Here is a 144,179-nt window from a genome sequence, read left to right on the forward strand (position 1 = left end):
CATTCTAACATTGGCTTTCAGTGTTACAATATTTGGCGGTATTTCCAAAAGACCCACGTCGTTAGTACCAGTAGCCCAAAGAGCATCCGGAAGAGAAGACAATTCTGTCAGAAGTGTATCCTTTGACAAATACATCGGGGAGACCACTCTCTTGCCCAGTGTAAGTTGTTGTACTCCTGAAGGAGAACAATACAACGTCGCATATAGTCTTTTCAGCAGATCCAATCCTAAAAGGTTCTCCCCACAACCTGTTGTCAGAATAAGGGGTGCTTCAAATTCATAAGGTCCAACAGAAAGAGACATAGGATAGGACTAGAAATCGGGTTCCTAACCGGGGCGCCAGAAAAACCTACTGAAACATTCATTTCGCCAGACAAAGGTGGGCCAGGGAGTTTTGAGTGCATACTAGAACTCTTTGTAGCACCAGTATCCAACAGAAAATTCTCTGACACACCTGATGTAATCACCTCAACATAAGGTCCACTCTCATCTACTGGAACTGAAACAACTACCTCTCTTTGTCCATGGCTGTCCGAACAATCATTACCATTCATTTCCTCACCTTCATTATAGTAATCGTCCGTATAGTACTGAGCGGTCTTACCAGATGAACCTCGCTGTTGATCAAAACTATTCATCGAGTTCTGTGGAGGCAAAGAAAGTACATTCTGTCCACGACCACTACCTCTAGGCGCTTGTTGAGCACCTCTACCTCTTACACCAGAAACACCATTCGTACGCTGCAACAAAACCGAACAACTATTTTTGTAATGACCCTATTCTTTGCAATACGCACACTGATTAGGACCATACGGAAATCGTTGTTGAGAAGACTTGTTTCTTTGTGAATTTCTCAAATACTGCTGATTCTGCTGATAATCACGTTGATTATTAGTACGTGGTGGATAAGCTTGTTGTAGAAAACTTTAGTTTTCAATTCCTTAGTCTTCTTATCCGCTTTCTCTAACTCATCTTTGTGCCTATTTTCATAGTACTGGGCAGTAGCCAAAATTTGTGCTGACGTGGAAACAGCCCAAGCACTTTCAGAATCCTTCAACTTATTGCACAATTCAGGAAGCAAATTATGTACAAATTTGTCAACAAACAATCTCTGACCGCCCTCTGTAGCCATATCCTGACCACTATGGTTGACGAAGGTCTCTTCGAACCTCATGAAAAAGTCAGACACTGTTTCGTCTTTCTTCTGCTTACATGCAGGCAACTTGTCCTAATTGACACGCAATTCGGGCATTAAAGTCTTCATATACGTAATAATCTTATCAGTTCAGTAATCAAATCCTCAGGCTTAGCACCGCCTACTTGTCTATTGTCGGCACCCCTAAGATTAACCCATGTATCACCCAATTCAACCGCATGATCCGTATGACGAATCTTACTCCAAATAGGTTGTGGAACAACATTGCCAAACAACATGTCGATGTCCGCCAAATTCATAATACACGAACCCACATTCTGAGTCAACTCTTTATAGTACCCTGCAGGATTTTTGTGTGGATCAGGCAAAGACTGCTTAATAGCTAAAACTTCAGCACGTTTCCATGGAACATGCACCCAGACACGCTGAAAATGAGCCGGTACAGCTGGCGGATTATTACCTGCACCAGCAGCCACTTCTTCTTTCCGCACCGGAGGAACCTCTCTCATGGGATATTGTCGTGCCTTTCTCCCAACTGAAGAATCAGGCCCGAACAATTTTCGAGAAGGAGACTCACTCCTAAATGACAACAACATCACGACCGCTTTCCCAACATCAGATGGACTTACAATAGTTCCTTTCGCAAATTCGGAATGTATGCTATACAACTCGTCAGGAGCTTGCCCCACTTCCTCATCCCATTTTTCAACAAGAAAAGCACACATCGTATCGAAAACGTACTGTTGCTTCGGTGCTTCCCATTGAAGGAAAACATGCATAACACCCTCAAGATCATACTGTGTATCGTACATAATCCATTTACGCGCCATGTGGTCCAAAATCGTACGCTCTTCCATATTCAGCAACTGACTATGTGACTGTCTATGCTCAGTAACAGGGGACATACCCAATTGTCCCAACAAAGGAGAAAAGAAGCCAGTAACTGCAGAAGTCATTCGTTGTCTAGCAGAAGGAGAAGGTGAAAGAATAAGAGAAGACGGAACAATAGCAGAAGAATTCAAAGTCAGAATGGAGGGACCATTAAGAACAGGCGTAGGAGTAGCAGACGAAGAAGGAGGCAAAGGTGGCGGCCCCTGAGGAGGCTGCGCCAAAGGAATAGTAGTCAACGGAAAAGGAGCTGGCTGTGGTGGAATCACAGGTGGCACAACAACTGGGTGTTGTGCAATCACAGCTGGTGTCGGTGGTGCCGTAGCATTTTGTGCATAAGGGGATGGCGAACTCAAGAGATGCGACATTAAAGGATCTTTCTCAAGATCTTTCTTTTCTTCCTGTTCTTTACGCGGCAAAACTGGGTAGCATCTATCTACCGCTAACTTCTTCACCCTAAGCATCTGTTCGCTTTCTTGCTCTTCCTCATTATCCCTAAACTCAACAGCAGCTTGTATCATTGACATCCCATATTGGGGCCATTTTAAAACACCATCTTTCCTGGTGTATCGGATCCATACTTCATTATATGCGATGGGGCCTATGCCATGTTTCACATAAATTTCATAGGTTGGAGTTCCAATCGGAGGAACCCGACACAAGTCATCCAATCGAGAATCCCTATTACAACCAAGACAAAACAGATTTCCTAGTCTGCTAAAACCAGGCATCTTCGCTCTCTAATCTAGCTTCAAACTTCAAAGGATTATCGAATACGATAGTCTTGCTAATACACGAATCCCTCGGCTTTGGTACTTGCAAGTTCCAAATTAAAGCGATCCCAAGGGGGTACCCAAAAACTAAGAACCAAACTAAGGATTAGGAGACGCTCCACTCATGCTTAACTGAGGTATCGATGACGTCACCAGAAGACTCGTCTAACGTTTCGCTCTACCAATCATCAAGGGTCCAAAACAGGGCGATAGTCAGGGCAGCAGTCCTTCGTAGCCGTCAGGAAGCGGGGAACCTCGCAGCAAAGACTTTCGGACCACGTCGACACACAGGGGTCGATGAAGTGGCGGCCTTCCTCCAGAATTTTCACACAAAGCTCCTCACGAACCTCTGTCTTGGACCGGTACCGCTGAAATCGCTCAACTGAAGTACTGGGTTTTTAAGAACCCAGCGGTGCCAGGGAACACACCCTAAGACTTCGAGTCCTTCCTGTTTCAGACTACAGAAACACAGAGTTTTCTTGGTGAAGTCAAAGATCGTATTTATTGGCTGCAGCCAGTAACAGGTATCCTAGAAGTACAACACAGTGTATATTCTCAAGAGACTGCTCAATCTTACAAAGCCAGCCTTCTCTTTTTATACAAAATATTATGCTTTAGGCAAACATTCCTTATTTTACAGTTGACCATTCACATATTTTCACTACAAAGAAAAAGCAGAGTCATGATGACAAGCCCATATTTCAGTTTGTTCAGCACACAATCAATTACCCGGCAAGGCCCAGTATTTTTATCAGATATCGACAGACCCCCCAATAAAAACGGGCACCTCCTCCTGGTAAAGCAAGTCATAAAGAAAGAAAACAGGGACAGGTGTGTGTGTAAGATTAGGCATGGTTTGTGTACGATGAAAGGTTTATGATATGTTGTGCCTTGATACTAATCTCATTCGGCCACTGGGAAAGGAACTGGCCAAACAGGTTTGGCTTCAGGCAGTGGAGTCAGCTTGCCCAGGTCACAGAGGAGTCAGTAAAGGTGTACTTGTCCTTCAGACTCGTTTTTGGCCTTAGTCATTTGGCCTATGTGAGGGCAATCACAAAATGGCTGCCGTTCACAAAATGGAACCCGAGGGTTCAGGACGGAAACTCTGATTTCAGGGTGATTCCGTCACCCGAATATGACGAAAATGCTTGTGCATAGTATTGTAATCATTCTCGGTCTGCTGATACCACAATCGTCATGATACGACGATGTTTATAACACAGGTCCAGAATTTTCAGTACCACACCATATGGGGTATTCGTCCTGCCTGCCTGCCCCTGCTCCACTGTCTTGTCTTTTATTAAAAGGGTACAGGAGTTTGCACTTGCAGGCCATGTGCATATTTCCTTAGAGCAGCCTAATAAACGTGTAGAAATCATCTCTCAGTATGGACTCTGTTTTATTTAAGAGAGTCAGAGTTCCCGTGATTTAATTTGAAGTGTATATTGCTTCCTTTACACTTTTCAGTGTGCCCGTGTTGGATACTTCCTAAGCTTTTGTTTTACTTACGGCTGTTCCCTTATCCACTCACAGACTTGGGGCTGCACTAGGGAACCATTGGTCAGCCAACCTGGCGGTGTGGTTTGAGGAGAATCTTTCCTTCGCTACTCAGATTAAGAAACTTACCGGGATTTGCTTTGGCCTTTTGCAATTTCTGAGGAAGTTTCTCCTTCTCCTGCCTAGGGCGGTGAAAGAGACTGTCATCTGTGCCCTTATTCTGTCTCAGCCGCAGTTTTACAGGTAAGTAAACATTTAAATAAATAAAACGAATTTCATTGCGCGCACTGCATCGCATTTGGTGATGAGGTGCACTCAACGAAATTCGTTTTATTTATTTAAATGTTTACTTACCTGTAAAACTCTGCAATCCATACATTACTATCCCCTACCCTGCCCCTTCCCCTCACCACGTCACCGCCATGCAGGTACTCCCACTGCCGGCCGTGGCTGGGTATGCATGATGCTTTAAGACCCAGGAACTACTCAGTCGACACATTTAAGGGCTGCTCTTGTGGTCTTTGGCAACATTTGCTGACAACGAGACATGCCGTACACTTAGTCCGCCACCTAGAAGCCTTCTCCAGCAAAGTCCCTGTCTCGACTCTCTAAATGCTGGATAAAGCAACCGGGACACCTCCGAAACCACCAACAGAAGCGCCCAGGCCTCAACCAGCAGATAGGTATCCTTGCAGTCTCACTCCAAACCAGGGTAGAGACTGTACCGCATACTGCACTGCCAGTAAGAGTTCCGCCTCCCCTTCTAGAAACAATGACCCTGGGAGAGCCAGAGGAGAGCTTCAGGCACCAGCACTACGCAGTCGCCATCTTGCTTCCAACTAAGTATAAAAGAGCAAGGCTCTTACATGTTTTCAGGCGTACTCCTTTTGAATTGTGTTAATCGCTTATAAATCGGAAATATTTCCAAACATAAGGGGAAATCAACTGGAATAGACTGAAAACTTTATTTAGAATCGGTTGATAAATTCGTTCCGGCCGAATCCACTTATTTTGTGTAGAGAAAAAGAAAGATACATGTGCTCCAAAATAAACAATATAATGCATATATTGATTTTGCATCTGAACGTTTATGGGACACATAACAGACCCTGGCAGTTTTAATTGCTAGTGAATTGCATTTCTTTTAGATAGTTTGTTTCAATACAAATGTCTTTGATTTTTATTTTTGTGTCAAGTACTCTATCAATGGCGTATTTATTCTGGAAACATTTGCTTCTGATTGAATATTATTCGCTGTGCTCAGTAGAGAAGCCCTTCTCTGCTTCTCAATGGCCCATTCAGAGTGACTATTGCCATTGACGGGATAGAGAGAGATGTTCTGCAGAAATCCTGGGAAAGTGCTCCTTTTTCGAATGTCATCTGAATGGAAACAGATGTCCTATCATCCATTTCCTAAAATCAAGCCTGTTAAAAGAACCATTTTGAGCACGTGAAACCCCTTGGTATTAGAGCAAGTAATGTCTTAATTTCTTCCATTTTTACATCTTTTGTGCCCTTAAAGTAAAGCATTTGCATGTGAATGAACAAGTTTAATTATATTCCTAGGATCCTGCAATGAAACTACTGATTGCCATTTTAATGTGAAGACCATCTGAGCCCTCTTCGGCGTATATCCCCCCTTCTCTCACCATCAAACTGATCCGAGTTTTGCTGCCAAACAGTGCTTGTCAGCGGAAGTTCAAAGTTAATCTAAATATTTTATTAGGCTCTGTGACTGGAAAAAAATACATCCTACTAAAAAGAAACTCAGCAGACACACGAGCACATGAAATATGTTTGCACTTGTTTTCCACAGCCGTTGTTTTCATTATCTCGCCTCATTTGCATTTAACATTCTTCTGGCAGTTTTTACAGCGGCTTTTATCATTCAGCAATTATGCAAGATCAGTCTTTATCACGAGCAGTCGCTTTGAACCCCGAATGGTGCAGCAGTAAATAAGGCGCCTTTTAAGAAAAAAAGCTATGAGGCATTTCTGCCTTAGCATTCATTATTTAATAAGTAGTCAGTGACAAATTCACAGTTTGTCTGCATCCTATATGCATGTGGAAAGGTTAATTTTGTGAGGCAAAACCCTAAAACCCTAAATAATGACATCTGTGATTTCCCAATAAAATTAGGTTTAAATAAGCTTTTCCATTTGTTCTTTGAATCAAGAAGCTTTATAGATAAAGGATGCACATGAATAAAAAGGCATGACTTATTTGTTTACTTCAAAGCTTAGTTTTCTCATATTGAAAACACAATGTGGATGAGTTTAACACTTCAGCTCTCTTATGAAGAGCTGATGCAATGCTCTTGCCCGTGGCGCACGCAGTGAGCCCTCTAAGAGGGCAGCCCCCAGTGCCACATCAGGCACCACCTGCCCCTTGTCAATGGGAACCACTCCTCTGAGAGTACCCCCCTCGGGTCTGGCGCCTCTGCGGCATTATTTCCAGTGCACGTTGGATTGGGGACAGGTATTTATACCTGACCCACCTATTGGCCACCCTCTTTATCCCCCGATGGACACGCTGTTGTGTCCCTGGTCTGGCATCGGTTCCCCCGCTGTCGTGTCCCTGGCCTCGGCGTTTGTCCTGGTGACTGCAGGGGTATTGTCAACCCCCTCCCACACAAGTCTTTCCCCCTTCAGTATGGTAGTGTGTGCTGCTGCAGGAAAACAGTTAAGCTGCGTGCTGGCTGGCCCGAGGCCCCCTGTGTAGTTACAGTGGAGGCGGGCCGCTCGGTTGCTACCTTGAGTTTTTTATTCAATTTGGTGTTGTGGGGGGGAACAGTCGAGTGGTGTGGTGGTTGCCCAAGACCCCGTTTGCAAGTGCAGAAGAGGCGGGCCGCTCGGTTGTCACCTTGAGTTTTTGGTTTAATTTGGTGTTGCGGGGGAACAGCGGAGCGGCGTGGTGGGTGGCCCGAGGCCCCATGTGCAGTTGCAGTGAAGGCGGGCCGCTCCATTGCCACCTTGAGTTTTTGATTTAATTTGGTGTTGTGGGGGGAACAGTCAAGTGGCGTGGTGGTTGCCCAAGACCCCGTTTGCAAGTGCAGTAGAGGTGGGCCAATCGGTTGTCACCTTGAGTTTGTGGTTTAATTTTGGCAGTTGTGCTACGCTGTGTTGTGCCACAGCGGTGGGCAGTTTCCTCGGCTATTGGGAGGTCACTGGTTCACAAAACCCGGATTTGAGGTAGTGAGTCGGTGCCCTTTTGGGCGGTTTGTGTCCGTGGTGTAGGACAGGCAAAGCTGGGTCTCTGTGCTCCTCGCCCCCCACCAAATATGAGAGATATTGGAAGTTGGGGGCACAATTGAGTGCCTACAGGACCAACTCATAGCAATTTTTCAGGTGAGAACCAGCACAGCAGCAGGTTGTCGGGTCGACCAGAAGAGTCACGTTTGGGTGATGTACAGTGACATTGGCAGGTGTCAATGGTGAATCCCCCCCCCCCGTAGGACATTGGAACAGGGTTTGAGAAAGGCAAGGCATGTTTCGTCATTGCCTTCCTGCAGTTCCTTGTTCTCAGCAGTTGTGGCGGGTGTGGGCACACCTGGTACGGCCTGGAAGGGGGCAACTGTGAGAGGCATGGCCCAGGAGCTGAGGCCCTGGAGCGTGGCCTGTGCACTGTGGGGCGCCGGCACCTGGTCGTCGTGATCGCCTATCAGATGTGCCAGTATAATTCCTTCATAGAAGGAGCCTTATACTACAGTATCCATAATGCATTGGACTCACACTAGGTGGCCCAAGAGTGGAAAGTCGGTCTGTGCGTTTGAATGTCTAAAGCAGGGTTGTATCGGGTCTCATTGGCCTCAGAACTCTTTCAATTAGAGCTGCTATATTGATATGAGTGATTGGAGAAATGCAACCCAGCAGTCAGGTATATTAATATTAAAGTTTATAAGGTGGGCAGGCATGGGGAAAAACCTACAATGGGCAACATAACCTGCACAGAACTTAACAAAATGGTAAAGCTGTGGGTTGTATCTCCGTTCCACATTCCCCCATTGCTTGCTCTCCCAGGAGTCCAGCTCCTGTGACGCAGGCCTCTTCGCATCTCGATGTTTTCCCGCCATTGTGTGGCAGTGTGTGCATCTCTGTTGGCTGGGTGCGGGACCCCTGTCGTGTGGCACCATTTGGCAGCATAGCACCTCGCTCTGCTACCTGCTGGTAATTCAGTTTCATAAGTAACTCTGTTGTCCTGCTGCGTAATCCTTTGGGCGACAGCTGCTGCATTTCCTTGTCTGAGACCGGACACCCCCACACGCATCCCGTCGTCCCGCTGGTTTCTGACATCTGACCGGCGCGACTGCTGAGCGGAGGCTGGGCCGGGGACTACAGCTACTGGCAGCCTCTGCGGCCCCTGCATCACCCGATAGCGCCAGGAGGCGCATAAAAAAGGTGTAAGCCCCTGACGTGTGGGGTAACTCTGTTGTCCTGCTGAGTAATCCTTTGGGCGATAGCTGCTGCATTTCCTTATCTGAGACCGGACCCCTCCTCCCGCCGTCCCGCTGGTTTTTGACATCTGACCGGCGCGACCGCCGAGCGAAGGTTGGGCCGGGGGCTACAGCTACCGGCAGCCTCTGCGGCCCCTGCATCACCCGATAGCGCCAGGAGGCGCATAAAATTGGTGTAAGCCCCTGACGAGTGGGGTAACTCTGTTGTCCTGCTGCGTAATCCTTGTCTGACACCATTTGGCAGCATAGCACCTCGCTCTGCTCCCTGCTGGTAGTTCAGTTTCATAAGTAACTCTGTTGTCCTGCTGCGTAATCCTTTGGGCGATAGCTGCTGCATTTCCTTGTCTGAGACCAGACACCCCGACCCGCATCCCGCCGTCCCTCTGGATTTTGACATCTGACCGGTGCGACCGCCGAGCGGAAGCTGGGCCCAGGACTACAGCTACCGGCAGCCTCTGCGGCCCCTGCATCACCGGATAGAGCCAGGAGGCGCAAAAAAGGTGTAAGCCCCACTTCGCGGGACGCCGGGCGAAGCCCGGGCACAGGGCAGGCCCTCTGTAGCCCTCAGGAGCCGAAGGAGGCCAGGCTGGGCCTACTGACTGAAATCCTTCCCAGGGACAATCGCACCATAAGGTATTAAGCTTCCTTCATTTCCTTGTGTGTGCTTATTGGCCTGCTAGCTTGCGAGTCCCTTTGGCTGTGCTCCTGTCATCTTGGGGTCATCCTTTATCCTAGGCCTGCTTGATGATGTCCTAGACAATAGTTTCTACGCATCATGACCTCGACCAGCAGTAAGAACTATGTGGCGCTAATAAAGGAACCTTGGACAATTTTGTATTCAGGATTTCATCTGACAGCGAAAGGGAGAGCGCACTTGAGGAACGACGAGCTGAGAGACGTCGCTCAGTCGAACTGATTAAAAACAAACGCTCCTCCCCTGGTCGCTCACAGATAGACAGTCCATCACATATTAGCTGCCCCATTCACAACGAGGTCCCTGATATAACCAACATCAGCATTTCAATCCTCTTACGAGATATAACTTCTACCCCTGACAGTCAATGTATTGCCTAGACTAGTCTCACCCTCTCTTTGTAAATCACCACCGGAAATAGAAGTTATACCCGATACGCCCTTACCTGTAGCAAAGGCCATACGGAAAAAGTAAAAAAATTTAAATCATCCCAGAGCACAAGGCTCACCGCCAAGGAAGAGAAGGAAAAAAGGGAATGAGTCACAAAGAAAAAAGATTAGCCGCACTGAACTTGGAAAAACTGCTAAAGATCCTATACCAAACACTGAGATGTCCCCTGTAGTAGGAACACCACCACAACGCTTGACACTTGAAACTCCCTGTAATGACCTAATAGGTACAATGGAACACTTAATCAGAGCCTCAACACTGTCACTAATAGAGAGTCTGAAAAGAATAGAAGATCGGCTCAGATCGCTAGAGGAGACAATAGCTACAAACTCAGGGTTAACCAACCAAAATGTCAGGCCTTCTACCAGTAATTCCGCCTAGGGCATTACCATTAAATCCCATTATCCAAAAGGTTTCAAAAACCATTGAGAGGAAAAAAACACAACCCCTAAGGTCAGTTACTGATAAATCACTGCAGCAGGTCGCACAACCCGAAGACAAAGAGGCCCTTAGGAGAGAGAAAGTGTCTAATTCAGGGAATCTACAATGTGAGCCGGCTAGAAAAACCATAGAAGGGATTACAAAGCCTAGGGGGCGTCAAGTGGAATTGCCACCAGAAGCAGTTCCTCTGGTGGTGGTCCTTACAGGAGTCCCTATATTAGAAGATGGTAAGAGGGAAAACTACTCCCAGTTAAAAAACAAAATCACGTATTGGCTCAGGCAGAATCGCCCTCTTCCCCCAAACCTAAACGGCGAGATACTACACGTTCGCCGTCTCTCATGGCTTGGTAGTAGGCCAAAGGACAAAATGGGAGACATAATTGTCATTAACTTTAGGGATCACAGAACAGTTAGCCACATTTTAAACTGGCTTCCAGAAAAGGGCAACAACTCCATCACGCCCTGTGATCTGACTTATTTTTACCCTAGATCTTCACTGGTTCCTCGACCCAATTTTAGAGCCAACAATTCTAGAGCCAGCAACCACTTCCAGGTCAACCATCTAAAACCCCTACAAAATCGCTACGCGATGCTTTCTCGCTGTTCTATGTTTGAAGGGATGGAAGGAATTGACTGACTGTGTAGTCGGGCTTTAAGAGATACTCCAGCTAATCTACCCTGTTGTAACATCAAATGTTCGGGGAAAAATTCTAGGGTGGGTAATGACGAGGTAATCTTCCTACTAAAGATAAAGGAGAAATAGTCGTAGATGCAATTGCTAACAAGGTAAACCTAAACACAGGAATATTTAGGATGATTTCGTGGAACATAGCAGGGCTTTTGAAAAATATGTCTAAGCCAGAATGGAATGAATTTACAGAGGGGTTTGACATCTGTATGTTCCAAGAAACATGGAGTATATCTCCCCAATATAAATGCGAATACACAACTTATTTTATTCCAGCTATTAGTACAGGGCGGGTCGGCCCTCTGGGGGCCTACATATTTGGAATAAAATAGCGCTTAACGTGGCTATCAACCCTCACCCATGGCTATCACATGATATATTGTATATTTCTGCCAAGGGTCATAAATCTTTTGAGCTGTTTAATGTGTATGCACGTGGGACTCCGGGAGGTCAAACTTCACCCACCATAGCTCTGCTTGAGGGTGCGCTGGCAGGTATTCGCCCACTATCTACTATTGTCATCGGGGGAGATTTTAATTGTACATAATAACATTTGGACACAGATGACATAATGTGCATGAATGAGGATGACTGTAAAAAGTCTATCCCACCACTTACCCTAGCACCAATTAAAAAGTGGACCCCAAGAGTGATCCAACTAAATGCCCTAACTGTAGAATATAATCTATCTGCTTTGAATGGGAGAACATTATCTGACCCAAATGGGGCAATGACTTACAACAAACTGAGTTGTCCCTCCCGTATTGATTATATCTTGCTTGATGCTAGTTCCTGGAGTCGACTGGTGGATATGGAAGTTGTACAGTCACAGGACAGCGACCATAATCCACTATGTATGGGAATAAAATGGGGGAGTGAGAGGGATCTATCAGAGATACCACTAATGATAACTAAAGAACTAATCCCGTCTGATGGTAACCGCAAGCTTAAGTGGAACAAAATATTGGGTCAAGAAGATAATCTGCTTTCTATTAAAGGATTATTGATATAAAAAATTAGGGAATTGGTCACTGAAGCCGTGGCCCCCTATATTGACAATAATAATTTTAGCCTTGAAGATTCTTATAATGACTTATTGAGGGAAATTGGATCTTTTTTTGTAGTTAAAGACAGAGGATGTTTAACAAGAAAACATCCCCTACAACCCTCCACCCCCTGGTATACGGCACAATGCAGGGAGAAGAGGAGGAAAATAGGAATTGCGATTAAGGGGAAAGATAGTGCAGCTGTACGGCTGGCTAGAAGGGAATATAATACCTGCATACAAAAGGCCAAGAGGGATTGGGAGGAGGATTACTGGCAGGAACTAAAGGTGGCAGCAAGCTCAAAAAAGTGGATCCTCTTGCCAATCACATAAGTGAACTACAATGCATACAAACTTTTCTAATCTGTATTATTGTGAGGAAGAATTGGCTCCATCTTGGTGGGGACAAACCTATCCCAGTAACAATGAGATTATATACTCTGAGCCCTTTACAGCCCAGGAAGTAGTTGTAGCTATAAGGAACATAATCCCTTCAAAAGCGGCTGGCCAGGATGGGATACCAGGAGACTTGTACTTAATTGAACCCAATCTGTGGTCTAACTTCATTGCCCCACTGATAAACTTAATCCTTGGTGGTCACACTGTCCCCGATTCCCGGAAGGGAGCAGAAGTTGTCACAATCTACAAGAAATGTGATAGGGAGGACCCAGCCAACTACAGGCCGATTAGTTTAATCGATGCTATGCAGAAAGTAGTTGGCCGGGTGATTGTGAACAGAATAGACAGATGGATAGAGGAGGGGAATATACTCTCCCACTTCCAAGCAGGATTTCGTAAAAATGTGGGGACAATGGATCAGGTCTTCAGGTTTTGGGCAATCTATTGGAAAAACAGTCACCGTTATGAAGAGGAAACTCTACCTGGCCTTTGTATACCTTAAAAGTGCGTTTGACCTAGTTCCCCGCAAAAAACTCTGGAGGGTCTTATTGGACATGGGGTTCCCATGCTCCCTTCTGCAGCTGATAGTTAAGCTTCATGAGGGCAGTTATGCTAGGGTTAGGTGGGGGAGTCAGAGGCAGCTAACAGGGAGGGTGTCCGTGAATAGGTGTGTTCGGCAGGGCTGTGTGATGGCCCGACACTGTTCTCTCTCTTTGTTAATGGGGTTGTAGACCATTTGAGGGAGGACAGTGCCGATGCCCGGGTCCTGGCCGGGGAGAAAACACCTACCCTCCTCTTCGCGGACGACACCCTGCTGTTGGCTAAAACTCCAATGGGCCTGCAAAAATTATTAGACAAATTTAGCCTGTTTTTCCATGAACATGGACTTACCATCAACACGACTAAATCAAAGTTGATGGTGTTAGCCCCCCCCTAAAAAGGGAAGGAAACTCCAGATTACCCTTAATGGATCTCCTCTCGAGGTGGTGGAGGAATTTGACTATTTGGGAATCAGGATTAATAGTAAAATGAGGTGGGATTCCCATATAGCCAAGATGTTGTTAAATCTTAAGAGAGTCTCGGGTGCCATCTTGAGGAGCCAGCGATTATCAGTTAGTAGACCTATCGCCCCTGCTCTTGCTGTGTATGAAGGAAGGGCACTGCCTTCTGCGACATATGGGGCAGAATTATGGGGTGGAGAAAATGTCCAGGTCTTGGCCAGAGCTGAGAATAAATTCATAAGCGATATAGTTGCCCTACCGGCCTCAACACCGCTGAAACCACTGTATCTGGATATGGGCAAACGCTCTATATCAGATGTAGTTCATTTGCGCCCATTGCTGTTCTGGGTGCACCTAAGGAGGACCCCAGAGCTAGCAAACTATGCCCTGGTGTTGGACAAATTGATTGCACTAAACACCGGTAGTAAAATACATTGGGTAAACAAACTTAAGCAGATGGTTTTGAAGTTGGGTTTGACTGAATCCTGGATCTCCCAGTCCCCACCCCCAAAACAAGTAATAAAGAAATCTATTGGGAGTGGGTGGAGGCAGAAGAACAGAGGAACCCAAGCGGGGTACATTAACCATGCAATTCATAGAACACAAACCAATTAGGAAGTTGGAACCTTTTTTAGATCTCATCAGAACACCTAGAGATAGAGTGATCTTTCTAAAGATGAGATATGGAATTTTACCACTTAACTATTTCACTAAAGGTTGGAAAGGATCAAGGGCCCCTAACGGTACATGCCCTTGTTGTCCCTGCAAAACAGAATCCCTTCCACACTTCCTGTTTGGCTGTAAAGCTTATAAGAGGGCAAGACATAGATGGCTGAGACCAGTTTGTAGGGAGCTGGGGGTTAGAGACTTCCGGGTTGCCCTCCGCATTATCACAACTAACATATCTCCCCTTTTTATTGCTGGTGGTGTGGCAAAATATCAAGTGCTTGGCTTATTCGCAGGATGATATGTAATGCTATTAATCATTAGACCCTCTAGATATGGTTATTAACTAATAATATTTTAAACATTGATATATTTAGTGTTGTCATGTAATTTGGTTGTGTTTAATGTTTTTTTAAATGTATATAGGATTTAGTAATTTTTAACATGAAATGTGTATTTTTAGCTCCAATGTTTTTATGAACAAATGTACTTTTATGATATGACAATATAGAATAAAGTATCAATCAATTAATCAATCAATCAATAAGTGTTCAGTGCGGGGTCTGCAGATGGGTGCATCTTCGGTGAAGTTTTCTTGGGAGTTGTCCAGGGGGTTGCTGTTGAATCTACCGACTGCAGGACTTTGTATTGAGCACTACGTAAGACAGAGCAACTCAAGCCTCACAAGATAAACATTTGAAAGTGCGCAGCTGCCAAATTTTCATGTTGCGTGTGTGTGACATTTCCATGATTTCTTGCATACATATGAGTGCCATTCAACGCAGAAATTACACATTTAATACATGAGAAGCTCTAAAAACAGTGTTTAATTGAAACCAGTGGTTTCCGGACCTCTGCACTGGCACTTAATTGCCAACACCAGTGCTGATGACTGTCTGGCAAATTTGGAGATGCATACAACAATATTTAATTATTGATTAAACACATGCCTTTCTGGATGTGTGTGGCAAACTCGCACATTTTGTGGTTCCCGGCCTTGTGTGCTGTAATGTGATCGGACAGTGGGTGGCTTATCCTAGAATTGTTAGCGGTGGCCCACGTTCAGCATGCATACACTGGAGCAACACTGTGATAAGTTGTAGTTTTGTGACTGTGATGTAACTTCTAAGAAACTCAGTATATATGTGGCACGTTCTCTTCATTTCAGAACTGAAGCATTTGCAATATTCTTCAAGGAATCCATAGCTGTTCCTTATTTACCTTATGCAACTATCAACCATTGACAAAGTCAAAAACCTGACTGGCTATAGGTTCAAGGTTACGGGTCAGAATCATTAGGCCAACTAGTGGCTCAACCAAGTACTTTGTAAGCATGCAGAAGGCACACTTTTATTCCTGAAGATCAACTTCTGCTAATCAAATGAATGAATTTTGGATTCATAGATGGCCTGGTTACTCTAAGAGAGTGTCTCCGCGCTAAGCATAAATCAGGCACTGACGAGACCGGTGCCAATAACTGCTAGTTCTGTCTAAAAAGCCAGCTCTTTAGGTTTTTTCGGAAGCTTACTTCCGACTGTTTCAGTCTCAGGTTTATTGGCATAGAGTTCCAGAGCTTGACATTGTCAGCACTGCTCCTCCAGATCTTAGTGTTCTGGAGGGAGTATCAGTCTTGATCAAGGCAAAGAGGTAGCTGGGACCCTTCCGATGCATTATCCTGTTCGTGAAACACAGGGCTTTATAGCTGATTTTGTGTTTCACTGGGAGCCAGTGGAGTGCTGCTAAACCCTGGTTAATAAGGACCATGTAGGTTGTCCTAGAAGCATCCGGGCAGCAGCTTTTTGTACTCTTTGCAGCATCGCTAGCCTGCCTTTAGATGTACCCTAACAGAGCACATTGCAGTGGTCCAGTGTGATATTAGCAAAGCCTGCACTATAGTTTATTCTGCTGCAGCCGGTATTAGCTTCAGGAGTTTCTTTATCAAGTCCTCAAATGGGGATTTTGTACAATAGATTAACTTGCTTATTTTGATGATCACTTTCTTTCAATTAGAAGAGATGATTGGCCTATTTCTGACAAGCCCTCGACTATTATAATTTTTTAACTTGATACTGGGGCATGCCCAGCTGGTCTAAGCAGGGTGGGACGAGTTGCCTAACAGCGATATGTTTCATCAGCAGTTCACAGAGCACCATCGCTGTGGCCAGGTTGGCATAGCGTGAAGGGCTGAAATCTTCTCGCAGTTGGGTTATGAGTGGAGATCAGGATATGGTGAAGGACTGGTTTCAGTCCTTTTTTTTAAGCGCAGGTACTTCACTGTTGAGTGATATTAAAGCCCCCCGAAACTCCTTTTCTCGCCGAGTTTGATAGAAAAAGTGGAACAAACCTATTGGTTGGGGTGCAATTCAGTGAAAACAAAAGGAGTATTACGAGGTGTGGGTAGCTGGTGCCTTAAAACCCAGACTGAACATGGCTAGATTAGTTGGCAGTAGACCCAGGGCGCCCACCAGTTCGCTCCTATCACTAGCATTCACGCTATCCCTATTTGAATATTAGAATAGTGATCATTTGAAATTGTCAATTCCTCATAGGAAGAACAAAATCACATCGCCAAGTACTTACAGGCAGCATAGTGACGCACAATGGTCCCCCACATGCTGCTCTTGTCAGGTTCCCAGCAGGGCACTAGGCATGGGCATTAATGGCCTCTTTTGAGGGCATCAAGCTGAAACCCTTAGAGTTTTCATTATAGATTAACAACATTGCTCAATATGGCAAACACAGGAGAAAGATTTATACAGAGGACACCCTGATCACATGTATTGCAAGGTGCCTTTCTGTCAAAGGAAGGTCAAGTAAGAATTTCAGACACTTGCCTAGGATCACATAATATAGTCAAGCAAGGTATAGGGGCCTCCATTACTTAAGTCCATCCCAGTAGAAGGCGGGCCATCATGGATAAGATTTGGCCAACAGCAGCACGCCCGGTTGGGGCCAGTTTGACTTAAATCGCATGCATGTGCACCAAGTGAACAGTATCATGTATCTAAGTCATACACATTAGGGTAGAGGGTTACCTATAGGAGCCACATAAATGAGGACTGCATCAGAACATAAAACTGCATCAGTTAGATTCCAACATAGGGGTCTTGTAAGATGGTGGTTGGAAAATCATCCCGACTGCCATGGTGGTGGAAATTAACCGTCCGCAGGTACCACTGAAAAACAGGCAGTCAGATTAGGATCAACCGGCAGAACAAACCGACAGCGGAACAATGCCACAACAGACCGTCAGTAGCGGGCAGAGCAGGTGAAAATCCGTCCGCGGTAGTCGGATTCACGGCGGAAAACCCTAACCTGCAAAGCCAGCAGAGTGACCGCACGCACACTTAGGATACCATTGAGGTGACAGCGGAACGATCCGCTATTTCCGACTGCTGCAATCGCTAACAGTGATGAATGGGAGTGCAGGCGGAAGGGCTGTTGCATACCCACCACCTCAATGGCACCGTAACCATTATGGCGGTTGACAAAAAAAACACACAACAAGGCACCCTAGTGCACACATCAAACTAGCTCAGGCCCCTAAAACACCTAACACACCACAAGGACACCCCCCCCATGGCAACTAACAAAATACAAATCCCAGGACAACACACCTAACAGGAATACAAAATTTTGACACACCCACATAAGTGAGAATAAAACCTGCCCCTTCCATGGCCAGAATCCTTTGCACTACTCCAGCCCTGAAGGAACTAAACCCTGCAGCATATTGGATAGGCGAAACACCACACATCTCACCAGTACAAAAGCACACACCACCTACTCCACCCCACCACCCTCACAACTGCACCTCAAACCATTAGCACATCACACACCGAAAATGCCCAAATTCACTGACAACGAGTTGTCAGTCATGGCAGATGAGATAATCAGAGTAGAACCACAATTCTTTGGTCACCTGGTCCAACAGACACCATTAGCCACCAGAGCAAAAATGTGGGGAAGGATAGTCAACAAGGTTAATGCAATAGGGGACCACCCCACGCACCAAGAAGGAAATCATGAAGTGGTGGCATGACCTGAAGAGACAGATGAAACAAAAGAACTACAAGAACCGTTAGCTGGCTCAGATGACTGGCGGTGGCACTCCCATTCCACAAAGAACATTCACTGCATGGAAGGAGAAGGTGCTTGTCATACTGCATCTAGAGAGTCTCACAGGAATAGGCAGGGGAGTGGAGGCTGGTAAGTACAAACACATTTCTACCAGCACACTGCTATGTACAATTTGCACAAATACAAAGCTACACCCCTTAGGCCCAAATACACTCATGTGTACCACACACTCCCCAACACATATCTCACAGATCCAAAATTCACTCCCTCTCATTCACCACAAAGGTAGCTCGCAACATTCCCTGGGTTGTATGTGTACAGGCAGCCAGCACTACAACTCCCAACAGGCCCCCTGTCCCACAACTCAGCAGGATAGAACACTCCCCGCTCAAGAGCCATGTGTAACCATTCTCTTCATCTGCTCCACAGGGAGCCATCTATCTTAACAGGGAGGGGTGTCTGTGTGCAGGCAGCCAGCACTGCAACTCCTACCAGACACCCTTGCCCCAAAGCACACCAGGATGGAGTACACCACCCTCCCCACCTAGAAGCATGTGGCAGCCATTGTATTTTACCAAGCAAACATACAGGTAGGTAGCCATCTTAACAGGGAGGGAGTTTGTGGTGAGGAAGCCAGCACGGCAACTCCTAACAGGCATCCTTGTCCCACAGTTCAGCAAGGTGGAGCACCCACTCCACCCCACCCCACCCAGTAGCATGTGGCAGCCATTGCATTACCCTCATCAAACTAACAGGTAGGTAGCTATCTTCACAGGGAGGGTGTGTGTGTGTGGGAGGCCAGCGCTTCATCTCCCAACAGGCCCCCTTGTCCCAACCCCGAGCAAGATGGAGCACTCCCCCAGCCAGAAGCATGTGGCAGCCATTGTAACTCACCAACCAAACTCACAGGTAGGTAGTCATCTATACAGGGAGAGATGTGTGTGGGTGGGAGGCCAGCACTACAACATCCACCACCCCCTTGTGCAAAAGTTGAGCAAGATGGAACACTCCACACACCCACAACCATGTAGCAGCCATTGAATCGCAGTCATCAAACTTACATGTAGGTAACCATCTTAACAGGGAGGGGTGTCTGTGGGTGGGAGACCAGCACTCAACCCCCACCATGCCCCCTTGTCCCACAGCTCAGCATTATGGAGCACACCAGTCCCCACCCAAGAGCCATGTGTAATAATTCCCTTTCTCAGATCCACAGGGAGCCAGCCATCTTAACAGGGAGGGGTGTTTGTGGGTGGGAAGCCAGCACCACAACTCCCACCATGCCCCCTTGTCCCAACACTGAGCAAGATGGAGCACTCCCCCAGCCAGAAGCATGTGGCAGCCATTGTAACTCACCAACCAAACTCACAGGTAGGTAGTCATCTATACAGGGAGGGATGTGTGTGGGTGGGAGTCTAGCACTACAACTAATACCAGGCCTCCTTGTCCCAAGGCTGAGCAAGATAGAGCCATCCACACACCCACAACCATGTGGCAGCAATTGAATCTCAGTCATCAAACTTACATGTAGGTAACCATCTTAACAGGGAGGGGTATCTGTGGGTGGGAGACCAGCACTCAACCCCCACCATGCCCCCTTGTCCCACAGCTCATCATTATGGAGCACACCAGTCCCCACCCAAGAGCCATGTGTAATAATTCCCTTCCTCATATCCACAGGGAGCCAGCCATCTTAACAGGGAGGGGTGTTTGTGGGTGGGAAGCCAGCACCACAACTCCCACCAGGTACCCTTGTCCCAAAGCACACCAGAATGGAGCACCCCCCACCCCACACCACCCAATCAATCAATCAATCAATCTATCTATCATTTGTAAAGCGCACTACATACCCGCAAGGGTCTCAAGGCTCTGGGGGGGCGTTATTGATCGAACAGCCAGGTCTTGAGTATCCTCCTGAAGGTCAGCAGGTCTTGGGTCTGTCGTAAGCTCAGTAGGAGAGTGTTCCGTGTCTTGACGGCGAGGTGGGAAAAGGATCTCCCACCAGTGGTTGTTCTTCGGATGCGTGGGATGGTGGCGAGTGAGAGCTCGGCAGAGCGTAGCTGGCGTGTGGGGATGTAGAAGAAGAGCCATCTATTGAGGTAGGCTGGGCCGGTCTTGTGGAGTGCCTTGTGTGCATGGGTGAGGAGCTTGAAGGATATCCTCTTTTTGAAGAGCCAGTGCAGGTATCTCAGGTGGGGGGGTGATGTGGCCGTGGCATGGTACGCCGAGGATCAGTCATGCCAAGGTGTTTTGGATGCGTTGTAGTCATTTGATGAGCTTGGTCGAGGCTCCCGCATAGAGTGCATTTCCGTAGTTGAGCCTGCTGCTGACAAGGGCCTGGGTGAGTGTCTTTCTTGTATCTGTTGGGTTCCATCTGTAGATCTTGCGGAGCATGCAGAGGGTGTTGAGGCAGGAGGAGGAGACTGCGTTGACTTGCTTGGTCATTGAGAGCATTGAGTCGAGGATGATTCCCAGGTTGCGTGCATGGTCGGTGGGTGTCGGGGCTTCCGCCGGTGCCGTCGGCCACCAGCTGTCCTCCCAGGCTGAAGGGTTGGAGCCGAAGATGAGGACCTCCATCTTGTCCGAGTTCAGCTTCAGACAGCTGGTCTTCTTCCAGTCAGCGACGGACTTCATTCCTTCGCGGAAGTTGGCTTTGGCAGTGATGGGGTCCTTGGTGAGGTAGAGGATCCGCTGAGTGTCGTCGGCGTAGGAAATTATTTTGAGGTCTTGCTGTCAGGCTACGTGTGCGAGCAGGGTCATGTAAATGTTGAACAGTGTGGCGCTGAGGGAGGGTCCCTGGGGCATGCCGCAGATGATCTTGGAGGCTTTGCAACGGAATGGGGGAGGCGGACGCTCTGGGTTCTGCTGGAGAGAAAGGAGGTGGTCCATTCCAGAGCCTTGTCTCGGATCACTGCGGTGTGGAGGCGTGCGCGTAGTGTGTGCGGTGGCAGACGGTGTCAGATGCGGCAGAGAGGTCTAGGAGGATGAGTGCTGCAGTCTCGCCATTGTCCAGCAGGGTCCTGATGTCATTGATGGTGGCGATGAGGGCAGTCTCAGTGCTGTGGTTGAGGCGGAACCCTGACTGGGAAGGATCCAGGATTCTGTTTTCTTCGAGGTATCGGGTTAGCTGTCTGTTGACGTTTTTCTCAATGACCTTGGCCAGGAAGGGGAGCAGAGAGATGGGCCGGAAGTTCTTGAGGTCTCTTGGGTCTGTCGTCGGTGTTGAAGGGTTTGGTGGGTGGGCTAAGAGTGAGGTTTGATTGTAGTTGGTCTTCGATGATTTTGCTCCAGCAGCTGCGGGGATCTGTAGAGTGCAGTGGTGTGTGGTGGCTTCTGGAAGGCGAAGTGGATGCAGAGGTGGTCAGTCCAGAGGAGTTTGGTAGTGTGGCTGACGGAGACGTGCAGGCTTGAGGAGAAGACGGGGTCAAGTGTGTAGCCGGAGGAGTGGGTGGGCATTGTGACGAGTTGATTCAGTCCGAGGTTGACGAGGTTATTAATCAGGGTTGTGGAGTAGTTGTTGTTGTTGTGGCAGCCATTGTATTTCACCAAGCAAACTTACAGGTAGGTAGCCATCTTAACAGGGAGTAGTAAGGAAACCAGCACCACAATTCCCATCAGGCACCCTTGTACCACAGTTCAGCAAGGTGGAACCCCCACCCCACCCCATACAGAAGCATGTGGCAGCCATTACATTACCCGTAGCAAACTAACAGATAGGTAGCTATCTTCACAGGGAGGGGTGTGTGGGTGGGAGGCCAGCACTTCAACTCCCAACAGGCCCCCTTGTCCTACCCCTGAGCAAGATGGAACACTCTCCCCAGCCTGAAGCATGTGGCAACCATTGTATTTCACCAACCAAACTCACAGGTAGGTAGCCATCTACAGAGGAAGGAATGCGTGTGGGTGGGAGGCGAGCACTACAACTCCCATCAGCCCTCCTTGTGCCAAAGCTGAATAAGATAGAGCACTCCACACACCCACAACCATGTGTCAGACATTGGATCTCACTCATCAAGCTTACAGGTAGGTAGCCATCTTCACAGGAAGGGGAGGGTGTGTGGGAGGCCAGGACCATTTGTCACCCAGAACCTTCTGTCACCCATTGTATTGCTCACTTGAGATATAATTTGTAAAGCGTTACTTTGCCCATAGGCGTCAAATCGCGCTAAGGATGGAAAAGCTGAGTGAGACAAAGTAAAAGGTAGGTAGCCTTCTGCACAAGGAGGGGTGCTGTGGTGTACTCCCACCAGGCCTCCGTGTCCCACAGCTGAGTAGGATGGAGCACTCCACCACACACCCAGAAAGATGTGTCAAAAATGTCTCCCAAATGTGCCAACAGAACAGGTAAGTAGACAGTGCATGCACCCCTCCATTCCTCTAAAAAAGGATGGAGCATATGACCACACCAGACCTTACATCCCTCCAAAGATGTCACAGATCCAATTGCCAGTTACAATGTGCAGATAGCTAAGTGTATGTAACTGTCACAGAAACCAAATTGTGACTCACCAAATCACACGTTGAAGAAATTCAGTGCACAAACATGCACAGCAAATAAGTGCCATGGGGCAGAGCATCAAGGACCATATGAAAACAAAGCAAGCATGGTCTTTAGTACAAATAAAGCAAAGAACATGAGATGACAAAGGTATGCATGAGATAACAGTGGCTAGTTACTGCTCAGATGTAAAGTCTGCCATGCAGAGTAATCAACAAAGATGCTTCTCATAAAGTTGTTGTGCCGTTAGTCTTTAGATGACAACATGTCCTTGTAATCACAAAATCTGTACTTGGCACATGGTATCTATTGACATGTCACACCATGGACAAGTAAGGTCTATACCTCCACATCATGTCACGATGCACAGTACTGTGCAGACATACAATGAGATAACTAGTAAACTGTGTGGTACATAACCTGTAAATAAGATACATCTAACACCAAGCTTGAGGGGTGCACTTCAATTACCATTTATTTTCTATTCCACAGGTGACCAAGAACTGACAGCAGAAGATGATCACACCAACCTGCTGAGCCAGTCTCCACCCCCTGAACATAGATTCTCGGATGCTGACTCACTGGATTTTGAGGATGCAGAGCCAGAAGCCGGCTCATCAGCCATGCCAAGGCGCAAACGGGTCCCAGGACCCCACTGTCCCCCCGCCATCACATCAGCAACAACAACTATGCTTACCCCTGCTGTGTGGCCTCCACCACCACCAGTGCTGCCTGTAACACTCTCCCTGATACACAATGTTGACTCTTTTTTCAATGTACCAGGAGCACACTGATTGTTTTGAGGCATTGAGAGGCTGAAGGTAACTAGGAAAACACAAGAGAACACAGTTCACTTGTCAGGTGATGGCATCACACCCATTACACAACAATTGCCATCAAGCCACTCAATTCTGCACATGAACAACAGTACCAACATAGACATCCTGTAGCTGTGCATGATTACCCTGTCCCAGATACATTAGCAGCCAGCACAGAGCCATACACAGACAGCAGTCGCAAAGCTCACCTAGGCCTTTTCAGAAACAACAAAATCTACAGACAATGGCACGTATACGTTTTCACTCACCTTCAAGGGAGTAGTGGTTGATGAGCTGTTGACGCAGGTCAACACCTTACTCCTCTCTACTGTCCTCATCACTGGACATTTGTGGGGTTGCAGGCAGGGTCCTTGGCTGCTCAGGGGATCTGCGCAGGGGATCTCCTTGCACAAGGCCAAGTTGTGGAGTATGCAGCATGCAACTACGATCTGACACACCTTTTGGGGAGAGTACATCACTGCACCTTCGCTCCTGTCCAGGCAGCAAAATCATGACTTAAGTAGACCAAAGGTACGCTCCACTACACAACCTTTCCTCCCATGGGCATCATTGTAGCGGATATCCGCCAGGGTCCTGAGATTCCTCAGTGGGCTCAGCAACCAAGGCCGGTTGGGATATGCAGAGTCACCTAGGTGTGAGATACATAGAACAATTATGTAATCTAAACAGTAGCTGAGAACAGTATATCACATATACAGTACACTACATGACTCTGCGTACTCACCCACAACCCACGCACGCTCTGGATGCAGATTTGCCATCAGCTGTGGTACGATGCTGTTACACAGGATGTAGGAGTAATGGGCTGATCCTGGAAATTTGACAAAGACATGTGGGATGGTCCTATCTGCCATATCCGCCTGGCATCCCACTTGCACATCGATGAAATGGAAATGCTTCCTGTTCCTGTAGATGTGCTCACGTGCCTGTGGTGGAACCATGCCAACATGTATGCAATCAATGGCACCAACAACATTAGGGATGTGACCAAGGACATAGAAATCACCCTTCACAGCAGCCAATTCATGCCTCCTGGGGAAATGGATGTATCTGTTCTTGTAGGTCATCATAGCGGACAGGGCATCACGTAGCACCATGCTGAACATAGGTTGTGACATCCCACCTGCGGTGGACACCGTGTACTGAAATGAACCAGTAGCAAAGACATGCAGGGCTGCCATCACCTTAAACAATGGTGTCAAAGCAGTTGGATAGATTCTGTGAGGTCTCAGAAGGGGTTCCAACAGAACACATACGTCTTGAAGGGTAGGTCGATCCAGACGGAATTTCCGTAGGATATCTGCATCCTCCAAGTCTGCCAGCACTGTGAATGAATGATGCACATTTGGTCATCTACTAGGTGGGAAGAAGGGGCAGGAAAACACACAAGATGATAGGCAGAATGATGCACAATGGCAAAACATTCACCTCCAGTCACAGATCTGGGTTTAATCCATCGGTATTTTGCTCACCAAGCCACCCCAGTTCAGACATGGCCATATACAAATCAGTCTTGACCCTGTGCCTCATGGGAAGAGTCCAGAACGAACTGCCAAGCCATGCCTTCCCTTGACCAAAATCAAGCATCCTAGGACCGGTTTCTGGCTATCAGCCTTCATCAGCCAGGATAGCTTGACTCCAGTGGCGTAGTGAGCACGGGACCCACATCTGAGCATATCCTTCCCACATACGGTGAACAGCAAAACACACAAGATGATGGACCTAATGTTGCAAAATGGCAAAACATTCACCCCCAGTCACAGATCTGGGTTTAACCCATCATTATTTTGCTCACCAAGCCACCCCAGTAAAGACATGGCCATGTGCATATCAGTCTTAACCTTGTACCTCAAGGGAAGAGTCCAGACCGAACTGCCAAGCCATGTCTTCCCTGGACCGGAATCAAGCATCCTAGGAACGGTTTCTGGCTATCAGCCTTCATCAGCCAGGATAGCTTGCCTCCAGTGGCGTAGTGAGCACGGGAACCACGTCGGGGCATACCCTTCCCACATAGGGTGAACAGCAAAGCACAGAAGATGATGGACAGAATATTGCACAATAGCAAAACATTCACCCCAGTCACAGTTCTGGGTTTACTCCATCGGTATTTTGCTCACCAAGCCACCCAGAGATGAAAGGGCACACATGCCAATTAACTCCCCCTTTGTGATGTGTCCAATTTCTTACGTGTTCACTGAGACAGCGCCAACAATGATTGGCAGAAACACTTCAGTTTACAGCACAACTCACATGTATGGACACCTTGATCTAAACTAGTCACACAATTGTCCAGTATTTACACAGTGAGTACCCCCAAAATAGAATCAGATAATGTGAATTCTAAAAGGTACATTTCAGCATCCTGTGTCACCACCCCTGAGAGTAGTTGACACAGCACATGTGTGAGACCGCAACACTGCTAGCCTCTACGTAGCTGCTGTACCTGCCACATCTACTTGTGTAAGTCAGACAGGGCACGCAGTAACAACACAATGTGCACAGTGTGTGCACAAAGAGCAAGAATTATCATGAGTTCATCAGTCTGCACTGTGAAATACGCAGTCAGTCAGTCAAAGTAGCTTTATTCGATAACAGGTATCTTAAAAGCATTAACAATCTTACATTCATCACTTCCTATTAAAAAAGACGGTACGAGTTATCAAAAATCATCAAATTACAATGAAAAAATTCTTCAATTCAATAGATTCATTAGAGTCTCATCACCCATACACAATAAAGACAGACAGTAGCAAATAATACTTGTGACACTACTAAAATTAAAAACAGTTCTAACCCTTCCCGCAAAATACAAAAATGTTCTGTTTTTTTGTTTTGCCTTGTACGCGATGGTAGTAATATAAAAGTAACAGTCCAATATGGACTGCAGAGAACTTTAGCTAAAAAATAAGATAAAAGCATGATAGTTCGTCAGCAAACACCTCGCAGGATTTAGTCCTTATTATCCAAACACAGTCCTTACGTCTGACTTTAAAATGCATAGAGCAGTGTCATGTTCATATGTGCCCAGTTGTCTACAAATGGGCTTTAACCATCTTGTTCTAGGACTTTTGTAGGCTGGGCAAACAAACATGAGTTGGGACACACTCTCAGTTGGTACTTTGCAACAGGGACATCCCGCTTTGGTGTGGGGTGTTCCATTTTGCAGTGAGTTCACAGACTGGGAGTGAGCCCACCCTGAACTGTATGTACAGTGCTCTACCTCATGGTGTGTGGATAAAATCTAGGTATGGTTCTAAAAAGATATGGTGCTTATGAAAAAAAAATCTTCGGTGAGCCTTCCTACTCTTAATTTATTTATTTATTTACTTATTTTAAAAATTTATAAAGCGCAGCGTTTACCCGTGGGTGTCTTGGCGCTATGACTTGGCTAAAGATCTCAGCTTAGCATGTGTTTAAATTAAAAGGGGTTGGCTGCACCGTTTATTGGTTAAATAACCAGGATAAATTAAAAGGGGTTGACTGCACTGTTTATTGGTTGAATAACCAGGTTTTTACCAATTTTCTGAATTGGAGCAGGGAGGGTGCCAATTTTATTTCCTTTGGAAGCGTGTTCCAAAGTCTGGCTGCGGAGTTAGTGAAACATCTATCGCCCCATGTGACCGTACTGGTGCGTGGCACTACCAATAGATGTTTCTGTTCAGATCGTAAGGATCTTTCCGGCTGGTAGTAGAGGAGTTTCTGTTTGAGAAATGCTGGTCCAAGACCTTTAAGAGCTTTATATGTGAGACAAAGGGTCTTGAATCGAATACGGTTTTTCACCGTTAGCCAGTGATAATTCCTTATCGCCTGTTTGGTGGACTGAAACTTGGGGATGCCCGCGAGTAGCCTTGCTGCGGCGTTTTGGATTAGCTGCAGTTTGGCTACTACCCGTGCTTGAGCATTTACAAACAATCCGTTACAGTAGTCCAATGATGAAAGTACTAAGGAGCTCACCACTGTTTTCCTTGTACTTTCCGGAAGATAGGGTAGGATTTTCCTAATAATCTTAAGCTTATAGAAAGCCGACGATGCAACCTGATTGGCGTGGCTAGTGAAATTGAGGTTGTCGTCGAATAAAATTCCTAAATTCCTCACCTTTTGCACAGGTTCTGGGGGGTCTCCGAGTGGTGTCGGCCACCAGCAGGTGGACCACTGTGGTGAAAGTTTTCCAAAGATTATTACCTCAGTTTTGTCTGAGTTGAGGCGTAAGCAGTTCTCAGACATCCATTCCTTGATGGCCATCATACCTTCTTGGAACCTAACGGCTACCTCCTCGCCGTCTTTCTTGATTGCGATCACCAATTGGGTGTCGTCGGCGTATGACGTAAGGCTCATCCGGTAGTTCTTGATTACCCTTGCTAAGTCCGACACATAGATGTTAAAGAGTGTCGGACTTAGGGATGAGCCTTGCGGAACGCCACATGGGAGGGCGAGCTCTGAGGATTGGAATGCTCCTAGGGTCACAGCTTGTGTTCTATTGGACAAGAATGATGTCAAGAGCTCTTTTGCCTTTGAGTGGATACCCATCTCCTCGACACGGTCAATCAGGACAGCATGATTGACCGTGTCGAAGGCCGCCGAGAGATCCAGCAGGACCAGTATCGCTGTTCCTCCCTGGTCCCTGATGGCTCTAATATCGTCAGCAGCCTTTATGAGAGCAGTCTCCGTTCCGTGAAGTTTGCGGAACCCAAACTGTGATTCGTCCAGAAGGTTATTTTGTTCGATATATTCAGCTAATTGACTATTCATTGCTTTCTCCACTATTTTGGCCAAAAAAGGCAGGCTGGCAATTGGTCTATAGTTTTTTAGGATTGTTTTGTCTAGACCAGCCTTTTTGAGAAGGGGTTTCAGTAGGGTGTTTTTTAGCTTATCTGGGAAGATCCCGGATTGGAACATGGCGTTGCAGATGGGAGTTATGATTTCGCTGACAATATCGATTACTGGAATGAAAATTTTAGGGGGGCATGGATCTAGTGGGGAGCCTGTTTTTACCTGTCTCATGAGGTCTTTTATCTCCTGATTCGTCACGTCCCTGAATCTAGTGAACGAGCAATTCGGATTGTTTCTTAGTTGTTTAGGTTGTATGTTGGAATTTAATGGTGTGGCTGAGAATTCCGAATATATGTCATTTACTTTTGTAAAAAAGAAACCTGCTAGATTGTTGCAGAATTCCTGCGAGTGGGGGGGGCTTAAGTCTACCACTTTTCCTGCCAGGGTCTTAACTACTTCGAACAATTGTCGACTAGAATTTTTAGATTTGTTAATTTGCTGCTCAAAGTAATTCTTTTTTTCCTCCTGGATCATTTTTTTATAGATGTGTAGTTCATCTTTGTACTTAGTTTTGCTTATATTGTCATATGTCTTACGCCAGATTCTTTCCTGGTTCCTGCAGATCTGTTTTTGCTTTCTAAGGGTCTCTGAAAACCATGGTGCTGAAGGCAGTATCCTGTTTTTCGATATGGTTTTTTGTGGAGCATGTATTTCCACCGCAGTCCCTACCCAATTATGAAACTGCGTCACTGCTTCAGTGGGGTGTGACTGAATGTCCGGGCGTGTGTTAGATAAGGACATCCTGAAGGTTTCGTAGTCGATATCCTTCCATACTCTGAATTTATTTTGACATGGCATCTGTTTAGGGGGGTTAGTACGCTTTATCCGTAGCTGAAATAGAATAGCATGGTGATCTGTCCAAGTGAGAGGAAGTATTTTTGATACCTCCAACTCACTAATGTTGGAAAAAATGGCATCCAAAGTGTGCCCAGCATCGTGAGTTGGTGCTTTTATGTGCTGGTTTAGACCCAATGTATGACATTCTGCTAGTAGAGTTTGTGTATCAGCTTCATCGGTTTTATCTAGATGGAAATTTATATCTCCTAATGCTATAAAAGAATCCTCAATGGCTAGAGGTTCCATCCAAGAGGTAAAGGAGGAAAGAAATTCTGCGCGGGGTCCTGGGGGTCTATAGACGAGCACTCCCTTAATGTTATGTGAGGGGTTTAAATTAATAACAAAGTGTAACGCTTCACATGCAGGGGAGGGTACCGGGGTGGTTCTAATTGGAAAAATATCCCGGGTGATAATAGCCAGGCCTCCTCCTCTTTTTCCCCCCTGCCTATCCCGCCTATACACCTTATAGCCTTCCGGTACTGCTACTTGAAGGTCGGGCTCTGATGTATCATCCATCCATGTTTCAGTTATAAAGAGGATATCTATTGCATGACCCGTAATTAGGTCAGCGATATCCTGCCTATGTCTCGCCAGAGAACGTGCGTTAATAAGGGATATGGAGATAGTACTGTATTTAGCCAGGCCGTGAGTCTGATATTTAGTTTTGTTGTTAATAAGGGGAATGGTGGATTTACATTTCCTACATCCAATTTCAGTTTGATCTGAAAGATCCCGTGGGTTATGCTGGCTACAGAGTGTCAGTTCACCTGCTCTTGAGCATCGACCCAGGCCTAATAGTGTTTTTTGAGCACAACTTTGCTAGGTGGGGTTTGCGTACCCCACGATTCCTTAAGGGCGAGTGCAAAGAGCTTTATCTTTAAATTAGACACCCAGCTAATCCTTTTGCTACCATCAAGGGTCATTACTTCTTTAAATGTGATGGCATAGTTGGTAAGCTCAGGAGTCCGGCACAAGCAGCCCTAAAATAACAACGGCCGTAGCCTAGATACATCTTTAAAACAGCACCTACCCATGTCGCTCATCAGTGGTTTAAGTGGCATGTTATGGGGAAGCATCCCTAGTTCTCTTAAAAACTTATGTTCTGATATAGTGATACTGTCCACATTCTCAAAATCCCATAATTCAGCACCAGTGCTGAGCTAACCAATTTTGCTGCATAGATTGTAAGGGGAGGGGCCACAGGTCTGCTCTGCGAGACGTGGTGTTCACTGGCTAATGTTCCTGCAACACGTTTATGATTTAGGAGTATTTTGTCTTGTGGTGACTCCACTGCATTTTCTCAGCTAGCCTTATTCCAAGGTAGTCAAAGGTTGCGACTTTTCCAAGCGGATTCCATCTAGGGTGAGGTTGCCTCTATATGGCCTATGAGGGTTAAACACCATAAATTCGGTCTTTGAGGTATTGATAATCAACCTCCTGGACTCGCAAAAGAGATGTAATCTGTCAAAAAGCTTTTGCAGCCCCACCGGTGTCTTAGATATAAGAAGCATGTCGTCTGCAAAGAGGAGGGTGGGGACCCTATCGCCTGCCAGGGCTGGGGTGTCAGATGGAAACTCCTTGAGAAAGCTGACCACCCCATGCATATATAAAGAGAACAGGGTGGGCGCCAAAACACAGCACTGGCGTACTCCTTTATTGACTGGGATTCTGTCTGTTTTCAGGCCTTGGGACCCCCACCTCACTTGAACATAGTTGCCCTCATGCACACGGGTTAACAGATTCAGCAACAGAGGTCAAATTCTCATTTCTCCAGGCTGGTGCCACAACTGCTCAAGAGGGACCAGGTCAAAGGCATTCCTTAGATCTATAAATGCCAAGTAGAGACTGCCTTTACCAATTAGGACCACCTTCCATTAAATTGAAAGTAGCCTAAATGCTTGATCTACTGTCTCTGTGCAGGCCCTGAATCCCGCTTGATATTGGGAAAGGATATTTTCTTCATCCACCCAGTGGTGAATTCCCTGCAATAGCACCCTGCCAACTACATTCTGCATGGCATCAATCAGGCTTATTGGGCGGTAGTTAGCGGGGACTTTCCTAGCAACTTTTTTAAAGATGGGTACCACCTCAGCACCCTTCCATGACTCTGGTACTGCACTACCCTTTGCAATGGAGTTAACTAGCAGCATAATGTAGGTTGCCCAGTTGCAGGAAAAAATCCCCTGGAAGGCCATAGGGTCCATGTGCTATTTTCATTATGGCTGCCTCCACTTCTTCTAATGTAAAGAGGTCAATGATGTTCAGAGTAAGATTAACACTTGGTTGATCATAGAATCCTACTTGTAGGGTTAAATTAGTCCCAGAATAAAGGCTCCCAAAATAATTATACCAATACTTTTGTACTTTGTAATGCAGTTAGGAATTAGGTCTGGGTCTTTATTACCAGCCCTCCTTACCAAATTCCAGAAGAAGTTTGTGGCTTTAGATGTGCTTGTATTTTTTAAGTTCTGCCAGTGGTACTCTTCCCACTCAAGCTTAGCACGATCGACAGCAACTTTGTGGTTCTTTCTTGAGTCTCTTATTAGTGAACAGTGTTTGATTTTTAGTGCTAAAACCAATGCCCTCTTTTTCTCCCTGCAATCCCTGCTGAACCAGGTGCGGCACCTTTTGACACTACTACTTGGTTTTCTAGCACTGTCCACTGTAAAAAACGCCCCGATCTGAGCTGTCATTCTGTCATATAATTCTGGTATTTTTACCTGGCCGTCTAAATGGTCGTAATACAGTTGCACTAAGCAACTATATTTTCGCTCAAGGATTGTCTAATGCCAGCTATTTGGGATTCTTGGGCAGCGACTCTAGGCCATTTGAGGAACCTTCTGCAGTTTGAAGGGATCACTTCTTTTGTTAACATACAGGGTCCCAAAACCTGGGTTGAGAGAAAAGATAGAGCCCAGAGGGTTTTCATACTCAAACTTAATGTATTGTGGTCGCTGTCAGAAGAAGGAATCACTTTCATGTCTATTATCATATTCCAAATTCTCACATCTGCTAATATATAATCGATTTGTGAGGGGCAATTAACTCTGTTATATGTATTAGCTCCTGTGAGATCAGAAGTAGTTCTGCCATTCGCGGCCCTTAAACCAGTTTCTAGGGCAAGTGCACTGATCTGTATTACTACTTGAGACCATTTCATAATGGGAAGGATCTTTAACCCCTTCTGTGCTCATGACGAGCTCATTCGTCATGATGCACGGTGCTCATGTACTCATGACGAGCTGAGCTCGTCATGACCACACCCATTTTTATTAGTGTCCAGCACAGGAGAGGAATATCAATAGCAGCCATGAGGTTAACAAAGGAACACCCCACTTGATATCATCTTCCTCTGTCCCTAACAAGTCATCAGAAGCCAGGGGCTCAAAAGTCAGTTAAAATTCCCTGCAACCATTATATGAGAATTTGGTGGGCAATGAGATAATTCCTGGTCTAAGGAGAAGACAACGTTTGACAATTTGCCCTCTGGTGTTCCCCTTATATAAACATTAAACAATTCAAGGGTCTTTCCACCTCTGCTTCCCTTAATCTAGAGCCACATAATATCTAAACTATCACAGTGATATTCGGTGATATGACAACCTATATCTGTCTTGACCCAAACAACAAGACCTCTAGATGTCCGCCCCCTCCCCATAGAGGTGGCCGGTTTAAAGAAACAAATATAGCCAGATTTATATAATGGAGCTAAACACCAGGTTTCTTGGAATATGCAAATGTGATGGTTCTCAATCAAGTCATTCCAATCAGGCAACAACATTTTGCTATGGAGACATGCAATATTCCATGAAATAATTTTTTAATGAGATGTTAAGGTTCCATTGTTCGAAGGAGTTTGTTGAGAGTGGGACGGGAAATGAAGCAGAGGTTTCAATGGCCACTGTGATACCTTGGTCCCTCAGATTACATGCTAGGTCAATGCTATGGCTATTGAAATTTAGCAGGGGTGGGAAATCTTCAGAGGTGGAAACTGATAGAATATTACTGGGACCTCATTGAATATTAGTGGGTCAGAAAGTATGTGGTTCCTGCCGAGGCCGGTCGATCTGATATAGTCAGCCCACTGCCTCAAGTGGGGATCCTCTTGATGGGGATAGTAACTTTGCGTGTGTTGCGGGCCCTAGCTGCATTGTTGGTAGGGAAGAGCCTAACCTGCATAGATAAGGAATCAGGAGAGCAGGTCCTATATTCTAGTGCCAAAAGGTATTCCACCATGTCAGGGTTAATCAGAGTAAGTTCGATGCTGTCCATAAGTTGACTGGAGGATGTTCATCTCCGTGCTCTGATTATATCTTCCCTGATCAACAAGCGGCAACCCCTGATCTTGTTGGTTGGATTTGATAATGGGAAACTTTTTTGATTAAGGGTGACTGAGCGTGGTAGAGGTTCTTTCAGGCTAAATTGTTGCAGTGTACAGTTAGATTTGTAGAGGGAAAACGCTCTGCAGGGTTAGTTGATTTTTTTACAATAATTTATATTGTTTGCATTTGAAGATCTGGAGATTTTAATCACAAATCTAATGGCAACGTTCTTTTATTTGTAGCAAACCCCTGAAAAAGGGCCACAAATGGTCCGAAATGCATTGGGTACAATATTATACATGACTAAGGATGTTTGGTGTATTCTGGTGTGCTCAGAAAAAGGCCCGGATGGGAATATCTGTCGCATGAGAAACTTTGTTGAAAGCATCAGCATCTTACGTGTGAAATAACAAGGACAATAAATAAGTGAATGAAATTCATTGGAGTAGTTGAAACATTTATTCTCTAAATTGGAAAAATGGACGGTATATTTATGTGAGATTCATGAAATACGCTGTGTGCTTGGCAAAGGAGTGTAACTTCGCTCCACCAATAATTGTATCTATGAATGCGTGATACCAGGGTGGATCACGTAACCCAGGCTGTACGCTAACACTTTTAAATTTACGAACATGATTAAAATCAAGGCAAAAATTGTAAAATTGGTGTGCACTGACCTGCCTTCTTCTTTAAGTAGCCAATGTATGGACTTATTTATCAGGGAGTCCTCGTTCTCTTATCTGCCTCTTGAACTAATCTTGGGTACATTGACCATATAAACTGTCTTTGCTTGTGCTGGGGTACAAGGAAGTTGTTTACTCTGTTGTAAGGGTACATTTGTGCTCAAAAGTGAAACAGGGAAGAGATCATGTGTTCTTCTACGATTCGCAGTAACTTTAGAATACAGTTGGTTTTCCAGGATATTGGGGGGGAGGATTCCAGGAAGACCTGCCATCTTAGCTCGTCCAGATGGAACTGTGGATGCTGATAACTGGGCGCTATTTATCTGATTTCCTGGCGTTGCTACATGATGTTAGTTTGGTGGTACAAAGGGGGCTAATGTGTGTGATGTATTGTTAGGAGCTAGCAATTTAACAGTGGCCACAAGCTCCTCAATCCTTGCCTTCACAGACCCAATCTCCTAACTGAGTGAATTTACGGTCTGGAGGCAGGAGAGTTGTTTTTCTTGCAGGCAAGGAAATATCTGGGTCGGGGTCAAGGGCAACTGGGAAATCAACTCCCAAAAACCCTTCACATCCTGTGTTTAGGTTGTCTATTCTATTCATTACACAGTTGTTAGTCTTGCTTGCTCTCTTTGTTATTTTCCTCACTTTTTTCCCTTTACCTACCCCAATAGGAAGATCACTTGTCCCCCCAGTGCCTTCCATAGTTTTCCTTTTACCCATTATACCCTAAAAAAATACAAGATCACAAGTTAGTGTACTTACAGGAAATGGAAGATGGTAAGCTTTAAATCCGTTATGCACTTTCACTATCTTTATATGACTTCAAAGGTCCTGAAGGGAAAAGTAGAACAGTTTGACAGAAATGGTTTGTATCCCTTAAATAGCACAGTACCTTAAGAGTCTTTCGGAGTTTTGTCTCAGAGATAAATCAAAAGGGGTATGGCCCTGCCATGCTTCTTCCTGGCTTGGACAGGCAAAGACGGGCAGGCAGCAACTGTAGGCAAGCGGCTCCCACGGGTGCCGCAAGTGGTTTCAACCCCTCCGGTGTGGGAAACTGGCATTGGCGCCTCCTGGCGCAGCAGGGTCTCTTGAGGCTTGTATTCCCCCTGGCAGTTCAGCAACGTAACAAATCAGTCTTGGTCAGGTTCTGCAAGTGTCATTAGCTTTCTGCCGGTTTTGCAAATATGAATATCCTGGCCCAGCCCAGTCCGGCCTCATTCGGCCTCTGACGGCAGTAGGCCATGAGCGCGCCACTGGGGCTGATGGGAGATGTAGTTTCTGCCCGCCCATTGAAAAATACTCGCACTCCTTTTTACCAGTGTGTCACAGGACTCAGAGTGTTCCTTTCCCTGTTGCAGCAGAGGACCAGCAAGACCAAACGCGAACCAACAGTCCACAAATGACTCCCTTGTATAGTCAAACCTAGGGGTCAGTGGGGGAGCGGTTCTGCACCTTACTGCTTGCTTGCTCTGCTTCTATTCTGTTTAGCTCTCTCAGCTGCCTGCTACTGCAGGAAAAAGCAGCCGATATCAACAGGATCAGCGGTGGAAGAGTGGAGCCTCTAGCTCCGCTCCGCTCTACTCACCAAGAACTAGCACCAGCACTTGGCTGCAAAAAAGAAGGCAGCCAGTGCCGGTATTGGCAGGATCAGTGGTGGTGCAGTGATTCAGTGTGGCCACGGTTCAATGTATTTTCCGTGGTTCGACGTCTTCCTGTTACCCGCTAGCTCTTGCTCGATCAGCGGTGCTGCCGTGATGTGGTGCTGTTGTGATTCTGCAGAGTCGCGTTTCGGCGTAGCTGCTGTAGGTGAAGGGGCTCGGTGGCAGTGATTCACTATTTCTGCATAGAAGCTGGAGACCCCGCTCAGAGCTCTGTATTAGCAGAAGGGTCGGTGCTGCAGCTGAGGCGCTGTGGAATAGGCACATTATGTGGTCATACCTTCATTACTGTGTGTCGCTTAGCCATCTCACACATTGAAATGTGTACACATGTGGGAGTCCATCACACCAGAGATGTGTGTACATGCACAACAATTTTATAAGTGATGTGTAAGTGAGTACATGCCCGTGCATGTAATCATGTGCACTGACATGGCATGTGTGATCATCAGTGTGTTAAATGTCAAACTAGCAATGCTAAGTACTATCAGGTGGCATGATTCATGTGTCTACTGTACAATCTTTTGAACTGACCATTGATGCTGCCACTGCATGATGTGTCCATAGGTGCTATAAGCGTGCACCGCCAACACAATCACAGCCATGGGCAGCAATATCAAGCAGCAAAATTACTGTAGCGACGGCCTGGCCCCTGCGGAGGGCCACAGCCAATGCCCACTGCAATTAAAGTAGTAATATTCACATTGTAAAATGGCGGCTGGTGTGTTCTCCCACACAGTCACGGCCATGGGCACCAATATCAACCGGCCAAATCACGGTAGCAACCGCCTGGCCCCTGCGGTGTGCCACCACAAATGCCCACTGCAATTCCGTTTGTGATATTCACATTGTAAAATGGCGGTTGGTGTGCTCCACCAACACAATCGCGGCCATGAGCACCAATATCAAGTGGCCAAATCTTGGTGGTGACCGCCTGGCCCCTGCCGTTTGCCACCGCAAATGCCCATGCCCTTACAGCCGATGGGAAACGCATTTGCGGTAGCCAAATGGATTTTTGAAAACAGCGGTAGGCACTCTCCACTACCACGGGCTGGTCATTGGATGCAATTGCAAGATTCGCAATCACGGTAGCAATTGCCTGGCCCCTGCAGTGTGTTACTGCTAATGCTCAAGCCCTTACAGCCAATGGAAAACGCATTCTAAGTAGCCAAATGCATTTTTCAAAATCTCTGTTGGCTTGCTCTGCTACCGCGGGCCGGTCATTGGATGCATTTGAGAAAAGCTGACCTGGAACACCAATTTCAGCAGCTTAGTACCACTGAAACAATCCCAGGTGGCTTTATATGTGTGGGAGAGAGCCACACATTTCCACTGCTTCCAGACACGGCTGACTGACAACCTTCACCACCAAATGCTGCTGTTCCTGTCTCCTGGACCCAGTGAAGCGAGGACTGAGAACATTAGGGCCTTCACCACAGAGGAGCTGGAGGTCCTGGAGGTCCTGGTGGATGAGGTGCTCACACAGTATGGGAGGCTATATGGTGCTCCAGATGTCATGGTAAGTATTTCAAAGTGAAAGTAGGGGAGTGCAGGGAGTGCACAAATGAAGTTGATATGCTGCAGTATGTAACAACAACATAAGAGTGACTAAAGGTGCTATGATGATGTTATCAAAAAGCAACTAAAGAAAGAATCAAAAAGGGATGAGGCAGGTGTGAAAAAGTGGGAAAAAACGTATTTAGGAAGAACCCTCACTCACCAACCTAGTGGTGACATGCTTCATCATAGGGTTCCCACTGGGGAGACCGAATGTCCCCCCAGTGTGCTACAACGCCTGATATACAGCGGGCTGTTTTTTTTAATGGAAAAAGAAGTGCTCAAGTGCGGTGAGTGTAGAATTAAAAGATAACAGCTGTACCCTAAACAACTTTATTAGATGGTCAGCTGGTATCATTAAAAACAAGTGAGAAGGACACCTAGCGGTCCCAGGATGCTTGTTTCCGGTCCAGGGAGGACCTGGCCTGGCAGTTCGGTCTGGACTGTTCCCATGAGGCACAGGGTCAAAACTGATTTGCATATGACTGGGTCCAAACTGGGGAGGCATAGTGGGGAAAATAACGATGTAACTTAACCCAGATCTTTTGACTGGGGGACAATATTTGCATTGTCAGCATTCAGTCCATCATTTGTTTGCTGTAAAACCTTTTGCCCTAAATGGGTTGGGTATGCCCAGACATGGGTCCCTTGATCACTGTGCCACTGGATTCAAGCTAGTCTGGCTAAAGAAGGGTGACATACCATGAAACCGGTCCCTGGATGCTTGTTTCCCATCCAGGGAGGACCTGGCCTGGCAGTTTGGTCTGGACTGTTCCCAAGGGGCACAGGGTCAAGACTGATTTGCATATCGCTGGGTCCAAACTGGGGTAGCATAGTGGGAAAAAGAACAATGGATTTAACCTCGATCTCTTGACTGGGGGAGAATGTTTGCATTGTCAACATTCCGTCCATCATTTGTTTTCTGTAACACTGCTCCTGCACTGAGACACAGTGATACATAACCCACTGTCAATGAAATTCGCTCTCCTTGACTCCTATGCCTGCAGCTCAAAGTTCACCAGTGGGAGGCCGTATGGAGGTCAATTGCACGCAAGGTGCAGGCTCTGGGTTTCTCCAACCAACGGCACATACACTGTCACAAGAGGTGGAATGACATCTGCCGGCTGAGCAAAAACGTGGCAGAGATGATGCTGGGGCTGCTCCCTCGGAGTGGCACGTTGGGGCACAGTAGCATGACACCATTAATTGCCCGCATATTAGCTGTGACACAGCCTGAGCTGGATGAACGTTTGAGTGCCCATCAGCAATAAGCGGGGGTTGAGTATTCTACAAAGGGTAACGTTGGGTATGAGTGACTACATGTATTCCAACCCTGAGCCAGTGATGGGCTCTGTGATGCTGCTAGTGTGATGCAATCGCTTGTAAGTGGCCTCTGTGTTGGGTGCATCTGTCAGGCATTTTAGAAACATTTACTTTTTAATGTCATTGATGTATTGGCCCTTGACGTTGCATTCTGAGTTGTCACCTTATGGCATTGGCTGCATTAGGGGAGTTAGGGAGCATGGCAGTGAACCACAGTGTGCCTCATCTGAGTGTATTTTTGTCAATGTGTGCAGTGCCTGAGCTCAACATTGTAAGAACTACACATCTGACACCAATGCACAACTGTTGTTGTCCACCAAAGCATGACATGGTGGATGGCAGGAGTTCATGGCCATTGCTAAATGACATTTTGGAGTCTATATTTGTGTTGTGCCTTTATGTTGAATCCATAGGTGACTGTGACAACATATTGGGATGTGCATCTTTTTCACCCACAGGGACCTACGTATGCTCACAATGGTCTGTATGTCAGGTTAGACTGCGGCACAGGCAAGCTATTTGGATGTGTGGACATCACATGGGTCAATGATGCCAAGTGTGCATGCTACCAGGCATCCTTTGATTTTGTGAATTAAGGTTGACAAATGTTACTGCACATGGTGTTGTGCAACTTGGGGATATCATCTTCCTGTTTTGTGATTTGCTTGCATATGTTGTTTGTGTGTATGTCAGTAAACTGAACCTATGTCTCTGTCTCTTGCAGCATCAACTGAGGGCACAGAAGGACATGGGACGGACACCAGTGGTGAGCATCTTGTGCAACTGCTGCACATGATCCCACTGACACTGATGTGACCAGCTCTTTGGAGGGGACATGAGTGTCCTTGAGGAATCCCGCCCAGCAACACCAACCTCTACGTCATCTGATGCCAGCGGTGACACCTCGATGTTGGCGGGGACAGGGAGTGGGAACTCTGCCTCCTCTTCCACCACACATCGTCCTGTGCCCACCCTCCCAGCTACTTCCACTAGTTCTGCACATGCTCGCACCAGTAAGAAGGGAAGTGTGTCCTTCCCCCCAGGCACGGCTGACCTCAGGTGGTGGACCTTTATATCAGCTGTGGGTGGGTTAGACATATCTCCTGAATGCTTTCCAAGGCCATGACAATAAGTTGGCACAGGAAGTTGCCTTCATGGAGGGCTTTCATTCAGACATGGGTGGGCTACACAGGACTGTCCAGTCTTTTTCCTTTACAGTGATGGCAGCCATTCAACTGTCATAGGCTCAGAGTCCAGATCCGGTCCATTTGGCAACACCCCTGCCAGTGGCTACATCTGATGAGAGTGACTACACACCACAGCCCACAGGCTCCGGGTAGACCACACACAGCACACAATAGCAGCAGCCCAAGGTGGCCAGAGTGAAAATACCATCCCCAAGCAAACTAAAGTGTCACAGGAGAGCAAAGGCAAAAGCCCTTCAGGTGACACTCAGGTGCATCAAGCCAAGAAGCAAACCTCAGGCTCACACGCCTCAAAATCCGCCCCATCAAAGGACACTCCCGTCCCAAAAGCATCTCCCAAACACAGGCAAACAGTTGCTGTGCCTGCTGTGAAGCTGGTGCCTGCTAAGAGTCCACAGAAAAAATCCCTCTAAGGTAGGTTCACCCACAACCTCAACTCCCACCCACACCCCTGTGAAGCTAGGACAGGAGGGCACTGTGAAGGGTTCACCTGGTCAACAGGGGATGGAGGAGAAAAGGCAAGGCCAGTCCAAGTTTCCCTCCAGATCCAGAAAATCCCCAGAGGGAGGGCCATCGCCTGCACCTGATGCACCTGTGTTGGAGGATGTGCCTGTTGTGCCCACCCTACTTCCCACTCCTACCAAGATAATTATTGCCTATAAAATCCCCAAGAGTTGGAAAGGTATCCCTCCACATTCTCCCTCACATACTGTATCCCACGGAATCATGTCTCTGCCTCCACGTGCCACCACACCACCCGGTTCAAGCAGCCCTCATGTCTCTACCTCAGCTGGTCCTCTCCCAGGTCCAGTCCTCTAACTTTCCACCACGATCATCGACCTCCCAGTCCGACTGGCAGCCAAGGCTGAGGCTGAGTCCCCTCCCACCCATACTCTCCGACAGCAGTACCTGGACTGCCCATTTTTATCCCCCTAGCTGTGTTGCTTCCCATGGCACTGTACGGTGTCATGTGTGCAGCTTCTCATGCACACATGTGCCTACCTTGAGCTATGGACTGGCCAGTGGCCTTGCTTTTATCACTTTGTTTGCCCATTCTCTGTGCAGATTCTCATGCACACGTGCCTATTTTGAACTATGGATGGGCCACTGGCCTTGCTGTTGTCTACTTTTGATGGCTATCTGGGTAATATATAATAAATACAGTTCCTCCTTTTGTCTGCTTTGTCAGTGTCCTTGCTTAATAAGAAACGTTTCTGGATGGGTACGGGCCCAAAACCAACCTCGAGAAGCATTACTAGAGGATGTAATAAAAGACGATGTCAATATTCAACTCACCTGTGTTACAACATATAACACAGCATCCAACTAGGTAACGAAATCCATTAACAAACACTGGCAAATGTTGAATACTGGGAACCTGAAATGGGAAAAACCTATTTTCTCCTTTAAAAGAGCGAGGAGTATAAAAGACAACGTAGTTAGCACTAGACCCAAACAAACAAACAAGAAAACAACAACAGTCTTGAATGCGTGGGGTCTGCCTAATATCACAGGCCATTACAGTTGTGGACACTGTAGCGTGTGTCACCTCATAGAAAATACAAAGGTCTTATCCCATGAACCAGGAAAAACATGGACAATCCATGCCCACACTAACTGTAACAGCAAAAATGTTGTATACCTAATCACATGCCCTTGCAATCTTCGATACATTGGGATGACGACTAGAGCAATCAAACAACGTATCTGTGAACATAGGAGCACAATAAGATGTAAAAAATACATGACTAAACTCACAAAACATTATCTTACATCCAACCATACTACAAATGATGTGCGATGGCCAATTATAGAGCAAATCAATGCAGCCGAAAGACTACAACAAAGATTGTTCGAAAAAGAACAACGCTGGATATACAGACTTTCCACGCACAAAAATGGACTCAACGACAATATCCTTTGGAGCTCTGTTCTCTCCAAATAGCATTCCATGGTACTAATTGCCCCCCCCAATTAGCCTTCCATCCTAAAATGCCATTCTCGTAGCATTGTGTGCGAGATGAACAACACTGTTGTAATATGAATCAAATGATAATACAGATTGCCTCAGTATGTATGTATGCACGTATGAATCAGGCTAATAACATCCCTGTCTTTGATAAACTCCATCAAAGTAGTTACTAATAACACAACTTGCCACTGTACTCTTAGTGATGTATATTTGCTCCACTACTCAAAGGCACGATTCCTCGCACAATGCAAGAATAGGTGCCTTATAAGATACTAATCTTTAACTTTCTCATCAACCCGATAAAGTTGCAAGCAGTGAAATATATAAAAAAATGTGAGGCGGGTCCGATCACGGCATGACGCGCCTGGACTCAAACAGTGCTTCCCTCAGCAACCGCTCCACGTGGTGTCACCACGCCCCTCCGCAAACCCGGAAGTCTTTGACTCCCTTCATTACCCAAATGTGAACGATCAGTCCGCACCTACGGGGCTTCTATCCGGATGTATCTACAGGTTCCCTGTCAAGGAGATTTTGACCACAAGTAAGTGCACACATGCCGACTTTACTCGACGGATCGGCCACACTTTTGCACCATTACGGGTACTCCACGTAGATACTCCGGTGCTCCGAACTTGTGAAATCTCCTTCTTCCACCTCTCACTTCTCGTAGATCGTGGATCCTTCCCACGGCAGTCCCAGAGAAGCCCATGAAGCCCGAAATTTGAGCGCTTCGTGTAAGAACAATTTCCTTTTCCCGCTGAGTTGTATTGGTATCTTTGTCGAGTAACTCATGGGCTCGGTATGTCTGTATGTCCGTATCGTAATATATGCTATGTTTTAATATGGTTTTAACTTTAACTATTTCTTTCTGGCGTGACAAGTGGATTGACATTATTCCCCACCAAAACACCCTCTCCCCCTCCTATATCTAGGCGCTTGGTCACTCACACTCCTACCAACCATGTCTTAAATACAAAGATGTTGGTGTGGATACAAACAGTTCACAACCACTAATGCAATTTGTTTTCTTTAAAAGCACGGTTGACTGTGAAAACTATGAGTCATACAAAGAACAGCACGTTTGCCTGTGGATAGTTATGACCCATGGTTTATACTGTGTGAACTTTCCGTGAGATGGAATACGTCATGTGACAGTTTGCCATGAGGTGCAGCAGAACCTATTTATGTACTACATATTGGCTTCCCCCAACTCGTTTTTCTTTCCCCCTTTCTTTTCACAGGTTTTTGTCCTGGAATCAAGGAGAAGAACACTTTTTTTATTAAATCACAAGGTTGTGATTTATACACTACGAAATTTAGGGATGGGTACACCTTAGCGTGTGTATACCACTCAGATTTCTGCACTCTGGTCTGACGAAAACCTCAAAATAACACATAGGTTGAAACATGTAGACCATTTTAACATCTTTTTCATCTTAATACACGACTATTGACACTCAAAGCTTACCTAACCAGGCACGGGCGTAGCATACTTTGTTTTAACGTTGTCCAATCACTCCAGAATAAATAACCTTGAGTGAGTAGCATTGGCCAACTTTTAACTACATTTGTTTTAAGTTTAATTGCACAGATATAAAAACTACAAAACCAGCTCCACTGTAGTCAGGTGTCGCAGCACACCCAGATGGCACTCAGCTGTCTGGGTGGGACCCCGATGATGAAGCATGTCACCAAATATGTTGGCGAGTGAGGGGTCTTTTAAGGACAAAGGTTGTCCCAAATCTGGGGTATAATCTATGCACCTTATAAAACAGAGGTTATAACGAACCTCAAGGGGATACTCCTCTTTTTGTTATGATCTACTGTTATCCTAATCATTCTATGGTCTGATTTGCTAAATTGTACACGTCATGTTAGGGTGCACTACCAGCACAGAGGGGAATTATATCCACAGGATCACATTTAGGCTGGGCAAGGTCCATCATGTCTGTGTCATCTTTCTTGATGTGTGAACAGCAGTGTTGATGTATAGTCATCTTGTGATGACCTGTCTTCCTGGTCACATGGGTACATTTAAATGTGTGGACTTGAGTGGTAATGAAGTGTGAAGGGGTGACTTGGTCAGTAGTGTTGATATGTGTGTGCCCCTGCAATGCCAACTGCAGACATGTTTGACCCAGGAGCTGAGTGCCTGTTTATTTGAATTGTCAGCCCTGTGCTTGCGATTGTGTGCACTTGTAGGTGTTGTGGGTTGTGCACTGTGCAGTGTGTTGGTGTGTCCTTGCACTCCTGGGGAACACCTACTTGTTGTTTCAGCAAGTTGTGAGTATGCATAGTGTGTGACTGGCAAGTCTGTGTTATGTTTTTTTGATCAGCCACGTATCTTGTTACTGTTTATGCTCATTGTGCAGGCCTGCTCAGCCACACTGACATGTTGGTGAGTTTTCTCATGCATTGTTGTCACTTGAGCCCTTTTTGGCTCCAGTATGGTATGTGGGATATGGAGTCATACCATCCCCTAGCTTTGCTTCAGATGCCTACCCACTGTGAGTGACTACACACCATTTTACTCTCATGTCAGTTATCCTCTTTGGTTGCAAGTGTGTGATCCTCCCCAACACTTCAATTGTTACAGTATGCTTTGTGGTGCTGATCTGTGCACAGGACCAATGTGCCACGCAGGACTGTTTCCTAATTAGTTATGGGTGATTTTCCTGTACCGGTTTGCAGTCATGGTTGCTCATGTGCAGGGCATCTGTTTGTGCTGCACAGTCCTCTGGTCATGTTGTTTGCACCTGGCTGTCACTGTCTGCGAGTGTTGGGTTAGCTGTATGTGTGTTTGCTGTGGCACTGCTACCCTTCCTGAGTGTGATGTTGCATGTGTGCTGTGCTGCTTTGTGTTGTGGTAGTACATGGTGTGACAATGAGATGTGTGTGCTACTGATTTTGGTTGGTGGGCACACACTGCTTGGCCTGCATGCAGTGCTGTTAGTGTATGTCGCCCTGTACTTGCCTGGTGTGCATTCCCTGATGCCCAGCTGAGTTTGCAATGTGATGGAGTGGCATGTGCATTTGTTGTGTTTTTGTTGTAGAAGTAAGTAGTATTTGGCCTGTGTTGGCTCTTTCTACTGACAGATGCTGTGTGTATGATGTTCTATTTGCATGACATTGTGTTTGAGTTGTTTGGGCATTGTGATACATTCAGATGTGTGTTGCAAGTGTAGTGTGCATTACTTGTGTGTGTGTCACATGCAGCAAGGTGTATTCTGGTTACTGGCCTTAATTTGAGTGCACACTAGTGCTATGTCCTCCTATACTTGACCTGTCACTTGCCAGGATTATGCATGTGCATGCATATGGTACACTATGACACCATGTTACCTTGATAGGTGATGTGGGGTGTCTGTCTGTGTTAGCTTATTGTCCCATTGATCCCAGTTAGTGTTCATGATTGTTTTGAGATGATGCACCTCTTGTTTGTGTCGGGGTATGGTGTCTGTGCATTGGTCCTGGATGACAATGTTGTGTACTCCTGTTCTGTCTGGGGTCTCACTGCCTTTCCACTGTTTGGCTGGCCATATGTGGGCTGTTGGACTTCTGTGTATGTTGTTTGAGAGGTTTGTGTTTGGCTATTGTTTTTGTGTCACTATTCGTTCAGGCATCCCTGAGTGTGTGTGTGATTTTTGTAGATGCACCCCAGGGAGTGTGATTGGTAGTCAGTGCACTTACAGGACTTTATTTGCACCATTCTGTGTGCTTAACACTGGTGTTGAGTGCTACAGGTATGAGGTGAGTAGAGGTGGGGTATGTGTGAAGGGTCCAACTTGTGTTTGACAGTCAGGGAGTGTGACAATGAGCCATGTGTGTTGTGCTGATGTCATACACATGTCAAGTGAGTTGAGACATATGTGTGGCTGGTCACTGTGTGACTTCAGACACTTCCTATCATTCCTGTTCCTATGCATGCCTTGCCTTGATGTCTCCCTGAGTTGTTGAACAGAGGTCACTTTGGTTTAATTCCACTCACTGTGCCACCCATGTCTGTTTTGATGGATGGCCTAAGGGTGGTGTAATATGTTCCTTCTCTTGCATGTGATGTACACATGCCTTGTGGCTTGCTCCATGGCTTTCCTGCACTGTCCACTTCACTTTTGGCTAGCCCATTTATTGTCCTCAGTTGCTGCTGACATCTGGTATGACATCTATGTGTATGTGGCTGTGTGTCAGTGTGGGGTGTGTCTGAGTGACTTGACATGCACTGTGTACAGTTAAGTGGTTGTTCATATGCAGCGTGAGTGTTCATTTTGGGTTTGGAATTAGTTTGTTTGACATAGGTTGGAGGGTAGGTGTGAGGTGGAGGAATGTCCTGCCCCTGAGCTTCTCTGCAGGATGTTCCTCTTCACCCCCACCTTATGAGACTGGCTCCCTGGTTGTGTGGGGTGTGTGGTGTAGGGTCTGGGTGCACCTGGCTGGTTAATTGTGCAGGGGGTGCATAGGAGGAGCATACAGCATGTCCCCAAATGGGTGTGGGGGCGTAATGTGTGAAGGGTTGATGTGGGGCCCTGTAAATCTTTGTGGACTACACATGCCTGGTGCTGGCCCTGCCTACAACATTGTGTTCAGGTTTTCCCCTATCGCCACGGCTGCGGTGGCGTGACTGGGACACTGCTGTTATTTCGCCGTTGATGGGTGACCCAGATGCAAAGGGGTGGTTTATTGACAGGTAAGACATGTGTGGGTACACTTGGTGATGTGTTTCTGTCCCCACTAGAGTGTCTGATGTTGACAGGAACCATACATCAGCACAGGAGTTGTGTGTTATGGTTGTGCGCGGAGTTTTGTGATTGTGTACCTGCAGCGTTCTCCGTAACGGTCCATTATTTGCTGGTAGTGGATCAGGTGCAGCACCGGAAGGGCATGTAGAACTAAATCCATTGCGGTCATGTCCGAGTGGAAGGGACCGAGAGTCTGGTTTTGAGCTCCGCTGTCATGCTTCTGCCTTCTCCGGTTGCTGCGGTTTGATGGGCTGTTTGGGGCATCGTGATTTGTACGGGACGTCATTCCGCACAATGGTGGGTCTCTATTGGCTCCCACTGCCGCGGTGGTGGGTGCATTTATATGGGGGTTCACGTCGCACCGCAGTGGACTGGACATGGGCTATGTTTGCCCATTGTAATATAGTGGGTGTGAGGACCACTGCTGGCATGCGGAAAATGACATTTTTCGCTCCCGCCAGCACCGCAGCGGTGCATTAGCCCACCATCCTAATGAGCCCCATAATGTTGCCACACCACCTATATTGTTAACAGTTTTTGGCCCTTGAGGAAGATCAGCTGAATAGAACAGGGTTCAGCTGCACATGGAAAATTCCTTTAGGGGAGTACGGTACGGATTGAATCATACAGACAAATCCCAGAAGTATGGGCAAGGACACTTGTTCGAAATGGGATTTCTGGCTAGCTGAGACTTGCGCCAAAACGAGGCGGAAACCACCCCTCTAGTTAGGATACTGTAGTTACACTTCTAAAGTAACCCCTGGTCACACCCTTGCTAGCCTAGCACGAGCAGTCAGGCTTATCTTAAAGGCAGTGTGTAGAGCATTTGCACATAACCAACAGTAAAACAGTGTACGCACTACAGAAGGATACCACACCAGTTTAGAAAAATATCCAATTTTTATATACTTACGATAAGACCAAATACAATAAAAATCCACAGTACTATGCTTCAAAATCTTCACTTATCAAAATATGCTTTTAAAAATAGTTCATTGATGTCGATAACTCCATCCAGGGCTATTACGGCGCTGTGAACAACAAATCCAAAAACAGTTCTGGCTGGCCACGGGGTCACAGGCCAACTACGGTGTCAGGAAGACCCGCAAATAGTACCTTTCAGAGATGCAGGGAGATGGGGCCCTTGAAGTCACTCGTGTTGCAGGTCAGCTCCTTTCTGATGGGATCAGGCTTCGGGTGCTGCGGTGTAAAGCGCAGCAGTGCGGCATTTGGTGCCCACAGGTCACGGCGGTGCAAGCAGCGACTCGGTGTCGGCATTTGATGGCGTAGTCGGTAAGACCAGTGTCACAGTGTGAGATGGAGGTGGTGCTCATCACGGTGCTAGCAGATCACGGTGCAAGCAGCGGCGTTGTCGTTGCTGAAGCTCTGTCGTCGGCTGCTGAACTGGAGTCGATTGTGCCGGCGTCTGTAGGCCAATGATGCGGTGCGGGATGAGGGTGGTGCGTCGTGTAACTTAAGAGAGGTGCCCTGCACCACAGTGCAAGCAGTGGCATTGATTTTGGTGGTAAGTGGTGGCATCAGGCCAGCCAAGGCGTCTTCATGATGCACGGCGGTGCGGAGTATGGTGCCAACAGGTCGCAGTGCAAGCCGCAGCTCCGTGGTGGCATCAACAGGTGTCGTCGGTAAGACCAGGGTCGTGGTGCGTCATTGTGGCGGTGCTCTCTGTAGGGCCAAAGCTTCAGCGTGAAGCAAGGTGGTGCGGAGTGCGGTGCCCACAGGTCACAGTGTAAGCAGTAGCTCGGTGGTGGCATCAACAGGCGTCTTCGGTGAGACCAGGGTTGCAGTGCGGCATTGCAGCGGTGCCCTCTGTGGTTCAAAAGCATCGGCGTGAAGCGAGGCGGTGCGGAGTGTGGTGCCCACAGGTCACGGTGCAAGCAGTGGCTTGGTGGCAGCATCAACAGGCGTCATCGGTGAGACAATGCCTATGCGGTATGGCTTTGCGGTGGTGCCCTCTGCGGTGCCAAAGCTTTGATATGAAGTGCGGCGATGAGGAGTGCGGTACAGCGGCTCAGTGGCGGCGTCAACAGGCGTTGTCGGTGAGACCAGGGTTGCGTTGCAGCTGTGCCCTCTGCGGTGCCTTCAGAACACGGAGTCGGCAGTGGCGTCAAAGACGCCGATGAGTTGGTGTTCTTCCGGTTGCAGCACAAAACACACAGTCCCCAGTGCTCCAGGTCAAAGAACTTGAAGTCTTTGCTGTTCCTGAGACTTCGTGAACAGGGGGCAAGCTCTACTTCAAGCCCTTGGAGAGATTCACAAATTAGGTTGCAGAAAGTCCAGTCCAGGCCTTTCACTGCCCAAGACAAAAGCAGCCACTGCAGGTCAGCCCAGCAAAGCACCCAGCGAAGCAGTCATTCCTTTTCGCAGTTTCTCCGGCCCTCCTTCTTGGCAGTCTTCTTGATCCAGTTCTAAAGTTCAGAGGTCTGGGACCCAGCATTTGTATCTAAAAATCTTTTGATCTTTCAGGCAGAGGGTGTCTGTGCCCGGCCAGAACCAGTTCTGCCTTCTCTGGTGTCATTTCCTGGCTGGAGGTGGAGACGGCATTATCAGAGGCAGACCAGACCCTTTGAGGTGCAAGAAAATCTCTCCCCCTTCCCCCCATCGCAGCCCAGGTCTAATCTGCCCTTTTCTGACCTACCTGGGCCATCTAGAGCCCCTCCAGCCCCCCAGCCTTCTATCATCCAAAACCCAGACAGGTAATCCACATTCCAGCAGAGGCATACGGGAAGACTGAGCAAGAAAATACCCACTTTCTAAAATTGGTATTTTCAAACGCAGAAAGTAAAAATCGCCTTCATTAAAAGATGCATCTTTAAATTCTGAGTTCATGCATACTAAATTCGATTTTCTTACTGAATTCCCGGGGCCAGTTATGTTTATAAGACGTTATAAACAAACCTCCCATTCTATCCTATGCGGAACTAGTAGCCTTGCAATAGTGAAAAACAAAATGGCTGTAATTCACTATTAGGACATGCCAAACACACCAGGGCATGTCCTACCATTCACTTACATTGCACCATGCCCACAGGGGCACCTTAGGCCTACCTGAGGGATGTCTGACATGTAAGAAAAGGGAAGGTTAGGGAGCAGCCAGTGTATGCACTGGCCTAGTCAAAATGGCAGTTACAAACTGCGCGCAGTCGGAGTTAACGTTTTCATGGCTACTCACGGGGGTGGCTCAACCAGTGCTGCAGGGTAGCATTTGATTCACCAGCACTGTTACACACAGCACTTTACTAGGGGCTAACAGGTAAATCAAATATCCAATCATGGACATACCATTCCATAACACAATTTGCACAGAAAGCATATCCACTTTAGCACTGATTAGCCCAGAGTCCTAAAACCAACACACCAGGCCAGGGAAAATAGGAGGAAAAGCAAAAAGATTGGGGATAGCCTTGTAAAAAGGGACATTTCCAACACAACCCCCGTCCAGACTAAAGCCAGGGGAGACCAATCCATACCTCAATAGACTTCCCTGCTTGGGGCGATAGAACACGGAACCTGGCCCGCAACAGTAGGGTTTCCTTCTCGGTCTAAGCCTTCCTGAACCTAGTTGGATCCCTCTATCCATACTCTCAGGACACACTATGCTGACCCAGGAGGGACCCTTCTCTTCGCCTGTGGACCCCATCTGTGCAGTGCCTAAACTCACTTTGCTCACAGATGTGTCCCAACAAGGCAGACAGTAACCACATGGACAACACCACAGTGTGGCCCAGTCCACCTCCAGGGTGTTAATCCTGTCCCCCCTCCAGGGGCAAATCTGTCCACCAGGATGGCCAACCATATTGGCCACTTACAACTGTCAGTGATGAGAGCAGGGCTTTATGCCTTTCAGACCACTGTGGCACCAGAGAGTGGGAGGCAGTAGCCCTAGGTGCCTGGCACCCATTCTCCACTCTCCCTCCTACCAAGTCAGGGATGGCATCCTGACACTGCTCCCCCCCCAGCCCAGGATCTGTACCCTGAGGCTGGACAGGAGACTGGGGTGGGCTCTCCCATACCCTCTCCTCCTCCCTGGGGCTCTGTACCCTCCCACCTGGAGTGGTACCCTCTTCCAAAATTATCAGGGCACCTGTGGCAGATGTCCTGTACAATTCACCCACCAGTTCAGGGGTGCTATCCTGCAACTGGTATACCAGCCCAGGGTCTATACCCTGGGGCCGGACCAGGGACTGGGGTGGGCTCTCCCACACCTGGTCCTCCCCCATGGGGCTCTGTACCCTCCAACCTGGAGCGGAACTCCCAGAGGACAAACTGGTAGGGGCACTGTTAGTCTCCCCTACGCCCAGGTCAGCGGGGACACCCTGAACCTGGTCCTCTAACCCAGGATCTGTACCCTCTGACTGACCAGAGGTCACAGGCTAGGCTCTCCTCCACTCACCTATCCTTCTGGGGTCCTGCACTCTCCTCTCAGGGGAAGCACACCTAGGACCAAAAACTGTCAGGTCGCTGAAACTGGACCACCCACACAATTCTTCCACCAGTTCTGGGCCTTGGCCCTGTAACTGATCCACTCCCCTAGGCTCTAACCCCTCAGGTTGAACCAGGATCAGAGGTGGGGACTCCCTCCCTCTGCACCCCCTTCCAGACTTCTGCACCCTCCCACCTGGAATGGTACCCCTAGAAGACAAACCGGTCAGGACACTGCTTACAGTCATCCTTCCCTCAAGATCAGGCAGGACATGAACCTGGCCTACCAACCCAGGGGCTAAACCCTGCGGCTGAGCACCTGCCCGGCGTGCCAGGACTTCCTCGGGAGCACACATGTCCCCCCTGAGGGTAAAACATTGACTCAGGTGGTGTGTGACAGCCTGCCTGGTGCAGATCTTTTGACCTCTGTCCATCTGACAGTGTGAGAAGATCCCACAGGACAGAAGTGGTGTCACCATGGTCACTCTTAGGAGGTTCAGCACTTCTGGCTGGCCCCTAACCCGTTGGTTCTCCCACAAGGGAATGCATCCCCCTCTCACTCCTCCATCCGGACTTCTGTACCCTCAACATAGGAGTGGCACCACCAGACACCAGGACAACTGGAGCTCCATTTAAAGACACTCCACATCCTCCTGCCACTAGATGATCCCCCTCCACCGACGGCCTACCAGTACAGCCTAGGCTCCCCACCGGGTGTTCCCTCCTGAAACCACCCAGGCTCTGGGACCGGGTTTCAGGCATGTTGAGCCGCAGCCCATTCCCACTCCTCCGCAGAGACAGGACGTGAGTCCCTACACCCTTCCCACGACATCAGGACTAATCTGTGCTACCCCGAACCCTTCCCACCATCCTTGGTTGGGAAATACCTAAGCCACTTCCTTCTGGGTCACCCCCAGATGCTTCTCCAGACCCCCTGGAAACCCCATCAAAAGGTCTGTCTCCAGTGCAAGCTCCCTGGGGTAAGAGAACTCATAATCCACTGGGTGTTGGCATAGCTCTGGAAAACAGGGACTTAAAATATGCTTTCCAACAATTGACTCACACAACCCCACACAGGTGTTAATCAAATTACCCGTCACCCAATCATCCAGTGCCTCAGAACAGTACCCCACATCATTCTCACAAGACTGGCGAGACAGTGTCTGACTGTTGCTGTCTCTTAACCCATACTCTTCTGGCTGCTCTCCATAACCCCTTACTAGCGATTCTATCATGGGGGAACCCCTCTCCCTGCACCTTTCATCTAGAGTCAGTAGAGTGTCCCTCCCACTACCAGGAAAAGAATCCCCTGTGCCCATACCCCAATCCACCTAAGGTACACTGCACACTACTAGGAGTAATCTCATAATCCTGAACCCCTGGTGTATGCCAACCCCCTCCATGAAGCAGGGCCCAAAATCTGTGTGTGTGTATACCTCCTCCTCAGTACTGGACCTAAAACTGTCACTGCCACCACCTGGGCTGGGCCTAGCCCCACAGGCTTCCCAGTCCAGCTCTCTCATTCTAAACTCATAGTTTAACATCATCCTTTTCTCCTCCAGGGCTACCTTAAGCTTCTCCAGTTGCACAGAAACTCTCCTTGCTTCCCAGCTGTCCTGCAGCTCCTCTGGGGACAGCCTGCTGCTGCCTGGTTTAGAGGATGCCCCCTGCCAAAAGCACATCCACCCTTGGAATAGGCTCCTCTGCCTCCATGCCAAGATCCCCAGACAGCTCACTAGCATGTCTGGCTGCTACCCAGCCCTCAGCGCCTTTTGTAGCTCCTCTCTCCTGGTGAGGCCCCTGATTTGGATTTTGAGGTTTTTGCAGATCGCCTTCAATTCCTTCACATTGTAGGTTTCTACCTTCTCCTCCTCAAGGGCCACTTCCAAGGATGTAACAGATGATGCAATTGATTCAGGCATGTTGTACTGGAAAGTTGAAGTTCAAAAACCACTGGAAAGGAAAAAATAGACCCAAAAAAAACAGTATGTGGTACGTAATGGTCTGCGAATTGGTAGTAGTGCACACCAATCACTGTAAGTCAAGTGCAAACACAAGTCCTATACAAACGCTGCTGCCAATGTTCGAAATGAGATTTCTGGCTAGCTGAAACTTGCGCCACAGCGAGGCAGAAACCACCACTCTAGTCAGGATAAGGGCGTTACACTTCTAAAATACCCCCTGCTCACCCCCTTGTTAGCCTATCACGAGCAGTCAGGCTTATCTTAGAGGCCGTGTGTAAAGCATTTGCAACATACCAGTAAAACCGTATATGCAGTAAAGAAGGACACCATGCCAGTTTAGAAAAATTTCCAATTTTTAAATAATTAAGACAAGACCACATACAATAAGAATCCACAATTCTATACTTCAAAAGCTTCACTTGATGTCGATAGCTCTGTCCGGGGCTATCACGGCATTGTGAACAAATTATCCAAAAACAGTTCTTGCTGGCCGTGGAGTCGCAGGCCAACTACGGAGTCGAGAAGACCCGCAAAGAGTACCACTCAGAGATGCAAGGCCATGGGGCCCTTGAAGTCACTTGTGTTGCAGGTCAAGCTCCTTTCTAAGCATGGGCGGAAAATCCGTTACGCTCGCGGATTTTGCGGATTTTTGGGAAATTCGCAATCCGCGAGATTTGCGAATTTCCCGCAAAATCCGCAAATTCGCACGCAGCGGATTTTTTTGGCGGCGCGCGGCGTTGGTGATACAATTTTTGCGGCGCGCGGCGTTTATCATCGTTTGCCGAGTTGTTTTTCTCTATAGTTTGCGAGTGCTGCGCCATTTTGGATCTTGCTGTGTGATCCCGTGGGAATTGGCGAGCGTGATTACGTCATCGCGGCTTGCCAGCGATAGTTTGTCAACGCGAGTACGGCGAGATCACATCTCGCGGTACTTCGCAATTGCGAGATTTGAGATGCGGTGAGCGAAAATATAAATTTTCAATTCTGCACAAGAAATCCACCAGCAAGCAGCATAAACCTTCTAGAAATTATGATTTTTATCTGAATAACTCCTTAGTTTGACATTTGCCTGCACTTTTTTAGCGAGGAGTCCATTTAGGGGAGGGGGGCAGGGGGGTGGGAGGAAGGAAGTGCCCCACAGTCTTCAACTTCCTGTTCCTGTTCAGCAGGCTCCTCCCAGTGCTTTGTCCATCTCCTGGTCACTTTTCATTTGGGTCTGGAGCTGGAAGGATTACTTTTTGTGGATGCTGCTGGATATTTGGATTTGAGGCCTTTTTGACTTTCTTTGGATCACTGTTGGATTAGAAATTCTACAAGTAAGTTTGTTTGGGGCATTACAGTTGCTGCAATTAAAATTTTGGAATTTTCGATTTTTGGGCTGTTTTGGGGCCTTTTTCCCAGGGGTACTCAGTGGTGGGTGGACTGAGTCTTTCTGTGGGTTGTCTTGAACTTAAACATCATGGAGGCCATGGATGAATTGGGATTGTGCTGATTTTTCAGTGATTTTCGTTTTTTGGGGCTGTACTTGTGGCCTTTTCACCAGGGGTATTTGAGTCTAGCATGGGCCTAGTCTTTCTGTAGGTTGTCTTGAATTTAAACATCATGGAGGGCACGGATGGAATGGGATTGTGCTGATTTTTCAGTGATTTTCGTTTTTTGGGCCTGTACTTGTGGCCTTTTCACCAGGGGTATTTGAGTATAGCATGGGCCTAGTCTTTCTGTGGGCTGTCTTGAACTTAAACATCATGGAGGGCATGGATGGAATGGGATTGTGCTGATTTTTCTGTGTTTTTCGATTTTTGACCTGTTGTTGGGGCCTTTTGACCAGGGGTAGTGAGTGGTGCATGGGCCTAGTCTTTCTGTGGGGTGTCTTGAATTTAAACATCATGGAGGGCATGGATGGCATGGGGATTGTGCTGATTTTTCTGTGTTTTTCGATTTTTTGGATTGTTCATGGGGACAGGCCATGTGGGTGGGGGCCATTTTGAGTGCTGGTACAGGCAGGCCCTGGCCATGTGCTAGGAGGCAAGTGGCCATTTTGAATGCAGGCTTTGTTGTTAGGCCTCCAACCATTTTGCCTACTTTTCAACCTTTATTTATGCCCAGGGGTAGTGAGTCTTGCATGGGCCTAGTCTTTCTGTGGGTTGTCTTGAATTTAAACATCATGGAGGCCATGGATGGAATGGGAGTGTGCTGATTTTGCAGTGTTTTTCGATTTTTGGGGGTGTTCATGGGGAGGGACAGGCCATGTGGCTGGTGGCCATTTTGAGTGCAGCTACAGGCACTGGCCATGTGCTGGCAGGCAAGTGGCCATTTTGAATGCAGGCTTTGTTGTTAGGCCTCCAACCATTTTGCCTACTTTTCAACCTTTATTTATGCCCAGGGGTAGTGAGTCTTGCATGGGCCTAGTCTTTTTGTGGGTTGTCTTGAATGTAAACATCATGGAGGCCATGGATGGAATGGGATTGTGCAGATTTTTCAGTGATTTTCGTTTTTTGGGCCTGTACTTGTGGCCTTTTCACCAGGGGTATTTGAGTCTAGCATGGGCCTAGTCTTTCTGTGGGCTGTCTTGAACTTAAACATCATGGAGGGCATGGATGGAATGGGATTGTGCTGATTTTTCTGTGTTTTTCGATTTTTGACCTGTTGTTGGGGCCTTTTGACCAGGGGTAGTGAGTGGTGCATGGGCCTAGTCTTTCTGTGGGGTGTCTTGAATTTAAACATCATGGAGGGCATGGATGGCATGGGGATTGTGCTGATTTTTCTGTGTTTTTCGATTATTTGGATTGTTCATGGGGACAGGCCATGTGGGTGGGGGCCATTTTGAGTGCTGGTACAGGCAGGCCCTGGCCATGTGCTAGGAGGCAAGTGGCCATTTTGAATGCAGGCTTTGTTGTTAGGCCTCCAACCATTTTGCCTACTTTTCAACCTTTATTTATGCCCAGGGGTAGTGATTCTTGCATGGGCCTAGTCTTTCTGTGGGTTGTCTTGAATTTAAACATCATGGAGGCCATGGATGGAATGGGATTGTGCTGATTTTGCAGTGTTTTTCGATTTTTGGGGGTGTTCATGGGGAGGGACAGGCCATGTGGCTGGTGGCCATTTTGAGTGCAGCTACAGGCACTGGCCATGTGCTGGCAGGCAAGTGGCCATTTTGAATGCAGGCTTTGTTGTTAGGCCTCCAACCATTTTGCCTACTTTTCAACCTTTATTTATGCCCAGGGGTAGTGAGTCTTGCATGGGCCTAGTCTTTCTGTGGGTTGTCTTGAATTTAAACATCATGGAGGCCATGGATGGAATGGGATTGTGCAGAATTTTCAGTGATTTTCGTTTTTTGGGCCTGTACTTGTGGCCTTTTCACCAGGGGTATTTGAGTCTAGCATAGGCCTAGTCTTTCTGTGGGCTGTCTTGAACTTAAACATCATGGAGGGCATGGACGGAATGGGATTGTGCTGATTTTTCTGTGTTTTTCGATTTTTGACCTGTTGTTGGGGCCTTTTGACCAGGGGTAGTGAGTGGTGCATGGGCCTAGTCTTTCTGTGAGGTGTCTTGAATTTAAACATCATGGAGGGCATGGATGGCATGGGGATTGTGCTGATTTTTCTGTGTTTTTCGATTTTTTGGATTGTTCATGGGGACAGGCCATGTGGGTGGGGGCCATTTTGAGTGCTGGTACAGGCAGGCCCTGGCCATGTGCTAGGAGGCAAGTGGCCATTTTTAATGCAGGCTTTGTTGTTAGGCCTCCAACCATTTTGCCTACTTTTCAACCTTTATTTATGCCCAGGGGTAGTGAGTCTTGCATGGGCCTAGTCTTTCTGTGGGTTGTCTTGAATTTAAACATTATGGAGGGCATGGATGGATTGGGATTGTGCTGATTTTGCAGTGTTTTTCGATTTTTTTGTGCTCTATAACTGAACTGATGTTCCTCTGTCTTCCATTTTTTTTAGGTGCACAAGACTCAAGAGAACCACCAGTGCCAGGAAGAAGTCCTGCAGCGGTGTGTGTGTGCAGCATAACGTCACGCGACGTCACGTCTGGCCTCAGACAACTCTACAATTCGTGCAACTGCGGCCTGCTGTCTGACCTGCTCTGAAGAAGATGGCCCCAAAGAAAGGTCTCCGTAGCTCCTCTAGCAAGAAAGTTGCTAGTAAGGAGCAGAAGAAGCAAATTACCAAGGAGGCTGGTGTGCCACCCGCCACGTTTTTTGGGAGAAAAAAAAAAGTACGCCTGCAGCAGCAGGATCTGCTGGGGACCAAGCTGGGAGCAGCACCCCTGCTCCATTGGGTTCAGTGCCTCCACCACCACGCCAACTTAAGTCAAAGCCCTTGAGTGCTTCAGAGGCAGTCAGTGTACTTCTCCAATCACCATCGACCAGTGATGTTGGCTCATCGCAAGAAAGTAGCAGCAATGTCCCTGAATCAACACAGGTTGTTGTAACTCATCTGACAAGTGTTGAACAACCACAGCCGCAACAACAACACCATGTGCAAGTACACGCCCAAGTACATGTGGAAGGAGAGGCAGCAAAAGGAGATGCGCAAGCAAAGGTGCATGGAGGTTCACAAGTGCCCACAATAGTTGTTCCTCCCGAAGTAGGGGCACATCAGGAAATCGACAATGAAGCCGAGGTATCATTGGAAGCCACTCCTCCTGATGATCATTCATTGTCTTCCACATCCCTAGCAAGGAAAAGATCAAGGGGGGTGTCTACATCTTCTTCAAGCCCACCTCGTTCTGATGCAAGTGATCTGTCTTGGGAACCACAACTGCGGTCTGACAGTGAGGCACACCATGAGCTGACACCGGTACCTAAGCGTAAAAGGAAGGTCGTCCAAAAACTCAAACCTATGGAGTGTGATGAGGCTCAACAAGAAGTGACAGATACTGCTGGTGATGAAGCCTCTCACGATGACGACGAGCCAGTCATCACAAAGGTCACTGCAGCCCCACCGGGCATGCAGCAAAGAGACATTTTGACCCTATCCCGAGAAGCTGCTGAGCATGATGATGATGTCGGCCAGGAGGCAATGGAAATGGAATCATTAGATTTGGAGTTAAGTAGTACACCAAAACCTACCGCTTCCATATTTCTTCCTCGCAAGAAGGTACCCACCTCGTCCTCGACCTCAATTCGTGGTGGTGAAAGTGCAAAACGTACTGAAGTTCGGCAATCCACATCCTCCACTTCATCTGGCATTAGCAGCAGGACCACCACCACCAGTATCGCCGCCTCCTCCGGCCCCCAAAGACATTTCAAGTCTCCAGTTTAGGACTTCTTTAGTGTTTGCCCAAAAAAGGAAAACGTAGCCATTTGTAGCATTTGTAAGCTTCGAGTTAGTCGTGGTAAGTTTGGTACCAACTATGGTACCGGAGGCCAGAGAGGTCATCTTAGGAGAACGCACAATGTCCAATGGTTTGCGCACCTACACGCGATCAAGGAAGCCCGAATTGCACGCAATGAAAACGTTGATTTTTCATCTGATGATGACGAGGAGGAAGAAGACGATTCAAACACTTCACTTACACCCAGTTCCCCTGTCAGCAGTACACCCCATGGGAGCAACACTAAGAGTGTGGGAGAGAGTGAGACATCAATGCGGAAAAGTTCATCAGCGAGCGTAACTGGGTCGAAGAGATCATCATCATCCCGTAAATCCTTGGTCCAGGGCAACATTAAAAAGATGTTGTTTACAGAAGCGCAATATGAACGCAACCACCCAATGACCCGTCTGTATAACACTAAGCTGGCTAAAATGCTAGCTCTGGACCTTCTCCCTTTTTCTTTTGTAGAAGGGGTTGGTTTTCTAGAATTAGTGGCAGCGCTCTGCCCTAAATGGAAGGTTCCTAGCCGGTTCTATTTTGCCCGAGTTGCGGTTCCAGCACTACATGAAGATGTTCTGAAGGTGATTGGGGCAGCTTTGCAGAAGAGTGCTGTTCACACTATACATCTGACAACAGACATGTGGACCAGTGGCGCAGGCGCTGATTACATGTGCATCACTGCACACTGGGTCTCTTTTTCAGGGGCTAAAGCAAAGCTAAACACAGGTGTTGACACGAACATTGTTTTTAAAGCTGCTCGGAAACATGCAACACTAGCCATGTTTGGTTTGGAGAAACGTCACACAGCAGAAAACATTTTGGATGTCTTTAACACAAAGGTCCTTAACTGGCTGTCCCCACTAAAACGCAAGGTTGGTTATGTTTCCACGGACAATGGCGCCAATATAGTTAAGGCCATGAGGGACGGTTACTATTTCAGAGTGCCGTGTTTGGCGCACTGTATAAACCTGGTTGTCCAAAAATTCTTGGGTAATAAAGGCAGTGCAGCGTACAATGTATTGGAGACCTGCCGAAAAATGTGCAAGCATTTCAGCCATTCTTTTAAGGCCCGGAAGCAGCTGAGGAGCCTGCTATATCAACGTCAAATGCCAGTGAAAGCACTCATCCAGGAGGTGGTAACACGTTGGAACTCAACCTTCTACATGCTTGAGCGTCTGTATGAGCAGTATACGGAACTCGATCAATATTTCCTTAAAGCGGGTACAGAGGAGCTGAGGATGGGTGGGCCGCAATGGAACATAGTTGAAAGCCTGACACGCATGCTTCGTCCTTTTGAGTTCTTCACGCGTGCAGTCAGCAAGGAGGACTCTAATTTGGGAAAAGCTATCCCATTGTTGTACATGCTGGAGGACCAACTGAAGGAGGTGTGTTCTGTGTTTGGAAAAGATGACAAAAACCAAGACTCTTTGCTTCTGGCTGAGCAATTATTAGAGCTCCTACAAGGTGATGAACATCTTAAAAAGATCCACTCAGAACAGCATTACATTTGTGCTACTATTCTGGATCCACGCTACAAAAAGGCGCTGGCAGGCCAAGCATTCTTTCCTTTTGATGATGAACATGTTCCAAAGTGCAAACGTTGGCTAGCCTTGTCAGCCAAGAGGTTTGAAACAGAACGGCTGGAAATTGAAGGAAATGGCAGTACATCAGCAGGCCATTCCCAGTCAAAACAATCCACTTCAGCACCTGTGGCTGTGGCACAAGTGACCTCTCAGCCGTTAAAGACACCGGCAACGGATCATCTGCACGAAACACAACAGAAACATTGGAGGCTGAAGAGGATTGGCTAGCTCTGCGTGGGTTTGGTTCTCAAAAGGTCAGAGGCACAGCAAGAGCTAAGCAAAGTGGAGGAACCTTGGATGAGGACCTTGAGTCGATGGTGAAGGACTATCTGAATGACTCAACAGAGGTCTATGTTAATTCTGACCCATTGGCGTATTGGCATGGGAAAAAAGAATTGTGGCCACAGCTCACCAACCTGGCTTTAAACTACTTGTCTTGCCCACTCGCAAGCGTGTCTTCTGAACGGGTTTTCAGTGCGGCTGGTGGGATTGTAACTCCCAAACGGAGCCGCCTCTCGCCCAAAAATGTGGAGAGGTTAACAATGATCAAGATGAATCAGCACCTCATACCACCAGATTTCAGAGTACGAGAGAGCGTGCCGGATGAAGAGGAGGTGGCCAGCAACATAGATGAGGGAATTTCTACTCTGTCAGGTGACACTGAGCTCACCCTGCCTGAATTCGCAGAGTATGATGACGAAGCCTTATTCTCATTCCTGGACCGTGATACCGAGCCCTGAAAATGAGACAACGAATCAATAACTTTCTTTTTCATCCCTATTCACTTTTATTCCTGTGTGTCTGTCTTTCTTTGTTGGGCACAGTTAATATATTTCAAACTTTAATCAGATAATCACAAAATCAAGCCCATCAGCAGAACTGTCTTCGCTGGTTTGCTAATTGATTTGAAGTTGCCGCAGTCTGCATTCCTCAGGTTCACAAGTTCAGAAGAACATGCTTCTCTATCCTCCTCCTCCAGACTCCTATTTCCATCAAACCAGAGGGCTGGTTTACGCCCAATGAAGAAAGACTCAGCACTTGGGGGGGTGTTGTTGTACCTCTTTGCAGGTGAGTTGACGGCTCTGGGACCATTGTTGGGAAGCTCTAATAGCGGATAAAAGTGGTTTGGACCAAATCCCAGGAAGAAAATTTTTTGTGTTTTTGATGACTTGCTTGCCTTTTAGGTGCTCTTAGGGAAGGTTCCGTCTGTTTGTGGGTGAGTTTCGTGGTCTGGGAGCATTGCTGGGACACTCTAATCTTGATTGCATTTGCTTTTCAGGAAATCCGTCGTGCCAACCCCGACTTATGGCCTAGCTACGCAGCGCGTTTGGACCGAAGGCTGAGAAATATTGCAAGTATGAGATTTTGCTTTTGGCCTGTTTGGGGGTGTTATGCTTCTTGGCGGGTGGGTTGGCGGGTCTTGGGGCATTCCTGGGAAGGTCTAATACCGGGTAGAAGTGGTTGGGACAAAATCCAGGCCGATTTTTTTTTTGGGCTATTTCTGACATTTTGCTCAATGTAGCGTTTTCGGGGGCCTGTTTGGGGGGCTTCCTGGTGTTTGTGGGTGAGTTTCGTGGTCTGGGAGCACTGCTGGGACACTCTAATCTTGATTGCATTTGCTTTTCAGGAAATCCGTCGTGGCAACCCCGACTTATGGCCTAGCTACGCAGTGCGTTTGGACCGAAGGCCGAGAAATATTGCAAGTATGAGATTTTGCTTTTGGCCTGTTTGGGGGTGTTATGCTTCTTGGCGGGTGGGTTGGCGGGTCTTGGGGCATTCCTGGGAAGGTCTAATACCGGGTAGAAGTGGTTGGGACAAAATCCAGGCCGATTTTTTTTTTGGGCTATTTCGGACATTTTGCTCAATGTAGCGTTTTCGGGGGCCTGTTTGGGGGGCTTCCTGGTGATTGTGGGTGAGTTTCGTGGTCTGGGAGCACTGCTGGCTATATATACTTTACTTTGCAAGAGGTTTGAAGCAAATCCATGGTGGCAGAGGGGAGTTAGGGCCTAGCTGCAGAGCGCACGCGGAGTGATTTGGGAAATTTGTGAAAAATGTACTAAGTCCCCATTTTTGTACTTTTGCTCTTTGGCTGTTTGGGGGTCTTCTACTCGCTTTCTCCTGGGTTGACGGCTCTGGGGCCATTGCTGGGAAGCTCTAATACCGGATAAAAGTGTTTTGGACCAAATCCCAGGCGGAATTTTTTTTGTGTTTTTGATGACTTGCTTGCCTTTGAGGTGCTCTTAGGGGTGGTTCCGTCTGTTTGTGGGTGAGTTTCGTGGTCTGGGAGCACTGCTGGGACACTCTAATCTTGATTGCATTTGCTTTTCAGGAAATCCGTTGTGGCAACCCCGACTTATGGCCTAGCTACGCAGTGCGTTTGGACCGAAGGCCCAGAAATATTGCAAGTATGAGATTTTGCTTTTGGCCTGTTTGGGGGTGTTATGCTTCTTGGCGGGTGGGTTGGCGGGTCTTGGGGCATTCCTGGGAAGGTCTAATACCGGGTAGAAGTGGTTGGGACAAAATCCTCGCGGAAAAGACTTTTGGCACTTTTTGTAACTTAGGGTTCGTTAGGGTTAGCCCTAGCAGCAGGATTGCATGTGTTTCGGGGTGTTCTAGATTTTTCCAACTGAGTTCTGGGGTCTTAGAGCACTCGTGAGAATGTGTAATTTTGGTTGCAAGTCATTTGAAGAAAATCCATGGTGGGAAAGGGGGGATTTGGCATAGTTAAAGAAAGCCTTTGCCACTATTCTTAACTTAGGGTTCGTTAGGGTTAGCAGTATTTCTATTGCATGTGTTTGAGTGGGGGGGATTTTGAGTCTTGGAGCGATGCTGGCTATGGCTACTTTTGCTTGGTTGCTTGCAAGTGGTTTGAATGCAATCCACGGTGGGTAATGGGTAATTAGGAAGGGGGTACTTCGGCCTACTTTTACTTTCAAAGTAAGTTTTGTCACCAGTTTTCTGCTAGGCCTCGTTTTTTGAGATTTGATTGGGGGTCTTCTACATTTTTGCGACTGGCTTTAGTAAGGGTCTGGGTGGGAGCACTGCTAGGAAGATCTAATTTTGTTCTAAAACACAGTTTACAGTACACCTAGCTTGAGGGGCAAGATCCGCTACATTAATTTGCCCATACTTATTTATCCTTCAAAAGGTGAATCAGAGTACGCACTTTCAAAAATATTGTACTGTCTACTAGGAAAATCAAATTGTGACTTTTTGCACTCCACAGCCTACATACCTTATATTTATTTATCAGTGGTGTTGTAATATTATATCACTTCCTGTTTTTCGTTGAATAATTACAGGCCGGGTTTCAGTCTCTGCAATGGGGAAAAAAGGATGGAGTCAGGCTTCACAGTAGCGAGCCACAATTCAGCATCAGGCAGGCAGTGGACAGGGTGTCTTCTGGTGACCAACATCGATGGACGAAGCGTGGGCTGCAATGGAGGAGTGCCGCTAATAGGAGGATTTTTTTTCTGCAGGCAACTTACTTACCACTTCCAACAGGACCACTAAAACCACATAGATACAGTATCCCTTGCCTTTTTCTCTGACTGTGACTGCATTTCTTGAATCTCTCTCTGCTTCTAAATTGATCCCTTAACACATCACTTAGTCCACTCCACTATCACATCTGCACCACACATAGTCATTTGTAAGTGCTCCTACGTAATTCGCAAGTCGCAGCACGCCCCAGGCCGTAGAGGACTGGGATGGCCCCAATGATGAAGCATGTCACCAAGGGGCAACCCTGGTGAGTGAGGGGACACCTAGAAAACAAGCAATTTCTCCTTTTCTATCTACTATACTTTCCATACCAACCCCACTGAGTGTTGTTGTGAATGGATTTATAGTGACCAGCAAGGCTCTCGGGTATCTGGCTAAGTACAGAGACCTTATGTTGAATATCGTTATCAATAATTCCACACAGGCCCTGTACTGTCGCATTCTTTCTTCCACAGTTGTCGAATGTACTACTTACTTTTCACTGACATGCATGCAGTAGTGCATGCACTTTCAAAGATTGATGGATAGGTTTGTACCCAAAGAATTGTTTATGTTCCATTGTTTGTCTATGCTGTGCTTTTTTTTACAGGGTGTCTTCTGGTGACCAACATCGATGGACGAAGCGTCGGCTGCAATGGAGGAGTGCCGCTAATAGGAGGATTTTTTTTCTGCAGGCAACTTACTTACCACTTCCAACAGGACCACTACAACCACATAGATACAGTATCCCTTGCCTTTTTCTCTGACTGTGACTGCATTTCTTGGATCTCTCTCTGCTTCTAAATTGATCCCTTAACACATCACTTAGTCCACTCCACTATCACATCTGCACCACACATAGTCATTTGTAAGTACTCCTACGTAATTCGCAAGTCACAGCACGCCCCAGGCCGTAGAGGACTGGGATGGCCCCAATGATGAAGCATGTCACCAAGGGGCAACCCTGGTGAGTGAGGGGACACCTAGAAAACAAGCAATTTCTCTTTTTCTATCTACTATACCTTCCAGACCAACCCCACTGAGTGTTGTTGTGAATGGATTTATAGTGACCAGCAAGGCTCTCGGGTATCTGGCTAAGTACAGAGACCTTATGTTGAATATCTTTATCAATAATTCCACACAGGCCCTGTACTGTCGCATTCTTTCTTCCACAGTTGTCGAATGTACTACTTACTTTTCACTGACATGCATGCAGTAGTGCATGCACTTTCAAAGATTGATGGATAGGTTTGTACCCAAAGAATTGTTTATGTTCCATTGTTTGTCTATGCTGTGCTTTTTTTTACAGGGTGTCTTCTGGTGACCAACATCGATGGACGAAGCGTCGGCTGCAATGGAGGAGTGCCGCTAAAAGGAGGATTTTTTTTCTGCAGGCAACTTACTTACCACTTCCAACAGGACCACTACAACCACATAGATACAGTATCCCTTGCCTTTTTCTCTGACTGTGACTGCATTTCTTGGATCTCTCTCTGCTTCTAAATTGATCCCTTAACACATCACTTAATCCACTCCACTATCACATCTGCACCCACAGTTGTCGAAAGTACTACTTACTTTTAACTGACATGCATGCAGTAGTGTATGCACTTTCAAAGATTGATGGATAGGTTTGTACCCAAAGATTTGTTTATGTTCACATTTGTTTGTCCATGCTGTGCTACTTTTTCTTGTCTCCCAAAACCTTTCCCAAAAACCCCCGTACCCATCCATTTTTCAAACCCTAACCCTCTTCCCCCGGGCTGTGTGGTTTTGATTGATGTGTGACTAAATTACAGCAATAAATCCACACACTTGCTGGGGAGGATAAGGTGATAGCAACAGGGTGGTGAAGAAATCCGAGGATATATTCTTACTCTGCTTGACAAAGACCCATGGCTAATGTCAAAGAACTTCAACCGAATTATTATACTTTAACATTTGTTAGGCTACAATGTGGCACTGTTCTAGTGTACTTCTGTCCCCTGCTATATTCTGTATTGTACCTTTGTATTGCTCAGGAGGACAAACCAGATTTCATTTTCTTTTTTTTCATAGGCAAGCAACTGCCACTGTGTCACACCACTAGTACCACCGCTATGAGGACATTTTATCCGCCCAGGATTGCCAACCTTATTTGCTGTTTCCCGTGGAGCCAGCCCTGGGCCTAGCCCTACTTGCAAACAGAAATTACAGGTAAGATAGGCGTTTGGTTGGAGGTAGTATAATGGAGTATTAGGAGAGACGAGAGATTTGATTGACGGTAGTACTACTAAAGTCCTAGGAAAACAAACTTACTGTTATGTTAAACCCCCACCCACCAGACTCAAAAGCAGTAAAAAACAGGTATGGTCAGATAAAGTTTCAAAAAGTATATTTTTATAGCCCTAACAAAAGAATCTCCCGCAAGACCCTCCCTAACCCCAACGATTGTCCTTCAAAAGCCCCCAAAAATCACAACTCCCAATTCCCACCCCCCAAAAGTCTCTAAAAAAGGGGCAAGGGACACTATGGCAGGGTGCTGTTGGAATTAGCAGCCAGGGCATCATGCTCCTTGCGGAGGGTGGCAAGTTCGAAGCGGAGGCCCTCCACCACGTTCTTATAATTATGGACCTCCTGCTCCAGGTAGGACAGTCTGAGGGATAAGCGGCGCCGGTGTGCCTTGCAAATCCTGTGAGGGGCAGCTGCTTTCTTTGCTGCTGGGCGGTGGCGTTTGGCTTTGGTAGCCCGGCTCCGTACCGCTGGAGCACTGCGCTGGCTGGCAGCCCGCACGGAGGAGGATGCAGCTGTCCCAGTGGACGTTGTTGTTGTACCAGACTGCGTCTCCTCCTCCTCCAGGGCCACCAGCCGCCGATATTCAGCAACAGTGGCATCCAGCCTCCGTTGCCGGACCATTCGAGCCAGCTCCTTCCTCCTTGATGGTGTCTTGGATTTGGAAGGAGCAACTACATGAAAAAAGAAAGACATAGTCTGTAACCAATGCTCCTTAAGATTAACACAAAATGATTGAGCAGAAAGTTGTCACAGTACAAGTAGCAAATTGAAAGCACAGTGCATAACTATTGAGGACAGTATCTATGTATCCTCCGACTTCTTCATCCTTGCTCTAACATTAGTGGGAGTTTAAGGAACAAATTCTACGAGCACTATGGACTTCTATTACAGTCGACTATGACAGTACACCACTCTTATTCTTCTTCTTCTCTCTTGTTTAGGAAAATTGGTACGTTATCTTATGCAAGCCGGCATAATGCCAGCGCAGTGAACTTGCACCCGAGAAAAACAGACGCACACCATGGTGAGTGAGACAGACTTGCGTTACTGTACCGGTCCAGTACATGCAGGTGGTGAAGCTCTTACTTTTCTATTACGGGTGGCACTGAGAATACTCTGTTAAAAGGGCTACTGCTTAATTAATTTAGCTTTCACCCTACAGTGCAAATGAGTATTAGAAAAGGAAAATGAAGAAGCTAAATTATCTGATTATCTATCACTTCACATGGGATGTATTTGATGACATATGGGATGACTTTAGGTGCTTTGCTTATTATTGAGTGAACAGTGATACCCCCACACATGAATGACGTACTACTACTAAACTAAAGTTATTAAGGGAGGTAGGGAGTGTCCACCATAATAACTGGATATATGCTGTGCTTGCAGTTGCAATACAAACTACTGCTACTATTCATGGTAGTCTTTGGACAACGTTACAACTTCTTTTCCTTGCCTTTCCTACACTGGAACGGACGTGCGGGTGCGGTGTTACATGCTCTTCAAAGTAACACTTAGTTCATCCAGTGACCGTCTACTCTCTCTAGATTCACATATGCTATCTAAGAGTCAGATAGTACCATGAATGATCCAGGCATCCATCCATTCAAAGTATATTGCACACATACAGTTTCTGTCTCACCCACCCAGGCTGTTCTCCTTCCACCCATCCTTGCTTCATCATTCACCCAGCCATGCACCATACCATTTTTTTACCTTCCCAGCCACCTCGGGGACCAAGCAAACACATAGCATTCTTCTTTGCCAGTCATCATTACATTTCTCGTGCTTCCACACTTACACCCTTCTTTCGCTTTTCGTTCATCCCATCCATCAAGTTCACCTCAGATCTGATTGGGATTCTTCTCGCCAAAAACTTCACAGCTAAGTCGAAGTACATTTAGAGGAGGCTACTACCTGCTTTTTTTTATAATACACCCGTGCAGAAAGCACACTCTGCAGTCTTCAATCTCAATGACTAAGGAATGTATAGCTTACCTCTGCCCGCCACCACCGTGTGAACCCTCACAGGCATGTCCTTGTCCGGCACTTGCACCGCCTCCTCCCCAGAGTTGTCCTCCTCGTCCAATGCCACCACCACCTCCGCGCTGGCCCCGTCTCCAGATGTTCCACCTACAAAGTACATTTAATAATGTTAGAATACACCACTCACTACTATATAATATTTGGTCTAGGAGGAAGAAAGAAATGTGAAAAAAAGTGTACAATTTAATAATTTTTGACTGTGTACTCTAGAGTAAAAATGTCCTTTTTTCCAGGGAAGGCTGTTGTCTTGCTGCACTTTTTGGCACAACTGATGAATGTTTGCTTTTTACTTTTTAACACGCACCACTTTTTCTCCTAACAGACAGAACCTTGACTTCTAAGAACACGAGCAGGATCAAGTTCAAACCAGGTGAGAGCTCGGCTCGACCACAAGAAATGTGTCCAATTCATCGTCAGCACTAAGCACTTTTCCATTTTCAGTTACACGTTCACTTTTATGACAAACTTGAATTTAATAAATGTGTTTACTTTTAATAAAGCTTTTAAACTTAAATAGACTCTGTGGTTTTTGGTCCTCCAGACTAGAGTGGATGAGCTAAAGGTTTTCGAATTTTTGCAAGCATGAGTCCGTGCCTCTGCCATCGGTGACTTTGGGAGCTAAATGACTCTGCCACACTATCTAGTCAGTAAGGAGATTGGGGGTTCAACTACAAAGTCTGTTATCACTGAGGTATGTGGAAAGTCTAACAGTTACAGCACCTATTATAATTGATAAGCTAAGCGATGCATTATTTAGTGTCCATAGTTCTGTTTGTGCAGATTTGTCCCTGCAACAGTAGTAGAATGGATTGTCCTCCTATCCAAACCAAAAGTAAAGTAGTATCTTATTATTTCTTGGTGGTGGTCATTCACCTTTTTATTGTTGGCAATGGTCAAAGCATAAACATTTAGAATACTTGAAAATACATTATGGACAATCCCAGAGGACTACACTCAGTGCATAGAGCTATTGCTGACTAGAATGGGAGTCCAATGGAAATGCCAAATGTGCAATCTTAGTTAGCTACACAGACAGACTAATAAGAATAATCTAGTAATACCACACGGAGTCATAGTCGAGGCAGGATAAGAATTTATATCCTGTCTACAAGAAGATCAAAGACGATTTAGAAAAAATCGAATGAGGAACGCTAGGAAAAAATAAGTACTCTATATTAAAATTAAAACTTACTGGGGCCAGCAAAGGAGCCCTCGACTGCCCGGTCCTGGCCTGCATCGACAACAGCACCCTCCTCCTCCTCCTGTGTCCTCCTCTTGCCCCTGGGGGAAGCTGATGTACAACATGAAAGAAAGAAAAACAGAAAACATGGATGATATGTCTCAACCAAATCAAACATTTAAAAAAGAACTAACAAAGTAACAAAATATTTTTGCGAAATAGCAAATAGGGAACGACTCCACGGGATATATTATTGACCAGTCTCATGTGGTCGACTACGTCATTACTTTAGTATTGCTTGATTTGCGGACCGTCGAATTGGAAACTACCCTATGTAACTCACTAAGCAAAGTACTAAAAAGGTTTGCCTAGGATTGGCAGGCAGCAGTCCGCAGCACGGAAAGTGACAGCCAAAGTCCATCGTGATTGAAGATCAGCGACAACACTAAAGTTTCCTACTACATTCACCAGTCATTAAAATACTCAAACTATTAATCCACCACCACTATTTCTTCTTATCGCCATGTGTACAAAGGAAGGACTGGACTTGAGTCTGTAGGGGCTGATTTAGAAGGCCCTTGCGGCTCTTTTGCTCCATTGTTGCGTGACTTTTGTGACGCAGCGACAGCACAAAAGAGGCGCAATGGTGCGGCGTATATTAACAACGTGACGCATCTGGGAGATGCATCACGTTGTAAAGCCCTGCGCCAATAGGGGTGTTCCGGCGCAAGGGAGGGCGTTCCTGCGCAGGAACGCATCCTAAAACTGGCTGAGGGAAATCTACAAGATTTCAATCAGTCACTTTGAGGACAATGATGCGTGACTCAAACCCTGCGCCTGCTTGAAGCAGACGTACGGCTTGACGCAGCATTGGGGAGATAGGGCACCCCAGAGCATTGATGGAGCTGCACCATCGTTGCGACGCAACTCCAGCAATGCGCCGCCTTTACGGCACAGATGCGTAACGCTTTGGTGACGTTTTGGGCCCATGGCGCGCCGCATTGTAAATACGGCGCACCATGGGTGATGGTGGCGTGACGCACAATTACTGGCGCATCCCTGCAACTTTGCAGGGATGCGCCGGTAATTAAAAATCTGAACCTTAGTGTGTAGCATTACGCAGTTCTTTCAACTACACTCATACATAATTTCACAGGCCAATGAAATGAACACAAAATCTAAAACAAATAGGCATAGTAGCAACACTACTGAGAAGAAGGAGAGCAGTGTACCTGAAATGCACAGAAGATTTTGAAATAAAATTTACCTACAATGTAATGAGCAGCATTATTGCTCTTGGTAAAAAACAAAAATTTGCAATATAATAACACAGCAGGGGAAAACATAGTAGTAAAGACATAGCTACTACTACTCACCAAGCCCGGGGATCTCAAGGCCAAGGAGGTCGAGCAGATCTCGCTCACGGGTCAGGACATCCGTCCAGCGGTGGGTGGCCTGGTTGTAGGTGCGCCAGACCCGAGAGTGGTGGTAAATGGCCTGGCACACCTTCTCCCACCGCTTCCGGCGCTCCCGGGACCCGTACCCGGCACTGATCTTGCCGCCTCCCATGATGGTCCTGGGGAGGCGGCGCTGAACATAAAAAATGAGTTGGGCCACCTCCTCCGGGGTAAAGATCTCCCGTGGCATCACTAGCTCCCCCCTCAAACGCCCGCACGGGAGCCGGACACGGGGTGCGGGACCCTTCCCCTTCTCGGGATGCTTCCCGGCTCCCTTCACCATGGTCTGAGCGGAAAGGAATAAAGAAAATAGAATAGGGAAGAGAAGAAAAGAAAAGAGTTTACAAAAGTAGTTTAAAATTAACCAAAAGTAGCAGTAAACACAAAAATATAGGGCTAGAAAAATAGAGGGATAGATAATAAGTAAAATAGATCAAAAAAAACTTCAAACAAGCAAAGGATGGCAGAGATTGACAGAGGATACAAAGACCATGCCCAGAACCATAGCAATGAATGAGAAACAAGATGGCCGCGCCCGTTCACGACCGCGCGGGTAAGTTCGCGCGAGATTTTCCTTGCGAACACGCGCGAGACTGTACTGGCAAGCCGCGGACTTTGCGAGATTACACTTCGCGCCCGGAAACGGAAATACGTCAGGCAAACAAGATGGCTGTGCCCTTGAACGACCGCGAGGGTAACTTCGCGTCTTGCGCTACGAGCGGCTCGCAAAAACGCACACAACCTTGCCAACTAACACGCCGCAAAAAAAACAAATTGCATATTCGCACGAATTTGCGGCTTCCGAATCCGATCTCGCGCGTGTTCGCACCCCGCGAACCCCGCGAAATTGCAGAAAAACGAGTTTTTCAAAACTGAAAGCACTCGGCAGGGGCAAGAGTTCAAACTCATCATTAGTAACAATTCCCGGTAGTGCTTCCTGACTGGGGCCCCTCCAGAATTCAGTTGCTAGTTGCAACAATTGTATGACCCTGCTCTGACCCTCACAGCAGGCTCATACAATAGCTACAAGTAGGCCACAAAGAAGGTCCTGGGGAAACAAAATAACTGCAACAGAAAGCAAAATTACAGATAAGGAAGCAGGTGCCAGACTGGAATTTTAAAACAGTGACACATTAATAAACTAACCCCAAATTAATTCATCTCAGTTGAAGCAGGGCTGGTGTGCTTGCTTTTCCCCCTCATAATCTACAGTAATGATGAACCAGAGGGTGGCATTGATGTAATGGAGGGTTGCAGTGGTGAAACAGAGGGTGCTGGGAACCTGTGATGATGAACCAGACGTAGAAACAACATAATTCACGACCGTTGCACGACGAAATGTAAGTTCGCAATTGCGAACTGGTACGAAACCCTCGCGAACTGGCAGAAATCCTTGCGAACACAAAAAAAAATCCGCAAATTCGCAAGAATTCGCGGATTTTGCGGATTGCGAGTTTGCAAATCCGCAAAATTCGCGAACGCGAGATTCGCAAAATTCGCCCATGCTTACTCCTTTCTGATGGGATCCAGTGTGCTGGCGCCAACATGCCTCGGGTGCTACGGTGTGAAGTGCAGTGGGGCCCCCAGGTCACGATGCGAGCAGCGGCTCGGTGGCGACATCAGATGGTGTCGTCGGTGAGGCCAGGGTCGCTGTGCGAGATGGAGGCAATGCTCGTCACGGTGCTAGCATGTCACAGTGCAAGCAGCAGCGTTGTCGTTGCTGCACCCTGTCGTCGGCTGATGAGCTGGATTCGATGGTGCTGGCATCGGTAGGCCAATGATGCAGAGCAGGATGAGCGCGGTGCGTCGTGTAAATTATGAGTGGTGCCCTCAAACCACGGTGCAAGCAGCGGCGTTTATTTCGGTGGGAAGTGGTGGCGTCAGGCCAGCCAAGGCATCCCCATGAAGCAAGGTGGTGTGGAGTGCGGTGCCCACAGGTTCCGGTGCGAGCAGCGGCTCGGTGGCGGCGTCAACAGGCGTCATTGGTGAGACCGGGGTCGCGATGCGGCACTGCGGGGGTGCTCTCTGCAGGGCCAAAGCTGTGGCATGAATCAAGGCGGTACGGAATGCGGTGCCCACAAGTCACGGTGCAAGCAGCGGCTTGGTGGCTGTGCCAACAGGAGTCATCGGTAAGGCCAGGGTTGTCGTCCTAAATAACAAAAGGAGATTGCCAGTACTGATATCAAAAAGTAATATACATGGATTCAACACAGTACATGAAACAACATTCAAGACTGGGAGCTAGTCAATAGCTTTTATTCTTCTTTATGATTTTGTCAACAGAGAAATATATTTTATGAAATGCAAGTATTCAAAAATAAACATATAAAACATGCTAAACAGAAGCTCAAATTCGGGAATCATTCAGCATATCAGACATATCACAAGCATACAACATACAATCATTCGTGGGGGAAGGGATACAATGAATACAAAAACTACAAGAAATACAAAAAGATGCAATATTTACAATATAATGATAGGCACACGACAAAAGAAAAGCCAAGGTCTGCGGAACAATTGAAGGGTAATGTCATTAAGAGGTTATTCCAATAAAGGGTACATTCCTCTATCAAGTTAGAATATCCAAGATACTTTGTTAGTCATTAAATAAAGGTAATGTACACAAAAACAGTGATAAGCAACAGAAATCCTTTCATTAAAGCTTATCACTCTTGCAGACAACGATATGGCTGTGGCCTACGCGTTTCGAATCCCGTTGGTTTCTAGGGATTCTCTTCAGGGCCTTTGATAATCTCAGAAAGCAGAGATGCAGATGGTGACAGGGGTTTCAAAGTTCTAACCGGGTGGACTGGGCCACAGTCTGAAAAATTAGGGGAAGTCAGTAAACTATTTGAAAAGTACCGATAAAAATGGGATCAAGTACGGGAGGCTAGATTTTTGCTTACCTTATCTATCAGAAACGAAACTTTTTCAAGAGAAGAAGTAGCAGACATGAACCTAGTTAATGTAGTCTGGGAGTTTAATATTCGCAGCCGTTGGAGGATGAACGCTCGCACAAGAGGTCTAGTTAATGTCGTCTGGGAGTTTAATATTCGCAGCCGTTGGAGGATGAACGCTCACACAAAAGGTCAATGGAACAACAGGTCAGGTGGAATATTTAAAATTGAGTTGTTTCCTGTCGCTTGGCGCTTTATTAATTTTGGTGATTTCTTTCAGTAAGTGAGTTGTTAATCGCGAATGTAGTCAACACGCGTTGGACCGCACAAGGCGGGTCGCGAGGGCAGTTGATTTCAAAGCGCCAACATATTTGTGACGCACGGCCGACAGAAATTAATTTAAAATTGTTAAAATCGAGTAGTCTGGCTGGACCTAAGGCTCGGCGGCGTCTGTAACAGCACTGAACACTGGCTCATGCCGGTTGTCGTCCGGCATTGCAGCGGTGCCCGCTGCAGTGCCAAAACTTTGACGTGAAGCGAGGCAGTGCTGAGTGCGGTGCCCACAGGTTGCTGTGCAAGCAGCGGCTCAGTGGCAGCGTCAACAGGCAACGTCGGTGAGACCAATGTTGCGGTGCGGCATTGCGGCGGTGCCCTTTGCGGTGCCAAAGCTTCAGCTTAAAGCAAGGCGGTTCGGAGTGTGGTGCCCACAGGTCACGGTCCAAGCAGCGGCTCGGTGGTAGCATCAACAGGTGTGACCAGGGTTGCGGTGCGGAGTTGCAGCCGTGCCCTCTGTGGTGCCTTTAGGACACGGAGTTTGCAGTTGCATCGTACACGTCATTGAGTTGGTATTCTTCGGGTTGCAGTATAAAACAAACATTCCCCAGTGCTGCGGTTCGAAGAACTTGAAGTCTTTGCTGTTCCTGAGACTTCTTGAACAGGGGACAAGCTCTACCTCAAGCCCATGGAGAGACTCACAAATTAGGTTGCAGAAAATACAGTCCAGGCCTACCACTGCCCAAGACAGAAGCAGCCACTGCAGGTCAGCCCAGCAAAGCACCCAGAGAAGCAGTCGTTCCTTTTTTGCAGTTTCTCCAGCTCTCCATCTTAACAGTCTTCTTGATCCAGATGAGTTCTAAAGTTCAGCATTTGTATCTAAAATCTTTCAGGAAGAGGGTGTCTGTGCCTGGCCAGAACCAGTTCTGCCTTCTCTAGTGTAATTTCCTGGCAGGCGGTAGAGACGGCATTGTCAGAGGCAGATCAGGCCCTTTGAGGTGCAAGGAAATCTCTCCCCCTTCCCCCAAAGTCGGCAAGGTATACCCAGAGGTGGGTCCCTTGCTCACTTTGCCACTGGGTTCAAGCTAGCCTTGCTGATGAGAGCTGTTAGCCAGAAACCAGTCCCAGGATGCTTGTTTCCTGTCCATGGAAGACATTGCTTGCAGACCGGGCTGGACTGTTCCCATGAAGCACAGGGTCAAGACAGATTTGCATATAGCTTTGTCTGAACTGGGATGGCAAAGTGAGCTAAAGAACGATGATGGATTCAACACAGATCTGTTACTGGGGGTGAGTGCCTGAAAAGTTTCAGCACTCCGTATATCATCTTCTTGTGTTCGCATGGTGCAGTTTGGCTCATCAGGTGGGCAGGCCAGCTTAGGTTAGTCACCTCTGCCTACTCTTGGATTGCCTGTAAGTTAACCCACCAAGTTGGCTTACTCCTTGTATGTAATAAACCTGCAGCAAACTTTCTCCAACAAAATATTGTGTGGACTACGTTCCTTTTCTGAATCGCTATAAGGGCAGTGAAGGTTTTGTTTAGTCTGCCAACCACATGTATTGCCCTTGGAAGCACAGTAATGCTATAATAAAGAACATTGAGGGATTTCTTTAAATCATTGGATAGGTCCTCCATGGTATGGGAGATAAGTCCAGCTCTGCACGCATTGTGCAAAGCGCATCCTGTATAGCCTTCCAAATAAGTCCACAAGGAATTCACATACTTTTCTGTAAGGGAATTATGCAAAACACCCTGGTAGTTATGTGTAACAATTTTAAATTCCATTTCAAAACGTCTTCAAAGATAGGACAAAATTGAATATGCCTTATTGTCTGATTAATAATAATCATTACATTCAAAAGAAAATATACAACCTTGTACACATTAGTTCATAAATGAATGAGATAAAAAAGGAAATGTAAAAGCAGAGCCAGCTAAAATATTCTTCAGATTCGAAACAAATATACTGCAAATATTATGTGATTCATCGATAACATGCCATACTGGAACATTGATATCACGTAAACACATCATTAAAGTAGCATTTCGTTCTACTAATTACATATAGTTTTGGGCCATTTTTAACATTAGATTGCATGATCAGATAGAACAAACACACTGTAATTCTAGGAGCAAATAGATGTTCATTAAGATGCTTCCATGCATACAGATCATTACGGCTCTCCAAATCAGTTAATTAAATGTATCAGTCCAGATCAATAAAGTGTCTCTGTGCTTACTTCTCTAAACTGAACAGCATTTGTTAAATTCACATTTCACAAGTCATATAAAACTATGAACACTGTAGTTAAATAAAAATGACAGGGTTCAAAAAGTGCTTCCATGGAAAAAAAGCAATCACTTAAAGATCAATAAAGTGCCTCTAGAACCCAAAAATACCTCATTGCTTACATTTCAATGAGGTAGTTGTGATGTAGAAACAGGTCAGTACGACATGGTAATTAGGGTAAGAGTGATGATTTTATTTCATTTCACCTCATCCAACAAAGAGACCTGCCCAACTGTTCCAGCACTCGGTATCTTCAAATCCTAGAGTTCTGTCACAAGGTTACATGGCTGACCTCACCCCGAACAAGGTTCCACACCACACTTCTCCATCCCATTGTAAACAAAGAAGAATATAATAAACAAAAACAGGATCCCAACACCCACACCCCTAATATAGCAAAATAAAAATTGTTAAAGCATAAGAAACTGATATGTAAACTATTTTAGCAAACAGTAGATACAATTTTGTACTTACAACATTATACTACAAAATCCTTGAGACATGCAAGTTTCCTGATTTCCCTGACACTCCTCCTGGGAGTTGTTGGTACATTTCTATGAGCAGCTTGCAAGCCTGAACCATCCAACCCATTACTAACCAGCTGTGAATTGGATGACATTGAAGGTGAAGAAAGAAGTGGATGTCTGAGAACTGCAATTCTGGACTCATGCCATATATGACCATCATGTGTCTTGATAGCATTTTTGAAACATTTGATCACTTGAAACTTCTATGTAAACTTGGACCAATTAGCACACCCCTTAGGTGCCTGAACGTTTACAAAATCAACCCCTTTACCAACACATTACAGACACCCATGCTGGAGTCAAAATCTTCCTTTCTCTTCTGTTGGGCAATTATCTCTTTCTCCCTCCATTTACCTGGCGAGTTATCAACACACCCCTTGTTCCGGAACATCTAACCAGGACATATAATTGTTGCAGGAGTTCGTCCCATGAATAATTCAAAAGGAGATTTACAGGTGGAACTATGCAGAGAGAACCCATAGCCAGCCAACTAAGTAGACAACTCCTTCTTCCAACTTAGATTATTGACCCTCGTCGATTGTATGCCTTCTTTCCTAAAGGGAAATCTAAAACATTATGAACCATCCAGGACACTAGGATCTAGTAGTGCTAAGCTTCTCATAACCCCCAGATTTAAACAGCTAAGATGGGGGGGGGGAGAAGTTTCCTACTAAACACAGCAAAAACTTGGAAAGAGTTACCAGTTGAATTAAAAAACAGCCCCTCACTGTTGGCCTTTCGGAAAAACCTGAAAACGTGGCTTTTCTCAGCTTAGTCCAGTTATGTAGGCAGCAAGGCTCTTTCACTTCTGCATCTCAGTTCATCAGCGCCAAGACGCCCTTGGGCATTCGTGCGCTCTATAAATCCACCAATCAAATCAAATCAAATCAAATCAAATTCAAAGTCTTAATCACCATTTCTATGGCACCATTGGTTTTAGGGTGATACAAAGCCGATTTTTGGTGTTCAATACCACACTTCTTCAAATAACAATTCAGTCTCATGCGAACAAAATTGTACTCCATTATCCGCAAGTAAATATCTTGGAAAACTCTCTCTTTTGAACAAACCCTTGAGAAATCTGATCACAGATGAGGGTGAAATATCTTGAACACATAACACTTCCACCCACCTTGAATACAAGTCCATTATAACAATAATATAGGATGTAGCATGTTCTCCTTTTATATGACCCAAAAGCATCCATTGAAACCTCCTCCCAAGAGTATTTAGGAAGCACAGAGCAAACCATGGGTAACTGCTTGGTTTTGAGACCTTTATCACAAGTTACAAACTCTATACGATCCCTTACCATACACTCAACATCATGATCAAGAGAAGGCCACCAAAACTCTCCTAGGTCTCCTCTTTATTTTCACAATGCTCCTGTGACCCTCATGACCAAGTTGTAACACTCTCTGTCTCAAATTCATAGGCAGAATTAAATTCATCTCTCTCAACAAAAACCCTCTGTCAACAGCCAATTCATCAAGAATTTTACCCCATTTTACCTTGTGACATATCAATTCAGAAATGCTTGGTTTATCTGAACACATAAGTCGGATAACTTGAGACATCTCTTCCTCTATATGCAATTCCTAAAAGCCACTCTTTTTCAGAAAATGTTCCATCAGAAACTTCACACACACTCACTACCTCTTCCTCATCCATGTCATTACTCTCACTCAAATTTGAAATAGTGACATTCACTAACCTGGACAAACAATCAGCAGAGTGATTACTCCATCCTGGAACATACTTCACATTAAAACTGAATTTCTGGAAGCTAACTACCCACATCCTGATACGATCTTAGATTGAGTTGAGACCTTTCTTTGAAAATATCTCTACTCAAGGCATGTGATCAGTATGAACAGTAAATATGATTCCCCACAAAAACTGTCTGAACCTGTTGATAGCTCAATGTACAACAAGTGAGTCCCTCTCTATGACAGAATAATTGTATTCTGCATCACTCAAAGCCCATGACAAGCAGGCTATCAAATGCTCCTTTCCATTTTTGAACTGAATAAATAGTGCTCCCAAACCTTTAGAATTTGCATTGCATACTACTTGTGTGCCACCCAGGGGATCAAATGCTTTCAAAGAAGGGGCATAATTCAACTCACGTTTCACTGCTGTGAACTCATTGGTACATTGTGTATCGCTTGTGGATTCCAATTGTTTTTAAACAATTTACTCATGCAAAATGTCTTACTGGCAAAGTCTCTAATGAACTTGCTGTAATATTTGACAATGCCAAGGAAAGAAGACAGCTCCTCCCTTAACTTGGGGGCTTCCAATGATTTGATGGTCTCCACAAGTTTCGGGCGTGGCTTGATTTAAATTCAGAGATATTGTATTCCAGGTAACTGACCCCCAACACACCGAATTTCCATTTTTCCACTTTGAGAGTTAATCCTGCTCCCTCCAACTTCCTCAATACACTCCTCACCCTTTGATCATGCTCACTAACAGATGCTCCAAAGAGGAGAATGTCATCTTGATAACATTTTACTCCGTATAACCCCTTCAGAATCCTACCCATTACTGTCTGAAACACCTCTGCAGCTGAAATCACTCCAAATTGAGGGATGATCTCTAAAAATCTGAATGCTTACAATACATGGGTTTAGCATCTGTATTAATGAATAGGGTAAATAGGGATAAATAAGTGCATAGGATATTACTTACCCACTATATTATATAGTGAGGTATATAGACATTCATTATTATTTTTGTTGTTGTATATTTTTGTATATATTTAGTGTAATTGATTTGTATAATTATATGTTTGTCATTTAGAAAATACTTTTGATATAACATAGCCATATATATATATATATATATATATATATATATATATATATATATATATATATATTACCTACTGGCTATCGCCAGTAGGTATATATAGTTAGAATTTTTTCTCTATGGGACTTTTGAAAATTCTATGTCTAATAACTTTGGCGTTTGTGGACGGAATCGGCTGGAATTTTCAGGAAAATGGCACATTTTGTTTCTGAGCAGCCCCTGAAAATTTGGTGGGGTTTCGTCAAGGGGGGGCTGAGAAAAAAGGGGGGTCCCAAAACGCGTTTTTTGCATTGAGTTTTCCATAGGGCGGTTGGACTCACTTTTAGCTCGAACGGCTGAATGGATTTGCACGAAACTTGGCAAAATTGTAGGGACTGTTAGCCCGATGTGCCTTTGCTAGGTCTCAATATATGTGCTCCAGTAGTTTTTGAGAAATTAACGTTCAAACCAAGATATATATCTGTAACAGCGCTCTGGGCAGCGATCCGGTCCGCTTACTTTTCGCTTATCGGAACTTTGCGCGCAGAAAGCTGATTGGCTCTCCGGTGTCTGTCAACATTCTAAACAGTCCGGAGCGGACGCCATCTTGTCTCTCGGTAGGATCGAGAGAGAAGAAGAGGTGGAAAACGAAAGGGGAATTTAATGAAAGGGGGCAAGGTATCCCCCTCTTGACCCCGTAGGAATGTTGTTGGGGTTATTAAAGGGTCCCGTGGGGAAAATAAAAAAAAAATGATTTTTCACGGTAGAAGCGCGGCCGCGAACTGGTAGCGAAACGGGAATTCGCCATTTTGTGCTTCGTTAATTAAATTACTAGTTATAAGTGGGTGCGGGAGACGTATCCTAATCCCCTATGTTTCCTGAGGGTGGCTGAGGAGGCTGATATATGTTGATACATCTCTTCCAGCGGCTGTGCGTGAGCTTTTTTTTTTTTTTTGCTGCGTGACAGTCCGGAGCGGCCGCCATCTTGTCTCTCGGTAGGATCGAGAGAGAAGAAAAGGTGAAAAACTAAGGGGGAATTTAATGAAAGGGGGCAAGGTATCCCCCTCTTGACCCCCTAGGAATGTTGTTGGGGTTATTAAAGGGTCCCGTGGGGAAAATAAAAAAAAAATGATTTTTCACGGTAGAAGCGCTTCACGGGCCGCGAACTGTGCCGCAAACTGGTAGCGAAACGGGAATTCGCCATTTTGTGCTTCGTTAATTAAAGTACTAGGTATAAGGGGGTGCGGGAGACATATCCTAATCCCCTATGTTTCCTGAGGGTGGCTGAGGAGGCTGATATATGTTGATACATCTCTTCCAGCGGCTGCGCCATCTTGCCTTTTTTCGAATGCCACAATTTTGTCATGCACGGCAGCCATTTTAGATGCCAGGCTGGTCCCAGGCTATCACCTAACCCTGCGGATGTAGTTTATGGCCCCAGCTGTAGAGAATTCAGACATGCCAATCCTCCTGATTCAGGCGTGTGAGTACTGATTTCAGTGCTAGTCTCCCGCCTCCCGATTTCTGCAAGCAAAAACCCGGGGGCATATTACGAACAACTAGCGATAATTTTTGTCTCTAACTTGTTTAGAGACAAAAATTATCGCCGCACATCGGCGATTTTTATCGCAGATAAACCTTGCTATTATCGCTGAAAAGTCAGCGATATTCATGTATTATCGACCTAATGCTCTTAGCCATGTTATCCACCTCCCATTGGATAACATGGCTAAGAACTGCTCAGGGCAGGTGTTAGATTTTGGAGATATTCGCGCTTAGCGCGAATATCTCCAAAAGTTGGTAATAGAAGGTAGCGATGTTAGGGACTGTTTCCAGTCGCTAACATCTTGGCACGCCACTTTGCATGTCATTAGTGATAAGTATCACTGACATGCAAAGCGGGGCCCAAGATGGTCGCTATCTCCTTTTAGCTGTCACTAACTGGTGTTAGCGACAGCTTGGTAATAGGGAAATAATTTTATCTCCGCTTTCATGGCTTTTAAAGCCAAAAAAGCGGAGATAAACCCCCTTGATAATATGCCCCACGATTCCTTGGGGTTTCAGCTGACAGGGCTTGGTATTGTGTTACATGGTAATTTTTCCATGAAACGTCAGAGGGTCGATGCAGGGGTTCTAGAAGAGGTGATAAACCATTTAAGCCTCATGAACAAGCGCATGGTCTTTTAAAGATTTGTGAAGTACTCGGGCGGCGGTGTGTGTGTGCCCTCTTTCAGGAGCGGGCGGGGGGGCACTGCCAGCAACTTGCCAGGTCAGGTAGTGTTCAACACGTGCATCACCCTTTCTCTGCCTGCTATTGCGCTCCATGCTTCGGAAAGGTAAGAAAAAGAACGTGCATTTGAGTTTGAAATGTCCGATCCTGCAGCAGCACACTTCCAAAGCCCACACATGACAATAACCCGATTCAAGGCCCCATTCACCCGTTTTTAAAAAAATAGATAACACTCCAACAAAGTAAGGTTATAAAACTTTATTAACTACTAACTTTAACGAACGGAACAAAAACTAAAAACATTTAAACATTTCTCAACACAAAAAGCAACAATGGTTAGAAGCTGTCTTTTGTGCGAATAGTCCCAAGGCAGCACAACGTGCAGAGTTCTGGACGGCACCCAGGTGATGTCGCCTGGGTGCCGCACTGGTTTAGGGATCCTACAATGCTGCTCCGAAAATTGGCGTGGGGCGTCCCGGGTGGGGCGGGGGGAGGCCTCGTCAGTAGCGGTCTGTTGTGCGAATAGTCCCAAGGCAGCACAACGTGCAGAGTTCTGGACGGCACCCAGGTGATGTCGCCTGGGTGCCGCACTGGTTTAGGGATCCTACAATGCAGCACAGAAAAACAGCGTGGGGCGTCCCGGGTGGTGCGGGGGGAGGCCTCGTCAGTAGCGGTCTGTGTCCAGTGTCACATGGCTGACACAACATGTACGACAGGCACCCAGGTGATGTCCAGTAAACTGCCGCACTGGTTTTGGTATCCTACAATGCTGCTCCGAAAATTGGCGTGCGGCGGCCCGGGGGGGGGGCGTGGGGGAGCCGGCGTGAACGGGCCTCCCCAGGTGGCGGCCATCTAGCTGAGTTGCGCTCGCTCTTGCGGCCACAGCGTCTCGCTCACCATGTTGTTGAGTTGCTCCCACTCTTGCAGTGCAGCGATAGGCGGCTGCCACATGGCTCTTAAAATGGCGGACAGCTCCTCGGTTTTAGGCCTGGTCCACTGAAATAGCCCTGGGACACTTTGGAACTCTGACGCTTGCCTGCTAGGGCTTGGGCTCCATTCTCGAAAAGCGTCCCCTCAGCCGTGAAGATTGTATAAAAGTCTTGGGGGCCCCCGACTCCCGCAGGCTTCCGGTGGGGAGCGGCTGCCATGATTGCTCGCGGAATGACCACGACGGAGCCACGAGATGGTGGTGCTCTCATGCTGACGCCAGCTTCAGTCTGAATGATCCAGAAACAAGGTGGGGCTTTCATCGTTTGGGAAAAAAAAATGTTCTAAACCAATGAAAAGTGTTATTTTTAGGTCATATGACCAAGCCTTCCATCTTTAGGAAACCAAAAGTAAAATGAACCAATGAAAAGTTTTATAAACAAGTCACATGACCTGTTATGCGGCATAGGGCTACAAAAAGCGTAGAAAATCCGTTGGCACGTGAGGCGGCGTCAGTAGCGGACCGATGTGCGAATAGGCCGAAGGCAGCACAACGGGCCGAGATCCGGATGGTACCGAGGTGGTGTCCAGCAAATTGCCGCACTGGTGTGGCCATCCTACAATGCTGCGCCGAAAGACGGGGCGTCCAGCTGAATTGCGGTCACTGTTGCGGTACAGTGACTCGAACGCGCCGAGATCCGGATGGCACCGAGGTGGTGTCCAGCAAATTGCCGCACTGGTGTGGCCATCCTACAATGCTGCGCCGAAAGACGGCGTGTCCAGCTGAATTGCGGTCACTGTTGCGGTACAGTGACTCGAACGCGCCGAGATCCGGATGGCGCCGAGGTGGTGTCCAGCAAATTGCCGTACTGGTGTGGCCATCCTACAATGCTGCGCCGAAAGACGGCGTGTTCAGCTGAGTTCCGGTCACTCTTCCGGCACAGTGACTCGAACGCGCCGAGATCCGGATGGCACCGAGGTGGTGTCCAGCAAGTGGCTGCACTGGTGTGGCCATCCTACAATGCTGCGCCGAAAGGCGGCGTGGGGTGCCCCGTTGGCTTATGAGGTGATGTCAGTAGTGGACTGATGTGTGAATAGGTCGGAACCAGCACAAGGCGCCAAGATCCGAATGGCAAGTCCTGGATGTTGAGTGCCTCAGTTGAGATTTCTGAGCAGTGCTTGTAGGACTGTCTGAAGCTTATTTGCACCTGCTGCAGCTTCACTATTGCCCTGGTGTGGCCAAAGGTGGCACATGACATAGGCGGCCGGCTCCCGAGGTCCGGCGGAACTTTTTTCCTTTTCCTTTCTGCTTCTTTTCCTACAATGCGTTTCATCTGAAGACACGACCAGGTCCCTGAATGTGTGCAGGGGGACGCTATTGATTGAATGAAAATGGCGGCTTGACACAAAGCTGACTCAAGCGTTACTGTTGGTGCTATATGGACAAAAATTGGTTTTCAGTTTGTACATTCTTCAGGTTTTTTTTTTCCATCCAAGTCTGATTGAGAGTTTGTAGAAAAATGGCTTCAGATTTTCCACATACTACTCTTCAACATTCTTCCTAAATGTAACAATGTGAAACTCACTAGGAGAATGGCTGTTTCTGTTTCTTTTCAAAATGCTGCCACCAATATTTTCTGAATGGAAGACACCATCTTGTAGCATAAAGGGCCGAAAGGGGTTCTGGTCTGGCCGATGGTTGGTGGAGACATTTTGACTATATCTTGGACCTGCCCGGCCTCGCCCAAAATGGCGCCGGTATAAATGGGACTCGTAACTCCTTGCCCGCAAATGTATATCTAGAAAATGTTATTGTAAGTGGCCCTGTCGTATTTTAATTACAAAATGTACGTCCACCGATTCCGCAACTGTTAGACACTTTTGTTCTTGCAACCTAATGGCCCGCTCGTTACGTTCTTCTACAGTGTAAATGTCTCCTCATCATATACGATTTCAGTTTGCTCCGTGGCCGGCCCACGTGGTTATAGGCCCGTATTTGTATACTGACATTTTCACAATAAAGGTTTTTAAAACAAAACACGGTAGTAGTATTTACATTTGTAAAGTTTTTACTTTTAGTGACTGTTTTCGAATCAGTAAAAGGCAAGTGAAATAAAGCAGTCCAATTACATGACGGATAAAAGGTATAATATGTAGGAACGCAGTAAAGATAAATGGTCAAGGGCAGTTGTGTTTTTCATGTCTGCAACATAAAGTGATCGATAAGAATCTGATAATCAGGCGTATCGGCGACTAAGACAGCAGGCCGAATCTCTTTTACTCAACGGCTCCGTCATGGAAGGAAGAAACGCCCTTTTTCTCGAAAAAGGAATATATTTTACTTGCAAGACAGTTGTAAATTTTCCGGGAAAGTACATTAGCCTGGAATATTATAACATATGTTTGAAAAAAAAATATTGTTCGAAAATAATAAAAAGCGTAATTTTTAGGTCATATGACCAAGCTTTTCATCATTAAATTAACAAAAGTAAAATGAACCAATGAAAAGTTTTATTAACAAGTCACATGACCTGTTATGCTTACGTTACGCGCTGCGCGCCGCGCCTCGGATCACTTCCGGGTGCGCTAACGCGGCGTGTCATAAAACGCATTACGCGACAACGTAGGTCAAGAATATAGTCTAAATGTCTCCACCAACCAGCGTTCAGAACACAACCCCTTTCAGCAGTCCAAAAAGTTCTGTTAAATGACAACAGAGGGGACAGGCAACAAGAACCATCAGTCAAAGAGGGGAGGGCAAGTTCTTCTCTTCCGGTTCATGTTGGGGCGCTACCGGAACTGATCGAATTGGTAGTCTATAGTGTTTCTGGATGTTTCAGACTAAAGCTGGCGTCAGCATGAGACCACTACCATCTCGTAGCTCCGTCGTGGCCATTCCACGAGCAATCATGGCAGCCGCTCCCCACCAGAAGCCTGCGGGAGTCGGAGGCCCCCAAGACTTTTGTAGAATCTTCACGGCTGAGGGGACGCTTTTCGAGAATGGGACCCAAGCCCTAGCAGACAAGCGTCCGAGTTCCAAGGTGTCCCAGGGCCATTTTAGTGGACCAGGCCCAAAACCGAAGAGCCGGCCGCCATTTTGAGAGTCCTGTGGCAGCCGCCTATCGCTGCACCGCAAGAGCGGGCGCATCTCAACTACATGGTGAGCGAGACGCTGTAGTCGCAAGAGCGGGCGGTAAACAGCTGAATGGCGGAAGAGGCACAGTGTAGCAAAAGCGGGCGGAATGGCAACTAAAACGATAAAGGGGCGCCCCACTACAGCTTGTCTTCAGGTCAAACGGATTGTGGGACAAGGTCCAGAATTGAAGAGTCATCAAAAGGCAAAAAGTTCCGCCGGACCCCGGGAGCCGGCCGCCTATGTCGGGGGCGATCTCAGGCTACACCAGTGCTATAAGACTTGGGGAGGGTGTCGAAACCAAGCGTCTTCTCCGAGTCCATGGCCATCACACCGCCCCTCAGGGGCCTCCGTCAAGCTGTTTAGGAAGGTAACATATCACATTGTTTTCTAATGCAGTCAGGTCCACAAACGACACTCACTTACTTTGAGAATAGTGAAGCTGCAGTAGGTGGAAATAAGCTTCAGACAGTGTTACAAGCACTGCTCAGAACTCTTAACTATGGCACCCAACATCCAGAACTTATGCTATTTGAGAATGGTAGTGACATCGAAGCATCTCAGGGACCTAAACCATTAACGTACTTTCACGTATGAAAATCTTACTTGGGGAGGGGGCAGGAGCGAAGCGCCCCCTCCCAGTCAGCGCCACCACACCGTATGTTGAAAATCTGAAGCCATCGTTCTACAAAGTCAACCAAACTTGGATTGAAAAATCTAGAAAAATGTACAAACTGAAAACCAGTTTTGGTCTGCATAGCATCAGTAGCAACGCTTGAGTCAGCTTTGTGTCAAGCCGCCATTTTGATTCAACAAAGCACAGGCATTGAAAAAGGCTGAAATTCAGAACTCTAAACTATGGCACCCAACATCCAGGAGCTTGCCATCCGGATCTTGGAGCCTTGTGCTGTTTTCGTTCTATTCACACATCGGTCCACTACTGACATCATCTTATAAACCAACGTTATGTAAATAGTTTTTTAATAAAATGTTTTACCCTGTTTCTTTGCTGGTGTGTTGTCTACATTTTTAATATTTGCATAGGGTTTGTCGTTATTTTGTGCGGGATGGGTGATGGAGCCGAGCTGTCTTGCAGCCCTCATGGTGTGGAGCTCAGTTCATCTCACTATTTTCGTATTTCTCATGAAGGGTTGTTCCTAATATTTCTATTTTAGCGAGGTCAAAAAGAGATCCAATTAGTGGCCTACTGATTTTGCTCGATTACTTTTATTTTTTTACACGATTTTTCACTATCTGCAAAGACTAAACAGAGTATTGCGCCTTTGTGCTTGTTTGTAAATAGAGAATGATCCAAAGAGAACCAATTCTAAAACAGTAAATGCTTGGACAACAATCAATCAAATGGAGAGACAAGGAGGCACGACGGATTACAACGGGGGTAAAGGCCTGCGTTAACTACCCTTCAGTATCTGCAAAGAGAGAGTACTACTAAGGCAAAAGAGGGGAGGGGGGGGGTGCAGCGTTCAAAGCACATCAGTGTGCATAAATACGAAAATGTTTTTATCTATCACGTACTTGACATTTTAAAGCTTTTCATATTTGCTATTAAAAAACCAATGAAATTCACAGAAAAAACCATAGGTTATGGTGGATATATAGTTAGGAATTTGCATTTACAAAACCTTGAAAATTCAATGAAAAAACCATAGGTTATAGGCCATATATAGTTAGGAATTCGCATTTACAAAACCTTATTTTACTCGCATAAAACCATTGAAATTCCATATATAGTTAGAAGCGCTAACTATATATCGCGCACCCGCAATCCACTGCTGATGATGTCACATATTACATCATTCATGACATGGTCAGTGACATCACTGATGACATCACTGATGACATCTCAAATGACATCACTGATGACAACTCAAATGACATCACTGATGACATCTCAAATGACATCACTGATGACATCACTGATGACAACTCAAATGACATCACTGATGACATCTCATTTGTCATCACTGATCACATCACTCATGTGATAATACAATGAACCTCTTCAGACTCTAATATAACCTTACATACACTCAGTATAAACAGACACTCACAGACTGTCACTCATCCATGGAGTTACTCACACACCTAGTCAGTCATGCAAAGAATCAATCACACCTCCATTTCCTCAACTATAAAGTTATACACATCTTACTTATTCAAACATATAATAACACATATTTATTCTCTTATATAATCCCTGATACAAGCTCACAGTGATCGATACAGCCACTCACACATTCACTGGCTCTTATGTTCAGTTATTTATATATCTCAACTCTCACATGTATTGTGTTTTACATACGTACTTACTTGCACATGTAGCAATGAGAAATCCATTCACTCACCAACACACCCATGCACAGTCAACCGCCCATATAGCTGTTTCCACATGCACTCTTGAACTCATACTCCTAGTGAATCAACTGCTTACACATCTATGCAAAGAGTCACGCACCTCCCAGCCACCCACACACACACTCAGCCTCCCATTCAAATACTTGGACAACCAATGAATAACCCATACAGTTACTCATATAGCTACTGATCAACACATGCAGCAGCTTACACAACAACAAACATACTGATGCACAAATTAAGACAGCTTAGTCACTAACCCATGCACTCAGTGAGACACATTTAATCACTCACTCATACAGTCAGTCATGCACCTACTAAATTCTTCATCCAGACACTTATACATCCACTCATTCTTCAATATGTGAAACATATTTTAACTTTACAGAAACATACAGTCACTGGATGTTGTCATCAGTGATGTCATCAGTGATGTCATTTGAGATGTCATCAGTGATGTCATCAGTGATGTCACTGACCATGTCATGAATGATGTAATATGTGGCATCATCAGCAGTGGATTGCGGGTGCGCGATATATAGTTAGCGCTTCTAACTATATATGGAATTTCAATGGTTTTATGCGAGTAAAATAAGGTTTTGTAAATGCGAATTCCTAACTATATATGGCCTATAACCTATGGTTTTTTCATTGAATTTTCAAGGTTTTGTAAATGCAAATTCCTAACTATATATCCACTATAACCTATGGTTTTTTCTGTGAATATATATATATATAAAAGATTTTTTTTGAGAACAGCAATTTGTATTGGTGACTTCGTTCATATTAAGTAACATAGAGAATTCGTCTCAGTGGGAGGACTATTTGGTATTTTCCTATCCATTTAAGTAGTCTTTCAGTATTTGTTCTAACACATTGTTCTTTGTATTTACAAGAAATCAGACCAAAAGGCATACTTTTGAACTGATAAGTTCCAGAAGGGGTAAAAAACACAGTCAGATCTTGTGAATCCTCATGAAGTTCAATCTGGTGGCAGGCTGACACCAAATCTGGAGTTGAGAAAATCTGTGCCCCAGCAAAAGTTATTACCATTTCCTCAATCCTTGGCAGTGGATACTTGTCAACAATTACCTCTTTGTTGAGTGCACGTAAATCCACACAAATGCGAATGTCACCATTTCCTTTGCGTGTAACAACAATTGGAGCCAACCACTCTGTCCCCTCCAATGGTTCAATCACTTCACAATCACACAATCTTCTCAACTCATCTTCAACAGCTGCCTGCATGCAAAGGGGAACTCTGCGAACTTCGGCTACTGTTGGACAATCGTTAGCTCTAAGTTCGATTTTATGCTTATACCCTACTAACTTCCCCAATTTATTTTGGAAAAGACTTCCAAATTCCTTCACAAGTTTGTCGTTGCTGAGACATACCTCATTAATTTGGACCTGGGAACATTTGTTGGGATGTAAACTTACTCCTAATTCACTCAGGTGAGCCAACCCCAAAAGGTTATCACCTTGAGAGGAAACATACATCTTTCGTGACGTCACTTTACTACCTAAACCTATGTCAGCTTCAAAATACCCAAGCATCTCCATTTGTGTACTGCCATAACCTCCAGGCTGTATGTCCATAGGAGACAACTCCTTTCTACCTGCAAACAATTCTAGTAATGTTACATTGTTGACAATGGTAATGCAAGAGCATGAGTCAAACTTCATTGAGATGTGTTTACCATTTATAATAACTACCTCTGAGGGAAACAACCCATCTCTCTCATGTAGTTAAACTTCCTGACAAATTTCATGAGTCTTGGTTTTAAATCCTCTTATATTCTTGTTGAGACAGCATTTGCTAAAATGACCCTTGAAACCACAGAAATTGCACCTTTGAGACCATGCAGGACAGGATTTATCATTTGCCATGTGACCTGCAATCCCACACCTGAAACAAGTACCATTAAACCCAGAAGCTGTTTTCGTTTGGTTTTTCACATCAGTTTCTATTTTCGTAATATCATTCTTTTGAGTTCTGACTTCACACGCATCAGTAGTGTTCTCTTTTCCCATAACATTCGAATTCTTATCACTTTTGATTTCACCCACTCACTTCAATATATGGCCAACACGATTCACAACAATAATAACTTCTGCTAAAGGTGGTTCCTCCTTTATCCACAACTCCTCACAAATCTTGTCACTGTTACAATGTAATAGAAATTGATCTCTTATTCTATCCTCAATTGCAGACCCAAATTCGAAATTCGAAGCTAGCTTCCTTGAACTAGTGACAAATTCCTCAACTGACTCCTTTTGACCCTGAGATCGTAAACCAAAATGATATCTTCCCAATATAGTACTAACTTTTGGAAGATAGTGAGGATCTAATCTAGCAATAGAAATCTCAAATTCATTCAAATCATATGCTTCTGTTCGGGGCAATTCAGGGAGATCTTTCAAAACATCCTGCCCTTCAGCCCCTAAGCAATGTAACAACAAAGCATGTTTTCTTTCTGCATTCAGATTTTTCCCACACACCTGTGCGCAATTGACAAACACTTTCTTCCATTTGGGCCACTTAATTACAGGCTGACCGGGAGGTGTTAAAAAGAAAGGTGGAGCAGTAACATTTTGCAGAATGATGAACAGAGAAGGTCCGTTAATATCACACTCACTCTCACAAAATATTATTGAAACTGAGAAAGACTGCACACTTACACTAATGTAGAAATGATTTTGATGGCCACTAAAAGTCACCAAATAAACCAATCCAAATACTGAACCCTTACACTGTGACAAAAAGTACCTACAAAGTACCAACAAAAAGTACCTTCAACGTCTACATGAGCCCTCTCGCAGCCATCGCACGTCAAACCAACCTCAACATCATCTCCTACGCCGACGACACCCAGCTGATTCTCTCTCTCACCAACGACCCAGCCTCCACCAAAGCCAACCTCCAGGAAGGAATGAAAGACGTCGCAGAATGGATGAAGATTAGCCGTCTGAAACTGAACTCAGACAAGACGGAAGTCCTCATCCTCGGACCATCTCCCTCAACCTGGGACGACTCCTGGTGGCCCCCTTCCCTGGGCACCGCACCCAAGCCTACGGACCACGTACGCAACCTCGGCTTCATCCTGGACTCCTCCCTCATGATGACCAAGCAAGTCAACGCCGTCTCGTCATCCTGCTTCAACACCCTGCACATGCTTCGAAAGATCTTCCGATGGATCCCCACCGAAACCAGGAAGCCGGTCACCCAGGCCCTCGTCACAAGCCGTCTGGAATAGGGGAAAACCCTCTACACTGGAACCACAGCCAAACTCCAGAAAAGACTCCAGCGCATTCAGAACGCCTCAGCACAACTCATCCTGGACATCCCTCACCACAGCCACATCTCTGCCCACCTGAAAGACCTGCACGGGCTCCCCATCAGCAAGAGGATCACGTTCAGACTCCTCACCCACGCACACAAGGCTCTTCACGACACGGGCCCGAAGTACCTCAACAGCCGACTCACATTCTACACACCCACCCGCCAGCTCCGTTCCGCCAGCCTCGCCCTCGCCTCCGTCCCACAAATCTGCAAATCCACTGTCGGAGGAAGATCCTTCTCCTACCTAGCAGCCAAAATATGGAACTCCCTCCCCATCCACCTACGGCTGACCCTGGACCATCTCTCCCTCAGGAAACAGCTCTTGGCCTGCCTGTTCGAGCAGTAGCGCCCCCCCCCTCAGCGCCTTGAGACCCTAACGGGTGAGTACCGCGCTATACAAATTCTGTTGATTGATTAATTGATTGACAATTATTTTTTTTAGTAAAAACTACATCCGTTTCTGATAATAAACACTGTCCGATTGCTGAATTTGTCCCATCGGAAAAAAAGACGAAGACTCCTAGAACTTGTAAGGACAGAAACTGGAGGGCCAAACTGGCGTTCCTCTGCGATTCCTACATTCTAACATAAATGCCACTTTAGCACATTCAAGGCAAAAACACTAACACAATTCAACAGCCACAACACGCACAGGCCAACCTTAATTGTGCAATTCTGCACCTGTGCACTAAGAACCAACAGGGAAGTCGAAACGGAGGGCGCATAGACGTTCATCCCCACTCCCGAACACATTGAACAGCGTTATGCAGGGAATGAGTGGTAGAGGGCAAAAATTACGTTCCTCCGAGCACCTAATAAACTGAAGACACATACCTGAGACCGATGGGCACACACACTCAGCAACGATCTGCAATCAGTCTCCACAGCACAACGCACTTGAACTCGCCAAAGCTCAAAGGTTACATCGCCCTATTACCAAGTTGTCGCTAACACCAGTTAGCGACAGCTTGTAGGCGATAGCGGGCATTTAGGGGCCCACTTTGCATGTCAGCGATAATTTTCGCTAATGACATGCAAAGTGGGCGTGCCAAGATGTTAGCGACTGAAAACAGTCGCTAACATTGCTATCTACTATTACCAACTTTTGGAAATATTCGCGCTAAGCGCGAACATCTCTAAAAGCTAACGCCTGCCCTGAGCAGTTCTTAGCCATGTTATCCAATGGTAGGTGGATAACATGGCTAAGAGCATTAGCTCGGTAATGCATGAATATTGCTGACTTTTCTGCGATATTCATGCATTTCGGCCGATTTTTATCGCTTAGGATATAAACCTTGATAATAGCAAGGCTCCTAAGCGATAAAAATAGGCGAAGCAAGGCGATAAAATTATGGCCGCTAACCAAGCATAGCGATATTTATCGCTTATGCTTGGTAATATGCCACTTACTTCTCAGAGCCCGCAGTCACAGCACTACACAGGAAACCTTTTGATGAATCCCTTGACTCCATTAACTTAGGAGCACACAACCGGTGACACAAAGATTCCGCCACATAACCGGACACAGGCACCTTCCATCGCACTACGACCACTCGTCTTGTTGAGGTGTTCAACGCCACATCCCATCCATCATCGCCAAAATTGTGATGAAGAAACAGGACAGTACGACACAGTAATTAAGCTAAGAGCAAAAGGTTTATTCCATTACACCTCATCCAACAACGAGTCCTGCTCATCTGTCCCAACGCTCGGTATCTTCAAACCCTAGAATTCACAGGGTTCCATGGCTGACCTCACCCCGAACATGGTTCCGTGCCAGAGTAGTATATTGTTAAAATCACATTTCATGAGTCAAATGGCAAAATAATTTACACTGTTAGTCAATGAGCAGGTGATAGTTCAATAAAGTGATTCCGTGCATAAGAGTCATTACTGCATTCATCATCAGTTTAGTGGTTATTTTGAGCTCAGCTTGATGAAATGTCACTATACTTAAATCTCAGAGCTCCATTCCAACTTGGTTTTTAGCACTGTCAATCAATAAACATGCATACAAATCATTGCTACTTACTATATCATTCTATGGGAATTTAGTCTACGTTTAGCACTTTATCTGCTATAAGAATAAACTTAACAAATTGGCTTGTTAGGTGGATTGATTTCCCAGAGAAGCAGAGTATAAAAGCTTGATGACACGTTCTAACCCCGAGTTCATTGAAGACAGATTTCAGCAATACTTGCCACTCCTGTTGTAGTCGAAAGCAAATACATACAATATGTAATATCGTTTTGTTGGTGAGACTTCATAATCTACAGCTATACGTTGAACAATTTTGTATACATCCTGGAGTTCCGTCCTTTGTTGGGTATCGGACAAGTCTTATTCTAAGAAATGTATCTCTTATGATTGGTCATAAGTTAAAGAGTACGTATAGTTGAGGCTCTGTTTTATTGAACAAATTGATGAGCGACCAAGCATGCGTTTTTATTGCAATGGCCTTCTTATCTGAAAGTAAGAAAAAAGAAATTCATTGCTCGATTTAATACATACTTGTAAGTAGTTTTATTTCTGTCCAAATTACCAAAAGGCTGGAGCTTAAAAGTATGTACGCTCTCAGTTAGGTAAGATCTCCAAACACTTGCATAATTATATTTGATACTTTTTTGCCAACACAAATTTGTAAGAGTGCCGTGGTCAGATAAAAATGATAAATATAACATTCTAAAAATGCTGCTGGTCTCACTAAAATGTGTAGAAATCAAATAGGACTACCTATGTTTACAAGGGGGATGGGGACTCAAAGAAGTATGCATGCTGGCAAACCAGTTGGTTTGTTCATGAAGCCCTCACCCACCAACCTAGTTGGTGGCATGCTTCATCATCGGGCCCACCACAGTGACACCGAATGTGTCCTGGGTGTGCTTCGGCACCAGATTACTGCGGAGCTGGCATATTCGCTGAGTGTGCAGTGTAGTGAGTGAGAAAGTGAATTTAAAAGCTATACAGTGGGTCCCAGTACCCGAGGGTAAATAGATAAGTTTTAATAACTGGGCCCCTGTTAGCAATAAAAAGGCTGCCTCTTCTTCAGTTCTCATGCCTCTTTCTGCACCTCTGTTGCTTGCTTTCTGTACTTCTCTTGCCTCTTTCTGCACCCCTCTTCCCTTTTCTGTAACTTCCTTGCTTCTTTCTGTGCTTCTCTTGCCTCATTCTGATGTTCTCTTGCCTCTTTCTGCACCTTTATTACTTCTCTTTGTACTACTCTTGACTCTTTCTGTACCCTTCTTGCCTCTTTCTGTACTTTCGTTCCTCTTTCTGCTCCCCTCTTGCCTCTATCTGGACCTCTGATCTCCCTTTCTTTACCTCTCTTGCCTGTTTCTGCACCTCTCTTGCTTCTTTCTTCAGTTCTCTTGCCTCTTTCAACACATCTCTTGCTTCTTTCTGCACCCCTTGCCTCTTTCTACACTGTATTTGCTTCTTTCTGCACCCCTCTTGCTTCTTTCTGCTAATCTCTTGCTATTTTCTGCACCTCTCTTGTTTCCTTCTGCAGCTCTGTTGGTACACTCTGTACTTAACTTCTTTCTCTCTGCACCTCTGTTGCTTCCTTCTGCAACCCACTTGCCTCTTTCTGCATCCCTCTTCCCTCTTCTGCACCTTTCCTGACTCTTTCTGCACTTCTCTTGCCTCGTTCTGTGGTTCTCTTGCCTTTTTATGTACCTCTGTTGCTTCGTTCTGTACTTCTATTGCCTCTTTCTGCACTTCTCTTGCTTCTCTCTGCACCTGTCCTGCCTCTTTCTGCACCTCTCTTGCCTCTTTCTGCAGATCTCTTGCCTCTTTCTGCACATTTGTTGCTTTTTTCTGCATTTCTCTTGCCTCATTCTGGACCCCTCTTCCCTTTTTCTGCACCTGTGCTAACTCTTTTCACACTCCTTTTGTCTATTCCTATACCCCTCTTCCATCTTTCTTCTGTCTGCACTTCTCCTACTTCTTTCTGCACTTCTCTTGTTTCATTCATGACCCCTTTTTCACCTCTCTTCCCTCTTTCTATACCTGTCCTGCTTCTTTCTGTACCTCTCTTGCCTCTTTCTGCAGTTCTCCTGCCTCTTACTACACCTCTGTTGCTTCTTTCTGCACTTCTTTCTGCACCCTTCTTCCCTCTTTCTGCACCTGTGCTAACTCTTTCTATAATTCTCTTGAAAATTTCTATACACCTCTTCCCACTTTCTGCACCTCTATTGCTTCTTACTGCACTTCTATTGCCTCTTTCTGCATCCCTCTTCCCCCGTTCTGCACCCCTCTTACCTCTTTCTGTACCTTTCTTGCCTCTTTTGGATTGCCTGTTCCCTCTTTCTGCACCTCTATTGCTTCTTTCTGTACCTCCCTTGTGTCTTCCTGCAGTTCTTGTGCCTGTTTCTGCACCTGTATTGCCTCATTTTGCATTTGTCTTGCCTCTTTCTGCACCTCAGTTGCTTCTTTCTGCACTTCTCTTGCCTCTTTCTGCACCCTTCCTCCCTCTTTCTGCATCCGTGCTAACTCTTTCTATTCTTCTCTTTCCTATGTCTTTACCCCTCTTGCCTCTTTCTGTACCTCTATTGCTTCTTTCTGCACTTCTATTGCCTATTTTTGTACCCCTCTTCCCTCGTTCTGACCCCTCTTCCCTCTTTTTGCACCTCTCTTGCCTCTTTATGATTGCCTGTTCCCTCTTTCTGCACCTCTATTGCTTGTTTCTGTATCTCTCTTACCTCTTTCTGAAATTCTCTTGCCTGTTTATGCACCTGTATTGCCTCATTCTGCAGTTTTCTTGCCTCTTTCTTACCTTTGTTGTTTCTTTATGCACTTCTCTTGCCTTTTTCTGCACCCTTCTTCTCTCTTTCTGTACCTGTTTTGCCTCTTTCTGCACTTCTCTTGCCTCTTTCTATACCCCCTTACCTCTTTCTGCACCTATGTTGCTTCTTTCTGCACTTCTATTGCCTCTTTCTGCACCTCTCTTGCCTCTTTCTGAATACCTGTTCCCTCTTTCTGCACCTCTCTTGACTGTTTCTGTATCCCTCTTGCCTCTTTCTGCAGTTATTTTCCCAGTTTCTCTACCTGTCTTGCCTCCTTCTCGAGTTCTCATGCCTCTTTCTGCACCTCTTTTGCTTTTTTCTGTACTTCTCTCACCTCTTTCTGAAAGCATCTGGACTCTTTCTGCACCCCTCTTCCCTTTTTCTTAACCTCTCTTGCCTGTTTCTGCACCTCTCACCTTTTTCTGCAGTTTTCTTGTCTATTTCCGCAAATCTGTTGCTTCTTTTTGTACATCTCTTGCCTCTTTCTGCATCTCTCTTGCTTCTTTATGTACCCCCTTGCCTCTTTTCACACCTCATTTGCTTCTTTCTGCTCTCTTGCTTCTTTCTGCACCTCTCTTGCTTTTTTCTGCACCTCTCTTGTTTCTTTCTGCAACTCTCTTGTCTCTTTCATCACTTCTCTTGTCTCTTTCTGTCTGCACCTCTCTTGCATCTTTCTGCTCTTCTCTTGGTTCTTTCTGCACCGTTCTTCCTCTTTCTGCATTTCTCTTGCCTCTTTCTGCATTCCTCTTTTTTTATAGTTTTTAAACATATTTTATTGGTTTCATGTTGACAAAGTGCAAGATACAGTACAGGTCACAGCCATAATTCTCTGAGTCATGTTCTAGAACTTTTTTGTTACATCAGTTCAAAAGTAATCAATTATTACATCTGTTCTCCAATTCAATAGTGGCATAGTGATCTATTCGTGACCCGTACACATATCTCTTTACATACCTCAACCTACTTACTAATCTACTTCTAATCCCAACTAATTCCCACCCCCCTCCCTCACCACTGGTGTATATCACATTAAGCACAAAATATAAAACACATTTTGTGATCCAACTGCAATCCAAGTGTACCCATGATGGTCTTGTAAAGGGCCTCCTTTAATAGCAATGCCCTCCATTTATCCCTCCTCTGTTTGTTGATCAGACAAATATTGCACCAGCGTCTTCCATGCTGTCACCGAGTCAAATGCGCCTGATGGAATCTGGTAACACTCTCGCTACTAGCCCATTTACTTAGATCAGCCCTCTATCTCTTACTGTTGGGGCCATCCTTCAACTTTCAGTGCATCGTTATTTCTCTCTTAGCTAGTAAGAACCCAATATCTACAAATGCACTTGTCATTTTCGTTTTGGACCTGTGGGGGAACCAGTAGTATGCATGTAGCTATATCAAAATCTAAGTGCTGTTCGGTGACTGCAATCAACAGGTCTCCCACTTCCTCCCAGTAATCCCCTAGCTTTGTGTACTCCCACAGCATGTGTTCCAGCTCCACCCCTCCTCTTGCACATCTAGGACATGCTGCGTCCTCAGCCTGAAAGTATTTCCGGATCTTACCCGGTGTTAAGTATGCCCTGTGCAGTATAAAGAAGTGCACCAGTTGGAACCGTGCGTTCCTAGTACCTTTCCAGGCCCTGCGTAGGATATGTCCCAATGCGGTCTCCGGTATGGGCTTCCCGATGCCTGTCTCCCATTTTTGTTGTAAGGTATCCAGTGGTGCTAGCCCCTCATTTAGCATCCTTGAATAAAGGCAAGTAACCACCTTGAAGGTCCTTGTCGCCATCACTATATACTGACACGCCATTGTCACTTTGGGCTCCACTGATCCCTCCCGCCAATGTTTCTGAATTGCAGATACCAGAGCTGCGTGTATCAAAAAATCCCCCCCCCACCCAGATAGATCATATCTCTCCTGCAGCACCTGATAAGACAGTAACTCACCCTCCTCATATAAGTCTCCTAGTACCTGAATCCCTACCTGTTCCCACTCAATCAGAGGTGTCCAGTCTCCACCTAGGGTAATGCTGTTATCATCCCCAGTGGAATTTCAGGTGCATAGGGATGTAGTACTCCGGCTCTACTCTGGCTACGGTTCAAGCATAATGTCAACGTTTTCTCTTCTAACGAGAGATCTCTAAGGTGAAGCTTTTGCTGCAGGACTATAAATGACAGTATGTGTCTTGGGATTCCCTTACCTCTCAAGTGTTCAGGGCCTCTAAACTCCATTGTGACTGCCTGTGTCAAGACCTGGATGTTGAGCTGCTAAATAATAAACCTCGAAAACGGGAACCGCTAGCCCACCTTCCGCCTTTGGCCTCACCAGTGTTGTTTGGGCCACCCTCCGTCTACCAGATCCCCAGAGGAACCCCACAATCATAGATTTTAGTAATTTGAACACCGATCCCGGGAACCATATGGGCAATGTTCTAAAGAAATACAACAGCCTAGGCAGTGCCACAATTTTTAATAAAGCTATCCGTCCCATCACAGACAGTGGAAGCATCGACCAAAATGCCATGCTACCCTTCAGAGCTCTCACGCATCTCCCTATGTTCCCCTCCAGCATATCATTGACCTCATGGTAAATACAGACCTCTAGATATGTCAAGCATGTCGGCTCCCAGCGTACATCCCAAGAGAGCACAGGTGTTAATCCACCAGGCTTCACCGGGAACAGGCACGTCTTATTCCAATTCACCAGCAGCCCTGAGATGTCGCCAAATTGTCATAACAAATCTGCGGCTCCCTCCAGCGCTCCTCCCGTATCCGCCAGAAACATCAATAGGTCATCCGCATAGAGCAAAATATACTGCAGATCTCCTCTAAACCTCAGACCCTCATAACTCTGCCCCAACAGAGCTCTTGCCGCCAAAGCCTCTATTGCCAGGGCAAACAATAGCGGAGAAAGAGAGCAGCCCTTTCTCGTCCCTCGAGCCACTCTGGTGAGATCAATGCCCCCATTCGCACTCTTGGCCACTGAGTCCAGCCTACAAACGCATCACCCAATCCAAATCACCCCAGTATCTTGTATAAATAGGGCCATTCCAAACTATCAAAGGCCTTCTCTATGTCCACTGATAGGATCGTGGGAACAGACAAGCCCCCAAAATCCTCAGCAACCTCCGCACGTTTGTAGCTGTGTTCCTAGTTGGAATAAACCCAGCCTGATCCCCATATATTAAACCAGTCATAGGCTGCAGGAGACGGGACGCCAATACTCGACTCAGGATCTTATAATCCATAGGTAACATCGATAATGGCCTGTAGGCAGTCATTTCTGTGCCTTCTTGCCCAGGTTTTAATAAATGGATAATGAGCGCCTCCCTCATGGACATAGGAAGGTGACCCAGTTCCCGTGCCTCTTAATAAACCTCCAACAACCACGGAGCCAGTGTATCCACATATCATGAGTAGAATTCTACTGGTAGTCTGTCTACACCTGGAGTTTATTGCAAGCCATATGCTTAATCGTGCTCCGGATCTCCTCAAGTGTAATGTCCCGTCCTAAAGAATCTGCTTATTCCACTTCCAGCTGCGGAAGTGGCACGCTCTCGAAGTAGGCTTCGATTTCTGATTCCCCCGCCACTGGTGAACTTTCATATAACGCCTCATAATAGTCCAGGAACCGCGCCATAATCTCATGCTGAGTGTATATGGCGCTACCATCTTGTGCCTTCAACGCCATAATTGGAGAGCCTCTTGAATTAGGATTAGCCAACCATGCCAACAAGGTTCCCGCTTTGTCACCCTCAGCATGAGCCTTCGTGACATAGGTCTTATAATCAAAGCTTCGTAGTCTTTCTATCTCCCCGGCAACTGCTTCCTTCGCCTCCACCACTTCAGCTTGCACTTCCGGATGCTCGGGTCTAGCTTGTTCAGCTGCCTTCAGCCTGCGTTCCGCCTTGCCCACATCCTGTAGCAACACCTTCCGCACTCCTACATGTTTGCTAATACAGAGCCCCCTTATCACCACTCTAAAGTTGTCCCACTCCACTGCTCTAGTAGAAGCCGTTCCTTCATTTTCATTAAAATAGTGCACTATTCCCTCCCCAACCTCCCTTTGAAAAACCGGATCATCCAACGTCTCGGGTCGCAATCTCCAAGTGGGAATGTCGGATGTCACTGTCACCCAGTGCATGGTAATTAGAAACGGGTTGTGGTCTGATAGTGTCCTAGTCAGATATTCAGAGCCTGCTATGGTAAGTACTATCGATGTGGAACATAGAACTGCATCTAACCTAAAGTGTAGTTTGTGCATCGCGGAGAAAAAGGAATAGTCCCTGTCTCTTGGGTGGTGGCTGCGCCATATATCTACTAGGTTCCATCTATTTTGCCAATCCAGTCTATATTTGGCCAGTCAACATATGGGGGAATCTGCTAAGGGGGGGTGTGATCTGTCCAGAGATATATCTACTATGGAGTTAAAATCCCCTCCAGCACCACTGGGCCTCCAAAGTAATGTGCTAAGGTGCCCGATATGCGGTCTAGGAAGCCAGCTTGGTCTATGTTCGGTGCATATGTACTGCACAGCGCTATGTCCCTACCATGTAATCACCCCTCCACCGGTACGAATCTACTCTCTGAATCTATTGTCTGTTTTGTGGCCTGAAAAGGGACCCCTGCTCTCACCCAAACCAATGCCCCCCGTGCAAATACCGAATATGAGGTGCTAAAAACCTGGCCTCTCCACCTGCACTGCAATGCCTGACCTTCTGCTTTAGTAAGGTGGGTTTCCTGTAACAGTGCTATATGTACTCCTCTCCTGACTAAATATGCATGGACCTTATGGTGCCTCATCATAGTATGCAGACCCCTCACATTCCAAGTGACACAACGCAATTCAGGTAACATCCCCATTACAACTGAACAAGTTCCACCTTTCGCCCTGCACATGCACATACACCCCAGTGGCCCCTACTTCCCAACCATAACCCCAACATCCCTGTCCCCCCAAACCTCCAAGAACAGGTCCTAGAACAAAACTGTCAGTCCCCATCAAAACCATTTCAACAATCAACACACAGGTAAGCCCACCAGTAGTCACTGCAGGCATGCCGTATGGGCAGTTGGGGGTGCTCAGTGCCAACAGGTGACCACATAAACTCTAAGATTCACCCCACTTAGATCCCCCAGTAAAACAAAGAATCCTCTTCCTCCCGGGCACCGCTCCAGGAACAGTGGAGCCCCCAAAAATTGTCCAGGCCCTGCATCACAGAGCTACCTCTGAAATCACCCCTTCCCGTGGGCAACCAAACTCCGACACCCTGCAGCCACAATAGTGTCCACAAGCTCTCCATTGACTCCCAGCAATCCAACAGCAACCTCCCAATGTACAAACCATTACTCACCAGCATTCCATCAGCTGTGGCCAGAGTGACCTGCGGCATGCGTAGACTGTCTGTTTCTGATATCTCAGTGTGAGACTGTGCTTTGTCCTTTTCTGAGTCCGTACCCTCCGGTGATAGGGTCAGCTGGTTTCCCAATAGAGCCGACACCGCTTCCAGCACCCCCCGCCGCTCTACATCAGTTTGTGACGTCAATGGTTTCCACAGACTCCACCGTCTGTGTCAAAGCCGTTGTGACTTGCGGAGTTGATGATCTCTCGGAGGGTTTTGGGCCTGAAGTCCCATTCGATCTGTTCCAGCCCGGTAGGACTCCAACCAGGTCCACGCCTCGTCTGGCGTGTCATAAAACTGAGTCTTACCATCCAATATTATTCTCAGTTTGGCGGGGAACAACAAGGAGTACTGGAGTCCCTCCGATCTTAGCTCCTTTTTGATCGACATGAAGGACGTGCGGGGGAGCTGTATATCCTAAGTATAATCCGGGAATGGAGTTACCTTGCCGTTTCCGACTTGATATGGGCCTTCGGTGTGCACTTTTTTGAGCAAGAAGTATCTATCCCTATAGTGTAGCAGACAAGCTACCACCGGGCGGGGTGAACGCCCCGGCTGTGGCAGCTTCATAGGTACCCTATGCGCACGTTCCAATGTGTAAAAAGAGAACAGTCCCTCAGGAGCCACCACCGTCTTCAGCCAATTCTCTAGGTATTGCACCATGTCCGACCCCTCTTCTTTTTCAGGCAGAGCCACCACGCGGAGTAAATTTCACCGATTTCTACTTTCAGCATCCTCAGCCCGCCTCTCCAGCACCAGGATACGGTCCAAGGCATCCAGCACTTTGCTCGCCAACGCGGTTTGGGCTGGTGCCGCATCCTGGAGCATGCCCTCCACTTGTTTTACTCTGTCTGCGAGCTCAGAGTGATCCGCTCACAAGAGGTCAAGGCCTGTCACCAACTGGGCAAAATCCTGTTGTAGGGCAGTGCGAGAATCCGCAATGGCTTCTAGAATGCGGTCGAACTGTTGTTGCATCCCTGGGTCTGGAGGTGCTTTCAGGACACCCTGCTCATTCTGGGTGGGAGGTTCGGTGTCCGACAGCTGGTGCACTCCATCTTTCTTCCCCTTTGGTTTACCCATGATCAGGTCCTCCAGCTCGTGCTCCGTTAGGTACAGGCGCTCCACCGCGTCTCAATCACCGAAAGAAGACCCAGCGCCAAAGTGTGGACCAGCAAGACCAGTGGTCTCTCTCTCCAGGAATACCCTTATCGAGCAGTTTGTGTAACCTAGCCCGTGGCGCGCCCTTGTTATTCAGTAATTGCAATTCTGATGTATTGAAAGCAAGGTCCCAGCTTCGCTGTTTATTGCAGATCCCAAGGCCGCTTTCTTATGTTCGTGCCTGCTGCCAGCCTCAGCAACCCCCATCCACAGTCTCTAAGAAGGCTCAGGCATGCCGCCCTCACCACCTGTAGCTCCACTGAGGGTGTGCTTCCCCCTCCGAGTCAGCCCCAGTACTAAGGCCACGTTTCTCCAGTTGCTATCCATGGCCCAGGCTGCATCTGTGTCTCGTCTCTTCCGCGGCCACCCCGAGAACACCAGGCCACCAGGGTCGCACCAAGTTGCTTCACCCTGGGGGCAGAACTCCCCTTCGACGTCCTCTTCTGTGCCCTGCCGTGCCCTTCACTCACTGACTTGTGGTCTCAGGAGTCCCAGGTCCAGACCCACAGCGTCTCCAAGCCCGTGCACCACAAGGGCCTCAAGCAAAGCCACAACAATCCCTGCGTCCGCCATTTTAATCTGTCATCTTGTGTGCGTCCCCGCTCGAGCCCCGCTTCCCCCTCCGCGGCCCGGGGCTCTGGGTCGCCCCACACCCCACTCACCAGCCCAGGAGCAGGTGTCACCGTCCTACCGCACGGTATTAGGCAGTACCACGCTGCCGCGCTGTGTCTGATCTCACAGCGCCGCTCCAGGGAAGCGAAAGCCTCCGGGCCTGCGCCTCCAGTTTCGCCGCTGCCCCCGCTGTTGGTAAACCCCAGTCCAGGCCTCCACCGAGAAGGACGCAGCAGTCCTCAAACCCCTCTCGTGCAGTCCTGATCTGGACCACGATGAGATCTCTGCTGCTCCGGCCCCGCTGATCCACCAGTGTTTGCGTCCTCTCACCATGCTTATTTAATTTATACTTAGCAGACTTAAAGAGTCACTTAGAACAAATAAATGGACACCCACCGATTTTGGCAAAGGAACCGGTTCAATACTAACAGTATGCAGACGATATTGTCCTGATAAGTCAAACTCCGATAGGGCTGCAAAGGACAATAAACAAACTTATAGACTATCTGGACACTCAAGGTTTAGAATTGAATAAATCCAAAACCAAGGTGGTAAGAATAGAGGGCCCAAGACAAGGAAACTATAAATGGTACGCAAAGAACTGTCAAATAGTGGAAACAAGAGTTTATAAATACTTGGGCATCAAAATGGCAAGAAATCAGTCAACGGTGGAGCAGAAAAAAGAGATCACAGCAAAAGCTCAATCCTTAATATTAGCCTACAAACAACTATCCAAGAAACTGGAAAGCCCTTCACACAGGCATCTTTTAAAAATCATGGCAGCCCAATTGCTAAAAACCTTGTCCTACGGTCTGGAAACCTGGCATGGCCAAGAATGTAACATCTTAAACAAATTACAAACCAAGGTTTATAAAACGGTATTCAATCTTTTTAAAGGTTCCTTGCCAGCACAAATCCATTTGGAATTCGGATTACAGTACCAGGAATTCCAAAGGAAGGCAACCATGGTAAATCTATGCCGGAAACTAAGAGGTGCAGAGTTGGGAACTTTGAACAACTTATGCAGGTTGGAAATAAAACAACAAACGGAGCAAAAAAAAACAAACACATGGGGGGACCAACTGCAGATAGCACTGGATGAATTAGAGATCAATGGGCTTTGGAACAGCAAGATGGAAAAGTCCACGTTTAAAAAAGCTTGCAATAACAAAGCAAAAGCATTATCCTTCGTGGAGGATAAAAGGGGATTACTAAGACGCCGCCATGCATGGGTCATAATAAATTCCTTCACACGGCTAAGACCACAACCCTACCTAGCAGATCATTTCCGATTGTCTTTAAAAAAGGAGATTCATGGCATACAGATTTGGAGATCTTTGTTCATTAGACATGGCGCCCACCTGGAAAAACAAGCATCAAACAAAGGCATGTCATTTATGTGGCTATCACATTGAAACTCTGAGCCACTTGCTGTGTGTCTGTGAAACTGTGAAATCAGAAAGAAGGAAGCTGCTGAGAACAGTTTTTAATGATTTAAATAGCAGACAGGTGGCGACAAGTTGGCTGGGTGCTGCATCAAACATTTTAATATGCAGGGGGATAAAATTCATGATAGCAGTAGAAAGCTTACTTATAATTGTGAGCAAAGACTGAAGGCTTTGTGCCACAAAGGAACTAAGTGGAATTTTAAGAACTAAAAAAGTTTTTTTTTTAAATGAAATGTGTTTTATATGCTTTATGGTTTGTGAAAACCAAATAAAGTTATTTTTGACTGACTGACTGGCGTCCCGCAGTCAGAAGTGCCGATCTTCCCTTTTCCCAGCTGCAGGATTCAGAGCCTCGGTGCCGCCGCCATTTTGTAGCCCTCGCCTACAGAGGAAAGTCAGCCAAAACTCCGACTGGCTCTAGTAAAAGCCTCAGGATCGCGCCAGCCTAGGTCCACACCGCTCCCAGCACACTCGGTGCCGCCAGGCGGCTTGAGGAAACGGTATGTGTCAGGAATATTTCCGGGATTCGCGCGTTGCTCAGAGCTCACGCAGCCTGCCCGATCGGCCTCCAAGCCACGCCCCCTCTTTCTGCATTTCTCTTTCTTATTTCTGATTTTTTCTTCCTCTCTCTGCACTTCAATTTCCTCCTTCTGTACAACTCTTCGTTCTTTCTGCACCTTCCTTTATCATTCTGATGTCCTCTTGCCTCTTTTTATACCTTTCTTCCTCGTTCTGTACCTCTCTTGCTTGTTTCTGCACCACTCCTGCTTCTTTCTGTACTTCTCTTGCTTCTTTCTGCACTTCTCTTGCATATTTCTGCACTTCTCTTGCCTCTCTCTTTCAGTTCTGCCGCCTCTTTCTGTACTTAAATGGGAAGTGCAAGCTGTCAAGTTTACAGGTATGTGTGCTTTCCTGACTGAGATATATGGTAAAGATGTCACTAGTTATTTACTTTAAGAATGTGGTGTAGTTCTGAATCATCATACAGGTAACAATTTAATCCTGATGTCAAAAATAAGTTAGCCCACTGGCGCAGGAGTCCATCAACACCTCTGTGTTTTGGTCTTTGTCTAGTAACTATGACCACACAATTGTAAACTTTGGGGTTTTAAATTGTATCTGTGACACCTTAAGAATATATTTTATCTTTATTGCAGCAAAACATTATTAACATGATTACCCGCTGATTATTGTTTGGTTTGCAAATATGTGATTCAATATGTTTTCGCATCAATGAGAAAACTACAAGTCTGTCTTCAAGTTCTCTGAGTTTGTAGTTCACATGTGGCACGATCGCATTCACTGTTAAAAAGGGCGGAAAAACGTTATTGATTTGTTAGTGAGCATGCCTGCTGGACCGGTGAAACACATCTAACATTAACAACTCACATTGAAGATCTTTCGCTTAAAGACACGGCGTTGACTTTCCTGTTTTGGAAGTGTGGTGAATATATATGTATATATATGTAAAGAATAATATCTGTGCATTCTTCTTTGACTACTCTTTCTTGCTCCTACAGTCATTGTTGCTTTCTATTACCCTATAATCGTCATAATAGGATAGCAGCAACATTACCGCCGGTAACTCGCTCTTGGGATCACAAATATATAATAAACAGTCATCCATATGTAAGGCGATAATGTGTGGCTGACGTGTCAAGGGTAGTGCCAAAATCAGTTGCCCTATTCATGGATGCTCACGCTTGGGGTTCCATTGCTAGTGCAAAAATCGATGGGGACAGTAGGCACCCCTGATATGTCCCCCTATAAATACCCCATACCTCTGAAAACACAGCAACACCCATTGATTGACGCTGCCCCCTATGTACAAGGGCAGTGTATATAGGAGGCAGGGCCAAAATTAAGAACAGGGAAAACCTGGTCTTAAGTTGGCAAAATGAGGAGAAATGCATTATTTCTGCTCGTTTATGCTTTTTTTCACATGTGCTGCCTTGTACAGCACACATGGAAAAAGAAAACTGACATGGATAATGTATCTATAGGTGCCTGTACCTAAGCAATCTGTAAAACAAATATCATTTTGTGACTTTCATGTGTGCTGCATTAGGCAGCACACATAAAAGTGGCAAAATGCCATTTTAGTATTGTTTATGTGCAGTAAGGGACACCTTCCTACACATAAACAATCCTTCCCTGCAGGCAGTCACCCTTGCAATATGGTGCAAGGGTGCCTGCGTTGGCAATACTCTGCTAAGTAACGCGCCAGACCAGGGGGAAAATGCAAGGCTGCACCATATCCTTGTAAATATGGTGCAGCCTTACATTTCAGAAGTGGCGGAGTGAGGTGTTGCGCCATGACGGCTAACGCTTCACTCTACCACTTCCTCGTACATATGCCCATTTGAGCCCCAAATATTTGAAAATGTTTGCGTCGATCCAGCTTGTTTTGCATAGTTCCCATTCTGTATAACCCTAATATAGGGATTGTAGTGCTTCTCAAATCTAATAATAGTGATTGATCAAGAAGCCATTGTAATCTATATTCATTTGTGTAATCGGCAGTCTACCCCTTGCCATGGAACGTATCTGAAATGCATGAATTTTGCACAATTTATATCGCAAATAAGTTTTTAATATATTCATAAATTAAGTTCCAAAAGCTAAATGGCCTAGTGCAGGGCCAAATGTTCATCTAACTGAGAATCAATTTAAGATCTAATAACACACTTTTTGTGGCGATTTAGTTAGGTGTAACATATCTTGTATACTATTATAGTTCAGCATAATTTTCATTATCTCAGTGGTGCTAGCCTGACAACCTTGGTGAGCTTGTTTCCCTTCCCCTTGACCCACTCACTCATACCCTCAGTTCTCCGGATGTGTGCCTCTGCTCCATTTGTTGTGAACTCCCTTGACTGTTGTGCTACTGCGGCCCATGCCGCCTGCCCACGGTGACATGCTTGTTGCCCCTGTGCCTCCCAGCTTGCCCTCTGCGGTCTACTTGCTGCCCTTGCCTGGTAGACTTCCTGCCTCTCTCTCTCTCTCCCTCCCCCTTATCCTCTGTTGTCTTTATGCGTCACTACACAGTCCCTGCTGACCTCCATGGCCTTTTATACTGTCACTACCCTTGCTGCCTGACCCTGACTATTCAGCATGCTGCCCCTTCTTCTGCCCTCCATGATCTGTTGTGCTGCCACTGCCCCTGCCACCTGCCCTGCCTGTTCATTTTTCTGCCCCTACCACTCTTCCTCCTTCTCTCCATAGTCAATGTGTCTGCCCCTTACCCATCTCTTTGGTATCGCTTGGTTCGACCTAAGTTGGCAGAGTTTACCTAGACGTGGGTCCCTTGCTCACTTTGCCCCTGGATTCAAGATAGCCAGGCTGATGAGGGTTATAAACCCAAAACCAGTCCCAGAATGCTTGTTTCCGATCCAGGGAAGACATGGCTTGGCAGTTCGGGCTGGACTGTTCCCATGAGGCACAGGGTCAGACTGATTTACATATGGCCATGTCTGAACTGGGTGGTGGAGTGAGCTAAAGAATGATGATGGATTAAACCCAGATCAGTTGACTGGGGGTGAGTGTTTGATTTGCTTAAACGCTCCGTCCATCATCCCCTTTGGTATCGCCCTCCTTCCCATCCCTCATCATGACTTCCGTGGTCCATTGAGCTCCCACTTCAGCTGCTTTCTTTCCTTCTGTTCATCTTTCTGCCCCTGCCCCTCTGCCCAGGCTATCTGTGAGCATTCCCCTACTGCTCCATCTAGCCCTCCAAGGTCCCTGGTACTGCTCTACCCTTGCTGCTTACTTCCCTGCTTTTTCAGCTTGCCGCTTCTAGCCCTGGCCTCCCTGTCCATATTCATGCACCTACCCCCTCCCTTCTGCCCTCTGCAGTCTGTTGAGCTGCCACTACTCCTGCTGCCTACCCTCCCTGGGTAGCTTGCTACCTCCTCCCCTTCCTTCTATAGTTTGTGAGCATGCCCCTGCCCCCTGCCTCCTTTGCTCCACGGTCCATTGTGCTTTGCTTTTCTCAAACTCCTTGCATTTTTTCTTGAGATATACTACATGAGTTTAATATTATTATAATATGCAAGGACCTTTGCTAATGCATTTAATGTTTTTATGATGTTTTTGAAAAAACATTGAATTGTTGTAGTAGTTTTAGGAAAATGTAAAATAATAATTACATTTTGTTAGCAATTCTATCGAAGGTTCGACGGAAAAAGGTATTGGTCTCTCTGTAACATTGTTAATAATGCACAATATGCATACAGTCGATGCATGCAAATCTGTATGTCAGTCTCGCATTACAGCTCCAAAAATCCTACCAAAGTGAAATAAATAGACCAGATCGACAATTTGCACATTTTCGCTGAAAGAACTGTATTCTGCTGAAAACCCTTTTCCAATCTGTTAAAATACCCGCACACAATTAGGGGATGTAAATCTGCTTCTTCAATTCCTAGGCAGACGCTGTTCATTATGTTCAGGTACAGGGAACATCTGTGCATGTGCCTGGGTTACAGCTGTATTTTTATCTCATTTGCATAAATACGAATCGAAGTTACACACCTCATTTACTTTGCTATAACCATAGACAATGCCGGGTGTATGATGTATAACGCATTACATGTATTAACCTGCACTAAATGTTTGTCTGTGGAATCAATAAAGTACGCTTCTTATTACAATCCCAGCATTTTTCTTTCAATACAAATATCACTTATTAGTCTGCATGTTTCTGTATGTTTCTGGAGCCTAGCACACAAAAGATATTGTATTCTCTTTGTGAATGCAAAGCCACAATTAACAATATACAAAAGTTTGTTACAATTCGTAATTTCTATTACAACACCTATGCACATATCTCAAAGGTCTCCCCCCACCCATTGCCATTCGCAATGGCATGCACAAATACTTCACAACCTTTTTTTTGTCTCAAGGCATTGGGTGATTAGGCCTATTAAAGCCAATAATAACTATTTGCAAGGTGTAAAATGTCAACATTTGGCAGATTACACTCTATGTTTACATAATGGACATTTTCCTAGGGACCTCTATTTGCACTCCACTCATGCTCCATTCACCATTTGCCACTATATTTACCATTTTGACCCCTATATTTTTAAGGACATGCACAATGAAAATATGAATGCTTGGATGTAGGAGTACCATCCCACGTACGCCTCCCTCCCCGCATTTGGGTCTTGTCAAAAGCAGTCTCTGTTTAATTAATGCCTCATTATTATTCATTACGTGGGCATTTTGTAACTTCTTGCACAGAGACCCTTTCCATTGAGGTAGGTTTGAGCTTTTCTTGCACTCCAAAGGGAAAAGCTTGTTGCAGTACAATGCAAATATTGCTCTGCTACGTTCCTCTTTTGTGCCTGCGGCCCTGATATGTACAACAGGCATATCTGTGTTGTATAGGTTTTCCAGACAAAGTTGATTACCAATTTGTGGTTCTGTTGAATATGTAGGCTAGAAAGTCACCCATTTTGGCCTGTTCAATCTCATTTTTTGGTGCCGAATGGAATTGGTGGTAGCTGACTCTGACTGTGTCCTGGGCTCTGATAGTTAGGCCCAGGGCCAGTGCTTTGTTAAACACAAACCCTTAAATTGAGGTACACTTATAATTGGCATGGCCTACCCTATAAGACCCTGGTAGATAATAGGGCCAGGGGATTAAAACTAATTAGAAGTCCCTAGTATATAACAGGGCATGGCAGTTTTATAGGCTATCTGCATTTGTTGCTGCCTTGATTGTGTGATAAGTGGCCTGGTCGGGCAGAGGCTATCTGATGGAGAAAGCTCTGTGAGGCACAAGAATGCTAGAGCAGGGGGCTGTGCCATAAAGCATCAGCTTCAAAGAAAGAACAGGCCAAGCAAATCTGTCAGCCAGGGCCACCCCCTTTCCTCTGCCAGATCGGAGGCTTAAGGAAGGAATTAACAGCTTTGAGTGGGAGGAGTTTATGGATAATCCATATTCTGAGTTTGATTTAGTTAGCTTTTGCTGCTCTGCTGACATTTCAGTCATGATTAATTTTGAGAGAATAGTGTATTCTGGGGCTAAACTATGCCACACGTTAGAGGAAGTTGCCATGCTTTGGGGGCTTGCCCTGAACCTCATTGGACAGGGGTGTTCCCCTGCTTGTCACCAGAGAACACTGGATACATATGTGAGAGGTGCAGAGCATCTAAGTTCTGTTGCCTGTAACTACAAGAAGAAGCAGGATTGTTCTGCTGGAATCCTAATTTGCACTCAAGGGCCTGCCTGTTGAAGACTGCACCTGCTGCACTATCTGGGAACACAGCTCTGAGGACTTTGTGTTGCTTCAAGAAGAAGTAAGGAGTGGACTCCCTGCAGCTGCAGGTTAACAGAGCTTAACTAACCCTTCTCCAGCCAGAGTCCACCTCCAGTAGTGTGTTCAATGAAGGTTTCAGGGGTTTACCAAATGCATTGTGGGAAGTGAAATCCAGGCCTGCCAAGGGCTATATAGGATATTTCAGACCCTTGGATTTGTGTTTTAGACACTTGAAACCCACAAGGAGATCTTCTGAAAGGACCTCCAGAAGATGGGGAAAGTTTGGGAAAGTTTTTGGGGAAGGCTCCAGGAGGTGACTGACCCGACTGCAAGAGCCAATCCGGTCACCTTCAACTGTGACCTGGCCTAGATTCCAGGTTCATCTGCTGGAGAGCTCCAGAGGTCCGACTTCCAGAGTTTTACCGGGAGTTCCCTGAAAGTCAGACTGGCAAACCCTTACCAAATCTGGACTAGTGGAGAGCAGCAATGGCTCTCACCAGAAAAAGCACCAGACATATTTCTAAATCCGATGCTAAAATTTTGATTGAGGCCTACCGTGTAGGGTAGTTGAGCAGGGCTACATCGCAGTCGGCCCCAAACCTTGACTTTGTCCCAGTCAAGCATGACCAGATGGCCAGAAGTAGCGCTATTTGTTTCTAAGCAGTAGAAAGTGTTTATTCTTTAACAATGAATATATTGGGTTCCCTACATTGTATTTTAATTGGCTTGTGTCATTTTAAAGACAGCAAGTTTCCTATTTGTATGAATTGGTGAGAGATTTATATTGTGTATTGTGTCTTATTTATGCCTGTCTCCTACGTTAAGCCTTATTGCTCAATGTCAGCTACCAAGGTTTGAGCAAGGGACTAATTTATAGAGACCCTATTTAGGACCCACTACCATGTTGGTGGCCCTGTTACTGGTGTTAGGGGCCTAACTACCACTCCCTATAACCCACCTTCCAACAATATGAATGAAAACACAAAGTCCCCCATTCGGAGTTATCAGATTGGGATGTAAGCATAAAGGACTGAGCACATCATCATTCGCACTGTGTATAATAATTGAGTTTTAATTTAATGATATCTTTCTGATTACAGAATTGGAGCCCTAAAACATCATGAATCAATTATCTCTCTTTTTTGACATTGGTTTTGACTATTTCATTCACTTTTCATTTGATGTTGTCTTAAAGCTTGCCATTTACTACCAGGTTACTCCAGCTCCACACACTCACAGCCTCCAACTTTCTTGAACCTAGTTATATATCCGGATAACTCACTGGCTTGTATTACTGCCACAAATGTCTATGCAGTGAAGTTTTAGTGGCATTCAAAGCTGTGAGATAAAGAGGGAATTCAATTTACTTTGTTTGATTTTTTGCATTTAATTCTGTGTCCATTACCTATCTTTTCACTTATTAATTATATATTTATTTGTGAGCGAAACCTAATGTTTCTTGTGACAAAATGCAAATTTACGTCTATAGATGGATTTACATACATATAAAATGAGACCAATGTGGTGCCATTTTAGGTGGTAATAAATCTGCTCATAGGTCCAGATTCTGGACTTGCTATGATGAGGAGGCCTGTCAAAGTAAGTAATCACCGTTAAGCATGTGCATATGTGGGTGCTCACAGATGTTTGGCAGGTACAATACCACTAAAGATACAAAGCCTCATGTATGGGAAAGTCAGAGAGTGTGCAGCGCAGCAAATCACCTTGCTGCCTGCACTATGTGACAGGGAAAGGGCAGGAATATTTATGTCCCTACAGTGCATTCCTATCCTTTCCCTTGCGCTGGCGTCCTTTTGGAAGCCTTACACCAATGCAGGCACCCTTGCACCAAGGTGCAAGGGTGCCTGTGTTGCAATCAGGAATGATTTTGTTCAGGAAGAGGCACCTTCTTGCACAAAAACAATCCTGGGAGGCATATTTCTTTTTCTATGTGTGCTGCAAGATGCAGCACACATAGAAAGAGGAAAATACGAGGAGAATTAGAGATATTGCCCCTCATTACACTTCCCCTGGGAAGGGGTATATTTTAGGCGCATCCCCAGGTTTACATGTTTTTGTAAATCTGGGGATGCATCAAAATCCATGGAAGTTGCGTAGGATCACCCATGCAACGCTCGTGGAATGCCTACCCAGGGCAGAGTGACGCAACACAGTGATTTGTGTTCCGTTCCGTTACTCCAGATTTTTGAAGCCACTCCGCCACACAAAGTGGCTTTGTGTGCCTTAAAAAATCTGACTCGGTGGTTTGGGTCACAGATGTACCACATTGTGTGGTGCAAATGTGGCGCAACCCTCTCATGAATGAGGCCCACACAGTTCACTTTACTCATGTGAAGGGTAGTATTAGGTTCATGCCTATAGTGGGAATAAGACGAGACATAGTCACAATTTATTAGCAGCCAGGGAAAGGTATTTCCCCACTATAAAAATGTTTTCCATAAGAAACATAAATCATGTTAGAAAATTCACATGTGATTTGCTTATCAGTACATATTCAAGCAAGTAAGAACCCCTGGATTGTCTGGAAAGCTCTTTTTTAGAGTTTTCTAAAGTTAAGGTGAAATTCGTCTGATCTCAGTACTACTAGAATGTTCTTCTAGAGTATCGTCCAAAACATTTCTAGGATACATCATCATACTTTACCAGTTTAACTCTGGGGGTTCTGCTGGAGTCATGCTATGGTAAATGAATGCAGTGCATCATTACTGTCTAATTTAGAGATCAGGTAACTAAAAGTCCTCCAAGTTCTGGAGAAAATGCTTACTATGTAGAAGAATCAAGCTTTCTCAATGGTGTTAAAGCCTCATAGAGTTAAACGTCTGGTATTAATTACCCGTACCTGTTTTTCCTTTAATTTCAGTTAAGTAAAACATGGTTTTTAAACAGTCGTATTTATTGCATTAAATGGCATTTTTTATCATAATCAGATTAATTCAGCTCCTATCAGTCGGCAAATTCAAACGGTTTAGGTAACATAATCTCAAATTAAAGATGTTGTACAGTAGCATCAACTTGCCTTTGACTCAAACCCTGTAGTGTGTTTGGTATGTTTATCATCTTTGATATGATAAAAAAGCATTTTTTTTTCAAATACAAATATCTTCCTTTGCAAGTGCTATGGTGGAAGCTGACTTGGAAAACATAAAACATATCAGAGCCACAAAAAACGAACATTGCAGAAATTCTGTAACATTAATTTGAAAAAATCAGCATTTCTTAAATGCATGTATTCACTGTAGTATTGCAGCAAGTAATTAAAGGCAACACTACACTAAAACTTTTAAATTTGTCAAAGCATTTTTTTCATCATAACGCCTGCATCACTAGAATTTTGCCATCAAAAGAGCTGTGCAACAACTTGAAGAGAAGGTAGACCAAATTCAACAGTTATTTTTTTAAATAGGTCCTGATCCACTTCCTGATTTGGGGACAAGTAAAGCCCACGCTAAAGTGGCATGTTCTCTTCTTAGTGTCAATCAGCTCTCTTTAGAAGACTCACAACAGGTGATTTTACAATCTAAATCTGCCTCTCTCGCTGACCACTGCCTGCCCAGTGTTTGCGATCAATGTTCCCAATCATCTTCTAAATATCATGTGCAAATCTTCACCTTCCTCTGGACTAGTCCCAAAATGTTGGAAGTAAGCAGCGGTAATTCCTCTGGCAGGGGGTTATAGTTAGCTCGGGTAACTATAAATGCATAATTTCAATATTTTTGTATGAGTGAGAGCTGAGCCTAACTATAACCTCCCTGCAACCTTTAATTTTTCAGTGAATCTTTACGCTTTTTTAATTCTATTTTCCTAACTATACCTTCCCTGTAACCTTTGTTTTTTGGTGAATTTCAAAGGTTTTTTAATTTTATTTCCTAACTGTAACCTCTAACATTTCAGAGTGGGTGTGTGAGGGGCTGTATAGGTTGATGAGCTGGTGTCAAATTGTCTGTATAGCTTTGTGACTGGGTGTGTGAGTGGTTATGTGGGTGTCTGAGTGGGTGTGTGAGTAGATGTGTGGGGGTGAGTGGGTTTGAGAGTGTCTCTATGAGTCTGTAAGTGGGTGTGTGAGTAGCTCTGAGGGCATGTGAGTGGGTCTGTGAGTGGCTTTAGGAGTGTGTGAATGGCTATTTGGGCCTGGACAGTGGCTGAAAAAAGGGGGCAGGGGCTCTGATGAGCTTTCAGGAATCCAGCTGTGTAGGACCTAGTGGCAGTAGGAGGAGGGGTACTGGATCCCAACGATCCTAAGCATCCAAGGGGACTTCATTTCTCAACTAGAAGTGAGCTAGGAGGCATTTTTACAGTGTGCTGGAGAAATGTAGCAGGGCCTCTGATGACCTCCCAGAAATCCCACTATGTTGGACTTACTGGAGGTAACAGATGGGGTTCTTGGCCCCCAAGGACCCTCAGTATCTAAGAGGACTTCTTCCCCAAACAGTAGTGTGTCTGGAGGTGTGTTTACAAAGTACTAGACAAAGGGGGCCAGTCCTCCGATGACCTCTCAGCACATTCACTGTGTGAACTTACTGGTGGTAACAGGAGGAGTTATTGGCTCCCAAGGACCCCAAGCATCCAAGGGGACTTTATTCCCTAACCAGTAGTGCACAAGGAGGCATGTTTGCAGAGTAGTGTTGAAAGTGGGTGGGGCCTCTGATGACCACTCAGTGATCCAATGTGTGGGACTTACTGGAGGTAACAGGAGTGGTTCCTGGCCCACAAGGACCCTCAGCATCCAAGGGGACTTCATCCCCCAACAAGTAGTATATCAGGAGGTGCGTTTGCAGAGTGGTGGAGAAAGTGGGCGGGGCTCCCACCAGCTCCAAGCAATCCCACTATGTGGTGCTAACTAGAGGTAACAGGAGGGGTTATTTACCCCCAAGTCCCCTCAGCATCCAAGTGGACTTCATCGCCCAACCAGTAGTGAACCTGGAGGCGCATTTGCAGAGTGGTAGAGAAAGGGAGCAGGACTTCTGAAAAACTCTCAGCAATCCCACTGTGTGGGACTTACTGAGTAACTTTAGGGGTTCTTGGCCCCCAAGAACCTCAGCATTCAAGAGGATTTCACCCCCCAAACAGTAGTGTGCCAGGAGGCATGTTTTCAGAGTGGGGGACAATGTCAGGATTTGCGGTTCGGCGGGGGACAGGATCATGCTGAGCACTGATGGGGATGCCAAGAAAATTTTATAAAACAATTTAACGGCATTTATAGGTACCTCTGGGACCCCTCTAAAACATCACTGGAGTCAGGGTACCTCTACCTTGTCCCCTTTATTCACTTTACACAGCCATTTTCAGCCCCAGAGACCATTTCTTAATAGATTAAATGGGGTGGCACCGTCCCAGTCTGTTTGCACCCAGCCAATCAGGGCCCATGTGTGACACCGTGCCCTGTGGAACCTCTGAGGGTGAATCCACAGAGGATATGCGTCCCTAGATGCACAAATTTGGATATCAGTTAATATCTAAAACTACTGGACAAATGTACACAAAACTACCAGCAGTTACTGCTTTAAGCCAAGATCTAACTTTCTGCCAAATGTGGTGCAATTCCATCCAGCGGTTCGGGCTGTAGTCATACCTAAAATCCCCAAGGGAATTAACATAGTAAAAAATGCATTTTGAGACCCCTTTTTTTTAACTTCCACGAATCACCCTGAAAATGTCAAAACAGTAGGAGAAGTGGCTGGGAAATACCTTTGGAAACTTTCGTGAAGATTCATCAAACAGTGCCAAAGTTACAAGCAATACAAAAACATTTCCCTGTGGAAACCAGGTCCTAATTATACTACCTACTGCAAATAGATGTGAATGTGAATGTGAAGTTGTGAAGTGGATGAGAGAAAACTTCATATTCACTTTGACTGGTGATGGCATTTCTGTGTCTCTCTTTGCATTCTATTTTCTCTCGTATCCTTTGCTTTACTGTGGGGAGCTCTTGTTTGGTATGTGCCCACTGGTGCATTTACAACTTGGGTTGTACTTGCGGGACAGCCCCAGTGCATTAGGTCTATTTTAGCTCTCAGTGAAACATGTGATTGTGCCATCTCAGTTAAGAGAAGTTTTTAATCACTTTAGTGTTATCACATACTCCTACTGAATGTGGGAAGTTTAGTATTTTATTTTTGGTTTTTGTTTTGTTTTGGGTTCAACACCATCAAATATTTACATCAACAGATTCATAGATACAGCGATTGACCCACTGAGAACTTTCTTTTAGAATATTTTAGATGTACTATTTTATATTGAATGTGTGTTTTTAATTTGTGAATCAAAGATGGATCTGCAGATTTGAGTTACATTTTTAAAAACGGATTTAAAAAGGAAAATGCACTTCATCAGCTCCGTAAATGCCATCCATTTCATAGTGCTGGTTATTATTGTAGATAGAGCCCATGTTATGATCCCTCAAGAATACAGGTACTTCTTTATTGACATGTTTCCTAGCTTTGTCTATCTGTGGACAGAATTCAGATGACCACTTCCATTTCTGGCTCTTGCATATGTTGGAAAACACCAAAGCAATAAATGCAAAGTCAAGCGCACACAACCTGCATTGGTATTTCAATTAGGTTTGGTAGTCATTCAATGAAAAGGATAAGATTCAACTCCAATGTTTTTGACTTGTAAGATGTTTATTCATCCAATATGGGTATTAGTTTCAAAAGAAAAACCAGCCGACGCGTGTTTCGTCAAAACCGGGGTAAACTGTGACTCTTATGGGCTGTGGAGTAAAAAGAAGAGAGCTGTGTCGTCGGACCGGTGATACTTCCAACCCGGTCCTAATCGGGTGTCTAAAGGGGAAGACGCGTCGAGGGAGTGCTTCTAGCGCATCATAGAAGCACTCCCTCGACGCGTCTTCCCCTTTAGACACCCAATTAGGACCAGGTTGGAAGTATCACCGGTCCGACGACACAGCTCTCTTCTTTTTACTCCACAGCCCCGAAGAGCCACGGGTTTACCCCGGTTTTTACGAAACACGTGTCGGCTGGTTTTTCTTGTGAAACTAATACCCATATTGGATGAATAAACATCTTACAAGTCAAAAACATTGGAGTTGGATCTTATCCTTTTCATTGAATGACTACCAAACCTAATTGAAATACCAATGCAGGTTGTGTGCGCTTGACTTTGCATTCATGTACACAGAAGGCTGAGATCTTCTCCCCTTCTTTTCTCTGAGACAAGGGTTATCTCAGATCAAGAAGCACCAACCACCTAACTTTACAAACTACCAACTGACCACTACCTGTTGAGCGCCTCCACATTTCTGAACACTCTCATAACCCTTCGCTGAATTAAACACCAAAGCAATGTTTGGTAAAAGTGTAGTCAGTTTTGCAAAAGTATCCTTCATTAGGATTTCAATCCTACTCCAGTAAGAGTATCCAGGCCATTGTCACTACGGTGCACAATCACTGGTCTGGATGTTCGCAATCCATAATACTTTTAAACAGTGGAAGCAACTGATGCCGCTTTAAACTTTTCTGTCCAATCCAAGTAATATCCACATTAGACAAACGCAATATCACTGTTTCTCACAGACTAACTGACCCAAAACACATAACTTTGGCCCACAATCCACACTCTAACCATTTATAAAGGAAGGAGCTATAGAACACAGGAAAAGGCTGCAGCAGAATTAGACATATTTGTAAATGTAATCAGTTAAGAACATGTCTTGATACAAAAATGTGAAGGTGGTAATTTTATTGCCTGGTATAAATATGTTACCATTGGACACTAGGTTGTTTTATAGAGAAAAATACAACAAAATATAACAAAAATGGTATGGCGTGTGTGATATGCATCTAAGTCCAAACACTCAACCGTACCTGGTAGAGTTGGTATAGCAGTTAACATCAGGGGAGGGTCTGCAAAAACCAACACTATAAAGGTGAAGGGATAGTGGTAGTGGAAGATGAAGGGAAAAAGGTGCATTGGGACACAAATGTAGGCATGAATCCCAAGTCTTGATGAACAGAAACTGTTTAGCCTTATTCAACCTCTTTATGCAGTTCTGCTGGTAGGCTCAGGTCAGAAGCAAAACATGTTGCTAGGCCTTCATTCCTCTTCTACTACATGTAAGTCATTCCTGAGATAGGCTATAGGTAGGCTATCAGACAGGAAGGTATGAGCTTTAACCCCCTTGCGTGAGCACTACCTCCCTAGTGCTGCCGTCGGCCAATGGCTGATGGAGCCCCTCCCAACCTTTAGAACGCCTGCGCCGTGGCGCCGCAGTTAAGGCGTTAAATGTAGATGATCTCCAAGTTTGAGTCTGTTATATGCACATTACTAGACCCATATGTGTATTTATAGCTGTGGTTTCCTATCTATGCTGGAGCTCACATACCTACATATGAAAAGGAAAGAGCATTATACACCTACTTGCAAACTGATAGAAACACTCAAATATGCACTCACTCACAGACGGATACAGATCTTATGTTTCCAGCAGTATAGGAGGCAGTTGCAAACACAGTTAAATACCCCAATACTAACTAACACACCCAGCAAAAGATCAATACTGCGAGTTTCATATTGATTAAAAATCTACAAAGTAACCAAGAAAGGCAGTATACAAACATACTTACTTACATACTCAGTAACATCTTCAAAGGCACTGACTTAGGTATGTAACTCATCCATTTAGGAAAGTAGTTCTTTAAACACGTCTCAGCGCTGCTCTAGTAGATCATCTATATGCACATGGAAACTAAAATCAGCGCTTATGTACTTACTAGTTTGCTTCAAAGTAATTCATTTAATAGTACATTCTTTACAAGTGAATGTATTCTTTATTTGCATTCTAGAAATCAACTTTAATATAACAAATAAGTATGTTAATGCCTGACAAAAGTCAAAGAAGGAAACAGAAAAAATAGTACTAACAATCACATATAATGCCCCTAAAAAGTTGGACAGGGAACACAATGAACACAGTCTGTTCGTTAACAACAAGTTGGTGCATGAGCCAAGCAAAGTAAAAATATGCACATTGTGTAGTCAGACATTCATCACTATGAGTTGCTCAGCCATATTACACATTAACATGTGTACCCAATGAAGAGTCCATCGCAACACTGTTCTGTGTACATGCCCAACAATATCACAAGTGACTTGTGAGGGAGTACATGCCAATGTTTTCAATCATATGCACCAACATGGCCTAGGTAATCAGCATTGGGATAAATGATACATTAGCATGGTGTGCTCTATCTTTTGCCATGAACCAGGTGTCTACTGTGCACTGTTGAGAACTGGCCATTGGCCATTGACACAGCATGATCTGTCCATAGGGGCTGTCAACGTGCTCCGCCACACAAATCATGATCATTGGTACCAATTTGTAGCAGGCACATCGCGGTAGCGATCACCTGGCTTCAGTGGTGTGTCACTGCCGATGCCAAAGACACACTCGCGGTAGTGATATACATATGGTAAAATGGCGGTATGCATGCTCCGCCACACAAATCACAGTCATTGTCACCAATAGACCCAGACACATTGCGGTAGCGACCACCGGGCCCCTGCGTTGTATCACTGCCAATGCCAAAGCCACACTCACGGTAGTGATATACAAATAGTAAAATGGCAGTTGGTATGCTCCGTCACACAAATCAGGGTCTTTAGTACCAATAGGTAGCAGCCACATCACAGTAGTGTGGTCTGGCCCCAGCGGTGTGTCACCGCCAAGGCTACACTTGCGGTAGTGATATACATATGGTAAAATGGCAGTTGGCATGTTCCGCCACACAAATCATGGTCATTGGTACCAATGGGTAGCAGGTAGATTGCGGTAGCGACCACCTGGCCCCTGCGGTGTGTCACTACCAATGCCCATGCCCTTACAGCCAATGGGAACCACAATTGCGGAAGCCTAACGCCTTTTTTAATGTAGTGATAGGCGTGCTCTGCTACTGCGGGCCGGTCATTGGATGCAATTGAAGATGCATGATAACGTTAGCGACTGCCTGGCCACTGCGATGTGTCTTCAACAATGCCCATGCCCTTACAGCCAATGGAAATTGCAATCGCGGTAGCCTAATGCATTTTTTTATATAGCGGTAGGTGTGCTCCGCTACAGCAGGCACACTCCGCTACACACATTGGATGCAATTGAAAGAGGTACGAACATGGTAGCGACCGACTGGCCTCTGTGGTGTGTCACCTCCAATGCCCATGTCCTTACAGCCAATGGGAACCGCAATCGGCGTAGTCTGCCTAATGCATTTTTAAAATAGGGGTAGGCGTGCTCCGCCACTGTGGGGCCGGTCATTGGATGCATTTGCAAAAAGCGGACCTGGAACACCAATTGCAGCAGTTTAGAACCACTGAAACTACCCTAGGGGGCAATACATGTGTGGGCAAAAGCCTCACATTTCCATTGTATCCAGACAATGCTGCCTGACACTCCTCACCACCAACTGCTGCTGCTCCTGTCTCCAGACACTGCTGCCTAACACCCCTCACTACCAATTGCTGCTGCTCCTGTCTCCAGACACTGCTGCCTGACACTCCTCACCACCAACTGGTGCTGTTCCTGTCTCCTGGACCCAGTGATGTGGAGGACTGAGAAAATCGGGTCCCGTCCCTTCACCACAGAGGAGCTGGAGGCCCTGGTGGACAAGGTGCTCACACAGTATGGGAGACTCAATGGTGCTCCTGATGTCATGGTAAATGTTACATAGTGGAAGTGAGAGTGCATGGAGTGCACACATAAAGTTGATCTGCTGGAGTATGTGCCTGACAGTGTGGGTTTGCGTCATACACTGCCTAGCATGCTGACTCCAGAGGAAAGGGATTTTTAGCCTATTTTAGACATTTCCCTGGCTGCATATCAGGATGGGAGGGACATGAATTGTTTTAGCAGCCATACAGTGACACAGCAAGTTTGTTAAGCTGGAGTCAGGACAGAAATTGCCAGTGTGAACAGATGTGTGGGTCCAAGATGTAAGTTTGTCTGACATAATATTGCCTCCATGTAGGTCCGCATCATGCACAAGAATAAAATGCCAGAGGGTGACACTCTTGGTGGAAATTCACCTCTGACATAGCATATTGGTATTCTTTTGAACCGACCCCCTTCCATTTTCATCATCATGTGTACTGACTCACATGTGTAGGCACTGATTGCCCTCCTGATGCCCCACGTTGAACCTCAGTGTGAGCCCCCCTGGCCTGCACAGTCCCTGCCCAATTTGACAAGGACACATCACTGAATCTACAGAGTGAGACATACGGGTTGTCTGGTACAATGTCCATCAAAGCGCTATCTCAGCTCTGTAGATTGCACACAACAGACCATGTGGGAAGGGTGTATTAAAATAATTGTGTATTAATTTCATTAAGTAAATGTATATATTATATTTTGTATATATGTATGTTTAATTTATTTTTACGTTATATGTATTACTTATACTTTTAAACATTTTCTAAGAAGTCTAGCTATTTTTTTCATTAAATGTATTATTTACTTTATTTTACACATTTAAAAAATTATATTTTTAAGAACGATATTTTTAACAACGATAATTTTGTACTTTCCATTATGAAGATAGGCCTTCGATGTTTTCGACAATGATTATTTTGTCATGATATTTTTGTAGGTCGACAGGTTGCTATTCTGTCAGTGATCCCAGGGAAGTGACACCTTAACTCCAAGGGAGCTTCTAGGTGATTTGTTGAAGGCTGGAAGAGCTCTGGGGTTCTTAAAGGCCTCACAGTTGCAAGACGAGACAGCATGCCATGATTGTCGAGTCTTACATGCAGCAGGAAAGGTTTGCCGCTAATTACTTCTGCAGGAGGGCGTCAGTTTTCAGGCAGCAGCCCTTCCCTTCTCTTGTCTGTCAAATCTGATGTTCAGGTCTCGGGGTGCCACCTAAATACTGAATCAGGGGTGTTACAAGGGGGAGACAGGAAGTAGCCAATGGACTACCTACCTTTAGGGTGTCTAAACCCTCTAGTGACCACTTCCAGGGGGGAGGGGGACTGCCCTAGCCCTGATAGGTTGTTTCCCCACCATCCCAAGATGGTGGAATTCTAGGAGAGGGGTTCACTCACCTGCCCCACCCTAGTGCTGGTGTAGGCTTAGTGGGGACCCTCCTCTAATTCTAACACATTTTCCACTCCTTCCCTCCCGCCAAAAGTGCAGCAGGAAAGGGGGTTTGTCCTCCCCACTATCTAAGGGTTCCTGTGTTGGATTCCAAAGGAGGCCTTGCCTTTGAAGCCGTCCTGTCTTGGAGGAGGTCTGAGATAACCCTGCCAAGAGCAGGTATTGTTTCTATCCTCTGAGAGGGTTGGCTCAGAAACATGTCTGTTGATGGCAGGCGGGTGCAAACTGGCCAGATAACTCACAAGTGTTTGGTTAGGTTTCAGGGGGCACTCTAAATGGGTCTCCTGTGTGCATTTATTACTAAATCCAACACTGACATCTGTGAAGATTTATTAAAACAAGCTGTTTGGTACCAAGCATCTTAGAAATCAGGGAAGCCATCATGGAGCTAAGAAACTCATGTTGACAAGTATCCAGCCCTTCTACTCTTTATTGTTTCCCTGTTTACTCACAACATCACAGTATGGACTGCACATTATAGGGGCATACCTGCTCATGATCATATGCTCACAGAAAGGATATAGTGCACCTTATCCTAGGGCTAAAGGCCTGCAGTAGGGGTTACTTATCTATATTGTATGCAGTGATTGGTTGGCACATCACACAGGGCAGTGTGCCATGTCTGCTCTGCATTGTACTGTAACAAGACATGCATCCTGTGTATAGCCTTGGTGGGCGGGATCTGAGGTGGAACAGCCAGTGCTTCGGCCCCAAAGGACGCTCTGCAGTACCCATGACCTAGGTACCATGGGTACCATTTCCTAGGGACTTACAGGGGTAGCTGAAGTTGTGCCAATCGGGGTACAGTGTTTTGGGAAAGAGAGCTGGCACAGGCAACCTGGTTAGCAGGGACACAGTGCACTTTTGTTCGAAATCACATTAGGCATCAGGCAAAAAGTGGTAGCTAATTAGGCAAAATGGGGCTTTCCTACACAACCTCTCACAAATCAAAGAGGATGAGACTAACCTTTCCCTAGAGAGTCTTTTTCTTCTAAGTTGAAGAACCCGGAAAGGTCATCTGCATTGGCATGGTCAGTCCCAGGTCTGTGTTCAACTGTAAAGTCCATTAGTGGAGAAGTGTGGCTTACTGATTAGAAGCGGCAGACCCTGAAGGAGAGGTCGGCCCGGGACCAGGGTTCAATTTCCGATGCGGCAGGGTCTTGGGTCAATGTCCGCGGACTCGATAATTCTCGCCTAGGTGCCTACGCTAACCATGGGTCCCACTCTGCAACTCTGGGCAATAGCTTGCTTAATCTCCACAACAGCCCTAGCAGCACCGGGGATGCCTGGCTTCACCTTGGGGGTGCCCTCTCACTGGGAAAGCCAGGACGGGTTCCCCAGTGGTATACTGCGCCAGGATGCCATGTGATGGGGTAACAGTGCGCTTTACAAGTATACATACATTTACATTTACATTCCCTGGAGGGATATGGATCACCTTAACAATTTATGGTTTTCTCCTTTCATCTGCATGAGCCATCATGAGAGGTCTGTGGTCAGTTTTGACAAGGAAGTGAGAACTAAACAGTTATGGTCTCAGCTTCTTCTGGGACCAAACCACAGCAAAGGCTTCCCTTTCTAGAGAGACACCTCCTGGTAATACAAGGAACTGGTTAATCATAACCATCATCATTGGTCTGGAATAGGACCACTCCTATCCCACGCTCAGAGGCATCTGTCTGCACTATGAACTGCTCTGAGTAATCTGGAGATTTTAGAATGGGTACTGGACACGTTGCTTCTTTCAAGGTGTCAAACGTTTTTTGACAGTTCACTGTCCAATTTATCTTTTTGGGCATTTTCTTAGAGGTAAATTCTGTGGGGAGGCTGGCAAATGACCCATAGCCCTGCAAAAACCTCCTGTAGTACCCAGTCAAGCCAAGAAATGCCCTAAGTTGAATCTGGGTGATTGGAGCTTCCCAATCCAAAATTGTCTGTAATTAGGGCTCTAGTGACCCACAAGAAGAACTTAATGAGTGACTCCGGGTGTTTTTGCCAGTATTGCATGAAATCTGACTGCTACTGTCCAGACCTTCTTCATCTTCCCAGGACTCCTGGAACCAGCAAGACCCGGCTCCATAGGGAAGACAATGTTGGCTCCAGAGCGCCAAGATACCAGCTACATAGAAGATCCTGAATAGAATAGAATAGAATAGAATAGAATAGAATTTTACTATGCATGATTAATTAAAACTGTTGCATACATCAAAACATAATTGAAAACATCTTGTTCATGTATATTTAAAAGCGCTGGTAAAAAGGCCACATGTTTAACTTCAGTTACTCGTTAAAAAAAAAAAAAATTAAAAGGGGAGGAGGAGGACATTTGCCACAATTATGAGACCTTTTCCAGTGTACCATCTTTTTTCCAAAAAATCACAGTGTTGTTATAAAGAAGACCGTGGCCAACATAGGGAGATTCTTCAGTGTCATTTCCTTAACACATATTTTCCGTTGACAACTTGCAACACTCCGTCAGGATAAACCCCTACAGTGTGATTATGCTGGAAAGCACTGAGGCAGGCCTGCATTTTTTACCACTAGTTACTGCTTTATATTGAAGAAAAAAGAAAAAGAGTTTTTAGGGTGTTTGCTCCATTGATAACTTTCCTCCCACTTATTCTATTTGGTAGATTAATCATTTTGGCAATGCTTCTGTTGTTAAATGTTCCAAGGGCAATGTGCATGAATTTTTCAATCTCTTGGCTGTTATGTCAAAAAACTTTGTAAGTCGAAAATTTAGCTGCACTCTCTCTGGATGGAAACACAGCAGTGCTGCTTATCTGCAGGTCCTAACTCCATACTGTTTGAACATTGGTTTTAAAAGGCTTATTCTTAAGTCCCTTAGGTTGTTGCCGGTGTAGATAACGTGTAATAAGTCCTCCACTCCGCTGCCACAGAGGCGACAAGGCTGGTCACCGCCTTTTCTCTCCCAAGGAGGAAGAAACTGATTAATTGCACCAATCCCCAGGTGGAGTTTTAAGAATTTTTCCTTGGTGATTGTTTTTATTCCGGAGATCCTGAACAGGAGCCGGGCCCTCTACGGTACCACGCTGAGACCAGCCACGTCTCTCGAGGGCTGTGGCTTCAGAAGGTATGCGGCAGTTAGAAGCAGTCTGGGGAAGGGGGACCGGTGCTAACAAGGACCGGGCGGGTGGACGGAGTTGAATTCCTATCCCACTAACATTGTGTTTTTTTTGTGTGCTGTGCTCTCTACCATATGAATGGTTTTGTCACTACTTAGCGCTGCTTTTTGGCACTGAAGGCACACTGGTGGTGGTATTGGGTGACATCTCCCTTCCCTCCCTATTCCCTAAACATATTACTGTGGAGCACAAATCCAATTCTTATGGGATATGTTTCTCTATTTTTTTTATGGTTGACCGGCTGACCTCCCATTGAGTCTTCACCTGCCAAACCCAAGACAATGAGAAAGAACTAAATCACCACAAGGACTGCCCCGCCACCACCCCTCCCTGACGGAAGAGAGGAAGAAGACGGTGTCTGGTCCTATGTAAACCCAAGGGAATCGTTTCTTTGGCCATTTCTTCTGTTCTGCCTAGCCAAATCATCCTGACTACCTTTAAAAAGATAATAAATCGCTTTACTCAGGCTCGAGAGCCCTACCGACATTTGCCTTCTTTCTGCCCCGGGGGGGGGGGGCACGCAGGAGCCGCAGCCAGCAGCCCCAGTGAGTCAGCAACACAGCTGGGGAGGGACTCGTTCCCCCAGCAGGCCCAGGTGAGCTCTCGGCATGGGAGGTGATGTCAACCTCCCTGCTCCCTTAAAGCAGTCCTCCGCAGCGCCCGGGCCCATCTGAGCCCGTCTGAGGCCGGAGGAGGTTGGGCCATGATAGGCTACTAACATTCACAGGACAGGTTTAGTTGCAGCCAATGGACATTTGCTGAACTTGATTTGAACTGTGCTTGCAAGGTATTGGGTCTAAATTACATCATGGGCAGAAAGAGGCCGGGCTGGGCTATACTTTCTTACTGTCTTACTGTGTGAATATGATTGTTAGGTGCCCAGCCCTGAACCCTGAAAGTTATACCTGATAATATTTCCTATTTGACTGCTACTATCTTGTGTAGTAAGGTAGGATTTTAATCAAACATGATAAAACCTAAGCCTGATCAAGGGGTATTAGGTACACTAGATGCTTTCTTATTAAGGGCTGATTCTGCTCTCATGCTCAAAATTGAATGAATGGAGCACAGATTATGCCTGGATCCTGAAGTGCTTAATCGTCATCATACCCTCAGCACTTTAAGCTCACAAACAAACTCAGTTGAGCACCACAAACTAGCAGGTCATACTCCCCAAGCCCTGAGCTTGCTAATGCTCAGGAGATAACTGACTTCCAGGTTACTTCAGTTATGCCAAATGCAGTTATGAGGGCTCAGAAATCTAACACAAAAGGCGGAGGTAGCTCTGCACCCCCTGCCAAAGAGAAAGAAAGGGCAGATAGTAACTAAGTCATACAAACAAAGCCACCTCACATGTAAACTACTAGGTGGTAAGAGCAACCAAGTGGCCTCGGAACCTACACCTGAAGCCAATCAAGGCATAGCTCCAGTTGAGGTGGTTCCAGAGCCGACTTTAATTCACAACTTGGAGGAGGGTTTGGGGGATAAATTGGAAACTGTAATTACTGCACACTTAAATCCCATCCTTCAAAATTAACGGATATTGAGAGCAGTTTATCATGTTTATAAAAACAATCACCTAGCATTCCCACATTGTCTATAGAGCACAGACCTAGACTAAATGTGACCATGGGTGGAGCCAATAGAGGGGGTGTTTACATCCCAGAACCTTCCCGGAGAACGATGACACAAGAAGGGTCTCACAAAGAAAGACAGGAAAGTAACTGCCCACAAGTCACTGTGTCTTCATTTCAGAAAGAAGGATTCTCCCAAAGTAATTATCAGTATGTAAATCCCCCGAACACTGACCAAGTGAATAAGGCATGTAAAAATGTTGATGGAAGGCCCCAAAGCTCACTTACCCCTGTAGATCATTCACCTATCAGTGGCACTAAATAGAACTTCCATCTGCCACCAGAAACAACAACCTATATTGTCATTTTAGCTAATGTTCCCCCATTGTGGCCTGGTAACAGGGAAGACTGGCCATCTCTGAGGAATACATCTTTGCATTGTGTAAATGCAAAGACAGGTATAAATAAGAATATACTATTCTCTGAGCCTAAGATGGCACGCAAGGTTAGGTAGGTAGGTCCAATCAATAAGTCACTGGTGGGGGATTGCATTGTATTGACCTTCAGGCCACCAGGCCTGGTAAGATCTATATTAGATAGGATGGCTGACCAACCTATGAATGAGTTAAGGATATGTATATTACCATTAGGTTTTTTTTATCGATTACCTAGATTGCGACTGATGGAGCAACGTTTCGTACGTAGAGAGACTTGCTCGGACTCAGCCCTCTCGAAATTTCCATTAATGTAATAATAAACATGTTTTGTGTACTAATAATTGAAACTGCGGGTTCAGTGCTGATCAGCACCCCACCCCCAGCAATGGTGGATTGTGCTTGGCGTCCAGCAAGTTGGCGTTCCCGAAGTCCCTGCTTAGTGTGATTGACTGCAGTGACTACGGCGTCTGCGGCTCTGTCTTGGAGGCGACTGCGGCGTGTTCTTCAGCGTTTTTCTGCTTCGGAGGACGCTTTCACTCCCGGCGATGGGGGATTGTGCTCGACATTTCCGAAGGTCCTGCTGAGTGAGGGTAATTGCGGCGATTGCGGCTCTGCCTCGGAGGGCAGTGGTGGCAGCGTGTCTTTCCACGCCAGAGGGCGCTCTTACTCCTGCTTTTGGATGCCTTGATGCATGAGCGCTTTCTGGATGAATACGTTTTGCAGGCTCTAGGTGAGGAGAAGAAAGCTGCCGTGGAGGCAGTTGCCGTTTAGAACTGTGTACGCTTGCCTCCACTACTTAGACTCGGCATGAATGTACAACTAGAAATCTATCTGCAACTTCAAAGTGTATTGAGTGACAAATAAAAAGGTAAAAGTACTACATCCCCTTCTGCTCGGTCCAGAATCGGAGGTACCGACGAATAGAGCGGGGCCTCATACTCCCGAGCGGTTGCCGGGTGAGGTGAGGTCTTCACCCACAAAAAGCTGGGAAGAAGACATGCTTCTCTCCCTCCAGTGGACATTTAGTCATTAAAGTTCCTGGCAGATATGTAACTTTTCGTAGTACTTTTACCTTTTTATTTGTCACTCAATACACTTTGAAGTTGCAGTAGTTGTTCCATGTCTATGGTCCTGAAGAAAGCCGGGGTAATTCCCCTACAGGCTGAAACATGTCGACCGTTCTGCACAGCACCATTAGGCAGTTTCCCTATTTGGCGTGCTCTTATCTCATGACACATAGATTTCTAGTTGTACATTCATGCCGAGTCTAAGTAGTCAAGTCTATGTATCACTACCACTGTGACACTGCACTTTAGTTATATCACTTCACGATGAACAACACAGCTAGAGTACTGACATTCATTCCTGCACCGACACCACCAGGTCGGATGGGGTGTTGAATAACCAGAGAACCCCCACATGACGATACACTCCACCATAATGGTGGGCTGATGGGATTGGTTCTAGCTGTTGTTCCTCAACAGCATTTTTTCACTCATGCATCCAACTGTTTCGGATTTATTTGCATAGTTACATACCACTCCTAGACCTGGTCTGTTCTTTTATGTATTTGGTATCTTGATAGTAGGGGTATGAACAGACAGGTCGTTAAATATTCCCCTAGACCCTCCACACACATTTATGTTATATTAATATTAAGAAGATTTGATAACCCAATCGGGATTTGGGAGTTGGGGTGCTGGCGCAGCACTCTGTCTGAGGATTTTGCTGATTCAATCAGGGTTCAACTGTTAGCTGCAGGGAGGGTCCAACACAGGCGTTTACCCTTCAGCTGCGGGTGCCGGTTCTAGCCTGAGGTGGTCCTGTCCTGATCCAATTTGGTCCGTACCTGTCCTGATTCTGGTCTGCACCTGTTCTATCCTTGCTGGCACCTGCATTTCTGGGGTTTCTGTCCTTCATCCCAGCCCGTGGCCAGGGTTGGTCTTCACTCCATTGTAGGTAAATATTAAATGTGGGTATTGTCACTGTACGTCTTCCTTTTCTCTCCCCTCCCTCCGTTTAAATGCCAAAATTAAGTTCTATATCTGCTTTGCATATTATTGTTCCCATTATAATTCTCATAATTGAAAAAATCTTGTCAATAATGTATGGACTGTAACATTTAAGAACTTACATACATAAACGGTTAAACTTTTCCTGAGTCTGTGGTTATTTGAAAGTAAAAAATAAATGACATTATTATTATTATACCTATTATTTTAACATCCCTTGATCCTTTAGGTCCCTAGGTACATGTGACAAGGATTGGTAAGTCTATGGTATAGGACCTAATAAGTAAAATTTATAAATTTGGTAGAGAGTAGAGGTAACATGCTCAAGATTAAATGATTAATGTGTTTATGGGTCCATGTGAGTATTTGGTAAAAGTAGGGGTTCCCCCCTCTGCTCTATCACGACCATACTTAGTGGAAGAAGAGAGCTCTTTATGGACAAAACAGTACCCACAGTGGCCACCCTGGTATCACGAAAACACTTTGAGCCACTAAACGGTCGTGCAGATATAGACTGACTATAACTAAAAACGAGTGCATCAGAAGACAAAGCCCATGTATCAGAGATTATTCCCAATACACGTGGGAGTGATAATGAGTATACACTCTCTATAGACCCTAAACACAGCTATTGCCCCCTGCAGCTGTACTATAATAGAGGCCTGGGAACAGCTGGGACTATTGGGACAGATTTGAATGCCACTCAAGCTGAACGACCATCGAATAATGGGGATGGCAACACTTTACTTGCACAAAATTGCCAACCTAATAGCCGCAGCCTGCCACACATTTCTTGGAATGTTGCAATCATTTCTCGAAGGTTATTAGACGAGACATGGGTCCAGTATGTCAAACCCTTTTACATTATTTGCACACAAGAAACGTGGAGCAGGGATGATGTTTCTCTGGACGGATACAACGCATTAACTGCGGTCTAATCTAAACCATAATGGGCATTGAGGGCAAATGGAGGCCTCACGTCACAGATATTTAATGGCCTTGGGCTGAATGGGGACCCTCTTAAGCATTGTGGCCCTCTGAAGGGTTGGGTACCACCTTACAACACAAGGGATGCAGATCGGAGTAGCTGTGAAATGTACAGTGATTCATGAACGCATGAAGTGACGCACCCAGTGCACTGACGTCTTTCTTTGTCATTCAGGAAAAATGTGCGCACCTTTTTACAGCACAAAATCTTTCTTGCAGGCGTGTAAACCATCACCCCGTGAATCCCAGAATAGCTGAGAATTACTGCCTGAAGGATAAATTAAGCTTCTTCCAAAACGCTAATTAACCACTCTTGTTGCCAGCGTGCAATGTTCTTTCTCCTTGTCTCCTTTGCAAAAGAAATCTTGTTACTTTAGTTTGCTGAAGAGAAGCCAATGAGCGAGGGATAGTAGCAGCGCAATTCCTTTGAAAGCACCGATGGGTAATTATGTGCAATGTAATTTCCCTGTATGTAAGAATGTCCTGCCATCTCCCTGTCACATGCTTTTTATTCTTTAAGGGCACCTCCCCTTTTTTCGACCATTTGACACTTTACAATATAGACCGACTTCAAGCAGCATGTCCCCAGTGCCATAAAAGCCAGCGATGCAACTGAACTTCTCTTAAAAAAAATAATAGCTATTATTCAGCTAATCTGAAAATAATATTGGAATAACAATCAGAACCAGAGGTAAGTGAACTGATTCAAGTTACTAATATAAAGGGCTGGGTTGTTTTCAGTCAGAAGTTAATATCAATGCAATTTTGCTTTTTTGGGGGCTTTCTGTCAACTGCCAAGGTCTTAAATAAATGAGCAGAAAGCATCCCACAAAGATGCAAATACATGTAACTGCCAATCACCAGCAAATCTCTCCAGAGCTTTTGGGATTGGCACTCAGCAGCCAATGAGGAGGAGCCTAGGGAAAGATCCTTTTCAAATTGGTTGAATGGTTGCCTACTCATATTACTAAAATACAGCTTTCTTGTGCTCCTTCGAAATGGTCATTGCTGGGATGCAAACAATGTATTAACTGTTAAAGAAAGCTGCTGGCTCACTGACAGTCTCCCCTTGAAAAAACATCTGCAGAAACCTCGGGCCAGATGTACATACAATCAATAGCAATATATCGTCGCAGCCCCAACCACCCACCGCAATCTGCTGGCATTTTCTGACTGCTTAAATTACCAGCAAACGTCAGTGTTGTTTTGGAGGGTAAATGACCCCATATCTCCGTTACAAACATTAATTCTCCCCTTCTGGGCGAAAAGCCTAGGAATAGTGGTAATTTGATGCAGGAATAGCAGCCGAATTTCCTGCTCCTAGTAACCCTGCACCATACTTAGGCCAAGTCATAATGAGGGCTTGAGTATGCCACCAGAAAATCATGATGTAAATGCCCACCGGGACCATGACAATATGTGAGTATGATGGAGCAAGGTTTCATACGTAAAGAAACTTGCTCGGATTCAATCCTCTCGAAATAACATGTAATAATGTAACCAACATGTTTGTAAATACTAATAAGTGCACCACACAACATTTATTTAATCTAGGGGAAGCTTTCAATGTGCTTTACTAACAAGTAACCAGAGTGACTTTAAATGGCTGCCAAAAACACCGGAACTCTTATGCGCATGCGTTTATTGCATCTATGTAGTATGACGTCTTACGCTTTGGTGGGAAATCTTTTCAGCTGCGCCGTAATATCTAAGATGGCCGCTTCAAAGCTCACATGTTAATGCACATGCTATGCTGAAACTAAACCTCGCTTGTCTTACTAAACTGCTATTGTAATAGCTAAAATAAATTAAGGGAATTAGAGTAGCAATTAGTGGTAAATAGGGCATTAATTTCTTTTCATATTCTAACATGTTTTTCTTTTACTTTATTAATAGTTTGTATTTGGGCCTGGGGGGGTGACTGAAAGTGCCATCCAGCTGTTAAGGACTCAGGCACATTGAACTCTGTAAACATCACAAAATGACATTGAATTTCTGCCAAAAGTACAGTGACCAGAAGATGTGCCTGGGAGCAGCACCTCTTGACCCGAAGAGGGGAAGCAAAATACCAAATGTTGCATACAATGTTGTAAACCTAATGTGAAATGCGGGTGAGAAAATAAGTAAGGGGAGGGAACATGGAACAATGAACATTACATAGTATGGAGTGATGACTTCTCCCCATCCCGTTGTCCAATAACCACACAGGAATACACAAATATTGAAACATTGGGGGGTGGTACATACACTGAGAATAGTATAACTAAGGTAGGTTCAGTAAGTTAGATTATCAGAATTGTCAAGGACCGGTCACTGACCCAACATTGCGGCAGAAGAAGGTGGAGGCCACGGAGGTCAGAGACACTGCTCAAGCACTCTGACAGAAGAATAGGGAGAGAAGAGTCGTAGAGATTGCTGAGGGAGAAGAACCTGTCCATCTAGAAGGGGAAGAGTCGAGGAGAGTAGCACCAGAGAGAGGTGTAACGCTGGAGTTGCACTTAGAAGAGGTTACCTGTCCTGTCCTGAACCTGTCCTGATCTGTTAGTTCCTGACTACTCGGGAGTCCCTTTTCCAGCTCCTTGGCCATTCTAGGTAAATATAATTCTGTGTGGTATGTTCTTGTACCATTTCCTTTTCCACACTTCCCAGGTACCAATGTCACAAGATTTTACTAAGTCTTTACAATTTACTTTGTTCATTCTCTTTAAAGATTGTGTTTGACATGCATTGGATTGGTATTTGACTCACAAAATTATTGCATAGATAAAGGTTTTAAAACTCTCCCGAGTCTGTGGTCATTGAAAGAAATAAAGGTAAATGTCATTTTATGCCTATTATGCTAACAACCAGATATATCGACCAGAGGAAATTAAGAGCTAAGGTGTTAAGGTTTGGCAAAAAATTGAAGTACAGGTGACTTATATTGCAAGTTAAATTTAGTCCTGATCGCCAGCGTATGACTGCCAGCTTATTGTATGAATGTTTCATGGGCTCAGATGAGAATGGTGTTTAGAATAAACCCAAGCTGGTAATTTCTCTGCATCAGTATTGCTTGGAAGCAGAGCTATGGTTAAGTTTTAGTTAAGACAGGTAGTTAGTTCTGTATTTGAATATTGATTTATGTGAGCGTAAAATCTGTTCCGCTCGCGGATTTCGTGGATTTTCGGTAAATCCGCAATCTGCGAACTCCGGCAAATTTACCGAAAATCCGCGAATCCGCGAGCGGCGGATTCGGGGGGCAAAAGTTCACGCCTTCAAGTTTGAAGTTGTTGTTGTAACTATTTTAGGATGGCGCCGGCAAGCTGCCAGCGCCATCCTAAAATAGTTACTAATGTTACAGGAAGCACAGGAAGCACTAATAGATAAAATAAAGCAGGTGCTCGAACACCTGCTTTATTTTATCTATTAGTGAAGCTAATTTAGTAACTATTTTAGGATGGCGCTGGCAGCTTGCCAGCGCCATCCTAAAATAGTTACAGGAAGATGATGGATGGACAGCTTCATACAGGGAGCATCATCGAGGCTGGGCAGGTGTGCCTTCTTCCCAAATCTACCGTCGAAAATCAGCTATGATGCTGGATAGAGGCCTTTGCATCCTTGACTTTCACAAGCGCAATCCTCGTGCTGTTCCTGTGACCAGGAGCTTCTTTCTCTTGATCTGCTGCTCTGATCGGTCTCTGACCTTTTATACACACAAGAGGCATGTGAACTCGCATGGAAGCCCCGCCCGTGTGCACCGTCTTCCCGCCATTTACCCACTATGATTGGATAGCTCACTCAAGGGACCCCTGCGCCCTTCATGGCGATTGCATAGTAACACACACATGGTCGCTGGAACTAGTTGAAGCTCAAATTCAGTGACTCATTCATCAGCCCAAAAACAATCGTGAGCGTCGTCGAGGCCGCACAGAAGGCCCCCCCCCCATTAAGAAAATCTGCAAAATCCGCGAATCCACAAATTCGCGGATTTTGCGGATCCGCAAATCCTCAAATCCACAAATTCGCGGATCTAGGATCCGTGAAATCCGCCCATGCTTAAACCTGTATATATTTTTCTTTTTGTTCTTCAGAATTCCCTGGGGAAATTGAATAGCCGGTGGTCAGTGGAAGACACACTGCAGTGAGGTTACTGGCCTTGATGAAGAAAGTGTGAAAAGTTAGGTAGAACTTGAAGCACTGTTTAGGGATTTTTCTTGTATAAAAGTGAGAGTAACTGGTAGCAAAGGAGTTTGCTGGTGAAACTTTGGTTTTATATCACCTAGAAAGGGTAATACTGAAGGAGGAACAGGTTCTTTAATGCTTGAGTGAAGAGCAATCAGAAGAGGTTTTACTGTAGTGTGTGAGGGGTAAACGGAAAAGTTCTACTCGCAGTGCAAGAAATGGACTTTTCTTTGAATTTAGTAAATCAGGCACAGTAGCAAATGTTGTTGATTAATGAAATATGTAATTAAAATTGAAAGAAATCAAGTTTCGCATTACCTTGCAAAGGAGGGGTCAGGTGCGGGTGCTGCACTTACATCATTAAGAGCTGTGCTGGGATTGGTACAAACAGCGAGAGTGTCGTTGAGGTAAAATTGTAAGGAGGGGGGAGTACAGGGTAGAGAAACTGACATCACAGAAAAGCTGTGCAAGCATTGGTTAAAACAAATTCAGTACGTGGATTGGTCATTAAAATAAAAGACGCGCTGTTATTGGAGAAGCATTTAAGTAAAGGTAAACAATTAAGTAATTGCCAAAATAGAAGTTTTAGTGTTGATAGACAGTGGGTTTTGCATGTGGAGGCACAATCAAACTATAGTAAGGACTCGTCCGGACAGAAGATTTATAGGTTTTGCTCACCAGCAATATACTGGAGGGAATCCACATTAAATGTATGAAGGAAAAAGAAAAATGTCATTTATGCAGAAAATTAAGATAAACCCTTTAAAACTAGAGAAGGGATTATAAATCCTCCCTTGAAAACCCCTGCATCATACTTGATGATAGAAAGAGGTTACCACACTTGTGTATGGTTAGAAAATTGGATAGAATACACAAAAGATGATGGAGTATTAGCATTCCCTGAGTACTGAACATTTAATGGGAGAATTTTACACAATTTGCAAACTCGATTGAATGAGTAAGAATCAAGACCTAGATTAACCTAGTACAAAGCCTTAGAAAAATGAAAAACTGAGGCAGTTGAGCGAGACAGATTAGGAAATGACCAGAATTTGATCTATGTGAGACTCAAGACAGCCATGATAGTGGAAGGATTATATCCTGTACTAACCACAGAAGAAACAACAGGAAGCAATTGTACAGAGAAAAAAAAAAAAAATTGTGACCGGTAGTGGAGATTCACAAGATAATTATTTTGAAGATATTTTAATGAAAAATCCTCCACCTTATCAGGAAGAATTGAATAGATACACCCCAGTGCCCCGCTTCTGAAAACATCCTAGGTTCCGCAGATCGTACATGAGACTCCAATGGAAAGGGTACTTCACTAAAAAGAAAGAGAAGCAATAAATAAAAATAGAGTGAGTTAATTCAGAAAATAACCCAGCTGAATATAAGTCCTGAAGCACTAACAATACCAGTGACTATAGATCCTGTTGTTCCCTTATATGGGGATGAGGAAAGTTGTCCTAAAACTCCTGTTCTAACAACACTGATCGCACAACCCAGAAAAGTAAATATGTAAATGTAAATGTGTTTCGATTTATATAGCGCAACACTTTAACCCAGGGGTCTCAAGGCGCTTGCCTAGGGAACCCGTCCTGGTATTCCCCTGTGAGATACCCCGGCCGGGTATCCACAAGGTGAAAGCCAGGCATCCCGCCGCGAGGGGCCGTAGTGGAGATTAAGCAAGCTATTGCCCAGAGTCGCAGAGTGTGACCCCATGAGTCGAGTAGGCACCGGAGCGAGAATTGTCGACTCCGTGGAATTTTGAGCCCGAGACCCGCTGAGGCGGTGAATCGAACCCTGGTCCACGGCCGATCTCAGCTTCCGGGTCTGCCGCCTCTAACCACTGAGCCACGCTTCTCCACCATATAATAGATGAGCAGGCAAGTGAGTGTGAGTCGATAATGTCTTTAATGAATTTGCCAATAAGAGAGACAATAAATGATTCATTTAGGAAAGTCACACCAGGATGCTCAAAAGAGGTACAAATTGAGACACCTACAGGGTATAAAAATGCTACTGTAGTAACCCCAGAAGAAATAGAAAGGTGGACACGAGAAATAGAAAAACCAAAGATACAACCAAAAGTATTGCATATATTTAAAATACATGTAGAATTGAAAAAAATGATAGCTGGAAATGTAGGGATAGAAAGGTTAAACACTTTCAGTGAAGAAAAGTTGTTATTTATATGCCGAAGTATCACCCGAAAGACGACAATATTTCACGAGAAATTAATGAATTTGGCTTCAGAAATGGAAATTGACATAGGTAAATGTAAAGTATTACAGAAATCATATTGGGCAGAAATTTCTAACAAAGATTTAGAAAACATGAATGTGTCAGGCAGAAAATTACACATAAAGGAATTGTTGACAATGTTGCAAAAACGGGGAGATTTGGATAGATGGAAAGTTAGGTGGGCAAAGAAAAAGGAAGAAGCACAGGCAAATCGAATGACATATGAGTATTTAATGAGAGAAACAGAAAAGTTTGAAAGGTTGTGTCCAATGATAGAAGTTCCGGGAGGAGGTCCCATGGACCCAACAGGATATTTTATCATTTACAAATGATTTTCTGAAGCTTAGTGAAAAACCAGTAGAATGGTACAGGCAAGTTGAAAGGTTTGTGAAAGTCTCGAAAGTTTTGTTGAAGGATTTAGATTGTTTATTTGACATTGTTCCTGCTGATTTATAGGCAGAATGTAAAATTACAGTAGATTGGCCTAATGATGAGTACCCAAGAGATGCAAAGACAGAAGCCCCGTCAGACGACTTAATAAAGAAATATCATCAGGTGATTACCTTTCTAAAAGGGAAAATTCCCCCAAAAGAAACTGAATGGATAAAAATAGACAGAACAACTCAAGAAAAGGATGAGTCAGTGCATGCCTATTATGAACGTCTCTTACAGGTATCTAAACAATCAGTGGGTTTGAAAACATTGAAAACAAGGACATGACACATTTTGTATATCGTTTTGTGTCTGGGTTAATGTTAGAGATATCACAAAAGATTAAGCAGCACATGTCATGCTGGCAAGCGAAGCCTATGGACGAAATCCTCAAGAATGCAAAGTACTGTGGGGATGAGATTGACAATAGACAAAAGACATTAGAAGAAAAAGCAGCAAGAACTTCAGATAAGTAATCAGGCAGAACACCAACGAAAGGGGCAAGGCCAAGGTGAAAATAATGGGGGTAAACCAAGAGGGCAAATTAGCAGAGAAGAGGCAAAGAAAAATGTTCCTTGTCACGGGTGCGGAAAATTGGGTCATTGGAAAAGCAAGTGCAAAGTTATACAGAATAATAATGTCCAAACTCAAAATTTAAATCCACAGACGCAGAATGAGGAGTTTATGAGGCAACCGCAGCCCGTTGTACAGAGTAAATTGTCACCTGCCCCTATGCCAAATTTTGTGAGTCGAGCCAAGTACACTGTGGACACTGGAAAGCAGGAGGGAAGTGGAATTTGCCGGTAGATCAGTCAGGTCCATGTGTAGGTGGTAAGGTTGAAGGCAATTACATCACCTTCTTATTGGATACTGGTGCTACCCGTTCAACTGCAGACATCCCAAACCTACCCCTCTTGAGAGAAGCGATTCCAGTAGTGAACTTTTCTAATAAACAAATTAAGACCCCCAATTACCGAACCAATGGAGTCATATATTGGCAACTTTAGAGAAATGCACATGTTTGTGTTGTGTGATTCAAGCCCTGTGAACTTGTTAGGAAGGGATATGTTGTGCAAAATTAACTGAACAATATTTTGCAGACCAGATGGTGTTGCAATTCAAACTCCTGATGAAGATGGAGTATACAAAATCATGTTAGCTAAACAGGGAACAGTAGTGAATAACATGTTTTCCATGATGACACCAAATGAGTTACCAGATGAGGTCAGAACAGCAGTAAATCCTGATGTGTGGGATTTGACCACAAAAGAAGTAGGATTAAAGGCAAATGTAGACCCAGTAAAAGTAACTGTAAAAGAAGGTGCATGTTATCCAAATATCCAACAATACAAAATGAACTCAGAAGTTAAAGGTGGTGTTGCTGCAGAGATTGAACAATTGGTTGTGCAAGGCATATTGGAAGAAATAATCAGTAATCCTTGTAATTGGCTGATAATTGGTATAAAGAAACCAAATGGAAAATATAGGGTGGCCCAAGACTTGAGGAAAATTAACACAATTGTCGCACCTCCTTCCTGAGGGACCGCACCCAGGCAGTTCGCCTGGGTGACTTTACTGCGGACTTCCGGAAAGTTCAGTGCGGGGTCCCCCAAGGCGCCTCCCTCTCACCCCTTTTGTTTAACCTTTACATCGCCCCTCTTATTTTCTCACTGCAGCAGATGGAGGTCACCGTATATAACTATGCGGATGACCTCCAACTTGTCGTTAACCTGTCCTCTTCCCCGTCTTCTGTCTCCAATTTTCAATCTACTATGATTCACATCCGAGACTGGATGAACCACAACCATCTGAAACTCAACCCAGACAAGACTGAGCTGGTGTTGACGGGTGGTTCATCCAGTCCCTGGTCTCCTTTGTTTTGGCCCCCTTCCCTAGGCTCTTCACCTGTCCCCTCTACCTCAGTAAAAACATTAGGCATCAAGCTCAATCCCCAGCTCACTCTTCACTCCCAGGTTAGTTCTGTGGTGTCCTCTTCCTTTCTTTCACTGCGCACTATACGCAAGGTGTTCCGCTTCTTTTCTTTTCACGCTTTGAAATTGATCACCCTGGCAATGGTCATCTCCCGCCTGGATTACGGCAACGCCCTATATGCCAGTATACCTGCATATAGCCTTAGGCGGCTGCAGCAGATTCAGAACCAGGCGGCACGCCTGGTGTTTAAATTACCAAAGTCCCACCATGTCACCCCCCTTCTCAAATCTCTGCATTGGCTCCCAGTCCGAGAACGTGTCCAGTTCAAGCTGGCTTCTATCACCTTCCAAGCTAGACTGGGCACGGCACCGGCTTTTATCTCTTCTGAGATTATCCCCTATGTCCCTACCAGAGATCTACGTTCATCCACCCAATCCCTCCTCACAGTCCCGCGATTCCAGAGGAAGAAATGGGGAGGATCGAAATTTGCGACCCTTGCTCCATTCTTTTGGAACTCCCTGCCTCCCGAGCTCAGAGCCTTAACTCTTTATCCGCAATTCAGGAAACAGCTCAAAGCCCACTTGTTCACCAAAGCCTTCAATTAGCCGCACTCTTGCAGTTCGAATTCCTTTATTCTAGCTTCTGCCTTTTCCGCCCTGTTATCTTATCTGCAAGTTGTAGCGCCATGAAGCCGCTGGCGAACGTGCGCTCTATAAATAATTTTAAATTCAAATTCATGTTGTTCAATAATGCCAAATCCATTAGAAATCTTATATCAGATACCGTGGAACGCAGGATGGTTCACTGTAGTGGATTTATGCCATGCCTTTTTCTCCGTTTTATTGCATCCAGATAGCCAGTTTTTATTTTTATTCAAATTTGATGAGCATGTTTATATATGGAATCGGGTTCCACAAGGGTACACTGAAAGTCCTTCAATCTCTGTTGTTGCCCAGACAATCAGTTCTGGTGCAATACATTGATGACTAGCTAGTCACGTCAAAAACTCGAAGTGACTGTTTTCTTGATTCAATTGCAATATTAAATCACCTGGATGAAGGTGGACATAAAGTGTTGCCATAAAAATTACAATTTTGCACAACTTGGGTTAAATATTTGGGACACCAAATAAAAAGAGGAGTCAGAAGAGTGACCTCAGAAAGAATCAAAATAATAGGACATATGCAGTTACCACAGACTCAGAAAGAAATCGGAATGTTTCTTGGAGTCTCAGGTTAATGCAGGCAGTGGATTGTGGGATTTGCAGTACTAGCAAAACCTTAAATACAAATGACTAAGAAATGAGCAAAAGATCCAGTAGAGTGGGATGATGAAAGAATGACATCTTTTGTAAAATTACAAAACTGTCTGTGTGAAGCACCTGCTCTAGGTATGCCAGATTATTCCAAAGAATTTGCATTATTCTGTGATAAGAGAGCTAATTGTGCACTTTCACTCCTAACACAGAGACATCGCCTGATGCGACGTCCTGTGGGATATTTCTCTGCTACTTTAGACCCAGTGGCTTATGCATTGCCCGGGTGTCTGAAAGCTGTAGCTGCAACATGCATAGGTCTAGAACAAAGTGAATCCATTGTAATGAGACACCCTGTAACGGTGTATGTCCCACATGCAGTTGTAATTCTGTTAACAAGAACTCAAACTCAGTACCTTAATCCTAGTCAGCTGATTAAATATCAGAATATCATATTGGGGGCTGAGAATGTAATTATAGTTAGATATACTGTCTTGAACCCAGCAACCTTGTTGCCAGATCCATATTTTGAAGAAGGAAAAGATGAAGTCGAACATGAATGTCTCGACGTCACTGAATTAAGTACTAAACCCCGTCCAGACATGCAGGAAGAACCATTAAAGAATGCAGAACACGATCTGTTTGTTGATGGCTCTTGTAAGCGCCATGAGGAAGGAGGATTAAGTGCTGATTATGCTGTATGCACAAGTCTGCACAAATAGCCAAATTGGTAGCTTTAATTAAAGCTTGCAAAATTGGGAAAAATTGAAGAGTAACCATTTACACTCACGGTCAGTACGGTTATGGTGTTGTGCATGACTTTGGCCAGCTCTGGATGCAAAGGGATTTCATGACTTCTTCAGGAACCCCTATCAACAATGGAAATTTTGTGAAAGAATGAATTGAGGCAATTTAATTGCCAAAAGAAGTGGCTGTGGTCAAGTGTGCTGCTCACCAGTCAGGAAAGGATAAGGTGACAGCTGGTAATCGCTATGCTGACCAAGTGGCCCAACATTGTACTAAATACAAAATATCAGTAAACAAGAAAATCGATGCCTCTGGAATCAGCTGCCAACTTATGCTACTTGGAGATGTAGAAACATGGGAAGACTTGAGAGAATTTCAAGATGAAGCAGAGACAAAGGAAAAGGAAGAATGGGAGAAAATATGTTGTCAGAGAAGGGCTGAGGATGGTGTGTGGATTTACTTAGATGGAAGACCTGTGTTACCTGACTGTATACTTGCACCCCTGGCTAGAATGTATAATGAAGACACACAAATAGGCATAGATGGTATGATTAGACTTTTCCTGATAAGATTGGTTTAATGCAAGGTTCAGGAATGTTGCAGAGAGTCTGTGCCAGAGATGCTTAACTGGTCAACAAATGAACCTAAGCAGGAAAACTGTAGTCTGCAGGGAAAAGTTGGAAAGGCAGAGGGTCCTTTTTTAAGATTTCAGATTGATTTCATCCAGTTACCTGCCTGCCGAGGATTGAAATACGTTCTTGTCATTGTTTGTTTATTTTCAAAAAGGGTGGAGGCATACCCGACCAGAAGGAATGACAGCTTAACAGTGGCCAAACTTTTACTGAGGGAACTCATTCCTCGGTTTGGTTTTCCAGTAACTATTGAATCAGAAAGAGGGTCTCAGTGTAATAATGAAATAATTGATTGATTTGTGAAGCATTCACAATTGAACAAAAGCTGCACTGTACATATCATCCAGAGGCTTCTGGAGTGGTAGAACAACTGAATGGCACAATCAAGTCAAGACTGGGAAAGGTCTGTGCATCCACCCCACTGGAGTGGCCTGATGCTTTACCTCTTGTCCTGATGGGACTCAGAAGTATCACAGACAAAAATACAGGCTTGAGTCCCCATGAGATAATTATGGGAAGGGCAACGAGGCAAGCATATATACCAGGACACAAGCTGTTGAATATATCTGATGATTTGGTACTAGAGTATTGCGAAGAGTTGGCTGACCAAGAGCGTTCTATCTCTCACCAGGTTGGGGAAGACGCTATTGCCAGGCAGCTAAACCAAGCGCATTATCTGAATCCTGGTGACAAGATATTGGTGAAAAATCACTCTTGAGGATTGTGCCTAACACCAAGGTGGGAAAAGCCACATCAGGTTATATTGGTTACGACAACTGCTGTGAATTGTGCAAGCTTGCCTAATTGGATACATGCAAGCCATACAAAGAGAGTACCCGCACCTGACAAAGTAGATCCACAACAAGCCCAAGCATTTGAAAAGGCTGATGGTTGTACAGCTGAAAGATCATGAGAAACAGACTTTGATCCTGAAGTAGTTGATCAAGAACAACCTAGCACTAGTCAGGATGGCTGGATCCCAGTGGTGGACATACATGAAATCATTGTAAGAACTATAAGTCAAACCCGATTAGAAAGATGGAGTGATAGTGAGAACGAGACAGGAATAGAAGAACACACTCACATTACAGAAAATAAAGCTAATACCGAATCTGAGGAGGACCAGATAAAGAAAGAGCAATGTATTCAGACAGAGGAAATTGAAAGCAACATCTGTGAGTCTAAAGAGGGGCAGATAGGCATTAGAGAAAGCACTCAGGAAGAAGAAACTATAAGACCTGAGCAGGACCAGTTAGGTAAAGAAAAACAAGTTCAGGAAGAAGAAGGGGAACAAAGACAAATCAAACAGAATCATGAAGAGGGTCAAAATAGAGAAGAATAACCCATCCAGGCAGAAGAGGATAAATGTATATGCCCTGGACAAGGTCAGATAGAGAGGAATTCAGAAGACAGAAATAATCAAGTTGTGTCACAACTCAACGAGACCAAAAGGGCACTTGAAGACGCTTAAAGTACAGTGCAAGCTAAAAGACTCAGGAAAGGTGATACTTGGCCTAGTGTAATCCAGAGACTGAATTATCGATTTAAGACAATAAATGAAGAACCTGACCAAGTAAACACAG

Source organism: Lissotriton vulgaris, chromosome 4_1 (assembly GCF_964263255.1).
Source record: "Lissotriton vulgaris chromosome 4_1, aLisVul1.2, whole genome shotgun sequence".
NCBI classification, from domain to species: domain Eukaryota; kingdom Metazoa; phylum Chordata; class Amphibia; order Caudata; family Salamandridae; genus Lissotriton; species Lissotriton vulgaris.